At 31.3% G+C, this 144,179-nt stretch overlaps 11 protein-coding genes and 1 non-coding gene across 25 annotated transcripts in view; 3 read left to right on the plus strand and 9 right to left on the minus strand.

The window, feature by feature from the left end:
• Positions 1 to 2,433: 2,433 nt before the first annotated feature.
• LOC113513018 (homeobox protein vnd) lies at positions 2,434 to 22,924 on the minus strand. 2 transcript variants are annotated; one of them, XM_052894770.1, is made up of 3 exons: positions 22,499 to 22,924; positions 11,172 to 11,392; positions 2,434 to 3,947 (listed from the first exon to the last, which is right to left on the minus strand). In XM_052894770.1, the coding sequence occupies exons 1-3, from the start codon at positions 22,651 to 22,653 to the stop codon at positions 3,349 to 3,351; spliced, it is 975 nt and encodes a 324-aa protein (XP_052750730.1). In that variant the 5' UTR covers positions 22,654 to 22,924; the 3' UTR covers positions 2,434 to 3,348. The 2 variants fall into 2 exon arrangements, with proteins under 2 accessions (XP_052750730.1, XP_052750731.1); XM_052894771.1 differs by lacking the exon at positions 22,499 to 22,924 and adding an exon at positions 13,340 to 13,621.
• A 949-nt stretch (positions 22,925 to 23,873) lies between these two features.
• Trnar-ccu (transfer RNA arginine (anticodon CCU)) lies at positions 23,874 to 23,946 on the minus strand. Its single transcript has one exon. It is a non-coding gene; the product is annotated as a tRNA-Arg (tRNA).
• Positions 23,947 to 28,996: 5,050 nt separating this feature from the next.
• LOC113512828 (vam6/Vps39-like protein) lies at positions 28,997 to 43,253 on the minus strand. Of its 2 annotated transcripts, none has more exons than XM_031910986.2 (13): positions 43,220 to 43,253; positions 42,641 to 42,793; positions 41,372 to 41,499; positions 40,653 to 40,856; positions 40,299 to 40,485; positions 39,827 to 39,944; positions 39,170 to 39,296; positions 35,018 to 35,404; positions 33,948 to 34,170; positions 33,108 to 33,563; positions 32,529 to 32,758; positions 31,590 to 31,724; positions 28,997 to 31,076 (listed from the first exon to the last, which is right to left on the minus strand). In XM_031910986.2, exons 2-13 carry the CDS (start codon positions 42,750 to 42,752, stop codon positions 30,921 to 30,923), a joined length of 2,463 nt encoding a protein of 820 aa, XP_031766846.2. In that variant the 5' UTR covers positions 42,753 to 42,793; positions 43,220 to 43,253; the 3' UTR covers positions 28,997 to 30,920. The 2 variants fall into 2 exon arrangements, with proteins under 2 accessions (XP_031766846.2, XP_026752559.2); XM_026896758.3 differs by lacking the exon at positions 43,220 to 43,253 and adding an exon at positions 42,904 to 43,213.
• Positions 43,254 to 45,623: 2,370 nt separating this feature from the next.
• On the minus strand, positions 45,624 to 83,498 carry LOC113512845 (glycogen synthase kinase-3 beta). Of its 9 annotated transcripts, none has more exons than XM_031911075.2 (11): positions 83,072 to 83,498; positions 69,702 to 69,764; positions 58,819 to 59,009; positions 57,877 to 57,960; positions 57,668 to 57,727; positions 55,385 to 55,495; positions 52,985 to 53,222; positions 52,539 to 52,636; positions 52,100 to 52,195; positions 48,772 to 49,084; positions 45,624 to 48,336 (listed from the first exon to the last, which is right to left on the minus strand). In XM_031911075.2, the coding sequence occupies exons 1-11, from the start codon at positions 83,181 to 83,183 to the stop codon at positions 48,287 to 48,289; spliced, it is 1,416 nt and encodes a 471-aa protein (XP_031766935.1). In that variant the 5' UTR covers positions 83,184 to 83,498; the 3' UTR covers positions 45,624 to 48,286. The 9 variants fall into 9 exon arrangements, with proteins under 9 accessions (XP_031766935.1, XP_052750748.1, XP_031766936.1 ...); XM_052894788.1 differs by lacking the exon at positions 83,072 to 83,498 and adding an exon at positions 69,936 to 70,277; XM_031911076.2 differs by lacking the exon at positions 57,668 to 57,727 and having other exon boundaries at positions 83,072 to 83,496.
• Positions 83,499 to 89,613: 6,115 nt separating this feature from the next.
• LOC113512935 (leucine-rich repeat-containing protein 58) lies at positions 89,614 to 98,303 on the plus strand. The gene is made up of 4 exons (XM_026896901.3): positions 89,614 to 90,260; positions 94,187 to 94,403; positions 97,186 to 97,375; positions 97,871 to 98,303. The coding sequence occupies exons 1-4, from the start codon at positions 89,770 to 89,772 to the stop codon at positions 98,044 to 98,046; spliced, it is 1,074 nt and encodes a 357-aa protein (XP_026752702.2). The 5' UTR covers positions 89,614 to 89,769; the 3' UTR covers positions 98,047 to 98,303.
• A 2,295-nt stretch (positions 98,304 to 100,598) lies between these two features.
• On the minus strand, positions 100,599 to 103,326 carry LOC116413215 (28S ribosomal protein S2, mitochondrial). 2 transcript variants are annotated; one of them, XM_052894752.1, is made up of 4 exons: positions 103,190 to 103,326; positions 102,999 to 103,088; positions 102,803 to 102,892; positions 100,599 to 101,305 (listed from the first exon to the last, which is right to left on the minus strand). In XM_052894752.1, the coding sequence occupies exons 2-4, from the start codon at positions 103,015 to 103,017 to the stop codon at positions 100,656 to 100,658; spliced, it is 759 nt and encodes a 252-aa protein (XP_052750712.1). In that variant the 5' UTR covers positions 103,018 to 103,088; positions 103,190 to 103,326; the 3' UTR covers positions 100,599 to 100,655. The 2 variants fall into 2 exon arrangements, with proteins under 2 accessions (XP_052750712.1, XP_052750711.1); XM_052894751.1 differs by having other exon boundaries at positions 102,999 to 103,309.
• A 2,078-nt stretch (positions 103,327 to 105,404) lies between these two features.
• Positions 105,405 to 107,570, plus strand: LOC113512902 (dnaJ homolog subfamily C member 17). The gene is made up of 3 exons (XM_026896863.3): positions 105,405 to 105,853; positions 106,549 to 107,152; positions 107,358 to 107,570. The coding sequence occupies exons 1-3, from the start codon at positions 105,779 to 105,781 to the stop codon at positions 107,546 to 107,548; spliced, it is 870 nt and encodes a 289-aa protein (XP_026752664.1). The 5' UTR covers positions 105,405 to 105,778; the 3' UTR covers positions 107,549 to 107,570.
• Positions 107,571 to 110,440: 2,870 nt separating this feature from the next.
• On the minus strand, positions 110,441 to 114,198 carry LOC113512857 (CWF19-like protein 2 homolog). 2 transcript variants are annotated; one of them, XM_026896805.3, is made up of 5 exons: positions 113,956 to 114,198; positions 112,183 to 113,007; positions 111,563 to 111,946; positions 110,874 to 111,212; positions 110,441 to 110,592 (listed from the first exon to the last, which is right to left on the minus strand). In XM_026896805.3, the coding sequence occupies exons 1-5, from the start codon at positions 114,022 to 114,024 to the stop codon at positions 110,452 to 110,454; spliced, it is 1,758 nt and encodes a 585-aa protein (XP_026752606.2). In that variant the 5' UTR covers positions 114,025 to 114,198; the 3' UTR covers positions 110,441 to 110,451. The 2 variants fall into 2 exon arrangements, with proteins under 2 accessions (XP_026752606.2, XP_052750723.1); XM_052894763.1 differs by having other exon boundaries at positions 112,183 to 113,004; positions 113,956 to 114,051.
• A 1,217-nt stretch (positions 114,199 to 115,415) lies between these two features.
• On the plus strand, positions 115,416 to 125,616 carry LOC113512864 (serine/threonine-protein kinase PAK mbt). 2 transcript variants are annotated; one of them, XM_026896812.3, is made up of 10 exons: positions 115,416 to 115,710; positions 116,115 to 116,274; positions 117,124 to 117,676; positions 118,312 to 118,427; positions 118,640 to 118,831; positions 119,355 to 119,537; positions 120,276 to 120,398; positions 120,492 to 120,656; positions 121,174 to 121,490; positions 122,067 to 125,616. In XM_026896812.3, exons 2-10 carry the CDS (start codon positions 116,134 to 116,136, stop codon positions 122,068 to 122,070), a joined length of 1,794 nt encoding a protein of 597 aa, XP_026752613.1. In that variant the 5' UTR covers positions 115,416 to 115,710; positions 116,115 to 116,133; the 3' UTR covers positions 122,071 to 125,616. The 2 variants fall into 2 exon arrangements, with proteins under 2 accessions (XP_026752613.1, XP_031766891.1); XM_031911031.2 differs by having other exon boundaries at positions 115,416 to 115,611.
• Positions 125,617 to 125,951: 335 nt separating this feature from the next.
• LOC113512831 (26S proteasome regulatory subunit 6B) lies at positions 125,952 to 130,340 on the minus strand. The gene is made up of 10 exons (XM_026896761.3): positions 130,188 to 130,340; positions 130,024 to 130,110; positions 129,695 to 129,866; positions 129,022 to 129,183; positions 128,061 to 128,264; positions 127,663 to 127,810; positions 127,321 to 127,417; positions 127,140 to 127,234; positions 126,645 to 126,803; positions 125,952 to 126,093 (listed from the first exon to the last, which is right to left on the minus strand). Exons 1-10 carry the CDS (start codon positions 130,218 to 130,220, stop codon positions 126,009 to 126,011), a joined length of 1,242 nt encoding a protein of 413 aa, XP_026752562.1. The 5' UTR covers positions 130,221 to 130,340; the 3' UTR covers positions 125,952 to 126,008.
• Positions 130,341 to 132,401: 2,061 nt separating this feature from the next.
• Positions 132,402 to 137,582, minus strand: LOC116413209 (collagenase-like). The gene is made up of 5 exons (XM_052894768.1): positions 137,336 to 137,582; positions 134,874 to 135,147; positions 134,456 to 134,554; positions 133,774 to 133,964; positions 132,402 to 132,591 (listed from the first exon to the last, which is right to left on the minus strand). The coding sequence occupies exons 1-5, from the start codon at positions 137,543 to 137,545 to the stop codon at positions 132,487 to 132,489; spliced, it is 879 nt and encodes a 292-aa protein (XP_052750728.1). The 5' UTR covers positions 137,546 to 137,582; the 3' UTR covers positions 132,402 to 132,486.
• Positions 137,583 to 143,931: 6,349 nt separating this feature from the next.
• Positions 143,932 to 144,179, minus strand: part of LOC113513016 (brachyurin-like) — a 4,024-nt gene continuing 3,776 nt past the window's right edge. Inside the window, exon 5 of the mRNA XM_031911016.2 lies at positions 143,932 to 144,092. Within this exon, the coding sequence (XP_031766876.1) occupies positions 143,988 to 144,092 (105 nt within the window). The 3' untranslated portion in view covers positions 143,932 to 143,987. The remainder of the gene's footprint in view (positions 144,093 to 144,179) is intronic.

Raw genomic sequence — 144,179 nt, forward strand, 5'->3', positions numbered from 1 at the left:
GTGTTTCTGACATGAAGCAATTATGTTTGCATGACTTTATTTCAGTTTGAAGAATAAGATATTCCCACTCTTCAAACCGATATAATAATAAATTATCCAAAAATTGCAATAGGTATAAAAATTTTTACCTAAGCTCTCTACTTCTCAGTTACATAATGATATATTTGCGTTTTTTCAAGAAAACTAATTTTAAGGAAACTCACTTTTCACAAACTATCTTTATAACAATCCATCTGTTAACAACATTTTTTTGTAATAATTCTCATCTGGACTCTTCTCAACAGGACAAAAAAAATACAATTTCAAATAAATTTAGAAAACGATTATGACAAAAAATACATTAGATTTCTGGGTTAGCACTAATGGAACTTATGTTAAAAAATAACGCATGTACGCTTTTTAGATAAACGTACAAAAAAAAAAATCAAAATTTACTTCGAATTCAATATATAACTTTTCAAATTTCAAGTTCATTTATATAATAAAATATTTAATATTTTATGAAGTTTGTTCAAAACTAGTTCCTATGTATGTATGTATAGCAGCAAAATATAGGCCCTAACCGAAAAGAAATCCTTATAATGAAAATTATATAAAAAATGAGATACATGTTATGTAATATGACAGTATGAAATATACGATGTCTCGAAACACGACGTCGAGGGCAGAGTAAAGTAATAAAGAAAATCAAGAAAACCTAACCCTACTTGCTATATTGAACTTTAGTGACGTGTTTAAGAAGACAACACTATTTTAGTATATATTTATAAATATATTCAAATTCATACATAGTTTCTTAAAGTTATATGTCAAATAGGCACAGCAATAAATACAACAGGTGAAGAGAAAACATAGGTACCTAACGAGAGGTATTTCAGTAATCGGGTCGGACTATCGCATCGGCAGCCGATTAGATAAACTCGTGGAGCGGTAAATATTTAACTAGTAAACAATGATTGGTCTGAAGTCACATGTGACTTGGTATAAGGTGGATTCAGGCGACAAATCAACAATTATATCAGAGAGCTGAACATTTATAATCTTACAAATTTTAATAAAAATATTTCTATCAACAAAATACTATGTTCGTATGTGTATGAGTTTATATGTATATGTATTTATATATTTATATGGATTTATTTCAACATCTATCAATAAGTTAAAATGTACATTTATATATTCATATTATTGTACGTATTTAAAGGTTGCCTGGAAAAGACCGCTCTTAGCGATAAGGCCGTCCATTGTTTTCTCAGTGTAATTCTTTTATTTTAATAAATAATTTAATTTAATTTCTTTTTTTTTATTATTTGTATTAATAATAAATTTACTTATGTATTTTTTTTAGAAGGAAACAATAGAAAGTATCTTTCTGTCTACTGTACTGCCACTTTGATATTTGTTTCTAAAAATTCTATGACTTAGGTACTAGATGTTCCTAAATCTAAATTACTAGGTTCAATAGCAACATTGATAAGAACTAATGAAAATTGCCTAAACAGCTTAACGAATTTTACTTATTTATAATTTTTTGTTGTAAATATTTTGATAGATAGGTTACATTTCTAAATACATATAAATGGAATATTCTGTAAATAATGCCATTTCTTTTTATTATATTGCACAAATATGCTTGGTATTTGCAATGGCGAGAACAATACCGTGCCTTCAAAATATGTACAGGATGGGTGTACTTATTCATTTATTTGAGCATCGTTACAAGTATTAAATATGATCTGTTACTAACAGAATGTAAAGAACACTGTCATTGCCGTAGATGTGCAAAGTCTACATAGCACATACATTGCTATGTGTTCTTCTAATATTTAAAATATAAAAGTGAGTAAAGATGTTTTTATGCCTGGATATTTCTTTATGAAAAATATGAGCTCACAGAGAGATCATATCTTAGATTAACGCAGTAGGTATAATATAGGACACAACTAGTATTGAATAAAAAAGTTTGTGTAGACATTTGGAAGACGAAGGCGGATGCGGGTCGTAGCAGTTACCTATTAGCATTTTACACACATGAAAATGATTTATAATAATGCTCATTAGTTTCTAAGAACGTGGAGATTAAGGTACTATGACATGTTTCCTCTCTGATCGATTATATTAATATCATTTTTAAATTAATAATATTAATGAATATTGTTTGGAAGAATGACGAAATAGTATACTTACAATATAAAAATTGAAAAGATGGATATTTAAGGAGGTCTATACTACTTTACTATTATTAGATACGTATATACTGTATCTGTATATACTGTCTAGAAGGACCCAAGAGACTTCGATACCGTCCATTATGTTTGAAGCAAATTACTAAAATAAACGAAGCAAGATGATTTTATGAAAGGATAAAGGACTTTAGCATTCAAACCTCTCTGCCTATTTTTTAAAGATAAAAATGAAACAAAGTAATTCATTCAATAAATTTAATATTTTCATAATAATTTATATGTAACACGTTTTTACAGCCTTAATAATTTCTAAAGAGTTTCTCTTTACAGTTTACATGAAATCTAATATGGAATGTCGTTAAAATGGAACTATTTTATATAACTTCTCACACACCATATGTATTATATGTAAAGAATACTATCATATAACATGATATATAGTTTAGTTGCGGTAACTGTTCACACAAGTCATTATATACACAATATACATTTATTATTTCTACGACGCTACGTATGTAGGTACGTAATACGTATATTAATATAAATTTTTATTTGGAATATACATAAATAATCTACTACACAAGTATATTCGACTATGATAATACTGAATCTTACGACTAAATATTGCATTCTGATAAAATCTGGTCATTTTTATAATATTACTTAACTAATTTTTCTCAATGGCTTTTTACATTAATATACATACAATATCCAAACAATGGATCGTATTCAATCATAAATATTCACCTTAAAGTTATTTGGACATTTTCAAATAAATATAATATTAACTGTCGCTTCAAGATTCATTACAGTTAAGTGTTAATTATAATACAAATTACTAGGAACTCCAGATACCTTAAATTTCCAATTAAAGTAGCCAAACGAAGGTACTACCTATTCGTATTATTCTATTCGAGTTGTTCTTTAACTGATATCATATCAATTTTAAAACTAAACATTTGAAACTAATATAGTGTATCATTTATTTGTAGGTAAATTTTTTATTAGGTAATGTTTAACAATCGCGATAAGCTTGCAAAGGCCGTTGACTCTAGCTTGTGTTTCGATTTGATAAATTGAAACATTATTGTTCATACAACGTTTGCAAACAAATGGCAAAAGATCGACTAGTATATCACTGAAATGTTTGTAAGGATTTTTATCACCACCAACACCCACTGGACTGCGGCGCATGAGCCGAGACTGGGGGCTGATGATGCATCGGCTGATACGGAGGCAGGGACATGCCCAATGGCGGTAAACCATCAGGCTTTCCGATACAAGGCCTGCCATCCTTCACCAGTACAGGCACAGCGACTCGCCGTGGTGAATTCAAACCGCCTACATTTAAATCGTGCGCACCCTTTTCCTGGACCGCACGTTTAGTCTTATACCTGTGGTTTTGGAACCATATCTTAACTTGCGTCGGCGTTAAACGTATCAGGCTCGCTAGATGTTCCCTTTCCGGCGCTGATAAATACCTCTGTTGTCGGAATCGCCTTTCCAATTCGTAAGTCTGAGCTTTTGAAAACAGAACTCGTCTTTTTCGTTTTTTATGTGCTAGACTTGGATCGCCGATATTGTTGGGTAACTGGTCTTGGTCGTTTTCATCGTCGTGCTCTATGTCGTTATCGTTGTCGTGGTCGTGTTCGTGGTCATTGCGGGGGTCAGTAATGGGGGGAGAAGCTGCAGGCGCTCCAACGTAGGACAGCTCAGATGCCCGTGAAGTACTGTCAGGGCTAGCTTGTTGTCCAATTATACCTATAACAAAATAACGCAATATTAGGAAAAAATAAAAGGAAATTAGAGAGACAATACATTAATCACATTGTTGTATCTATTAATTAGGTGTATCTACTATATACAATACATATGTTGTTACTCATTATTATTGCTGTGTTATTTGGGTTGCAATAATTTTTTTTTTCTTAATTATTACAATGTATTATATCTTGTTGGTCGTGTGGTCTCGACATAGAATAGGCCACCTCTTCCTTTCCCGTTTCCCGTGAGTGTCGTAAGAGGTGACTGAGGAAGGGCGAGGGATGGGCAGCAGCGTCTCTCTTTAAACATCTCTAAACCCTGACTACGGTTGCCAATCCGTCTGCCAAGCGCGGCAACTATTGGCAAAACCCCCCACGGGGGAGGCTTATGTTTAGCAGTGAACAGTTAAAGGATGATATGATGATGATTGTATTTTGTTAATTGTTGTTTGATCTTTTATTGATTATTTATTTATTCATACAATGAGAAATTCAGACTTGTTAACTATAACAGTAACAATCCACTATAAAAAGTGGCTGATCGTGTACTAGTATTAAACACTCGCATCAAAATCTCCACTTAATCTCTGAGGGTTGCGCTCTATTTAACTCCAACTAGGAGCCGTTTGCATCCAGTCAAACAAATAATGGAACGTGAAAAAGTCGGTGCAAATATTACATTGTTCGCCACCCCTTATACATTAAGGGTTGTTTCACACGGGTCTGATAATGCGGGCGGGCGGGCGTCGCGTTGGGCGTGGAGGACGAGCGAGGGTTGCGTCGAGGGCGGCGGGGGGAGGCATGAGGCAGGGGCCGAAGAGACAAGGCGCCACGCCCATCCTCTGGCAGCTGGCAGCTACTTTTGTTCAACGATCGCTCTGTTTACCTCGATAAGCGCACCCAGGAAATTTAATAAAAGTATTGCCTCTCGTTATTACGCTTTTATCTTTCTCTACCTAACAAGGGCATAGGTAACGATTCAGTTTATTACAACTCTTAAGTTCACTATATTTTTATCAATCGTAGGTAACATTAAGTTTTATACCATATATAGGTGTACTATTTAATTATTGTTCGCATCCAATCTTGTTATAATACTTTTAATAGAAAAAAAAATCTAACCTACGAATACATACACCTTTATATAAACGTTATAAGATCTGATTACTGGAAAGCTAATCAAAGAAAACTATCTAAATGAGTCATAATTTTACTTAAAACTGATAAAGAAAATACCACTGTTATTATTTAATCTATGGCATCATTGCCAATATTAATCGCAACGTAGCCATATTAATGTATAATTATATAACTATTAAAGTTTAATCGCACATATATAACTGTCGCCGAATAACAATGAGATTCCCTAACAAGAACAACCGTGTAATTGATAGTCGGCAGCTGTCTCTGGGATGGCTGTTCAGGGGCATGAGCGCTATTGGTGACACATTCGTTTCGCTCGCTCCCCTCGACACAAACAATCGATGTTTGGTGGCGACCCTAAATTGGCCTTGTGGGGCGTGAACTAGCCACAGTCCCGTGTGATGTTGCATTTATATTAATTACACCTCTAAACACTTGGGAAATATCTAAACTACAGATAAAAGTAGTAGTTGCTGTATTATTGCCTATATTATACTTTCTATAACATTATTTCTAATAGGTAGATATGTATTTAGAGTATACAAAAGTGTAAATAAATTGTTGGGCCTTAGTACCTATATAAAAGAAGTAAAAAAAAAAATTACAATAAAAATAATTAAAAAATTACCTATCTATTCTCACAGCATAGTGATACGAAATAGTCATAATATCATTGAAATCGAGATGCGAAAAGTAAAAAAAAGTTTACAATAAAAATAGTTAAAAAATATCTATTCTCACAATATAGTGATACCAAATAGTCATGACAGGAATCGAGAAGAAATTCAATTGAGTTAAGAGATAAAGATTTTTAAAAGTAAAATCCCATTATTTAAGGAGTTTCTGATAGAGTTCTGTGTAAAGCGACTGGGTAGTTACCACTATCTTATCTGTGCTTGCCGTGAAGCAACAATACAAACACTGTTATTGTCTCTGTTTGAATGGTAAGATAAACAGTGAAATCCCTGGGATACGATGTATTATACCTTATTACTCAGGAATAACAATGAATGAGGGGCACCTACCTACCATTGGTGAAGCAGTAAATCTACACTAACATTTTAAAGAGAAAAGATTTGTATTTTTGTATGTTTATAACAAAATAACTCAAAACTAATGGACCGATAACAATAGTTCTTTCACAATCAAAATGCTACATTATCGAAAATTAATAATAAAAATAAACTAATTACATAATAAAGAACAAAATGAGCCCAAAATGTGCCTATGAACACCTGCAATACCAGAGACATTACCTATACCCCCCTTTTGAAGCTAATTACTTTAAATACTTTGTAAAAAAAATAAACAATTGTATTAGGATTCTTTTTTAGTAATCTTTAATGTATAGTATATTCATTATGTTAAAAATTTTATTTAATATCTATACTTTCAAGTAATTTAACTATGATAAAAAGTTCTTTTCTATAAGGGATACCATGTATGTCGCAGGATATTTTAAGATATCTATGGTAATGTCCATATAGACAATCGACGGTTTAGCATCATTTTAAAATTGTATAGAAATATGAATTAAAAAATAAAAATAATAAATCTGTTATCTGTAATCTTTTAATCCGATGATTTTATTTCCTATCGCTTAAACATATATGGATGGAGGACATTGAAAATGTTACATATAATTATCTCAAAACTCCGTGGGACTTTTTTGATTAACACGACAATTAATCACTAAATCTAAATTGTATAAGCAATTAAAAGTACAAGTACAGTGAGTGTCAAAAGTGCTCGATAAGCGATAAAAATAATTAGTGACAACAACAGATTAACAGGCGAAGGCACTCCACTAGAGGATCATTTCAAAAAATAATCTCAGGCTCTTGAGCGCACTACCGAACGCCTATTATTTCGAGTGGGTCATCGCACTTATTTGTGTATGATAATTCAACTCTTACATCACGAGTGCCAATTTTGGAGATATTACATGAGTAGTTACATCTACAAAATTGATGTTATAAATATATTTATTACCTGATAATATAATAAATTCGGTTTGATTGATTTACTTAATCAGTCATATTTTTAACTTACCTATGTTGTTGAACGACTTAAGTACAACAAAAACTGCAAAAAATATAAGAAAAAGTAATAATTATATGACGATAGTATCTTTCAAACTTTTTGTTAAATTTTTAAATCTGATCTTTTTTATATTATTGTTATTTACTCGTAGATAAGCTACAAAATTTCCATAATGAAGACGATTTTAATTACATCCCATCATTTAAAATGCATTTACATATCACGCCGAATATAAGCCTTACCCTCTTTTTTCTGGTAAAAAATATACTGAAAATTAACTGTATTATTGTTATTATATTTTTGTAAAACTTTTATTCAATTTTTAACTCGATGTCTATATATATAGACATCGAGTTAAAAATTGGAATATATAAAATGGGAAATTAATGAACGCAAAACACTGTGAATTAGTTCCAAAAATTAAATTTAAAGTACAGAAAAAATGTGGAAATAATTCTTTTCTACTGAGGAATTGACTAGATTACCAGGTAAAATATAAGTGTACATTTTATGGAGCCACATAGTTACTACATGGTATCGGTCAAAATCATATGTAAGTAAAGGAATTTCGATGTCATATGTCACATTTATCTGTTACAGGTAATAAGATATATGTGTCATTTTTTACAAATTCTGTTAACGCAAGTACCTATTTTGATAACATTATCAAGTGATAAAAAATCATTCGCCAGTGTAAACTAAAACATGTTTATTTAAAAATTTTCTAGGTTTTTATAAGTTTTAGGTTTTTCTAAAGTTTCATCTTTTCCATATGAATGTGCAAATTAAAAATATCCTGAACATTATGATGAATAATAATTTAGAGAGGATACAAATGGACATCATAAAAGCAATAGATACTTAACTTTTCAACCAAATTCAAAGAAAAAAAAATTCAAAAAAGAGGATGTTCTTCATTCGATAGTGTTTGTGTATACATATGTATGTTACGCGATATGTTGGACAATTCTGAACCGATTTTAATAATTGATTTTGTATTCTCATCAATAAGTTTCGTACTAATTTCATTATACCTGAAGTCTGAAGTAATTTTTATGAGAAAAAACTGATATATCTGACAACAAAAAAAAATTTTACACTAGAAGTAAATACTGAATGTAATTTTTCAAGAGTAGACATTATAATTTAAAATAATATAAGTGAAGAATGGGTGTGTATGTACTATATTTTTCAATTAATGATAATAGACTTGTATCCCGCCTGCGCTATCTGTATATGCTGGCAGTGTACCAGTAAGAGATAATAGATGAGGTTGAAATTAATTCAACAAAAATTAACCATAATATTTACTAGGGCTTACCATATACCATTAGCAATGCACGGGACTACTAATCCCTGTAATAATAATCCTTTTCTTTTTATGTATATGTGTTTATTTATTTATTTATAAAACACACCAACAATATGCTCACAACAATTAAGCAGGCAATGTACAATATTATACGTAAGTACAAAAGTTTATGTACAAAATACTTGATCCACTCCTGTATAGGTATATTGCACGCATACATAATTAAATTACCATAAAGGGGAAACTGTCAAAAAGGGAAATAAAGAGTTATTCTCATAATGTGCTTTTATCACTCCTCTTAATTAAAATATTATATTTTTTAAGGGATATAAATGCAATAGTAACCCAGACTGTGATTCAGTGTACACGAACAGGGTACTAGTGAGAAAAAAATATGAGGATGAACTCAGTTTAGTCAGCCCATTGCAACTAATTTACTAGGTATTATCACGATGGTTTCTAAGGTCTAGCTGCTAGCAGTGGTGGTTCTATTATTATTTCACATTACTAAAAATCCTATACATCGCAAATATAACGAATACTCATAGCTGGATTTAGAGCCATTGAATAGTTTAGTTTTCATGTACCTGCCCATATACTAACTCTTTCAGTGGTATTAATCTGATGATATTTCGACATCTAATTTATTTATCTAACAATTTCCTCTATAGTTATCGGTAGTCACGTATATATAACGTAGAAATGATAAGTGGTAACAATCGATAATTCCTTAAACATAAGAATTGATTCACATACCTCTCATTTGCTTTGTACACGTGAATTAGGATAAAAAGTATTCTATGCAATAATTTCAGCCATTAACTCTCTATTACTGAACATAAGCCTTCCCCATAAGCAGAGTTCTGCCAGTAGTCGCCACGCTTAGAAGGCGGGTTAGCAACCACAGTTAGGCTTTTAGAGGTGTTATAAGAGGGACGCATTCTATGCATTAATATTATTCTTATAATAAAATAGTAACTAGATATATTTATAAAAAAATTATATAAGGGCTGTTAATAAGACCAATATGTCTATCTCTACGTTTGTCCTGGCATCACGCAAAAACTGCTGCTCCAAATTAGATACTCATTTCATAGTTATATTCCTGAATGTCTAACTTAAAATCTGATGTATATTTTATCTCTATGCGCCATCTTCTATAATATTATTACTGAGTAATATAGGCTGTATTTTGTTTCAAAAAAAATAAAAATATTCTACCTACTTGTACTCAAATATCTTTGTAAACTTTCGTATATATAATATTAGTACGCCATACATTGTACATCAGAAAAGTAATATTATAGTATAAAAGATTCTGCTTAACAGGAATACTCAAATTGAAAATCTCCTCGTTTTAAAGTCGGTTAAAAATAAATTTGGCATGACAATAGATTAATATGGGTGACAAACCACTGTATGAAGACTCCTTACACTGTTGCAATATTATTAAAGAATATTGATAATATTATTATATATATTTTTTTATAAAACAGGGGGATAAACAAGCATGTAGCTCACGTGATGGTAAGTGATTACCGACGCCCATGATCACCCGTAACACCAGAGATATTGCAGGTATGCTGTCGGCCTTTTAAAAAGTAATATGCTATATAATATGAAAATATAAAATAATTCCTTTGGAAATTAACACATAATATCCACTAGTAAGTAACAAAACGGATTATAGTTTTGACTTCTTTTATTGTTTGATTTTCTAAGAGAAATTCAGTATTTTAATGTTTTTCAATAAACAAGGCCAGCCCATTGTGCATTGGGCCAGTGGGTTTATTTTGTGCTTCTGACACGAGTAGCACTGTAAGTTTCCAGTTTCAACGACGCGCGGTGTCGTGTTACTTACAAAACATTAGCAGTAGACGTAAACACTAAAGTAATGGCTGTCGATAAGAAGCAGGGCTCTCAAGTGGACAGGAATTTTATTAAATGTAATTATTTAAATTTAAATGTAAAAAATAATTTTGCTTGTGGTTATACAAATTTTAGATAGAATAGTTGACGGTACTTAAAGACCGTTGCTTACTTTTTCAATTATTGCAATTATTGTGTTATAATTAAGTAAAAAATATATTAATAAGTTACGAAATATGTGTCAAAGTTAAAAAATGAATAGTTGAAAATTTTATACCTCAAAACATAACTAATTCAATCATAATAAACAAAATACCGAACTAAATTGGAAATAAACCTATTGATTGCAAAAATAATTATAAAAATAATCCACAAATGAAGAAAACGTCGTGTGTCTTTTTTTTAAATTACTCAAAAAGGAAATTATCTGTTGCTTTAAAAACATAACATTCTAACTGCTTTATATTATCAACAATAAAGTTTTGACAAAATGTACAACGGACTTAATTAAGTCGATGAATTGACAAAGAGGAATCTTGGCATATCTACAACATAATGTCAAACGCTAACTTTTTTTGTATAAAAATTGAATTGTAACCCCAACTTGTACTATTGAGTAGAATGAATAAGTGAGAATAAAGTCAGGTCGGCTCTTTATAATGAATTTACCAGAAATTAATCACAATGGTTTCCAAGAGCGTATATAGGCTGATGTGACAGTGTACATATATAACTAGCGATGGAGCCTGTAGTCCCCCTTAGAAACTATCGTTTTCTTCCACACTTGTAACTTAAGCGCGATTATATGTTCCTGCAATGAAAATAGTTAAGTAGTAATTGGCATATGCTATTTACCATTTCCTTCATGATGGTCCAGTGATAACCAGGGTTGGTGATGCCGCAGAAGCTCGTGGGAATAGTGAGGCTGCGGTGGAGCGTACGGCGGCAGGTCTAAGGAGCACGGTCCTAAACCCTGAGTCGACGACTGCTCCAAACCCTTCCCCTCATTGAGGCCCAATATGTCAGAGATTTGAAATCCTGGACGCTGGCCCGGTAACTTCATGCTATCCAGAAGTCTGCAATGAAAATATGAATTAATAAGAATATTTAGACAAATTATAAAGACTAGATTCGTAAAACGGAACAGTTAAATTGATTATATGATATTGTTTAAAATATTTGTACTTTGTTCCACTGTTTTTTTATTGTCAAATGTTTATAATATTTTTACACGCGACCGGTTTCATGCGAAACAAAAACGTCACAAACTAATAAAAGATAACGGTGCGCTTGTTATAATGAAATGTTTTAAGAATTAAAACAATAAATATAAGAGTTAAGTTATATAAATGAATGAATGAAAATTCTTTGTTGTTCCCCTCAAAGAAGAGAAACAAGAACATTATATTGATATGTATCAATATCTATGTAAATAAATTCTTGTATGCACATATTTATTGTATTTTAAAAATTTATAATTGTCATTCAATAATGAAATAGTAGGTAAAATCTAAGTAGAAATTGATTTTTATGTCACAAATTTAAACAGTAAATAAATTATTATCTTCCTTGTACACTTGTAAAATTACACGTGTGTTTTACTTTCAAGAAAGAAATTTGCAGAAATTTGCAAAAGAAAAATGTAGGGCTCATCCATTTATTTTTCTGATCTCGCGGTATGTCTTATGGCTTTGCGTGGTGTATTATGAAAGAATTCTTAGGAATTCTGATTCTCTTATAATACACCGTAAATACTAAATTATTTAATTTACCCTAACAAATCTATATTTTTTTATAAAAACATACGCTCATAAATTAGCGTACTTAGTTATTTTTTATACAACTTAGAATAGTAAACAAACTTAAGGGCCACCTGATGAAAAGTGGTAATCGTCACATATAGAAGTGATGTTTAATAACTATATTTATATATAATAAATTAATTTTCTTAGTCTATATCGATCCAATTTATTCTGTCAGTGACCGAGGCTACTTCACTCAGCTTTAATCTATTCATAACATTGTTTTTCATTGTCGAAATGTTAATTGTTTCAAGAAATAAACTCAATTAACACAACCCAGACTTACTAACACTAGCTCATAGTCCCAGGTGATTATAGCTATTGAGTAAAATTTATTACTGAGATTTTTGTAATAATAGAAATATGAAAATGTGAATGAATGAATAAAACAATAAATAAGCATTTAGAACTAATTGGCGGTTGCAATTCAAGAATGAACAAAAGATTTAAACGCGCTTTATTAAACATAAAATTATGAAGATTAAGAATTATATTATAATCTTTAATGAAATATAATTTTATTTTTACTCGCTATAAAATACTCGTACAATATCTAAAACAAATCTTACTCTGTTCATTTTGTAAAAGAATTAAAGAGAAACGTCTCACAGCTTAACAAAGCACGTCTGAGAGCGTATAATTGAAAGAAAACATACGACATTCCATCAACAGGACAACCATTATTGGCTAAAGAGGACCTCTCCAGAAAACGTGACCCGTATAAAGGAACAGTCGTAAGGACTGAATGCGTAGGATCCGATGGCTGTCTATTAATATATCAGAATGTTATTACACATAGCCGTGAAATGTTGTTGCCATCCCGTACGTGACGATATGAAAGGGCGGCACTCGTAAGAGCCTTTAGCAGGTTGTAAACAGGACTATTAACAAGCTCTCACTAAAAGAGGTGCAAAAACTGTCACTTCGGGTGTCACGATTCTTTGAACTTTGGATTAGTACTGTAAAGTCGACTTAAGTGCTCACCAACACGTATACTTACCGGAACCTTGCCTTATTGAAAAACTAAAACATGCAAAAATGTCTAATGCTCTCTATTTCCATACATTCCATAAATATTTAACGAAATAAATACGCAACTTTTATCAATGAGAAAGAGTTCGTAATAACAATAATAAACACAAATTCTAAAAGAATTCAAGATAATTAAATCCTAAATGCTTATTATGCACAAATCACTAAATCACAGTCTCCGTAGCTCACCCTGGAAAAGCTGATCTGAAAGCCGCCGGGTAAAGCGCCGGCAGGAAGGCCGGGCCCCAGGGCGGCAGCAGGATGGGACTCCACGCTAGTAGCGACGCTGGCGGTGGCAGCAGAGGCGGCGGCGAGCGCGCGCTTTCGCCCTCCTCACACTTCATCTCCCGACCGGGAGAACTCGCTTTCGGAATAATCTTGACGGCTGGAGAAACACTCGCGTGAACACGTGCTGCGTCTCTCGACGCCGCGTCTGCACTAAACAACCCTCGAGTGGCCCTCGGGGTGAAGAACACCCCGCGCCGCCCTCGTGCCTCGACAGCCTACTCAGCTCCGGACTAGCCTCGAGGGTGCTCCACTGACCCCGTCCAATCGGAAGCCACCGACGACTGGGCGGGTCTCTCGCCGACCAATGGGGGCCGCTCCAAGTCTTCCCAACAAAAAAACTGGAGTATACACTTTGAATAGAGGAGCTTTCGACGTAGCGCGTTATATTATGTCGCTTTTTGTAATGAGTGCGAGCGTTAAGCCCATTGTTGAAGCTTGGTTCGTTATGGACGCCGCTCTAAATGTCCGGATAACGATTTTAATTTAGAGTGTTTGTAGTAATTCCGTGTAAACCCGTGTTTATAGAATGATTAAACTTTTTTCTAATAAAAGGGAGCATTTGAAAAAGTTTCAACATTTTATAATCTATGAATACCCATATATTGGCGCTACTAGCTAGCTCTTTTTTGAAACATTTACCTATTCTATAATAACACAAGACAATCTTTTAAATGCCCAACTTCCGCAAGTTACTATAGGTTACAAGTTCTTTGAACCGAGAACATTATATTGCAGACTGTACCTAAGCTACAATTTTTAATATCAGGATAGCTGTTAGTTTTTTGTAACCGTAGTGACTGGTATCTATACTTATTTCCTTTTGTCGGTCGAATATGCTAATAATCAAAATACGAGTAAGCTGTTGCACATGTGCAAGAACTTAGTTCAACATTGTCGACCATAAGACAATTGGAATGGTCCTCAACCTTCTACGAACAGGTAAAAAGACCACAGTCATGACGGTTTATGGGTTGCACGTGTGGACTCTGTATTGTATTCGTTTATGAAAGTATTTATTGTTACAGCAATAAGCTTGTACTTTGCTTAAATAAGCTAAATTAGGGGTGATATTTAGAAAAAATAATAAACAATGCAAATATTTCATTTAATAGAAATCTAAATAAATATATTAGTTTTTTTTTTTTTTTACTTTCAATCTGCGTGTTTTATAATAGCGTGTTCATTTAGATAAACTATGACAATTTACCTAAATTTTTCTCGTCGTTTCGACCCAGTATGTACTTACATAAAAAGTGTCTTTTCTATTAATAAATTTAAAAAAATATAATACTTAATATATTTGTACTTACTTCCATTGTTCTTAAATATTAAAAACTAGTATTAATGTATTAATGTTACCATAGGGAGACTTTGTACAAAAATCGATTGCATGGGTACCTCTGTTCCATTCGTGTTTCTATCGTGAAGTAATTGTGTTTGCATGGCTGTGTTTCGGTTTGAAGGGTGGGATATGGCGTGAATTTACAGGGTACAGAGGAATAATACCTGAGTCCTCAGGAATGGCAACGCATGGCGGGGTATCATGGGCGAAACAGTATACTTTGTTATGTCCATGGTACTGCTCATGTCTATAGGCGACGGTTACCACTTTCCATCAGGTGGGCCTTCAGCTTGTTTGCCATTCTAAGTTGTATAAAAAAAACTAAATATTAATTTATTACGACATAGATATATTAATATATCTAATATATATAATTAAGAAAACATTTATTTGTATCTATTATATCGAAATAATAATAGCAAGAAAGTATATTGTGGTATTTAAATGTATTGTTATAGTTAAGAAGTAACAACAATTTATTTTATGACTTGCAGGTGTGTGGTACTCAAATTGAGTGCAGATCAGAACAATAGTAACAAGTTATAAGTAGACGGTACTTTAGATAGAATGCCATTTAATATTTTTATTATAAGGCTAGTTTTTTGTCTGTTACATACGCGTAATTTAAAAAATAGGAGAACCGATTAAATGAACCATTTCTTGACGGCATTTTAAGATATGCATCAGCTTTTAAATTAGAACATAGAAATTAGCAACACGATTGTAAATTGCATCTAATTTGATGTAGTATTTTTTGCGAAATAATATAGACAGGCATCCAAAAATTATTGTTTTAGTCTTTATTGCTCTTATTATTTTTTACAAATATTTCGAAGATAACAAAATAACTTTATTATTAAATATTTATTAAAATACTTAACTACCACTATCATTAAAATCCTTTAAAACAGGAATCATAAATTTTATTTGTGTGTTGTTTATATATATGGAATATTAAGTTTAGTTTTACTAAACTATCTTTAGCTGAAGAGTTTTTTTCTTCGAATAATCTGTACCTAGTTTTCTTTCAGCTTCTCAAAAATAGAGTGTAAGAGATCCCTGTATAGGATTGTCTATTAAATTGTCTATTAAAAAAAAAATGTAAAGAATGTACAATAAAGATTTTACAATACAATCGTTCATGTACAAACATTGTCTAGTTACAACGTTATTTTATTAAGTAAGGATGTGACAAAATTTGAGGAATCGATACTAAATCTTTATAATTTCGTAATTGTAGTCTCTAATTATTACTGTTATTATAATCATAATGGAAATAACGATATAAATCTGCAAATCTTGTCATACTAAAAACATTATATAGATATGTAGACGATGTATGTACGTGGGAGATATTTAACAAAAATATTTATATGAAGGATTTTAATAAGACCAATAAAAGTTAAAACAATATTTTTTAGAAATCTTGTCCATCATCTGTCTGTATGTTTGTTCCGGCATCAAGTAAAAACTAGTACACCAAATTGAATCGGTTTTCTAGTTGTGTTCCGGAAAGTCTCACTTAAAAACTGGTACACTCGTATGTTTTACCTTGATACTCCATGAAGAAGCAGAAGTGACCTATATTCGCTAGTTTTTGTACTTCTGAAATCCATGCGTACGAAGTAGCGGGCAAAAAAACTAGTTATAAATATAAATAAATATATCTTTATTTTTCATTTAAATTCGAACTGAAAATTTACAAATTTAAAACATAAAAACGGGCAAATAGATATAAATAATAAAAAAGAAAAAATAAATAGACTATCTACTTAATTAATATTTGTTACAAATCATTACGAGAATATATAACAAGGGTAAGTAGGTGCCTATAAGTGTTCACGTTGAAGCTTATAATGTATTAAAGGTATTACGTGATGAGTCGATGCGCACATTGTACCTATCTGTCTATACATCAATTCCCTACAAAAGGGCAGTAATAACAAAGGGCAATTATTTATATTGGAAACGATCCCCTAAGTGGCGTGCAAGACTCAAAATGTTTAATTGACTTATTGTGAATTAGTTTTTAAAATATCCATCGCTGCAATCGGTGCGTGCTCATCGCTTTTTACAATGCAGTATATGTAAACTTATACTATAAATTAAGACTGTGTCCATATCAAATTTTACGTATTGGTAATTTACTATTTGGTATCTGTTTTCTTCTTAACATTCGTTTGTATCTATGTGTATTATATGACTTACATGTAACATTAGATGACCGTGTAATGACCATCCCTAAAACGAGGGGGAAAGGCATTGTTAGCAATGGAATTTGAGAGCCCCATTGCTAGCAATATGCCCTATTAGGTCGACCTCTACGTGGTTCTTCTTGGAAACCATCGTGAACAATTCTTGTTAATTTCGTCGCCATGGGTTTACCTGCTTCATCCTCACCTACCATCCTTCACTGGTGCCCCGCCGGTGTATACCGATAACGTGGGTGGGTTATTTCCATTAGAATGTTAATTCGATTATCACCCATTGAAAAAACGTCCCTAAAACGTAATTTTATTATAGCCGACAAAGCAATTAATTGCAAAAAAAATCAATTATAATTTTATTAAATTGACTAACTCCTATAATCTCACCCAATTGAGTTGTTTTGGAATAAAAACTGTCAACATGTCTACTGTTATCATCCGCATCTCACTACAACGCATGGAATTGGTACATACTTAGGTACATAATTCATAAACATATAATATATATTCTGTAATACTTGAACAACTCTATAATATAAACGTTTTTCTCTTATATAAATTAAAAGTATAGTTTTGTATAGTATTATACTATTTGTAGTTTTGTAAAATACGACACTTACAACATACATGTATTAGTACAATTTAATATGATTCATGAAGGTTAATCTATTATAGTATTTAAAGATTAAAAACTTAAAATTAAGATATTGTACACCAAATATCATATTGTAAATCAAATAATCAGTTATCAATAAATGACTACTATATTAATTTATATATTAAACAATAGATAATAATTTAGTTTATCATATACCTAGTAATTATAGTTGTGTTAATATCACTACCATTGAGACAATAGAAATAGAAGAATTGTGTACCAAATAAGTAAGACAGATACAAAACAGATAATTGATAGTTAAGGAATAATAAATAATAATAAAGTCGATTTATGTGCAGATTTGCCGTGTACTGGAGTGAGGTAAGCTGCGAGGGCCAGATTTGTGAGGGGCGGGCGGCAGGTGCGAAGGCCCTCCGTTATACGGGTCACTGCACACCGCGAACCATACAATCCACACACATACATCACCTTCTGGACATACGGAATCGTAATGGATATTATTATAAGTAACTAATAGTTGTGTTAATAAGTAAAATTTACTTGTAATTTGTGAGTACAGCCAAGTAACATGGTGTGCAACGATAAAAGACAAATATAAGTCATTTCCAAATCAACCACAATGAAATAACTGTAATTCCTATTTCGATTCATAATAACTATTTCCTAAATTTATTTTTATTTTTATACAACTTAGAATGGCAAACAAGCTGACGGCCCACCTGATGGAAAGTGGTAACCGTCGCCTATAGACATGAGCAGTACCATAGATATTACATAAAGATACTCGTATAACTTCTTTAACAATAATTGTAATTTTAGCATTTTAAAAGTAAAGAACTTTAGAGAGAGCGAAATTTATAGGTATTTATTGACTCAATAATTTGCTAATCTTTTGCATAACCTTATGTCAACATTTAAGGTTACTTTCAACTGATTTTTAAATAGGACTTTACTGTAAAAAGTTATCATAGTGGTGTTAACTTCCCAATAGAATGAGAAAACAATCCAATTAGAAACAAAAAATATTTAACCAGTACTTTCTACGCTATGCCGGAGTCAGTGCTCTTACCAGTTGAATGAGAAATTAAAAAAAAAAGACACTTTAACTTATTAGGTTTATTTTTATTTAAGCGATTAAAATGGACCTTAGCTCAAATATCCTCTATATTTGAGCAAACATTCATTTAATATTGTATATAAATAAAAACATTAATTAAAATAAAAAAGATAATTGATTATGACTGCTTCCGATTGAAAGGCGTAAAAGAAAAAAATGAAATTAAAATTTGGAAATAAAAAAAATAAAAAAGTATAAAGTAGTAATCGAACAGTCAATAATTATATTAACAATATATTCTTGTTAGAATAATCTTGATGGAATTTAGTATTCAGTAAAACGTCTTAATGGATTTGAATATTTATTTCTTGATTTCCGCTAATAATTACAGATAATAATACAATAGTATTTAGGAATCTTAGACATTGAATGATAGTTGTTTTGATTGAAACTACAACTAATAAAGTAATAGTTGTTCATTGGGTTATTTTTTACTCTACCTATATTCTAGCCGTTCTCTAGCACCAACCTGAAATCTTTACACCTGGTGTTACGGCATCCGGCGTTAGACCCCGAAATGTTATCAATATTCACCAGTTCCTACTTCTGATAAGTGGAGAAACAGTTCAACAATAATCACTTTAAATTGGTGGAAATTTATGAACAACATAAAAGTACCCATGACTAATCTGATGACGCATAATAGATAATGAAATCATAGCAACTTCTGTACTGGATAGATAGATATCTATCAAAAGTAGTTTTGTACTTTATAATTACTACGGGAACGAATAATGAAATAATTAAAATAATATTGAAGATTGAGAGAAACACAGAATAGAAGAAGGGAAGTTACCAGACAGAGAAAAGACTAATAATCTAAATCACAAATACAACAATAAATAAATAACGCCCACTGCATATCATAAAATATTTATGTAAAATATTAAATATTTATGATATAACGAAGCAAACTTAAAACGATTTATATTATTAAATCTAAGTCTAATCCTAACAGTGCATGATTACATAAAATGCGATAAAAAATAAACCGTTTAATTTACGAAATAAAGCATCATTAAACGCCGAATTTAAAAGACTTTCGCTTCGTATTTGCGATGCTTAATGATAAAATAATAGGGGTTGATGGGGACACGATAGGAAAGTAATTTGTGTAAAAGTAGTCTACTACATTGAGGGACCCGCGCCATTCGTACCATGCGCCGACGGTCGCGAGAAAAAACTACCCTATGACCAAACTTACCGCCATTACCTCTTTGCGCAATACGGATTATTGCCATCAAATTATGCGACAACTTTTGCAAATGTTGAATATACAAACTAAGAACCGCAGTTGAAGGTACAGAGCTAAGTTCAAGGATAGAGAAACAATAGCTCGCAGAGTGGCACAGAGAACTCTTGCACTCATTAATAGCATATTCGTGACCTGCTTATATTAAACAACAAAAAAGAAGACGAATATCCAAAGCAAACACATTGTCAGCACCTTTACGCTACTTAAAGCGAATTTATGAAAGAGGAAACTTCTTTACTAAAGTTTAAACGTCTTCACGAGCGAAAAGTCGATGGGTTTTACGAATATTTCGTTATAGCGATCTGGTTAGTTGAACTGAGCCTAAATGGACGAAAGCACGCCAGCCTGCGAAGAGGGTTTCCAAACCAATTAAGGGCTCCACGAAGGCATGGGAGAGAGCACAGCTGGTGGATTATGAGCTCGATGGTACTTACTTCCCCGATTCACCGCCGTCGGGACTATAAGTGTGCGACACGCAACCAATGCCACACTACGGAATTACACCTATACCTACTACATACATACTTAAAGCCATGAAGAGCAATACAATATTTTTCCCTGTTCTTTCCACTTTTTTTTAATTTCCTGATTAAATTGTAGTAGCCATGTAATATGGCGACAGCTCCGTCATTGGAGCAATTTATTACAGTCCTAGAATCTAGCAACACATTTCAAATAGGGATTCGATAATGAGATTCTAAGACTCTCATCATAAAACAAATGAACAAACCAAACCACCTCATTTGGAGGAAAGGGATTGTTAGTAATAGGGTCTAACTACCCCCTTGCTAGCAATATACCCTATCAGATCGAGCTCTACGCAGTTCTCTTCTGGAAGCTACCGTAGTTAATAATTGTTGAATTTGTAACGATAGGCCAACTGACCTACTTCATCCTCACTTATCAATCCCTCACTGATGCCCCGCCTGTGCATACCTATAGCACGTGTAAGGTCATCAATTTCATTTTCACTCTTTAAAAAACCTTATCTTATCTACGAAATTTTTAATTGATTTAGGTATGTATGCATATTATGGATATTAATTGCCTAATTTCACGTAACACAGGGTATTCTCGTTTAAGCTTCAGACAAAAGGCGTGATTGTAAATCATATAACATGGAAATACAGTTTGTTAATAATATGGTATTTGTCATAAGTATTTATAAAAAAACAATTAGTATGTTCAACACTTAGATGAATTCGTAGGTCATACCTATTCTATTTATGACATTGTCAGGATTGCGTGCATACAATGCACTTTGCAGCACCAACATAACGGGTGCCTAACAGCGTCGTAAATATTATACAACTTTACTTTTAGCAAGCAATTTGTTTAAGTCGACTATACCTAGTCAGTGCAATAAATCTAGAAAAATCCATAATAAGTATAACATATATCTCTCATTAATATGTTATGGTTTAACAGAAATTACAATATGTTATTGGGTAATCTAATATTTTTTTTATTTACTAGTTTTAGATAATTAATTAGATGTATTTGATATCAGTCGAATAGATTATTGGAAATGATATTAATGTGCATATTAGTATATTATTTATTGTGAGTCAAATTAAAATTATGAAAATTGTTAATTGGGCTTATTAAAAAATTATTCGACTCAGATATGTAATCATATCATTTCCATGTGATTCCAGAATAGAATGAGCCACCCTTTTCATTCTCGTGAATGTCGTAAGAGGTGAGTAAAGAAACTTAATGGTCAAGGGATGGACAGCAGCATTCGTCTTAAAACCACCAAAGTTTAACTGCGTTTGCCAACCTGCTTGACAAGTGTGGCAACTACTAGCAAAAATCCCCCAATCGGAGGAGGCCTGCGTTCAGCAATCGAAATTAATGCCGGATACGATATATAATGACGTCATATTTAAAATAAAGTAAAATACAACACTGCAAGTGGAAATTTAATGTAAAAAATCAAACTGGAAAAATTTTGTGTCTGATTAACATACTTTTCTACTGCCTACTCTAATAGGGTAAATAGAGTTAACAAACAAATGTCTGAAAATTAACTAAATAAGATTTTTTTTAATTGGCAATAGGCTAATGTTGCCCATTATGTCACAAACAAATAGGAAACAAGACGGGATATTAAAAAGGAACGGTAAAGATTTTGGTATTTGTGATAGTTATAGATTGATGTTATAATAAAGACAACTAAGGAGTTATAGATTATTTAAAGATTTTAAAAGGATAAGACTAAAACTGTTGTGATGTTTGTGTTTTGTGAATTGTGCTGAAGAACAACGCTGTAGCGCCTCAAACGCTGTAGCAATATGCTGAGTACAGACCTATTCCGCAAAAAATTGTGACACACAGACGCACACGACTATACACTTCCACGTATTGTTTTATATATTAAATATCTTTTTTTTTGTTTAATTAATTAACAAATGTTATGTTTGTTTAATAGTTTTTTTTTATTTGAGCTGTTGTGTGAGTCGCATGATTCTGTAAATAAATTATTTCTTTCTAAAAGTAAATTAATTCGTTACTCACGCATAAGAGTTGTATCTGTAATCCTCCTCCATCTGTGGCTGTCGAATTTGATAGTTGGGGTCGGCTCCGTAGTCGTTGGGCACGATGGACCAACTGTTGTCATAGTTGTAATAATCCCCATAACCCATGTCGCCTTCACCCATCATTTTCATCATACACTTGTTAGTCTGCTCCACTTAAAGACCTCTATAATAATTTTCCCACAACAACAATTCTCTTTAACTGATAATCGATAATGTTTATATGGAATGTCAACAATAACTTGTCCTTAATAATTTCTTAATCTTTTATTGCCTAAATCTCTGTCGATAAGCGACTAAACAATACTTAATTATTTATAATAATAATGATTTGTGACAACGTGACGAACTGTAAAGGGACTGCGGCCAGTCGTATCGACTGATCGATGGCTCATAAGTTGTTATCAATAAAATTGTACTGTTATCATATCTTGCAGCTTTCCCCTGCGATATAGCATTTTATAAACGAAGCGACGAGTCACAGCGACACACCGCGACGCCAATATTGTAGATACAACCGATAACTTTATCTATGTCAGATGTAATAATATCTAAGTAAAACGTGCCATTGTCACTGCTGTTACGAAATTCTAGAATGACAGGTGAGGCGAAGTAAACAGAAAATTTTGATAGCCTAAGGTATTTGATGCTGTTAAAATTAGATTTACAGTTTAGGGCATTTGGCATATAAATTATTATACTTACATACATGGTAACTTTTATCGAAAAGACTAGAAAAATCGTCTGCTTGGATACCATTGTTTCATTCATGTTACTGCCAACAAGTAGATGTACTTGCATGACTGTGTATCGGATTCAATTTGATAGGTGAAATTTGACGGTCAAATTACCTACAGTTCCAAGTCATAGGTAGTTAGAAATGTAGATAACATAGGCGTCGCAGCGTATTCTGTAAAAACCATGCTATTATTCTTATCTATGTAGTTGTCTTTTTCTATAACGTGGATCGTCGGCTTACTTGACCTTATAAGTTATATAAAAATTAAAAAAGAAACTACAATTAAAATTTTACATTGGTAAATAACTATTTCCATTATTATTAAATTATATCAGATAAATACACGCATACCTTTACAAAACTTGAAGCCCTAAGCCTATTGCTCTTTTAAATAACTATTATCCTTAAGTAGGTATAAGCACAATTTAAGTACATATAAGCACGAATAACTTTAGACCAATTGTAAAAAAATATCGAAACGATTTCTTCGTCATCAATTACGATTACGACCTAATACAATCTGTCTCCAGAAATTGCGAATTAGTCGGAAAATCTTTAATGATAATTATGCAAACGTATTACAGTTTTTACAAAAATGCTAATATTAATATTAGTGTACCTCTGGTGGGACTCGAACCCACAATCCCCGGCTTAGGAGGCCGGTGCCTTATCCATTGGGCCACAGAGGCGAGCGGCGGACCGGCGTTAGCGACGACCCACGTTCAACCGTCGCGGATACGGTGTCGGCTGTTGCGTCATTGCGCGTCATAGCAGACACTTGCGGGTGCGTCCACACGATCAACAGATAATAAAATTATCGACCATTCATTAATTAACACGCAAACAGAAATAGAGTAGACAAAAGGCAGCATTTTACAATAGTCTTGTTAGAACGCACTTCCAATAAGATATATGGTCTATTTCAAATTTTAATCCAATTTGTAGTATTAGACAATTCTATTATATATCTTCTGTAGAATTTGCAATATAAATGATGGAAAACATCGAGCCTTTTTATGAGTATTTATCAAGAAATTTATTTATGCATTGCATTCTTTTTAAAAGTCAATCTAGTACATAACCAATTGTAATAAACAGGATTCTATCATGAAAAGAATTTCCGAATTTTCGGACTCAATTTCGTGTTTTTGTTCACAGGAGTCATCCCAGTAAGTGGAGCTTATCATTTCAGTCATCATAAATCCTACCATAAAAGTCGATATTTTAACATTTTTAAACGTTATGTATCATGTACTTTTAACATAAAATCTTTATGTTAAAGTACATGATAAGTGTTCCGTTTAACCTCGAAATTACAGAAAACGTTTCATGGTATGTCCTCTGATTTTGAGCTGTAGGTATAGTTAGGTACGTGTTTTCCCATGTTATTTATCCAAGTTACATCTGCAACCTTTATAGAAGGCGTAAAGTAAATATGAACGTAACATAAAGACCAAAAAGATTTATGTAAAAAAATATTTTATTATAATATACATTAGTAATATTCAAATATATTTACAAACTCATAACAATTTATTCTTTCAGCCGTTAACTGTCCACTGTTGGACATAAGTCTTCCTCATAAAAGGAGTTTTGTAAGTAGTTGTGACGCTTGGCAGGCGGTTTGAAACCGCAATTAAGGTTTTAGAGATGTTTCAAGAAGGACGATGCTGCCCTGGCCGGCCCTGCCTGGCCTGGCTGGCCCTTTCTACGCCGGGACCGACATGGCGAAAAAATGATTGGTTGGGAGAAACATGGACTCTGAAGCTATGACTAATGAACAAAAAATATAAATGTTTTGTCATCAAAGTATGTTTGCATAACAGAAGAACGGAAACGGAAATCAATTGACTGTGACGACACATATGACTGAAAGTTGTTACTTTATTGAAAAAGGAGCTAATTGTAGCTCCTAAAAAGACCATAGTCAAATTACGCACATTACTTTTACATAGCAAAAGAACAGCTTTTATCCTCATCTATCACAATTCACTGGTATGCGTAGGACGGTAACCTCTTGGGTTCACCATTTGATTTTTATCCCAATGAAGCACCTCTACTACACCAAAAGCATGTTTATTTCGATTTTCATAAATTATTGGCATATTTATTAAAATTATTATTCAGGAGGAACCCGGCTCTTTAAAAAGACGCACGGGCACTCTCTGACATGTCTTTGCGCAGTGTTCAACACTTTCAACTTGTTCAAGCTTTACTCGAAGTTTGGGCCACCAGTATAAACGATTTCCTAGTTCGGAGTATAGTATGAGGACTATACTTTTTTTTAATGGATGATAATGAAATGGTAACCCCACCTGGGCTAACGGTATACGCTGGCGAGGTATAAGTGAGAGATGATAGATGAGAATGAAAAGGCAGGTCAGCTAGCCCATCGTAACGAATGCACCTGAATTCAGCACGATGGTTTCCAGGGCGGGCCACGTGGAAGTCGACCTGATTGGTATATTGCTAGCAATGAGACTAGTAGACTGCAATATTAACAATCCCTTTCCCCCTGGACCATACTATTAATGACATTCTGGCGCATTATCATTATAGAGCAGCTAGTGTCTGGTGGTACGAGTATATAAATATGATAATACACTTCGGTCAGAAAGTAATTGTCGTCAAAAGTTCGAATCTCCTCAAAGGCAAAAATCCGTATCTAAGTGCAATTTAGCCAACAAGATGTCTGTAATTACTATCATATATACGTATAAAAGTTTTTAAAATTGTGTGTACAATTATTCAGGTAAATCAATTTTAACTCCCCTGTGACATAATGCACTTGTGCCAACGCCGTTTCCATATTATTGAATAGATTATTCTCACGGACAACAAGAGAGGTGTGGGAATTGTCGTGGTGAAGAAACGCCCCTCTCGCGCCCTCGAATAATGAGGCGGAAAACGTAGAATTTTCCATCAACGAGGGATATAAAATTTGATGGACAATCCCCCGAACATAAAAAAACATCAACATTGTCTTGACATTTGAGCGGGATTTTCTTGATTTTTTTGTTCGTGGTTCCCCGGATGTCTTCCACTCTTTGCTTTCACGGCCATTCTTGCCGAGTTTCGAGAGAAACTTGATTACGACGCGCTGCTCTTCAACGGAAGCGGGCTCCATGCCGACGGGGTTTCGTTAAGAGGTAACTTCACAGATGGCGTGACAAGCCAGTTCGCACCGCACGGCGGTCAGACCAGAACTGAAGCATTGTTAGGGACATAAGGAAGGGGTCTGCGTAACTCCTCCAGAACACTTTTATACGAATACCTAAAATTGTGTGTAGAAGAATATTATTGTAGATTATTCTGCGGGGAAGTCAGAAACCTCAATAATGAGGAAAACGGAACGAAAAGGATATAAAATTTGTAGGTACTAGTACAATAATAAACGTAAATACATCGTGAGTAACTAAATATACTTGTACCTACTTAATTACAGAGTTATCATAATAAGTTCACTTAGCCATGTGGTTATTCATTTTTTAGATACGTCTACCTACGTAGACGTATCGAATAAATGACACCTATGTATCTATAATACCTACAACCAAACAAGTTTTTATCCGGGTTTACCAGTTCATTACACCAGTGGTAAATTTTACTAGTAGTGTAATATTAGTTATATATTTTTTTAATATTTATATACTTCATTATTATACCTAAATATAAATTCAGGTATAAATGAAATACTAGCTATTGCCCGGAGCTTTGCACGCGTAAATTCGTTTCTTCCCCTTTAAGTTAAAATTTCAATAAATATTTTCTTAGCGGATGCTAATGTTATTGTATCCCAAATTTTAGCTTTCTAGACCAACCTCCTTATATAGGGGAGAAGGGGATTGTTAGTAATGCGGACTATTAGTCCCATTGCTAGCAATATACCCTATCAGATCTACCTCCACGTGGTCCCCCCTAGAAATCATCATGCTGAATTCCAGGAGTAATCATCACAATGGGCTAACTGCCCTGCCCTTTCATTCTCACCTATCATTTCTCACTAGTGACCCGCCAGCGTATACCATTAGCACAGGTGAGATCCATTATTATCCATTGAAAAAAAAACTCCTTATACATAAAGACGTCAATGCTATCATAAAGATCTCTTTTAAATATTTAACTGTCTTGTCTCTTTCTTTTGTGTTGGCAATTTAAATGAAATGGATAAAATAATATAATAATTAAAATAGGTTTTAGTTTTAATAAATATGGGAGATAGTAGTTTTGGCTGTGCGTATATAATCAATCCGGACAAATGACTATGAGCTACTTCCTTTTACTAGCGAGTTCTTCCACGTAACTAGAATAAAAAGTAGCCTACATCCTTTCACATTCCATATAGTACGTATATACCAAATTTCATAACGATTGATTAAACCGTTAAGGCGCTATAAGGCAACAAACAAACTTACATTTCATCATCACTTCTTACATAATATTAGTAAGGATAAATTACATTATACTGTTAATCCTTTTTAAATGATTGGTGAAATTAAGTATATCATAAAGTTTTATGTAAAATTATAGAAATGGGAGCACATAAACAAATGTTTATTCTTTACAATGTGCAAACACGTTTTGTTAGGCGTCAATCGACAGAAACTTTATTTTCGGACACGTCGTATCTAATTTTATCACTGGCTCCTATTGACTATAACGAATAATTTATAAATATATCATTAGATAAAACTATAATCTAAGGATAAAACGGTATTGATAAAAAATAAAATAGAACACACATGTAGATTGAATTCAATGGATGCCGTGGATGTCGTAAGTTCTAAAACTATTATCGAAGTAACTGAATAGATAACTATATTTTTTCTTCTTATTAGAGTGTTGCAAGAGCCGTTTGTTTATTTGTTGATAACAAATTTTCTAAACAAACCCTCCGTTTAAAAAACCATCTCGAATACTACCCACCTATATACATAATATTGTATTTTTTTTAATCCTCAGTTTTAATGGAATTTATAGAAAGGCAACAAAATATTGTTAAAATTGCCATAGATATACTCTTTAAATAAAATTAGTAACATGTCGAAGCATTCAATCAATTAATCATATACATCAACAGACTGCCTTATTTCTTATAGTCGGCTCATTATTCGTTTTTTTTTTTTTTAGATTTTCATTCAATTCTATTGAAATAGACTAGATATAGAAAAAAATTACAAGTCCAAAGATTCTAACGAGCACACAAAGGTGCAATTGCAGTGCAGTGCAGTGCAGTTCTTCCATACGAACTTTTGACACCATTACAATAGTCACTAATTCGATAATCGCACGAAACAAACAGTAATTTTTCAGGAGTACATCTGTTTTAAAGATATACCTATATATTGGCTTTTGTAGCATTGTTTTTTTTTTTTTTTTGTAGTAGAAAGCACAAGTCTTTGCATAAATGACTTACCGAGTTCGATTTACTGTCAAACCAATGTGGGAAACGAACTTTCTAAATTGTCTCAGAGAGTAGGTTGCGCAGTGCCTCTGAGGTTGTGTTCCTAGATGTCTTTTATCTGATTTCCCGTAATATAGTGTATGATTCCCGTAATATATATTAAATTGAAAACGAAACATTCGATGTAAATTGAAATTCTTAATCCTGAAAAAAAATCTCTTGCCAATTATTTTTATTTTATCTTAGTATGTTTAGGAATGCTTGTTACTAAATTAATTTCATCACGTCTAACACATTCATAAATAGGGTTTACAAACGTACAATGAAACAAATACTCCGCATAAAAATTTGCTATAATATTTAGTTTAATACATTGATTAACCAATTGTAACATAATGGAATATAAACAGGTAGTTATATATAATAGAATATCACATTGTACATTTTTACAAAACCTTCTGTACAAGATGTGTCTTTTATACTCTTATTATATAAGTATGAACTCAATAATATACTTCATTTTACACATGTACATTATTATTCTAATACGCTTACTATTTTTGGAGATATTTAGTTGTTTAGTCTTATGTGATCATAACATAATAAATATGTGATTTTATCTACGTACAAATAAACACCTAATTTATTAATTTTAGTACATTTATTTAACTATTTATTCAATTTTGGACATCTATAATAACAATGATATACGAAATGCATAAATAAAAATATTTCAATATTAATAATGGGTACAATTTTATAACCAGCTTTTTACTGCCCGCAATTTTGTGCAGGTAGACTTTAGAAATAGGAAAATTAATGAAATAGACCACTTGATGTCTATCAAAACACACACAAATTTTTAAATTACACCTTCAGGAATGGAACTACGAAATCCGTATCCAATTTGATGCAATTTTGCGTAATTTACCCGACTTGCGGGAACAAACATACAGACAGGCAGACGGACAAAATTTCTAAAAATTATTATTTTGGTTTCAATTACTCTTATTAAGACAGCTCATATATTTTTTTATCGGGAGATATTTAATCTCCCATGTACAGACGTTGTCTAATTTCAATTTTGTTATATGTATTAATAAGATTACACTAGTCTGTAGCTATTAATAAGAAATAAACGGACAATCAGTATTTCTACAGAGCATTATACATTGTAAATGTAGTTTTTAGAGTGGATTTCCTAAAACAATTAGACAGTGACAAAAATCGAACCAGTAGGATCTATTGTGAACAAATGAAATAAGTCAATATACAACTATATACAAGGAAATCAATCAATAAACATATTCAAATTTAAAATAATATCTTTTCTTATAATTTTCTTTGTTTTCTGATACAAGTTAAATTGTGAATTCAAAATTAGTAACACAAAATTGAACATGATCGACGTTGATTGCTATAAGATGGCTAAATATCTGTCAAACATATGCAATTTCCTGATTAGATATATCGTTTTAGCTCAGAAATTTATGTTTTGCCTTGAAGCAGTTTATTAAACGTCAATTAAACTACAATTCCGTATTTTACAATTGCATTACAATTTAAGGAAATAATAATAGTATATAACAGTAGGGCCTCGATGAATTGTTATGAGTGTGGTTTCCACACTTACTTAGTAAATTATTTTTTCTCTCTTTCTTGTGACAGTGTGTTCAATCGCTATATACAATGTTTACTACACTCGTAGCGTTCACGTAGCCAAAAGCCTAGCCAAGTAATAAAATTCATTCAAGCAGTCTATATGTTGCAATATGTACACATATTCGAAAACAATTATTTTTAGCAAGCTATTTTAATATAATTTATAATTTAATATATATTATTTTCATTAACATAAATAAAATGTTAACATGCTGTAAATAAGAGCAGCCACTATACAATCTAGTGTTATAATTTAATAAACTCTGTATTCGAAGAATTTTTTTATACAACATAGAATGGCAAACAAGCTTACGGCCCACCTAATGAAAAGTGGCAACCGTCACCTATAGATACGAGCCGTACCATGGACATAACAGAGTATACTGTTTCGCGCATGATACCTCCCATGCGTTGCCATTACTGAGGACTCGGGTGTTGTTCCTGTAAATTCGCTGCCATATCCCACCCTTCAAACCGAAACACAGCCATGCAAACACAACTGCTTCACGGTACAAACACGAATGGGACAGAGGTGCCCAAGCAAACGACTTTTGTACAAAGTCTCCCTCTGGTAAGTAAATAAAAATCTAGCAATTTCTACTTGTCTAATCTACATGAATAATGCACGATGTCACCATTAGGATACCGCACAAATGCGCTCTGGTTGCCAAATCGTTTCTTGCAGACTGGACATACGTTGTAGTCGTTGATGACCACACTTTTAGATTCGTGAAATTGTTTTAATTCTTGTACCTGGGTGGGACAAATAAAATATTAAATTAATTTCTTAGACGAATTATTCTGGTATATGTACCACAGAATCGCACCAATCGCTTGGTCCTCAAGTTAGGTTATCCTGTGTTATGAATTACCAAGCAACAAATATCTGAATTTACAAATAACTTGTATAAAACCACAGTATAATGTTAAATACAAAAGTTACTGCATAAGTTACATAGCATTAAAACATTGTGCGATATCTAAAACATGTAATACAACACATACTAGGTTTAATTTTAAAATAGATTTCTACTATAAAAACGTGCAATAATTTACTATGTTTAACCCGTGAATAGAAACATACTAAATCCAACAAGAAAGTCAAATTTCATTCGTATTCGATCAAGTTTTATTCAAAATACACATTCAAATATTCAAACTCACAAATCTTTATATTTAAGCTTTATGTTTAGACATAACAGGTTATTTTAAAATACTTAGTATATACAATATACTATATATTTAGTCAACATAAAATAAACAAACCTGCATATGTTCCGCAGAGAGCAATCCTTTTAAAACTTGAGTACGTCGCTTGAGAGTTAGTTGTGCATCCAGTGCACACTCGAGAAAACGCTTCAATCTCGTCAGGGGCACATCATCTGGCAATACGGATAACGCCTGCACAAAAACTACTATTAATCCTCTTATAATCAAAGCAAGACCTCTTTCCATATTTAAGTTACGCTTATGCAAAAAAAATATAAGAAGCACTTAAGCATTTAACATAATTTTTATTATGAGCGTTCATCAATAGACCTAAGAACTAAAATATTATACCTCCATGCTCTTTTATTTTACTGACTTATTTTCAATCCGAATGAATTTCGGTATGATAAAGCAAGCTTAATGGCAGAAACACGAGTAGGACAAAGATACCTAAATTCCTTTATTTTATTTAATTATATCAGCCATTAACTGTCTACTGCAAAATATAGGATTCTCCCTATTTGGGAATGATGCTAGTAATTGCCACGCTTGGCAGGCGGGTTGGCAACCGCAGATAAGCTTTGGTAATGTTTAAAGAGGGATTCTGCAGCCCATCCTTCGACCATTAAGTTCCCTCAGTCGTCTCTTATGACACCCACGAGAAAGAAAAGAGTAACCTATTCTACGTTGGGACCACACGGTAAATTTATCCGATATTTTTATTTCATCATATCAGCCTTTAACTGTCCACTGCTGAACATAAGCCTCCCCTTTGGGGTGTTATGCCAATAATTGTCACGCTTGGCAGACGGATTGATAACCGTAGTCAGGTTTTAGAGATGTTTTAATAGGGATGCTGCTGCCTATCCCTCGCCCTCCCTTAGTCGGCTTTTATTTACTACAGAAGATTTAGTAGGAAAATTAAAATATATTTGTTATTATTTACCAGGATTAATCGTAATAAAAAAAATGTGTACACATTTATATTCTACAAACCTTTAGTGGTGATATTTTATCACCATGTTTTTCCAGTATATTCAAGGCAGTCTCCAAATCTGGTACTGCAGTTTTGGGATTCCGGGGCACTTTCTCTAGGGGCCCACTGAGTGCATTACTGTTCTCAGGATTCACTAAGATCTTCATTAGCATCACGTACACGTCTTGATTTTGATCGTTTGAATTTTCGCTAACGTTCTCGCAATATCTCACTGCTCTATCGACATCACCTGAAAGAAATATCCTTTATAAACAAAAAATATATTCATCAACAATATTATTTGTTTTATATTTTAACATTTGTGATGTTCATTGAAATTACGAAAAAAGGGAAAGATCCTTTGCATAATTCCAAGTTTAAATATATATAAAAAAAAAACCGACAAACAAATGCAAAAAAAAAAACATAATCGTTACAAAATTTGTCTGGGTCCAATACGGAATTAAACCGCATTGAAGAAAAAAAGCGTAGACGAAGTCAAGGCATAAAATACAAAAATAAAACAAATTAAAAAAATATTTTATAAAATTGTTTAAAAGTGTTAAAATGTACTGCCAATAAGACTATGTTACGCTTACCAAGAATCTGTACATATATTGCGAGCGCCTGCTCATGTCTTCCAAGTTTACCTAAAATAACAGCTCTTTCCTCAAACAGACTGTCGTTAGGGAAATGTAAAATCACCCTCTCCGGTGTATAATGTACTGATTTCTCCAAAAACGCTAACAGCTTTGATTTGGTATGCTGTATCTCTTCTTCCGTTACAGCCCCCTTTTTGTCCGTTATTTTTTCTCTATACATTCTAATTAGTGCGTCGTGAAACAACGAGTTAGTATCATTCCATGTGTGAATGACATGCTCTAAATATGGTATCACTAATGTCTCATGCTCTCTTAACAAAAAATCTAATATCTTTGGACGGGGCAAATTTTCTACTTCCACTTTATCTTCTGTAAATATTTTTAATCCTTCTTCTGGATGCTCTTTCAGTATCCAATCGGAGAATTTAAATATCAAATTAATGTGTTCCGCACCTAGAAGAAAACAATAACGGTATATAATAGAAAAATTACTTCACTTCAAAGTAAATACTACTAGTAAGCAAGATTTAGAAATGGCTAGAGCGCAACAAATAATTTTAAATCTAGTAAGGATTTAAAATTATTTAACAAATAATTTTAAAACCTTACTAATTTTAAAATTGCAAGTTAATTTAGACATAAAATGGTCTAACTTATATTTAAATTATTAAATTATAAATCAGCAGAATGAAGGTCCTGTAATAGTAGCAAGGAGAACGATAAACAATAGCTGTAGTTGGTCTAAATAACAATTTAACATGACGTTCCTTTCATCCAAAGTAACATATTATGAAATAAAATCATCTATAAATCATATTAAAATATAAAAATTCAAACCTAAATTCTGCATATAATTTTTAGTTCTAGAGTAACCCTTTAGACTAGAGTCTGGCTGTTTAGCTTGATCTCGAAGCAGCTGCAGCGCCTTCGTATGCTGCCCCTTCGTTTGATACAATATGATAAGCTCGCTGTACTTTCCATGTTGCAGTAAAGTCTTTTCCGCTTCTTCTAAGCGACAATTATTAAGACGTAATAACGAGGCAACAAAGGCGTCGTTTGTCTAAAAAAAATATTAAAAGGAATTATAAAAACAGAAGCTTGTTTTCCCAGATTCTTATTTCTTAATTTCATTTTTTGTATGGGAATGGAAAACACACCTATGATCTACCTGATGGAAAGTGTAATCATCGCCTATAAACATGTTCATCTTTTTCTAGATATTAGTTGCCTAATTCCTATCCGATATTATAGCTTGAGAATTAGGCGATTATTATAATTATGTGGTCACATATATTTTTATCTTTTTCCTAAAATTCACATGTCTTCTCGTAAAAAGGACTGATGGCAAACTATTTTTTTTTACATAAGAACCGATTGTGTAATTACGCAAATGTGAAAATTATTTATGGCTCAACATAAATGTAATTTGACTATGAATAAATTGAATGAGGCTGTATGTTTTCCTAAAAATAAATAAATAATCCCTGATAAAAATACAGTCGGCCGAAACAGAGCCCAAGAGAAAGAAATCGGCGCACTATTAGGGCTGTATCCAGGAGCACATCTCGCTTCTGCATTTTTCTCGGAAGAGAGCCGCCTCGGAATCCCAACCATCTGAGGTGTTGTTTCAGATTGGTTGGAATAAGACCGTTATTAAAATCTTTCTATCTAACAATCTCATTATCTGGATATCAACTAAAAATTATTGGATCAATTTATATAGGGTTTCAACAGAATAGTTTGGCTTGGTGTATTTAAAATATAGGATTTAATTATTGGGATCTTTAGTAAATACACATAACATCCGTAATTAGCAGGCGTCCACAGACTAAATGACTACCACCATCAAGCGGATCATACGTTTGATTACTATAAAAAAAACTCATGTAACGAAATAACGTAATTACCTGCAAATAACATTTCAATAATGTTGTATCGATCAGTTCCAGCTGTTGTGTCACATTTCTCTGACTGCCTCCCTCTTCTTGGCTACCGGAAACCTGAGAGGTATTCTTGCCAATGTTCGCTCTTAACGCGAGCAAGTAATCTATTAAAGCTTTTAATGCATTCTCCAAGTCTTTTCCTTTTAATTTCTTATTTTTAGACGATTCTGGACCAGGTTTGCTATCTAAATCAGGGAATAACTCTATAACCTCAGCTGGATCAATGTTTAGTTTAATGAATTCTTTCATGGACTGTGCATACTCTTTAGAGTCGAATAGATCAAGAGCAAACAATTTCTGTATCGATCGTTGTGAGTGTTCTTTTTCTTCTTGGGAACATTCTGACAGTTTCTGCAATAAAAAATGTAGTGTAATTATTTCGTTAGTATGTTATGTTTAAACGTGAGGTAAAAATATAAGACATGTGCACTATACAGCTTAGAATAACTTAGAATAGTGGCATCTACAATCATTTCACGAAAAGCAGCTGAACTTTTTTATTCATATGTAAGCGAATTTGTACTTTATAGGGGTCATTATCATCATTAGTAGACTTACGCGATTCGTTCATGTTTAGACAAAAACACGTGAAAGAATCACGTACCTAATATAATGTATTATAGTTATTACTTGCAACAAGAAAAATGACGCATTTCTTTTAAAAAAAAAATACACGAAAACCAGTTGGTTGACCGTTTTTGGGATATTTTTGCCACTCGATACACCATATCCCAAAATATGAAAATCCCATGTTACGATATTCGTACACGCTAATTTCAAACGGACAATCGGTTCCTCAGTGGATTGTTTTTCCCAACTTTTCTTGGAATAAGAATTAACCTAGATCTCATAGAATAGCTTATATCCCAATAAGAAAAATGGACCTAGTAGGTTGTGATCTACTCGTAGACTATTTTGTGTTAAATTAATTTACAAATTAATAAGAAAAGGTAAACAAATGATGAGCTTGAAAACGAAAAAAACATGCGTGGATATACTTAAAAGAAAATTACATTTTAAATAATTATTTTAAGGGAGATTTGTTTATTTAATTTCGCATATACTAGTCATAAAATATACATACAAATACACACAATAAAATCATAGAAAAAAAAATTCTAAGGAGCGAAATGTAATATTTTCATTAAAAAAAAAACTACTTACACTTATTAATAAAGCTATCGTTCCCTTTCGGTTTTTTATTTTTGTCGGCATAGGCATTTTTGTTTAAACCAAACAATATGTGCAAATATCACAATGACAAACCACACACTTCTATGTGAGCTTTTGCAAATAAAGACAAAAATGTACAAATATAATAATAATTATAATATAAATAAATATAATATATATATATACAGAATAAATTATAACCTATAGCGATAAACAATAATAAATCGAACACACGATTTACATGAAAATTATATACACATTTTCCTTATTGTTATTTACTTACATTTAATAATGTTATAATGGTCGCCTGTCGTTGGTTTATTTTTCCTTTAAACATAGCGCTGTTTAAAGAAAAAATGAAGCACGAAACCATAAACAAAAAACTAATATATTTAGCCTAATTGCAACATAAAAAAGTATCAATTAATTATATGAGATTTAAAACGATGATAAGGACAAATTGGCTATATACGGTAGTACTACATAAATATAAATCAATGACCTTAATAATCATTGATAAATTAATATTTCATAGTACCTACAAGTAAAACCCCATGCGGCGTTGATATGTATACGCCAATATAGTGAATAGTTTCAAAATTTTACCAAACGGACAAATTGTTTCTCGAGAGCTGTTTAAATTTAAATAATATCGGTCAAAGTATCATAGTTAAAGATCATACACGAGCCATTTATTACAACACACAAAAATATATCCACCAAACAAAATTTCCTTTGTATACCAACGAATCATAAACCCCGACTTTGCATGATTGCAAATTGTAGATAGGAACTTCCGTAAAAAATATTATATATATATTTAATAACACTGAAAATAACAGTATCAAAATCTATTGCGTTGATTAGAAGCGAAAAACAGACGCGATCACCGACTTTTTTTATACTATTAAAAATGATAACTACGAACGATTGAGATTTTGCAGAATGTAGTATCATAACATACCAATATTATAAATTAAAAGTTTATAAAGTATAAGAGTTTATAAAGATGTTAGAATATTTAGTATTCATTCATATTTAAAAGACTGAAGGGATTTAAATAAAATTTGGTCTACATATGTGCCATGTCCTGGATTAACGCTTAATTAGATTTTATTCCAAGAACATTTAAACTATTATTACAAATCAGATTTGATAATCAAAATAAAATTACTCTTCTCACACGATATATACAAAAACATGTACATCCCCCCTTTAATGGAAAATTGATGCTGTATAATTCATTGACCGAATCTTATGTTGAATATGGGTTGTCAAGTTATGAACGCACTTATAAAACATATTTAAATGATATTTTTAAACTTTAATGAAGAATTTTAAAAAATATTGTATCTCCCAAAATTAAGATGCAGTATTATGACGATGATATTGGTTTTTTTTTTTTTTAAATATAATATTTTAACTGTACACCTTTAATTTACACCTAAAACTTTTTTAACAAAAAAATATTGGAATGAAATTAATCATGCTGTATATACGTGGGCAATCGCACGGAAATGACTTTGCACCAATAGCACTCGTGTAAATAACTGTTATGGTGAGCGTACGGCTATCTAGTTCCTCGACTTATTAACGAACTACCCACCGATGTACGGGATAATATTACTATTAACAACTTTAAGTGTAAATTAAAACAATACTTCTTGCATGCTATTAATACAAGTTGAATAGTCTTAATGTATTTAGCATTAATATAAACCTACGTGGTTTCTGAATACCAATAGAACATACTTTCTGTAATTCAGTATGTATGTAATAAAAAAAAACAATTCACTCTAATCTCCTACATTTATACAAACAGTAAATAGGATTGTATAGTGGAAGAGAAATACATCACACATTAGATATCAAAATAAATACTACTACATAAATAAAAACAAATATATGCCTAGAATAAATTTTAGATCAAAAACCACTTGGACGAGTTTAACCAACAATTATTTTAATGTAACTGATCCGAAATGACATAAAAACATAAATATGTACACCTATATACCTATGATACAAATAACTTAATGACTAATAAGGATAAAACAAAATGATGAATCTTCTACCGAAACAACTATACAATTTATTAAAATTTTAGCTTGGTGGGCAAAGCTAAAAATATAATTTACTTTGTTCTATGAGGGAAAGCATATATTAATTTATAATCATCAAACTGTTAGTTGTTAGTTACTTAGATTAGTACTGGTTATACTAAAACATTTATAAATATATAAATCCCAGATAAGTTACTGCTGAAATACTGTGTAAAGTAATAAGCTTTGTAGGCAACACAACACAGATTACAATTTATCATAATGGAAACAGTAACCTCGCTCTCTCTTCTAAAAAAATCTGAGGTGATTAGTGAGTATCTAGAATGATTGTATGCAGCTTGTTGGTAACTCAACACAGATATAAAATTTATTGTAATAGCAATAGTGCCTTCGTTTTTTCTTAAAAAATTCTGAACTGGTTGAATGTGTCTTGCTTGTAATTGTTATTTTGGAAACAGTAAATCGTGTGATTTGATCCAGCGTCATAGGTCGCTGGTTCATATCCGGCTCGGAGGACCATGTGGGTATTCGATATTTCTGTTATGAAACCGATTACAAAACTATTTAATTAAGAGACAGATTTTTAATCAAAGCGTTTATTGTTTCCAAAATAACAATTACAAGCAAGACACATCCAACCAGTTCAGAATTTTTTAAGAAAAAACGAAGGCACTATTGCTATTACAATAAATTTTATATCTGTGTTGAATTACCAACAAGCTGCATACAATCATTCTAGATACTCACTCCTCAAACTAGGATTATTATGTCATTGTATATTATGAGCAGCAAAATGATGACAATTATTTTACATGCAATTATCGGTGCACTTTGTTATAATGTCATAAAATTTATTTAAATTGTAAACGAAATATCTTACTGTTAGAGTGATAGCGATCTGGAACTGTTTATCTTTTAGAAGTTGTTGTCTTTGCTTTGTGACATCCACTGAACTGAGGCACCACACTTGACCAACTGAAGACACGAATATTAAACCTCGCTTACATCTAAAAGAAACAATTATAAAATATTATAATAATATGCAAAAAAAATATAATGGTATTTTAAAACCAATTGCAAGCTATATAATATGACCTGTCTATTAATAATTATACATCATTTTGGAAAGAGAAAGGGAGAGAGAGAGAGAGACAGAGAGAGAGAGAGAGAGAGAGAGAGAGAGAAAGAGAGAGAGAGAGAGAGAGGGAGAGAGAGAGAGAAAAAAAAGGGAGAGGAGAAAGTCATAATGTGGAACCTTCTTATTACTTGACCTTTGATTATATTATAAAAATAAGCCAACACACGACTTGACTTTTATGATAACTATCATACCATTCATACTAAAAAAATAATAATGAGTAAATAAAATAGTATACCGATTATTGCTTTATGGTAACAAAAGGTAAAATTCCTCATTATCTAAATTACAGGCGTGTGTCATAAAGTTGCAAATGATAGTTAAAAACTCAATAATGTAGTCACATAATATACACATAATAAACTATGTATACTTTGAAGTAATATTCCATATACATACCTATACATCAGTCTTGCTTTATTTAATTCTGGTATTGTTTGTATAAATAATGAAGGTTCTACAGTTTGCACTACCACTTGATCTTGAAGTAGACCTAAAACAAATGGCTCATCCCAAACTGAAAAAAAAAACCATTTTATATTTTAACATAATAATAGTACATAATAGTAGTAGTAGAACCTACCGACATCGCTATTCAATACTTTTTTTTTTTTATATTACTACATTTAAAATGACTTATTTCTATTAATTTTACATTAATTAAATAATACTTATCTACATGTCGAACTTTAATTTTTTTTTTAATTTCTTCTACCCAAAGGTTCTTTGGAAGAAATAGCAATAAAATCGCCACTTGTTAAAAATCCTTCAAGGATTCATGTAACATTGGTGTAATCAAATATAAAATAAACATTTAATCCAAAAAAAATATTTTCTGTAATATATTGCTAATAAATATTTCTTGTCATACCAACACTTATAGGAGGTTCTGACCATCTAATTGTTTTCTTAATTTCTATATCTTGCGTTTCTTCCACAAGTACTGAGGTTTGGTCTCGTCCAAGTAAAAATGATGTCTCTGAATATTTAGCTATAGTTGGCTCTAAGGATTTAGAACTTCCAGTTGGAAACAGCTCCTTAGGTTTTCCCGAAGAGAGCTAAAATTATAAATAAAATAAAAAAAAACTAGAAGATGTCAGAGCAGATTTAGTTTATATGTTTGTCTTTCAATTTCCATTAAAATTTTTACAGGAATTTTCATAACCAAATTTATACATAGTAGCAATGATTAGGACTTAAAAAAGTAATAAAAAAAATTACTAACATCATAAAATGTGTATTCAGCCTTAAACCCTACACACAAATATTCTTGGCCCCATGCCAGAACTTTAGGCACATCTGGTATGGAGAAATCAAATAAGTGTTGTTTAAATTGCCCATTTTTCCCATAGTATAACTGCAGTTTTCTTCTGACAGCCACACATAGACGAACAACTGAGTTTGATTCTCCTGTCATTGATGTTGTTGACTGTAATTATATAAAAAAACATTAGTCTTATTATAATCTTAAGTTTCATTAATTCAACCAACTTAAAAACAAAAAGGATGATCTTATTTAGTTATATTTTTTCTAATGTTTGTCACCTCAAAACTCTGTCATTTATAAACCAATTTGAAGAATTCTTTATCTAAAAAGATATACTTTTAATTTGGTCCCATAGACATTTTAACAAAATTGAATCAATAGTTTTTAAATCAAAATAAGTGATTTTGCCATAACTGAAATCAGTGTTTTTATTTTGTAGAACAAGATCTGTTAGTATTCTAACACATTAACACATGATAACACATTAACACATGAAACCATTGCTATTAAATTTTGACACATACTTATATGTGATATGTATTTAGGATGAAGAAAGACATATGTTATTATGTCAATGTTTTATTTATGGAACAAAATCTATTTATATCTGTATCACATGAATAAAATTGTCTGCAAGTTTCAATATAAAAGTGTCTTGATAAATTTTTCTTACTTACTTTATTATCTAAGGCAAAAAGTGAAGCACCCTTGGTTTGTGGAAATGTTTCAATAAGAGGGAAATTGACACCGTTGATGTCATATGTAGACAGGACATAGTCAGATAGACAAAGGAGTAAATTCTTTTCTGTAATACAAAAAAAATTAAAAATATTCAGACAAATTTTATTTATTTATTACAAAAGTACTGGTATATAAAAAGTTACATATTTCACCAATGTGTACTTTCACTGCCATATTATATTTAACTTATAACTTAATTTCTTAGACTGTATCTAAGAAATCTTATATAAATATTATATATATATTTTTTTTTACATCAGGCAGGCAGCCGGTCGTAAAACTATAAGCCAAATCCTTTAGTAATATGGATAAAACCATATAACGCTGACCCCGAATAATAATTGGAATAAGAGTAGGAAGATGATGATATTAGATATCAAGTTGTTCATGTATTTTATTGTCCATTAACCAGTAAATGATGCAGTTTAGAGTACTGTTTAATTCTCATTCATAATTAACTACTTTGTTACATACTAAATACTATTACATTATACATTAGACTTGATTTTAAGGCACCATCTTCTTAAATCTATCATCTCTTAACCTAATATTTTAATTCATAATTTCATGAAATTGATGTTTTATAGACCATTATAAACTAAATTTATAATAATTTTATTTAAATCTCTTAGAAAATTAGTTCATATTGGTCCTTACAATAAAGATTTCACCATGACATCAAATTTAAACTTTAAAGAAATGGTGCCTCAGAATCCATCCCTTTGTATTATCATTTGCAAATAAGAGTATTTGAAATTCTGTAGATTTAGATATCTCTAATGTAGACTAGTAACAACAAAAGTCTTAAAAACCAGTCATGTTTTTTTTGTAAACTAGTATTTTTTTCAAAGAAGGTCTAGTAGTTCATCATAATCTTGGATTTTTAAGAAATATAATTAAATTAAAGCATGTCACTTATGTTTTAGCATCCATATTCTGCTCATTTATAGCATAATGTAATGTATGGTATTTAACCTTTTAGCAATTTTTACTATAAGAGTAACTTTTTTGACAACAAATTCAAATAAATAATCTTAATTGATACTTTCTCATAATCAAATGTTTTGTTAAATCAACAAGTTAAATTTTAGTAATAATTTTTTTATAGATTTAGTGACCTCTCAACCACACTATGCTATAATGCAGAAACTGTAATTACGATTTCATTATGTGATATACTACTCTACTAAGGGAACATAGTGTACCTGGTATCACTTCAATTTGTTGTATTGGTTTTTTACTAAAATTTTTACAGTATCGTAGCAATTGTAATCCATATTTGCCCTGATTCCCATTATTGGTGGATAATGAATACATTAACAAGTGTCCTTGCCTAGTCCCCAACAAAAGGTTGCCATCTGAAAACATTATATATATATTTATTTGATTCAACAATGAATTTTCCACCATTATTAGCAAGTATTAATCTTTATAATAGCACTAAGATCAAGTGAAACTTATTCCTTACCATAAGCAGCTATAGTTTCTATCTGTACAGTAACAGTAAGTAAAGGAGAAACCTCGTAAGCTTCGTGCATGATTACAAACAAATACGTACAACTAAAATCAAGATTTGCTGAAAAATTTTATAACAATGATCTTGTCTTAATGTACTGGGGTTACATGATAGTTATTTTAAAATTTTAATAAACTTTTTTATGCGAAAACTATATGCATATTATTCACAATTCACTATGCCAGAAAAAATATATATAATAGTATTGTTTAGAACATTTCTCTGTAAATTTCTAGTATTAAGTTAATATTATTTTACTCGTACTCACAATGAAATCAAATCAAACAATCACATCGATCAATTACATCAGTCATTCGCAGTTAATGTCACTCTGTCTGTCATTCAAAACGCTGTCATTGCTTCACAAAATGCTTTCTAGTGACTTTAATCCTAAGAACAAGGAATAACAGACAAAAAAAATTAGACAAAAAAATAGTACTACAGCAAACTAGGTGCGACTTTATACTTACCTTTATACTTAACTACTTTTCTTAATTTATGTTTGTGATAGTCGAAAACTGAAGAATATTTGTCGTTTATCTTCATTAATGACAATTTATTTCTACGAAGGAACGCTGGTACTATCCTTAATCTATGTAATATTGTTTAACATTTATTTTAATTTTTGTATTACATGAATACCTAAAAACATCAAATTATAATTATGTTATACTAAATCTATGCCTAAAACAATTAGTGAACGAATGTAACTCGTACCTGTGGAAAATAATTTAAGAACAAAAATGACATACCTATCACAGAACAGCCAGAAGCTAAGATAAAACTCTTTTGATGTGCCGAGTAATATTCAAAGGTTGCCGCAAGAGTTAAATAAATTATAATTTACCAAATATACTCTACATTTTGAATTAACTAGTCAGTTTGAAATGATATGATGGAAAAAAGAATAATTTTAATAATCACAGCTTTGGTCACTTACCTATTACAGTATGTCTATATTCGATTACGCAATATTCATAACAGAATGTTTGTTTTATTGATGATTTATATGTAATTATTATTATTATATGTAATAATTTAACCTGCTGAAGAAGGGCCAAATTAAAAGTACCCGTAACCGACGAGCGTGTATGACAAGATTAATGAATGTGGAAGAAGGAAAAGAGGTTTGTTTGAATCGAAACATTTGGCGTTCCATTGTTTCTGCCTACCCTAATGGGAGACAGGCGTGACAGATATGTATGTATGTATGTATAATTTGTTTATATCCTAAATTAATACCTTAGACGCTATATTCACGTGGGATTAGGAAACAATTGTGACAGATAATACCTATTTAAAATTAGCAATTATCAATGGTGTCACATTTAGATTTTACTTACTGGATGCAATGGGGGGAAGGATTGTTAGTAATGCGGACTATCAGTCCTATAGCTAGCAATATACTTTGTCAGGTCGACCTCCACATGGTCCCGCCTGGAAACCATCGTGCTGAATTCCAGGTGTATTCATTACGATGGGCTAACTGACCTACTTTTTCATTCTCACGTACCATACCTCATTGGTACCCCGCCAGCATATACCATTAACACAAGCAATTACCATTACATTATCATCCATTAAAAAAAATCTGGATGCAATGGTCAACCGAAACGATGCTATTAACAAATTAGTTTGCCACTTTAAATGGGAATTTTTTAATTATTGTAAGGTTTAGTTGATACTAATGTTGTCATGATAAAAATTTATTTACTTTGTAGATAAATACTACATTTCAATCTATAATTCAGAAACAAGTTTTTAAAATTAATGCACATTCTTGGTTCTCAATATATCTCAATATATATATACAGGAAACTCATGATATAGGGGGAGAGAATTGTAAGCAATGAAGTCTAGCAGCCCAGTTGTTATCAATATGATCTGTCAAATCGACTTACACACGGTTTCGCCTGGAAACGATTATAGTTAATTCTTGTTGAATTGGTCATGGGCCAACTAACCTGACTTTATCCTCATAAAAATAAACTCTAGTTAGAACCTGAACAGGTGTAATACAATTGTTAGAGAAAATGGGACTGTTAATAATGTGGACTAGGGGAAAAGAGATTGTTAGTAATGGAAACTGAGAATCCCATTGATAGCAATATACCCAACCAGGTCGACCTCCTCGCGGTTCCCCCTGGAAACTATCATGGTTAATTGCTAATGAATTCATCATGATGGACTAACTGGCTTGTTTTCATTCTCATCTATCACCCTTCACTGGTGCTCCGCCAGCGTATCCCGTTAGCGCAGGCGGGGTTACCATACCATTTTCATCCATCAAAAAAAAAAAATAAATAATGTGGACTACCAATCCCATTGCTAAAAATATACCTTGTCATGTCGACCTCCACGTGGTCCCCCCTGGAAATCATCGTACTAAATTCCGGGTGTATTCATCACGACGGACTAACAAACCTGCCTTTTCATCCTCACCTATCATCTCTCTGGTGCTCCGTCAGCGTATGCCGTTAGCGTAGGCGAGGTAACATTCCATTATCATCCATTAAAAATAAATTTGTTGGAATAGTTGTTAGTTTATCAAAAACAAAATTGAATTTTCTATGATCATAATGTATCTCATCTGTAGAAGTCATAATTTATAAAATTAAAAAATGCAAGTCACGAGGAGAATAAAATCCTTAACTATTAAATGAAAAGCCATGTTTACTATTCATTTAATATTTACTTTTATAATTAGGTTATTTTCATTCATAACTAACAACGATATGGGTGTTATGATGTATTCAAATTCAGTAAAACAAATATTAAAACAAATACAAATTTCACTCACTATTAAATTTAACATTACAAGTAATAGTAATAAGAAACTCTTTTTACTTTAAATAATTTATAAGTCATAACCCCATTTCGAACTATGTATTTTATGGGAAATTCTCATGTAGAAATGTGCACGCAAATCGTGAAAGTGAGAATTCAGTGGGATAGAGACGTTCATAAACATCGCTTCACACGTTCAGGTCACTAGTATGTTTTATAACTTTTTACACAGAAGGTCTTTAGAAGCAACGTCGATTACAAAATTTATATTAGATAGACTTAATAAAAATATGCATATCTAAACTACCGTGTCCCTTACTGAGTCCGCAGCGGAGCCCCAGGCCGCAGTCTGCCTCAGACTGCAAGCGGAGCGAACTGACAACTGCGCTAGTGCAAGAGGTCGTCCACTAACCGCTAGTCGATATACAATTATCGATAAACGTTACTCAGAGTCATGCCATAAAGATAATTATAATAATATATTTACACGAATTATAAAGGTGTGTCAGCAAACGAATAGCCTTAACGACGATAACTAAGCTCCACTATGTGATTTCAAATCGGTGCGCCGAGCGCACTTAACATACAATAATTTATACGTAAATAGTACATAGGTACATAATTGTAATACATAATAATGTATAATAAATATATTTAGCATTCGGGGCTTTAGCGTAATACATGTAGGAATATTATTACAGAATAATTGTAATAGTAAAAAAATTAAATCCAATCAAAGAAATAGAACTTAAATATTTCTTTTTCTAAAATTATATATTTTAAAAGAGCAATATTTGCTGCTCGTATATTCTCTCATCAAGATCGTTAAAAATCAATTATATTTAGTATGATTGACAATGATATGGGTATGAATATGAATTGAAGTGTGATCATTTGTGCACACCACATTTCTATCATTTAATTTCATTGAGGGGTCACCGAGAACTAACTAGTTGTCCATGTCACGACAGATACTAAAAATAGATTAGGATTAATAATTTCGTTATTGCATATTACTAATTCACATATAATAAAATAATAACTACGATAACGTCATCATCCATCAGCACTGACTGGTGTAAGCGATGAGTAGATTCCCCTCTTTATCAAAACATCCTCAGCTGCCACATTTTTAAAAAGTCGCATACTAAAAAACGGTGCAAGAGGTAATGGTTATTAATACCAATAAGGTCATGCGTTTAGGCTACTTCTACACCATTAAAAAAGATTTCGTTAGTCTACAATTAAAGATTTAAATACCTTCGCCTAATTTGGAACTGTATGCCAAATTGAAGTGCAAAATGAAATTACTTGAATACTTAAAACTATGACAATGAAATTTATATCATTATTTTAACATTGTTTTCATAAATGACTACTAATAATAGTGTTCTCAATGACAAATTTTATTTTATATAATAGAAATATCATTTATTGAATATAGAATACAATATTATCGAAAAACTATGTTGTTACATTAGGACACTGACAGTGCTATTAAATACATTACATTTATCCAGCACTGGATAAGACGAGGTACACCGCAATAAAATGTTTAATAACAAAGAAGTTGCCGAGAAAATAAATATCTAATAATGTATATCTAGAAATTTATATTCTCTGAATTGTTTATACAAATAGATAATATTTTGTGATATTGTTAAATATTATAAATTATCTTGAGAGATCAGTTTACACTAGTTATAAAAATTTACAAGTATGCTCTCTATGAATGCAAATAATGCTCTGTTTGCTAATTTTCATCGTTGAAATAACACTAGGCGTACGTCTCATAGTGATACGTTCCAACAATAAATACGCTAATGCACTACTGAATATGTCTTCCCTACTGATTACACTGCCCAAGCAAGGTTACGTTCCTTACTACAGTATCATGTGGCTATCTCTCAATAGGTGATTCACGTGAAACAAACATGTGACTACCTCTTTTTGTCTAATGCAACATCGTCTCGAAGAATTATGGGCTACACAGTTAAAAGCAAATAATTCAAAAAATTGTTATATTAGTAAATATTACAAAGTGAAAGAAAGAATTTTTTCCAGATAGTTATCTGTCGTTTACCAAATAAACAATATTTTTTAAAAACAGTATTTAAGGTATGTACATAAAAAGACAATTTGAGCTTACAAAAGTACAAAGTAATCACATCGCGACGGTTTAGACTCTATAATGGATTTACCCTTCTTACCGACTACGACAGCTCAAGCTTTATCGACAATTACACTACAGTATCACACGATTACTCGCCGAAACACCTATTATGCATTTAATTTTTCCCGATGGCCAACACGAAAAGGACTATCACTAAATAGCATACGAGTGACTCTCAATCTAAACTCGGAGTCGGAGAGGTCCGATGTCGGCAGCCGTCCGCGGCGGCGGAGCGAAGCGAGCGGCTCGGCAGGCGCCGCCGCCGTAAATGCAGGCGCGAGGTGCGGGCGCGGGGCGGCCGGGCCGTCCGGGACCGTCCAGAGCCGGCCATCCGGACCGTCCGGCCGTCCGGGCGCCGGCCGGCGCGCGCGCCGCCTACGAAGCGCCCGGGGACCCGCCACTGGGCCCGCTCGCCGCGCTCTCGCCTGCGGACCACACGCACAGTCAGCCGGCGGCGAGGCGAACAAGCCAAGAAATGTGTGTAAGTCAAATTTACATTAAAAAAAAAACTAATTTCATATAATGATAACAGTACAATCTACAATTTGCTAAAAACATACCTGTCAATATCAAAACTTTTGCGACACTAGATTCACGTTAATTCAAATCAATTGACTAGAAGAAATCCCCTACAGGGGATAAGTCCGCTATTGAACTCACTCTTCATAATAACTCTGTATCCTATAATTTAAGATTTTACTGTACTATAAAGTGTCAAAGACTTTTGTTTTTGTAACAATAATGCATACATTACGAAATCAGAGGTCTCTACATATAAAAACTAACGTCGCAAAAGGAATATCACGCATCAAGTTTCGTAATGTAAATGAGAATAGAGAGCTAGGAGTGCGAGGGCGCACCTTGCGCGTCGTGGTCGGGCGGCGGCGCGGCGGAGGCGCCAGCGGCGGGCGCGTCGTGCGCGTGCTCGGCGGCGGGCGCGGCGCGCGGCTTCAGGAAGTCGTTGAGCGAGGGCTGGATGGCGAGCTCGTACTCGGTGAAGTTGAAGAGTGGCGGTAACGAGCGCCCGTTGGGCAGACGCGCTGCCGGCTCACGTAGTTCATCGAAGAAGCTGTGCGCGCACGCCTGCAGCGGCGACAGTCGCGCGCCCGGCGTATACTCTAGCAGCCGCGACACCAGCGAGATCGCGTCCGGCGGTGTGCACGCGCGGAACACCTGCACACACACAAAGACACAGAGTTATATATCATAATATAATACCCTAAGCTTCTTATTTATAAAAACCTTTAATAGATCTATTTCAATTTTTTATAATTTTTTTTTTTTAAGAGACCATTACAAAAGTTAAAATACGTTTTATGTCACGTAGTTTTTATTTATAAAACACTAAATATAATTAAAATAGTTGATTGAAGTACAGAGGCGATGAAGTATAACGAGTAAAATGTAGCTAGCTTATAGGAAACAACTCTCAGTCGGGCATTCTTCGTAATTTCTTTTCCAAAAACTAGCTACATTTTACACGCTGCGCTCACCACGTCTGTGCCTCGACCAACTATTTTATACTAACTCTAAATAATCTCCATTGCACTTGCTGCGATTATTCTACGTACGTCGTAGTACGTTTAGTTTTTATGTCAACAAAAAGTGTTCATACATAATTAGCGCGTAGCGCGTAATCCCTAACATATTTTATAACATAGGAACACTGACTCGATTTCATGATTTACCTAATTAATTATCAATCGTATTTATAAATTTAATATGCTTCAATCACACTAAAAATACTGTTAGTAGACTTGTTTAATATACAGGATCATAGGAAATATATTACAGGGGTTGAAATATTAAGTGGGGTCAAGCAATAAAATATTTTTTTATATACTGATACGGAAATTGTTATTTCAGTATATTCAATATATAATTACAACCATAAACCACTGAGTATATTTATTTAGTATACAGGTAAACATTCTAATTCACAGGTAATTCAAATCCCAGATTTAAATTAAATATTTCTTAGTTATATTTATTTATATTTATGTTTAATATTAATGTTATATTTAAATATGAATAGACATGTATAATGTATGACACGTAAGCACGTACACGAGTATTCTCATTTATTATTTTTTTATTTATTTTATGATTACTATATAGAAATAATTATAAGGAGTTAGAAATCTCAATTTATCACAATAAATTACTGATGACCACATAATAGTTTCAACCCTGTGTTTTATATTGTTACAAATTTTGTTAATGTAATGATTTAGCATGTTGTAACGATGGTAAACGCCTGTGTCATTGGCTTTATACATGATTTCAAATATGGGCAAAGACGGATTTTAACATTGGAAATGTTGAAACAAACTTACGAATGAATGCACACTGAACACCAACAAACAATCAATTTGCAGTAAGAGACAGCGTAAACCGATTAGTTGTGACTTTCAAATTGTTGATTCATGCCAAAGATCATACGCTAAATGCCTCCATTTCAATACATTTCATATATAGTGTTATGACTGTTTTAAAATAAGTATAATAATAAATAATACATAAATATTATAAATAAGATATTAGTATTTATAAATTACTAGATGCCTACTAAATTGAATTGATATAAATAATACAGAAAATAATGGAGACATTTAGGTTTGCGTTTGGGCAGTGTCTTACTCGAATGCGCTGGTGGTCAGTGGCAGTCTTGGGCATGGTCATACGCTCCAACATGTACTGCAATAACGCCCGTGTTTTACACAAAAATAGCACAAAAATTTTGGTGTACGAGCCTAGTTTGTTTATATAGTTTCGAACTACAGTTAGAGGACGAGCGCACGGGTGACATTTATCCATGGCTATATACGATTGTGATATGATGAACCAATTCCTATAGAATGGATGGAGTTCAACGAAATTCTCACAGAGACAAACACTTCCCGTGCGCGCTGTCATAGTAATAATTTACTTTAAAAATTACCGTTTTCCAAAATTTGTAATTAACATAAAAATATGAATTAAAACTATTTTACATATAAAATCAATGTTGTGTATTTTACGCTATAAAAAATAATCGCTATTAAATGGTGTAAAAGGGTTCAAATCGAACTGATTCATTTTACAAAAATAATTTTTGTAAAATATTGTAGTTTTATTTCTAATTATGACTTTTTTACCACAAATATTTTGTTTTACATGTTTACTATCTCTATTGTTTTTAAAGATATCGTTACGATTCTTATACCATTCGAAAGAGAAAAATTTGCTTATTTAAAGTAGCCTAAAAAAGAAAAAGGCTATAACTTGAGTTATAACCTTTCTCACTAGAGGCACAGATATAATATCAGGGTTTTTGTATATAAAATCGAGCTTTATTTATAGTCTTTGTTTCTAAGTCACGTTATAACATATTATGCTGCAATTTATGTCCAAAGTAACCACTGATTTTCGAAAACGGTAATTTCATAGACAATAATCTAAAATACAGAAGAAACATCATGTGAACGTAAAATTTTGAATAAACTCATCTAAATTACTATCTACACACAAATGCATAAACAAAAACGCTACTTTTACAAAAATATCCTACTGGCGAAAAAATATCATATTGGGCATATCCGAATAGAGCACAAATAAAAAAAAAAGTAGTTCAAATATATACCTTTGTATATTTATATTTAGCTAAATTAAAAAATAAGTACAATCAATTTATATTATATTATATTGTTTTACTAAATTCATAATCGGGGCCCAAAAATGTCTGTCTGTCAAATCGAATATTGGATATATATAAAGGGTATATTAGGGATTTATCGAATTATTAGTTATACTTTTAGAATGGATTCCAAATAACAGTCATAGCTAGTTATAGTTGTTCTATCATTGTTATTATACTGTAATGCTATAATGAATCATTTTTCAAATTCAAAGTACAATAATTTCGCCAATAAGACATTTTCTAATAAGTGATAAAATTCGATATTCTCACAAATATAAACTCATTCGGATGAGATATGGATGTGATTCTAAAAGAAGAACATTCCGCAGTGCAAATAACCAGTGGTCCAACGCCTTCGACGTAACTCAAACTGTTACATGATAAGTTGGATGATTGGTAGGAAAAGTTCTTTAGACTGTGACATTCAATGTTCGAAATATATTTTTAGTTCCGTTCCTAAAATGAATGACAAAATAAGTAACTAAACAAAGTATTTTAATTGCACTTACCTTTGCCCAAGGGTGACTCTTGATTTGGGGAAACTTGAATTCTGTATAGTTCGGATTCATTTCTCGGATTTGTTCTCGTGTAGGCGTGCCTAGAACCTGCATTGAAATATAACAGTAAAATTTATGGCTGAATAAAAAAAAAAAAACAGATAAATAAATCTATATCATAAATTCATGTTACAATGTATTTATAAATAAATTTCAAATAGTAATATTTTCACAATAATTTTGCAAAACAAAAATTGTGTGATAAAATGTTCTACACTTAACATAAAATATTCTTTTCCTCTTATTCATAGAAACGTCAAACATCTGACAAACTTGTATTAGCTATTGAAGTGTTTTGTCTTTTTTCTTTATCAACTTTTGGATATGAAAGATAAATTAAAATAGATTTGTAGAAGTTTATATTGTTATGAATAAGAAGATTGATATTTACCTTGATTATCTCCACCAATTGATCAACACCAGAGTCGCCCGGGAATATCGGTTGACCCAAAAGTAATTCTGCTACAACACATCCTGCGCTCCAGACATCTGTAGAGTAAATACGTGAATAAAATTATAATTTAATAAAACGTATTCATGTATTAATTTATATGTCCTCGTTTGCTAACAATTATAAAAATATTTTATTTACAAAATAATGGTTTTAAACCAACACAGAAAAAGAGGTTCATAATTGATTGATTTTTTTGTGTTACGCAAATTCTACGTCAATTCTAATAAGTATATCAGAATTGACATGAGATAAATAACCTATGTCCGTTTTGCGTACCACATAATATGTGTATCAAATTATATGACGATTGCTTAGTGAAGTAACAAGTTACTTTCATGTTTATAAAAAAGTAAGAATTTTTGTAGATGACAATTGAATCTTACCAATTTTAGTGGTATAATCTATGGCGCCAAAAATGAGTTCAGGAGCGCGGTAATATCGCGAGCATATGTAGGAAACGTTGGGTTCCCCGCGTACAAGATGCTTCGCCGAACCGAAGTCACATAGCTTGAGCACGCCTGTCTTCGGGTCTAGGAGTAGGTTTTGTGGTTTTATGTCCCGGTGGCAGATGCCCAGCGAATGGATGTATGCGAGGCTTCTGAACAACTGGTACATATACAGCTGTTGAAGAAAAAATAAAGAATTTATACATAATAATATAATCGGAATCCTGTGTCGGTACAAAGCATGCAAAAGCAAACCTTTTGGATAGTCAGATATAAAAATAAAAATTACAGAGTAATAACTGTAATTCAATATATTTATGTCACAAATACAAATGTAGACGACATGCGAATGATGTTTCTGGTATTCTAAACGTATCCTTTATATTTTAATGTAATAACTTTCGGAGCCTGACTCATCAGGCTCGTGCTCGCGTCACAGTCACTCATGACTGAAGATCACGAATTGATTCCGAAACTAGTCGAACTTTTTCAATCTAATTACATATAAGTTAACGCGGTAGTTTTTACATTAAAATATAATAAGTGCTTCCGAAACTTTTAATAATAAAATAGTATGCTTGTTTTTTGCTACTCTAGCTGGAGCATTTTACCATCAAGCGAGCTTGTTTCCTACCTTCTTCGTATAGAAATTTCAATTACAATAACTGTACACTTGGAATCAATCATAATCGTTATATTCGTAACATTGTATTTGTCAGGTTTGTGCCATCTTAGTAAACCACCGATTTCTGTCACAATACCAAGATTTTAACTTTGACAGATGGACTGTAATAATTACCTACTAGGTTTATGAGGAATTATTCATATGTTACTTAGTTGTAATTCCACAACTTTGCCCGCATTATGTAACATAAAAAAATATAATACGGATTAATTTAAGATGTGGTCCACATGTATGCCCCATTTTATACGAATGGGTCACGATATTTGAATGTAATTAACAAATAATAAACATATTTACAAACTAAGGAGTATGTCCACCGAAAAGGAGACGTGATGAATAAAGGTCAAATTAAAAGTGCCCGTAACCGGCGAGCGTGTATGAATAGACTGATGAACATGGAGAAAGTGAAAAAGGTTTGTTTGAATCAGAGCATTTAGTGGTCAATTGTCAGACTATTTGTTACCATACCTTCACTGATAAATTACAGATTTATTTTCTTTTCACTGTATCACTTGTTATTTATTTACATATACTAAACCAACACTAATATTTGTGTTATTATTTAATTTCATTGTTACGCACGGAACTCGGTAGTATCCTACGAAAGATTAGTGTCAGTAAGTCGTAAGGACTCCCGACACACGCTGAGTAAGAGCCTTTTTAGTGACTAGAATTTGTTTTTACTTTACTAATTATAATGTCTATGTATGTCACTAAAAAAAAATATTTTTCTTTCTTTCAATTTTTTCTACCTACCCCAATAACATAACAGTATATGTATGTGGTCCTCCTATATATCAAATCGGTTTAGACGTTTATGTATAATTAAATAACAAATATTTAATAAACTCATTTCCAAACTTTTATATATTGTGAAATATTAGTAAGATAAATCAGTTTAGTCTAAGATAATCTTTTCTTATTAAAACAAAGAACCATTATTATGCTAACAGTAATTAAAAAAAAGTTATGCAGCAAAGTACCTATACATTCTTAAAAATTGCTCACGTAAGATAAGTTAGTTGCTTTAGTAACAATTACAAATAATTAACAGTCGCATTAACGTAACTAATACTTCAGTCAATGTAACTGTCATTAGTTTTATTGCGGACACGGGGCACAGATACAAAATACATATGTGAGCGGTGACAACTCAACCGGACAATGGTGGAATACGCTCCGAGGATTTCAAAATGTAATGTCTTAAAAAAAAACGTTCACACTTCTACATATTTATCCGAGCATAAAGTACTATATATTATTCTCGTTTTCGTATATAATGTAGTATATTTTATATATGTGTTAGTTCTTTTATTATTTATATATACTTATACGTTTATCTATGTAATTTTTATATGTATGTATCTATATAAATAATTACTAGTATCGCATTCGAGTATTCTGATACTTCCCTGTGGTTGACTGGGAGAGAATGATTTTAACATTTAAGTCCGCTATGTACACATATATATGTATGTACTACTGAATAAACAAATAAAATAAATTCAAAGTTCCCCCTGAAATTTTCAAATTTTCCTTTGAAGTATACAAAAATAATTGTCATCTACATTTTGAATTATCATCAGAGGATCGGACGCTAGGGGGCGCAGCCTTTACTTAAGTAGGCGTAGTAGTAAATTTAACAACTGTACCTTTATAAAACTAATGGGTATGGTTTGTTCATCTCTGGAGTAGTGACGTGCCACTTTATACACAGTCTCTGGTATATACTCCAGCACCAAATTCAGGTACACTTCATCCTTCTGTAATAGAAATACAAAAAAACGTTATTAATTCGGTATTTACATTATGATAGTTATTTCCATTTCCTATCATTAATTTAATTATACTGTAAAAATAATATATTTTTATCAAGACGATAATTAGAGATAAAATAAAAGAATCAGAATAATATATGGTATGCAAAATAACAAAACTAATTCAAATAACAGACTGTTATTGAAATAAAACCCAATCAATAAAATTCAGCAAACATGTCTTAATAAAATGTTTTTAATGTCTTCACTCTCTTACAAATGCATGAAAAGCATGTAAGTGGATATGTATATGTGCAAAGAGAATATTGAGATTATGGCATAAGATAATTAAAAACCTGGGCTCGAATTCTGGTAATTTAGCGTCAATAGATGTCTGAATTTTTCGTATAACTTGCTAGAAAGTCTAAAGACAAAGCAATCTGTGCGTTACTAAAATTTACTTATTGATACGCTAACTACACATTTTAAGTCTCTAAATAAACGAAAAGAGCTTCGACGGATGTAATATTACGTAATAAAATCCGATATAAGATTGTTTATTTTCGTTTTCTTAGTAGTACTATAGAGTTTTTAAGCAATAAGCTGACAGCCCATCTGATAGAATGTGTGGTAACTAACGCCTACAGATATGAAAAGTATTAACTAAATCACCGAATACTAATAATAGGATGACGTCCATTATACCCTTCATCCTAAGGATTTCGAGGTGGTGTTATGCCTCCGTACTCTGTAATTTCACTGTCATATTTAGATATAAGAGCGAGCTTTTCAAACCGAGGCAGTTATGCAAGCACTGGTGTTTTACAACAAAACACTACTGGGGCAGAGATACCCAAACGCAAACAACTTTTGTACAAAGTTTGCTTCTGGTAGAGTGATGAACTGAGTAAGCTGAAGAGGAAATGAGCTGGTCATATATCTCGAGAAATCGATAACCACTGAAGATTAAAATTTTTTTCAAGGGCGGATCTTAAACATAAACTTTCACTCAACAATTTAGCAAAAAGTGAAGTACTGATCAATAAAAATAATGTATATCATAATATATGGTTAAACATTAAGCCCCTTATTCATAAGAACTAAAAACTCCCACAAACTTTTATAGTTATTGAAATGTTTTGTCACCGTCATTCAAATTAAGAATTTAGCGCATTAGGTTTATGAGAGGTTTGATATTTTTATGAATAAGGGGGTAAATGTGTAAAAACTATTATATGAATACACTTCAGAATTATGACATATTATATATATAAGCAACAATACCACTTAAAGAACTTATGTGTTTGTGGTTTCCTTCCTTCCTTCCATTAATACCGTTAAAAATGTACATAAGTTCTAAAAATAATACCTTTAGAAATATATTAAATAATATATAGGCTCCAGGGTCGGCAACGGTCGCGTGATACCCCTGATGTTACAGGCTACGGTAACTCCGTTTACCATCAAACGGACCGTATGATTGTTTGTCATCATAGTAGTATAAAAAAAAAAAAAATTATAATTATTGTAAAAAATATACTTATTGTAATTATATTACTTGTAAATTAGCAGAATTGAGCCCTGGTGTCCCTAGATTGCGATTACTTATTATACAAATACAAAATAATAATATTAATGAATATAGAAATTTAATCTTAATTCATGTCAAATAGATTCTTTCGATCATGTAGAAAAAACAGCTATTTAGTTTTATTTTTTCTATAATAATGTACTCTTGGTACGACTGTTTCAGCTAGTAATATTTTTATAGTTAATCGTTTTGCATTTTTGAAGAAATGAAATGAAAATCATGAACGCGAGTGTAAATGGATCGGATAAAGCTATCTCTCAAAGAAACACAAAAATGTAAAAGCAAGCAAACTCAAACCTGATGACAAAAAAATTACATTCTTTCTGATGATAAAATGATATGTATAGCTCATGATCCAGTATAATATGATTTGTGGTATGATAAGGGGTTTCTCAATTATGCACACAATTGTTAGGCTTCGCAGGTTACCGATCGATACTTCAACTCTAGCTCTATAATTTATGACACAAATTGTGATGAATTTCATCTAAAATTACATATTGTTCGGTAACCCTTGCCAACAAAGATCGTAGACCTAATTTGTGCGTTAGCACACTAGCGCAAGAATTTGAATGGTTCTGACATACTTCGACTTCAAGAGACTGCATTGCGTTTAACATTGCGCTCACTGCTGCGGGCACTGCCGCCTTCCCCCGAATAAAACACACAAATAACACACCCTTAATTACCGAATTATAAATTAAATTATTATTATAACAAAAAATTAACCACGTAAAATGGCATCAGCTATAAATTATTAGGTTCTTTTGTATATAAAAATACACAAAATATTTACCTTTTCTCCACTAGAATAAAAGAAGTATTTCAATTTGACAATATTACAATGTTCCAATCGTCGCATGATTTGAAGCTCTCGATTCTGAAATGTATAAATATTACATTATAGAATTTAATTATGAAGTAAAATATTTTTTTATGATTTATTTCTTCTTCGTCTTTGACACCACAAGTTTTTCTTATTTTTTTATAAAATGTGATCAATCAATCGGCACATAAGAAACTAGCTGTAACCCTAAGCTTTCTCCGATTTGAAAGATAAAATAGTATAAATCTAGGATTTTATACACGTAGTCTATTCTCGTGTATACTAAATTTCATTCGAATCCGTTCCGATATTAAACGTGATTGAGTAACAAACGTAATATAATTAAAATTGTGTTCTAAAATAAATAAAACCGACTCGAAATTGTAACAAAACCAGTTCCTTTAATTTAAAAACTGAACTATTGAATCAATTTTGATAAAATTTCTAAGGGACCAATTTGTAAGTAGTTTGTTGTAGTAGAATTTTCTAAATCGGTTTACAACTGACGGAGGTATGAAATAACAAACATGGAAAAAAAAAAAAGCGAAATGAGAACCTCGTAAGTCATAAGTAATTACGAAATCAGTAAGATCAATAACTTAAACTGATTTGCGGGAATCAGATGTTCTAACATAGTTAATTATTGTTTCATTTACGAATACACATATCTTGATAAAGTAATACAGCGTCTAAATTCAATAATTTTCCACAACAAATTAGTTATAATATAACTATATAAATTCCTTCTAAATAGATTTTTGTTTAGTTGTTATAATACATTTGGAACTTTATTATATATGTGAACACAGAGCAAGGCGGGTTTTATTATATTCGTTTGACTTTTGATATGTCTGTCTGTACAAACTAATTAATTGCTGTATTAGTATCACTTACAATGGTCGCATTACCTACCTTAAACCTTTTGTCCTGGAGCACCTTTTTAATAGCAATAAGTTCGCCAGTGTCACATAATTTGGCCTGGTAAACGACACCGAAACTGCCGTTTCCGATGAGCTTCATGTCAGCATAACTAACTTCTTGTGGCCGATCCGGGCCCTGGCCCGGCGTTGCCACCACAGTCGTCACCTTCGAGCCGTCCTTGCCTGTAACGACGTACGCACAAATATAAGGAAACGTTAAACTATATATTACCACTATTAGTATAATGATAAACCAATTAAACCTAATGCTGATAATATAAAGTTAGAGACTGTCACTGAAACATCTCAATTCGTATATCGTGTAACTACATCATATATGACCAACAATAATAAAAGGCAGGGGATTATTAGTAATCAGAACTGACGGCCCCATTGCTAGAAATATACCCGGGCAGGTAGACCTCCACGCCCCCTCCCGCCCTGTAAACCATTGTGGTTAATTCCTGGTAAATTAGTTACGCACGATATGCCAACTGATCTAACTTCGCCCTCGCCTGTCATTTATCATTGGTAGCCTACCAAGCCAGCGTACACATTTAACGCAGGCGGGATTAGCATTCCACTATCATCTCATAAAGACTTACGTATATATTTAAATATTATATTAAAAATTTGATTACTATGAAAAAGACCACAGAAAAGCATAAGTAAAAATTGAGATATTTTAAAAAAAAATGCTCTCAATTGTCAATGTCAAAGGGTAATTAGAGGCATTTGTCGACTGTTGCCATTGTGCCATTGTGAGAAACGTAACACTCAAAATAGACCAAAATACAATTGATTATGATTGATATGGTTGAAACAATAAAACTAATTACGAGAACCAATGCTTTTAATATAAGAATACCTGTCAGATAGCGAGCGCAACACATCGTACATGGAGGTATTTAATCTAATTAATTAATTAATCCAATAATCGTCATATGATAAATAACCTTCTGCATGTTGACTAATTGTTATAGTTCTGCTGATATCCATCGTTAGATTTCCTTTTATATAAATTAATAATGTAATTTACAAAATTAACATTTTAATTTTTTTATTGCATCCAAACCATCTAGACTACGATAATATTTTATTTTATTCTTATGACAGAGATCTGTTTTTGATGACATGAACGTAATATTATGTCATCATCTAGTTTCATAGACAATATCAATAATAAAAAAAAAATGCTATAATTTGGCCGCAGTAACCAACAATTGCAGTCAAAATTTGATTGTCTATTTTTATCTTAAGTTTAACCCTTCTTTGCATGATTTTTTTTTATTGGTGAAATAAGTCAAGGTGATACCATTCATGTTCAAAACTAAAGGAAAAATGGTTAAAAAAAATTTTGACAGCTGTTTTTTTTTCTGCAATGGATATTAAAAAGGTATCCAGACACGATCAACTTAAAGTCAACTTGTTCTTTTATATAATTTTTGAGCATTCAATGTTATGATGAAAATTTCCACCATTATGCAAAGAAGGGTTAATCATCTTCATACGGGGCCTATTATTTTAATATAGTACATATTATATTACCACACAAGCTTGGAAGCAAACCATAGGTAGAGGTTTTATTTCGAAATTTCCTTTCCATATTAAAATATATTTCACTATTTGCTTAATGTTTTAAGTTGAATAAAACATTACGCAAATTATTATAAAGAAGAAACAATGTGGTATCAGTGGAGTGTGAAGTCATTATTAATATTATTATTGTAATCGTCTAAATAGCAATTCCAAACTCCACATCATCATCATCATCATCAACACCATATCAGTCGTTATCTGTCCACTGCTGAATATACTTCCCCTATAGACTGCCATATAGAATGATCCCAAGCCACCTGCATACTCTACATAATTTGTATAATTTTTATAACATTAAAATATATTTTTTCAAAATTCGTTGCATAGTTTAAGAGATCTAATCATACAAATGGCGGTAAGCGACTTGGTTTTATACTATGTAGATATTAATAGGTAACATAATGACAGTATGTGTTATTTTAATGTTTAGTGTACTACTTAAGTATATTATTTGTTGGATTAAATTTAAAATAAGACCTGAATCATGAATTTTTATTGTTACACTATGGATAAAAAGAATTCGGTTAAAAATCAGTGCTGTACAGGGTTAGCTTTATATAACCCTATAATTATATATATCGTAATTTAGTTATTATAGAAATTTATAGATTATTTGTGTCAATAAACACTTTTGCTATTGTTGGTATCATTATTAAGTACCATTATTTATTCACAATAATTATACATTTGTCACGTAGGTGTCTAATTCTTCTACCCTTTTGTAGATTGCAGCCTGAAACTGGAACGAAGGGAGGTAGAACCCATGTCTAAACGCATGACACGACCGCTTCACGGTCGGCCGAGTCACTTCACAGAATCAGGTCGACACCTCACGGCAATGTAGAGGAAGTGTCTCGCATGAACATGTCCATAGCGATAATTAACTTTTTAAATAACGAATTCTTGGAAATTAAGTATTTATTTATTTGTGATACTAGATAATATCAATAAAGAAATACTATACTGGATAGTTTACACAGCGCCACAAACTAACCAGAGCTTGTAGTATGGATAACTGATTAATATACTTAAATATTTAATAAAACTTGTATCATATTGTTTATATTTATGTAATAATTTTAATAATCATTACATTACACAATGCCTTGTCGTGTGACCCCGGCATAGTTTAGGCCACCTTCTCCTTTTCCGTGATCGTAAAGGAGTATGTATAAGAGGTGACTAAGGAAACTAATAATCGAAGGATGGACAGTAGCGTCACTTTTAAAATATCACCAAAACCTAACTGTGGTTGCCTACTCATCTGCTAAGCATGGCAACTACTAGTTTAACCCCCCAAAGGAGATGCCTATGGATATATGTATATATATGGTTAATTAACGACGAATATCAATATCTTATTACATATATAAAAATAGAACAGATGCCCAAGATTACATTACCTAATATTAAATACACAGCAATGTAATATTAAAGACTTTTGAGTTATTATAATTCCAATGAACTCTTTAATGATAATAAATCTTTTTAACAAACTTTAACAATATAAGAGACGGTAGGCCTACCTCCTGTCATGTGGATTTAAATATGCTCGGTGAAATGTTAGCACGTTCAATTTTGCGTTCAATACAATAAAACACCTACAGTCTATGAAATGCCGTAAAGGTGTAAAGGGTATTATTTTAAAAAATTACGAGGTTCTCATTTAGACTATTTTTATATATTATATCTATATATGTGTGTAAATTGAAAGGGTTTAAGTACTCTACAGAAGGTAGAGGCAAAGAGGATCATCTTCGTATAATAAAGTATCCATCAAAGAAAGGCGTTAAACTAGTGTGATGCTACAGTAATAGCCGGGTAAAATTTAAAGAAAGTAAACAAGGAAAATATAACTTCCGCTTTTTAATGGCGCACATTTCAAAAGAAAAAGCTAGAACATAATTAATGTTAAGTATCATTTTTAATTATGAATAAATAATATGAGTAAAAATAGTGAATAAAAATTAAACTTTGCGACTCAGCGACTCAAACCATCAATAAAAGAACTAAATTCATATCATACCCTCTTACTACTCTAACGCCATTCTGAAGTGATCTAGAACTGTTATTTAAAGTTCAAAGTTGGACACTTGCTGCTATTCCCCTTGTGCAATCCACAGTTTACTCCTATATTGATCGCGTGCTAATTTTGCTAAGTCTATTTGTGGAACAAAATCTTTATTATTTGTTGGCCATAAATACCTAGATGCAGAACCGAAGAATACCAATAATCTATAATAATAAATTAATATTAAAATCGCATGTTCGAAACGCAATAATGAAATCGGGCTAATTATATAAACTTTACTTCTTATATTTAGACGTGACCTATAAACATCATGCTAAAATAATTCGAACCAATATGTACAAACAGAATAAATTCGAATTTTCGTACTTTATTTAATCCTATAGATTCTTTAAACTGACTGCAACGTCCTCATAATTTATGTAGTTACTCGATTGCGGCGTGTACGAAGTAAATCTCTATATACGTATACTGAATGGATATTTTCAATGAAATGAAAGAAAATGGAGCGTGTTTTCATGATATAGACCTTTCAAATACATCTTATTATTTTACTAATCCTACTTCCTGCTATCCTATTATAATAAATGTCAAAATTTATAAATATATTCGGATTTGAATTATTGAGTTTTGTGCCAGAATAGCGGCGACGTCAATCATAATTTGTATGGGAAAAGTAAATCTTATCAATTGTAAGAAGCGGTGTAGAATTAGTGAAAGATTAACTTAATTGGTAATTAATGTAATTTACGTATTTTTTTAAATTCCAATATATAATTTTGTCGAAAAAGCTCGACTAGTTTCGGAACCATTCGAGACCCTTAATATTGACACATGCATGTCATCTGCCCGTCCGTACGAGCCCTCCCGTAAAAATTCTAACGACTCGAGAATCACCTTCTATTGGAAATCGCTTAAAATCTAATATATTACTGCATTGTGTTTATTTGTTACTTCTTGGCGCCAATTTTAATGACAGTATTTAGCAAGGAGAAGGGCATAGACTTCTTTTATTTGTTAATCCCGATTACGCGGAAAAAGTCGTGGGTAAAAACTAGTAACTAAATACTTATATCTCGCTTACATAAAGTAGCCAGAACCAGCAGCATTATACTTTTATGACCGAAATCGTGATTTCAATATCAAAACTGTCATGGAAATACATACACGTCACTTACACGCGCGAATATTGCCATTGAAAAACCTTTCAAGTCCATATAAGTAAATCTTGGGAGAATTTGTCAGTTATTAGAACAATTTCCTTGTTTCTTTTTTTATATAAATAAACATATAACCCCCATACTGGACACATGTTCCTTCCTATAAGAGGAACGTATTATGTAAGTACATAGTTACACAATAATATAACTTTATAACTAAATAAAAACTTAATTACATTGACGGTGTCGATTGAAAACTCATGTGTTGTTGCACAATTACATATCTTTTTACATATAAAATATAAAGAAAAAATTTAAATTATTATAATAAATAATATATTATATTTACATATTATTATATAAATATTTTTTATGAGTTCTATTTTAGTAATACTTTATTGTCTATAATTTTAACAGTAATCGTACTTACTAAATCTACAGTACGATAAAAAGCCCGGCAGTGTTCTATATAAATCTTGAAATTTTATTAAAGAGCTACTAAAATACCAATATTATATAATTTTAGTTCACCATTGTGAATCTTATATATATATATATATATATATATCTTAACGATATTAATAAGTACAAAATAATGAAATTATTACATTTTACCGAATAGTAAATATATCACTTGACATATGACAACATAATAAAGAGAAAGATATATATCATAATATTCATACCATAGTATGTGGTATACCTACGTGAAGTACACCGCGCCCACGTAGGAACCCTTACTGACGTAAGTCCAAGCATACTCCACCCTTGTTTATCAGCATTCTATCTAAGTACTTTCACTTTATTTATGGCAATAGCTGTTAAAGCCAATCACCCTAGTCTTGTTCGTGAGGCGGGTACTAACGTGAACAATTATTATGATTTTATTTAATTAACAACTTCTCTTAGTGTTCACTATTAGCAATTAGTATTTTTATAATTACTTCTAAGTTGTCAGTATCATAGATAAGTTATTTATATATTGGATATTTGTGAGTATTTTATTTTATAGACTAGACAAACATAATGTAAATAAAGACGCAGCATTTTGAAAAAAAAATTGTTATGAATTCGAACGTCGCGATCTCCTGTCAAATAAACAATTTTTATTTAAATATTTTACGTTATTTAAGGCACTACACCCTTAAAAGGTCATTCCTAAAAAGTTATTCCCAGATTTGAGTAATAGTAAAAAATATCAAAAAATATATATAAAAACCTCATCCTTAAACTACAATCTGTGCGTCTGAATTAAATTAATTGAATAATAAATCTAATAAAGAAAAGTGTACCATTTTCTAAAAATCGATACTCCAAAACCAATAGATAGATTTTCATAAGTTCATCTAAAAAATTATAGCTGATACATCTTTCTTTAATCTGTGTGCATAATTTTAAATTTGGCCAACACAAATTAAAATAGGCTTGGTGCGTTAACTACATATTGACATATTTAGCCCATTTCACATTTAATAGGTAACACATGTACGTCTAATTATATTCGATTTATTTATACATTATATAGTAGATATAATTACAATAAATAAATTTATTAAAAATTTATTAATTGTAGTTAATTTTTGTGACTATGAGTTATATACTAGTTTTTTGTCCACACAATTTCAGAAGTAGAAAAACAAATTAAATTGACCACTTCCAGGTGGCGTATCAAGATAAAACACACTAATTTTTAAGTCAGACTTTCAAAAGCACAATGGTGGAAATCATATCCAATTTGGTGCAGTATTTTTTGCGTGATGCCGTAACTAGCACACACATTAAACAGATAGACAAAATTTCTAAATAATATTGTTTTTACATCTATTGGTTTTATTAAAGATATTATTTTAATTATAATATCTATATATATAAAATAATTATTATATATATATAAAATAATTATTTCTGCCTACCCTACAAGGGACTCGAGGTGATATAAATTGTTGTGCATATAATTAAAAATGACAAATGCAATACGGGATACATATAGTAAAACACAACTTATTTTAACTTTGTCATAAATAATCATGCAGAACATTTGAGCATTTTGAATGTGTTTTTTTTTTAGATTTTTAAAGAAAAGGTTAAGTTTGGAAAACTGTAAAGAAATTTAAAATAAGATCTCTTTTAAAATATGTCGACTTCAATACAATTGGCCAATTGACTTGATATTATTCTAACAATCCAGGTAGGTTTTCTCCTTGGTATTGGTTTGGTACGTTAGATTTAAATATATAGAACAAAATGTAAAAATATTAGTAGTCAACAAATGTCTCTGTCAACCTTATTTAGGATTAATAAACATATATATTATATTTATATTTATCTTTACGCGCGACTTCGTCGGTCTAGCCATGATATATTGATTGGTCGGGGATAAAAAAAATAGTAAATGTTCTTCTCTATCTCAAAATACTACATCATGTAAACTAAATTTCATGACGAGTGATGTAATTATTAAAACAACAAAAGGTTACAAAAATATTATATTTATAATATTAACTAGTAACTCGCCCCGGCTTTCCTCCAGTAGATAGATAGAAATAGATATTGGTATTTAAAATTAGTACTTTATTTAGAACAATGGAAGATAACCTTTACAACAATATTAAACGTAAAAATGTTGACTCACGTCACATCATATTTCTTATTTTTAGCATTGTTATACCCATCGTAACTTTTAAACAAAGATCCGTTTGGAATAAAATAAACAGAATTTATATGTAGGTACATAATGCACCTTGATTATGCAACTATTTTGTTGGATAAGTATTACGACATGAATATCATCATTTTTCAATTTTACTTATAAACTTAGTATACGATTTATATTATAAGATTGTACCCGTCTTTTGATTGACTAATTTGAACAAAAAACGGTTAGTGTGTAACTATAATATTTAGATATGTAACATCACAAACTTATTTGTGAGTAATGATGAGTATCATATTTTATTAAATGTAGTACATAATTTTATGTATAAATTTATGTAGACAAATTTTTCATACCTTGGATTCTATTATTACAATTTTCCTAGGGGTTCTCTATTTTTTTTAAATAATATTTAGCCTATAATAATGTGTATTTGCTGATAATGTAGCTTTCCACAAATTTTATACTTGTTTGTACCTATACTATGAAAACAAAGTTGACATTCAGTTCAATAATCAATTTTTAAACACTTTCTACTACTACTAACTCTGCCCAATGAAATACTCTTTGTCATCGCAATAATTCTTAGCGGGTAGCGGAATAAGGAGCCACGCCCATACGGTCCAAGGTCAAGGACAACTTTAGCGCCTTTAAATAAGTGTATGCATACATTTTGTGGTTAAATTGAAATTTAATAATATGTGTATAATACGTTGTTTAATCACCATAACTAGTATTACAATTATTATTTATGACAAATTAAAAAAAAAAACAGAAAATACTTAATGATGAATGAATTTTAACTATTTTTAAAGTTAACTAACAACTTAAAAAGGAAGAACTGCGTAGAGATGTTGCATCTCTGTGCATTTTCTACCGAATTTATCATGGGGAGTGCTCTGAAGAATTGTTCGGATTGATACCTGCTGCAGATTTTCACCATCGTACAACCCGCCATAAACTAAAATTTCATCCCAACCATCTGGACAAGTGGCGGTCCTCCACCGTGCGTTTTTCAAGGCACTTTCTCCCACGCACAACCACTCTTTGGAATCAACTTCCAGCAGCAGTATTTCCAAACCGATACGACAACATAACCTTCAAGAAAAGAGCATATTCCTTTTTAAAAGGCCGGCAGCACACCTGCAATGCCGTAGGTGTTGTGGGTGACCATGGGCGGCGGTAGTCACTTACCATCAGGTGAGCCGCATGCTCGTTTGCCCCCCGTGTTGTAAAAAAAAAAAAGAGCTTTACCAATTCTGTACCAATTTAGATTATTATTCTTGCAATCAATAAGGTTTAATCCAATGTTATTCCCATACAATTTTGTCACGATTGAAGTAGCAATTTTTTTTTCAGAGTCCAACCTTAATAACATCTCAAAAAGTATTATCGTTATTAGAAAGTGAAGACCAACTTGGTGTATATACGATCCACTTACCACAAGTTACCGGCATTAACACGCTAGCAAACAGGAAGTAACGAGGAAAATGTCAAGACTTATTGGTCTATTCCGTAACCAGTAAATGGCGTTGACCTCTACAACTGCATCGTTTCCATAAAATATAGAAACATAAGGCACAAAAAAATTCATATTAATTATATTAGGTACTTAATTTTCAGTAAAATTAGAATATTAGAAATTCATAAGAATTCTTGGACTTATGTCCAATCTACTAAATATTAAAAAAAATGTCACTTGAAAATTATTAAACCTACAATATAGAGCTGTTAAATTTTAGGCCGTTATTGTTGACGGTCTTGCAAAGAAAAATATTCTTAATAGTTAGTAATATTTATAATACTTTCGCTAAAGTATCCATTTACAATTTAAATTTTTAAAGCAGATTTGACCTCAATATCTAAAGAATCTTTAAATATCAAATACTATTGGTGTTAGTAGTAGCTCTGACAGATGGTTAGACGGACATGAGGGTTTTTTATCGGTTTGTACAGAATTTTAATAATTCAAAAATAATTTACTGAATCGATTTAGAACGCATTGTGACTTGTTTGAAATTGATAAAATCTAAGGGACCAACCCATAAGTATATCTGTTCAGATAAAAAAGAATTTTCCAAATCGATTTATAACGGACGGAGTTATGAAGTAGCAACGATATAAAAAACACAAACGAATTGAGAACCTCCTTCTTTTGGAAGTCTGTTGGAAAGTTCTTTTCACAACCAGGTAAATAAATATAATAGAAAATAAACAAAGAGTTTTAATTAATGTAATATTAGCAATCCACTATTAAATTCACCATTGTCAACTAAAACCAATATTTAAGTATTTGTTATAAGTAATATTTACTATTAAATACACTTCAAGACAATAAATATTATGTTATGGATATAGTTTTGAGTGTAGCCTTCTCACGGAAAAGACTAAAACTAATTCAGCATTTACATATCTCCTTAGCAATTTTTTTTTTAATTACAAGCTAATAATTACAGAGTCACGTACAAAGAACATAGCAATTAGATACAACAAGTTTAACTTTTGTGTAAAAAATTCATTTTGCAACATTACTATCACCGTTTCAATATTAGAGTTTCTAACAAAGTATGGAATTGGAAAAACGATGTATAAATACAGTTATTGTTGTTATACTTTATCCATTAAATTACAATTAATACTATGGCTGTACGTTTCCTACGCACAAATATATAATAAATTAGGTTAGTGATATTACAACTATGTTCTGTATAGTCTTAACATTATCTACCCAATATATTTATTTATCGGGGAATATAGCAAGCCAGTAGCATATTTATTTTCTACTAATCGACTTAGTATGTAGTTAAATTATTCATATGGTATTTAAATATATTAGTGAGAAAAAATACGATCCACCTTAGTACACTACATACATTAAAGCAACACACCAATTGGAATAAATAAAATAATTGAATGATTTTTCAAAACCACTGTGCTGTTTTTCTCTATAAACATCAATAGTTTAACTATAAACCATAGTATACCTAAAATCTAGAAGACACGAAAAGAAACGAAAACTGTAACACATTTGTACATTCATAATCTATAAATAATAAGCACGATCTAGTAAGAACAATTAAAGAAGACTTAATTAAGAGCTCATTCGGAAAACCATATCATCTATGTATTATTGTAAAAAAGTTTTACTACTACAACAAACATCAAACACGCCAGAACAGAACACACATAGAAAATTGGAACATGTGATGAAGTGATAATATTACATCAAATATTATATTACGACGTCGTCAGCAAATGTTCACTAACTTATTATACTTTGATTAAATGACTATATTTAATTTTATCGAATGCTTTATAAACAGTTAGAGAATATCGCATTTTACACGCCGTAATACATCAATGATAGTGAAAATGTAAAAGTAAACTGTGAAACTACAGTCGAACTAATGACGTGCGCCATATCTAGCACTTACGATGCGAGGAGGCAGCCTTCTTATCCGTAGCCAGCTCGGTTTTTTTAGGAGTGTCCACGTCGCCTGCACGTTGCAGCAAAACACAAAAGCAGCATTAGAACATTGAAGTGGTCATATGTGTATCATATGGCATTTTTTTTTTTTGTGAAAACAGCGATGACGTTTGTGGACAGGACATATTGGAAAATCACATGGGACTAATAAATCGACAATACATATAATTTAGAAACTCACTGATAGTACGTCGCAATTTTTTACAGAAAGTGGAAAAACGATCGCGAGCGCGGCTCAATTGACCGCTTCTATCAGTATCAAGTAAACACAGTAGTGAAGGTTCGGAACGCGTAGTGACTTTTCCAACGGGATGCATGGCCGCCGTCGTTTGTCCATCGGACACTCCTAGGTTGTCGAAGCATACCGGCCCGGAACACTCCAGTTTAGCAAAGAGGAACGCACGCGAGCGCGCGTTGTGGTAGACTGCCGGCCGACAGCGCGGGACGTGACTTCTCCGCCCCTCCCCATGGAGGTCGACCCTCTTCACAACTCGGCGTTGTGTTAATTCAAACTTTATACCTAACTACGTCAAACATTTTAATTCAATATCTCTAAGTCTTTTTGTTTATAATAAACATTATAGAAAATTTTTACAATAATGACTAACCCTTTATATAATAATCTTTCATAAAAAATCTTGAGACAAATTAATATTAGCAGAAACGACTGATAAATGTTTTAATAATATAATTATATCAATATTATGTGTAATTTGAACACAATATACCGTTCAATCATTTTTTTAAAAAATTGTGAGTTAAATTAAGTTTAATTTACATATATTTAGAAGCACTATACTTTGGCAGTGAATTTACAGAGTAAAAAGAAATATATTTGAGTCCTCAGGAATGGTAACGCATGGGGGGGTATTATGGGCAAAACAGTATACTTTGTTATGTCCATGGTACTCATGTTTATAGGTGACGATTACCGCTTTCCATCGGGTGGGCCGTCAGCTTGATCGCCATTCTAAGTTGCATAAAAATATCCTTACAAATTCTTTATGACAGTTAATGTATTTTTCATAGAGAATTTATGAAGATAAAATGTGATTATATAAAAAAAAAAAATGTAACTCACATCAGAAAACATCAATAATATACAAACCACACAAATGAATCTCATCTTTTAAAGCGTTTCTACGATTATCCATGACATAAGATACACCAATAATTAAATTGTACACAAATTTTTTCCATCCTCGCGAAATTCAACATTATTACAGCTTTATTTTTAGTAATAGAGTAATTTTCTATTAGCTTTATAGTTCTAGAGATTGGTAAAAAATATTTTTGCAATACTTTACTACCGTGTTAGTCCAATATTAAGTCTGGTTGAAGCGGTGCAAAAATCTACTTGAAGACACATAAGTTCGCGTTTTATATTAAAATGCATTATATGACGATTAGAATATCTCGTTCATTAATTTAAATTCGACGTGTGTGCCCCAGCATAGAATGGGTCACTTCTTCCTTTCTCGTGGGTGTCGTAAAAGGCAACTAAGGGAGGGCTAAGAATGGGCACCAGCGTCCCTCTTAAAACATCTCTAAAAACCTAACTGCGGTTGACAATCCACCTACCAAGCGTGACAACTACTAGCAAAACTCCTTTTATGAGGAAGACTAATGTCCAACAGTTGACAGTTAACGACTGAAAGAATAAATTGTTATGAGTTTGAAAATATAGTTAAATATTTAAATGTTACTACCGAATGCATAACCCTGAAAGAGATGGATATATTTTAAAGAAATTTGCTACGCAAATAGACATAATTCTACATTATTTCATATGACACTAAGCTTTTTTACGCGGTCAAGCCGCGACATAGCCATTTCGAAAATCTTGAGGGTGAAAAGGTACGGTATTGTATGATTTAATTATTTAAAAAATAATATTCGTAATATTAATTTTTAATATTATTAAATATTATTTCTAAAACACATACCTCCTTATTCATAAAAACTAAAAACTTCTACAAATATATTTTATCCATTACACTTTTGTTACTTTCTTTCAAATCAAAAATTTAACTAAAAAGAAAGAGACAAAACAGTTCAATAGCTAAAACTACTATTACTACTGTTTCATACCGAAGGAAAGTTACTTAATTAAATAAAATTTAGATCATTGTAATTTTTTTTAAATCTTCAATGTTCTATCCAAAACGAATGTCGGTCACGTTCTATTAACAGAATGTACAGATGAAAACAATGCTTGAAACCATAGTAAATGTAACTTGAACCTAACTTGCTTTAGAATTATAATTTTCATTTATATAATTAAAATCCGTTGTTGGCTGTAATTATAAGAGACTTATCATTTATTTTTTAAGACCTGTGGATTTTTATATTAAATAAATAAATAACTTGAAGGTGGCGAAACTAGAGACAGGGTAAAACAAATGTCACAATAATCCATACATGAGTGAAACGCCTAATCGATCCCAATTCGATAACACCTTTATCGCGATTCGAGCATAATATAATGTAAACAAATCTAGCCCGTTGACATTTTACCAAAACAGATGGAACTTTCTTCATGTGTGATGAGATCAGGCATAGGCGATTCAAATTCAGTTAAATACAATGAGTATTATGGGTGAAATTTAACGATTAAGGAGACCGGAAACTTCGGGCTGCATAATAAAAGCAATATATCCGTTCAATGAGATGCCGATTTAATGTAAATACTGTCAATGTAAGTTCCCTACAAAGAAAAGTTTCAAGAAATGCTCGTCAACTTAAACGCCGATAAGTTAGTTCACATGCCCATTATGTGTGGCACGTTAAAAATACTCCTACTATAAACTATTATTGACATCTAAGCGATTCTTATACGACAAAATGAAGCAAAAAGATTTTGTTTAATCACTAAAGCTTTAATGAAAAGAATATAAAATATTATAGCTGCTCTCAACTAAACTGCGTGTAAATTAAATAGAATGAATTATTACAATTTTTCAGTGGACTTATTGGTGGGTGGCCGATATTTAAAAATTCGGTTGTGAATATATTATTGAAAAAATCAACACTCTGTATCATTACTTTCTGCATTAAGGTGGTCAGTAACATAAAATTAAACACGATATAGATGGCGCTAGAGTTGTGGTTTTTGTTATTTTGTCCTTGTGGTTTTTGTTATTTTATAATTAAAGATAATTTAAAACAAACTTTCTAAATTGGAGATTTAATCCTAAATTAAACATATAGAATCCAGTTTTAAAATTTGAAGCGAAATTTCTAGATTGATTTAGGATTGATTTTATTTGAAATTATAGTTTTTAAAAGACAGATTTTATACAACTATGAGTATCAAACAGTGTCATCCACAGAATTGTATCATGGCTTCTTTGTCAACAGGATCATTACCACGCCGCACGTATTCGTGTTGTTCTTTTTATACAACTGGTGATAATTTTTACATCGTGACGTCATAAACAGACTCACAAAAACAAATAACGTTACGTTTAATAACAAAAGAAGAGTAATACACGAAATTTACTCAACATACAATAACATTAGTTAATTAATGTTACAAATTTCACAACAACAATTTTATTTTACATATCAATATTTCTGTAACTGCAGAGTGCATAAAAATTACTTTATTCTTAGGCATTTAAAGATATTAAGATCTTTTAAGATTTCTACGATTGTATGAATGATAACCCTTCATTGTTAACTACAAAGAGATTTACAGTTAGATATATATAATATATAAAAAAGAGCATCACAAGTAAAATGCTAAGTAACAGTATGTAACAATTTGATCTTCTTTTTCAGAAATTTTTACGTTAGAGAAAAGTACCTATTAATTACAACTTTCCGTCTTCTTCAGTCAATCAATTACTAGGGCTTAAAAATAACTTATGTTGTCCTTCTCCATGTCAATTATTAGAATAGCAAATTTAATGATACATAGGATGAGTTGTTAAGACATCAAGATGCAACAAACAAACACATCATATAATATTTCGCTCATTTATGACACACACAAACACACACACACACACATATATATATAATAGACATTTATAGACCTTTTATATATGCATTCCTAAAACAAATGCAATCCAAGTGATTGTTAAAACCACCCTAATTACAAACTGTTGTAAAGAAAATATAAGTCCACCATGTAAAATGATATTATTTGGTATACCACACATGATTGTCCAGTAATGGAATTACTACCGCTGTAATGTGTATATATATTTATACAATTGGATTAGAACTTTTAGTGGAGTTTGTTGGCCTTTCGTCACGCGACGAGATAACCCGAGACCACGCACCTGTCATTTGATACACTTTCACTTGTTAGGTGTAGAAAACAAAAAATACTAGGTAATTTACTTATTTCCGTTTGAATGCTTCCATTCTGAAAACGTAGATGAATAATGAATAACGAATTAACGAATGAATTAATCAGTGGGAAGTGAAGTTATAGTACAAACCGATAAATCTTTAATCACACTAGAGTTAGCAGTAGTTGGCCAGTAGAAGCAATAGTTATTTGCGTTAAATGTTAAATCACGACAACCAAATGGTACACATGTCCATTTTTTCCAATCCAAATTCGAAATTAGCACCTGTTTTGCACGCGATTTTCACCAAGAAATAATATTTAATTGAGATAAAATTCTATTAGGTTCTTGTACTTATTGTACTTATACCAAATTTAATAACAACAAATCGATTCGCCCCAAATTGTATAAACAAATAAAAACAAACTCACTTTCACATATTGTATAATAATATGGATTAAGTCGTAAAGATATAGAAATAAAGGTATTGCGGTACAGGAAAATTATTGATTCTTTAAGGACGTTAAATTTCTAAACAGTGACATCAACAAAATTGCTTTAATGACCATAAAATATGACCCAATCTCCATCATCCCAATCATTTTTGCAATTATTTCAGGATATTTTTATATTTCATAGTAAATATAAATAAATATTAAATTCTGTTATTTTTCTATTTTGTCTTTTTTATTTAGATTATAATGTAATTTTAATACAATGTAACGATTTCACTCCAAATTTAACTTAGCCATCCTCAAACAAGGTCCAAGACCAATGTTTGACTCATTTGTAGAAAGTCATAAGCAATTTTCTAATTAAACCAAAATCAATACTGTTTTCTTCACAGGTTTTGTGATGTGTTGTAACAGGTTTTTAGCTATAAAAATGTCACTTTTTCAGTTAAACTCTGCACAATTCAAAACCGGAGCAGAACACCATTGTATTTGTAAGGCGATATCGCGTTTGTGGTTTTCTACGCTTGTCGCGCACGCTCACGGCTTTTGCATTCGACCAAGGCTCTGCCGTCGCAATACTAACCGCAGATAATGGGGAAACCGGTCGTGTCGACTGCATGACGCATCACTCATTTTATAATTTTGCGCTTTTGTGATCTTTATTAATAATATTTATTAAATTAAAAGTTTAGTATGATTTTTACTACATTTCAGTTTATTTTTGAGGAGGCAGTATTTGTATATTTTTTTCATGGACAAGAATAGAGGACCTACCACGAAATGTTTTCCGAAATTTCGGTGCCGAAAGAACACCAATTTGATGTTAAAAGTACACGTTTATATCATTTAATGTTAAAACATCATTCGTCTGGACTTTTATGGTAGTATTTATGGCAAACGAAACGTTAAGCTCCATTTATTGGGCCGATTTCGGTATGAAAAAAAAAACACGAAATAAGAGTTCGATAATCCGAAAAGCTCATCTATATAGGCAATAAAATGCAAACTGATAGTTAATGTAAGCATCATTTTTTATTTTGGCGTTCAATAAAGTTGCAACGCCATAGTAAAAAAAATAATAATACTAATAACCTCACTGTTCTTATTTTAAATATATGACAGTCATCTATTAACGACGTTTCACTAAATTTAAAATATTTAAATTTATAAAGGAGAATCGTGAGTCTATCTATAAAAACACGTAAAGAAAAACGGCAACCTTAATGGCAATAAAATTAAAATAGAATAACACGTGAGTAAACCCTATCAAGTGATAAATAACTATCTTTTAAGTTCAAAACTGCCGACGTAAATGCATATCATTTAAATGCAAACATATCACAACGAAATAAAATAGTATAAAAAAATATAATAATATTTTTTATGAATTAAATGGTCAATATATTTTATTGTGTAACGATTACATTGATAACGACGACTGCATCCGGTCTTTGATGACGTCTCTAGCGACTACATTAGCTGTGAAAACGTAACAGAGTTGCTATAATAATCTTACTAATAATATATTTAGGATTAATTTAAAAGTCTGAACATTTGAATATATTGATATATGTTCTTGATAAACGCTTAAATTATTGAACGGGTTTTAACTAATTCATTCTCTTTATGGTTTAACAAATATGACACTAGATTTACTAATTCTAATAAATCCTTTTACAATTTACAATCTAATAACAAAAGACATAACTAATTAATAATAGTAATCTTAATTCCGAAATCACTCTGCAAAGACTCTCTGTAAATAGGCATGTAGGTTTCTACTTGTATGACCAGATATTAGATAAAACGTTTAACTGTATTGGCTTAAGTAGATAGATTCATAGAGCGTGTTTAATTGTGGTGGTGTTGTAGGCTACATGACGAATTTTAAGACATTATTATGGCAACCATAAAGTGTCAAGTAATCACTTGTAAAAAAATTACAAAACTTGACAGTCGAGATTGACTTTTTCGTGACTTTGCGCCACTTGTTTTCGTTAGTGTGACGTGCGTAAATGTCTCTAATTATAAATTTCGAATATAATATGTGCTGGGATACTGTGTAAATAACCTGGGCGTGTTTCCAAGGAAGGCCATGGTTATGATGACGCTAATGTCATATGATGACGTACAAAATGCTTATATTAATATTACTACAATAAGATAAATGAGTAAGGTGGTCAATTATGTTTATAAAACGATAAAAATATTTTTTTATCTAATTGGCAATAAACATACTCACGCTTTTATTTGACGTATCTTATCTTATATTGCGATGTATATAACTTTAAACAATTGTAATAAAACCTTTATATTCTTTATTCAATTAATAGTTTGTAAATTTTCTGGTTGATACATGACCTATCATCGTACGCGTCATACCAATTGTTACTAAGAGAGCCGCAAGATACAGGATGGATATGACAATCAATATTTTCTATGTGACAAAGGTATCTTTGCAGATACGGAGTAAATACTTTGTATCTATTCCGTGCTTACAGACAATGAGAATGCGATGGGTGGATTGTAAGGTATTATTTACTTATTTCGCTTTTTCATTCTCATCTCGAATTAAATATGTTTTTAATGGATATTTTTTGCGAAGATAATTTAAAATTTCGAATTACCGAATTCAAACATTAGATTTAAAATTTTCGAATTTAGAAAATTTAGAAGTTGTGTCTACAAAATTTTTATTTAACAAAGGCAACTTCAGTTGTCACAAAATAAAATGGGATTAACACGCTAGTAAACCCTATCGATTGCAAAAAAATAATGCTTTTTTTTATACAAATAGGTTCAGAATTTACAACATAAAAAAAAAGATAAAGAAAAAAACTACTCAAATTGTAACAAAAGTAGTTGTTTTGATTTAAAATTAAATTACTACATCGATTTTGATAAAACTTCTATGGGACCAAAAAAAAAAGAATTTTCCAAATCGGTTTACAACTAAGGGAGTTATGAAGTAACAAACATAAATAGAAAAAACAACCTAAATTAGAACCCCCTTCTTTTTAAAGTCAGTTGAAAATTCAAACGAAATTTTCTCAATTCTATTGTATTATTTTCTTTATTTCGGAAGCTACTTAAAAACAAGAGTTTACATAAGAACTTGTTGATTACAAAGATAATATGTATTTATGCTTTACACTTGAGATTGTGATGTACTATGTATATGACTAAGATATGTATACAAATGACATATTTCTTGACAAGATAAATGTGTCAAAATTGTAAGATACAAATTTGAAGATGTTAAGATTTTACAAAAAAAAAAAACTGTCTGGTCTAAAGCAGTACGAAATTAACACGTGAATGAACACTCTAGACTGAAAAAATCATCAGATTCGTTCCACTATCAACGGAGATATTTTGTAATCATACACAAAAATACTATATTGTAATTATATAAAAAATACAATCGATTAAGAATTTCCTCACCCTTTTTAAAGTAAATATAAAAAAATAAAATAAAGTAAACCTATTATTTTCATAAGAAACGGAGTAGGCTCGGACGACTTTGCTCGGTGTTTACGATCATCGCTGTCTGCGTTAACTATGTATGTCCCACGCCTTCGCAACATCATTCCTATTTGGTAGCAGTCTTCTACACAACATCAAGGTTATGGATGCACTTCACTACACAACTTATTACGCTTATTAACTAAACGTTTAGGTTTTGGATGCTATTACAGCAACTCCACTTGAATTGTAGACACTTCGTATAGGTACCGATTTATTTGTAACGCAAAACACATCAGCCTTCACGATATCATTATCCTAAACGCGGCGACACGTACTATAAGTAGGTTAACGAACTACCTAATTGGTAATTTTGCAACATGCACCGACTGTGGCGACCACGTCGCTCGACTGTGACCGGGGCGCTGAGCGAAAGGCGACTCGAAAACCGAGAGTACGTTGGCACGATTCTTCCGCGAATGGTGCGGTCATAGCGACGAGATAACAAGATCGACAACTATACTGATAACGCATACGATAACAGAGAACAACTGAAATAGTTGTGTATTGCGTTGACATATAGTTGCATCTTATTAATACATTTGAAATTAAAGGTTTTAACAGTACATTAATGCCGAGGCCGGAAATAGGTAATAGAGCAATTGATGGTGATCGAAGAGTTCTTTCGAAGTGACTTTAATAGTCACTTTAATGACTATTAAAAAAGGAAGAGATTCTCGCGAATGTATTTTCTTTTCTGTGTATATGTTTTACGCGATGTCTTCCCAACTGTAAACAAACCAATTCTGATAATCAATTTTACAGTCAATAGGGTTTACTCCGGTAGTGGATCCATATTAATTTGTCTTAATTGATGTTGTATTATACCTGTTTTTCATGCAATCTTAACAAAGGAGAAAATTGTCAATTTGGTTGTATTTTTTATGTTTGTTTATCTCATAAAGCTGTCCGTTATAAACCAATTCGCAAAATATTTTTTTATAAGATTGGTCTCATAGAAATTATTGAACAAAATCTTAATTTATTGTAGAACAACATGTCCAATTATTTTCTTTTTTATTTATTTCCATTAAATCTTTATTTTCATGACATGATAATGAAGTAATTACTTAAATATTGTGACACAAGAATAATGATTCAATGCACAAGATAATTCTGGTGTTATAAGGCTAAAAGAGCAGCATACCATCAAATAGACCATATGTATATATAAATAAACCTGCATTGTATGTCATTATTCTGAATAATCTCTATTGACCTGATTAGATTACAATAATTGATACAAAGGACAAAATTAAGAATAGTACATAGTACTATTCAACCAACAATAAAATTGAAATGAATATAACAAAATCATACAATAAATGCATATAAAATGTATAATACCTCATATAATTAGCCTGCTCTACTAATATGTAACAATTGTCTAATCCACAGACCAAGTAACTACTTGTACAACCAAGGTTGAATTGGCAGTTACTGAGTTATTAAAAATGCAAAACAACGCGCTACGTTCAGTGTTTAGCCATGGAGAGCCATTTTAGTAAATTTTTAACCTTAATCACACTTCGAATCGACGCTGAACACTCAGACCGAGCTGTACAGTCACTAACATAAATATCATGCAAACTAAATCGAATCTACATTATTAATATAAATAGACCACATTATTATGTAACTTACGCCTTGAATACATAATATCATTACTAATATGTTATATATAAACTAGCTGACCCGGCAAACATTGTTTTACCATATACATATTAATTAAAATAATTATTCTATTGATTTGGTACTAATAACAACAATTGACTAAGTTAAGTATGAAAGTAGATGGATCTAAAGGAAGAGGATGACCTAAGAAAAGCTGGACTGTGATAAAAATGATATGCATAAAAGAGGAGTGAGCTCAGGTACGACTGGAATTTGTAGTAGAAAATATACTGCACTGACCCCAAATAAATTTTAAAAAGCAAGGCAATGCTGAACATCCATAGATCAAGTGTAAGTACAACTCACACCCCCTAGGGGTAGGGGGTAGGTTTGCTTATGATCTCATCTCATTGTTATTAAGTAATGAAGTGATAAATATATTAAATATAAATATATTTAATATTTTAAAGATAAAGATTAAATATCTTCATACTTAAAATATTTTAAATATAAAGAAATTTAAAATTATAAATATCCCTTGAATCCTATTATAATATCAATAACTGAAAATTAATAGTTTACTACTTAACCAAATATTAAACTGATTTACAGGTTTTTTGCTTAACTATTATACATTTAACTATCTATGGCATATTCAATATATTATGTACATTATACTTAGAAACTTGTTTGGATGTATTTTCCTGTATACTTAATGTATATATGTTATTGGAGCTTAAATACAAACAATATTATATCTATTTTTTTTTAATATTAAAATTTCCACAAATATTTCTATTTATTACTGAATCATGTTTAAATGTAAAATATAGAAACAGTATTAGAAAAAAAATTAGATCAATTCCTCTCCATATACTAATTGTTTGATTTTGAATGAGCTTAGATCAAGATGTGCTAAACCAATTTTTTTTTATATTGTTCACCTTCATGTACCTCATAAATTAAAGAATATATGAATTTTTCATTTGAACTTTAATATGATGAATTTTTCTAAACAAACTTTTAATAACTACTGTATCCATTTGGTACTCATATTCAGTTGGATGAATCTGTTACATTCAACCATATATATTTGATAGTAATAAATATATGCAAAAATTCTAAATTATAGATTAACATTTTACTGTCCAACACTACTTATTTCATATATGAGTTCTGGCCTGATTGTATGCTCATTTCATATTTTTTATTATTATTGTTTCATAGTATTTAGTAAATTGAATTAATAAATCATTTATCTGTATGTAATAATATTTTTAATAATTAAACTAAGTTCTAAAATAGAACCAATAATAAATTGTTGTAATGACAAAAATTATGCCATATGTTATCAGTACTGGATTTAAGTGTCATATGGGTTATAAATTTTACTTAATCTGTTTTACAATACTACATATGAAAAGGTAAACATAATTAATGAACATAATTTTTCAATGTTTTGTAAATATTTTTATATAATATTTTTAATTGATTTTAGATATATTTAGAATCTTAAGAAAACAGTTAAGATTAAAATAATATATTTAATTGTTTTATGTATATAACTATGTGCATACCCATTATAAAATAGCTACTGATTCAACAAAGAAAACTGATAAAAGCATTATTATTTGTATTTCTTTAAATGACAGCAAGAACAGTGACAGACTAATTCTAACAGTATCTATATTATACAATAACAGAATTCTAATCAACCATAGTACTAAATACAAGACATGTTTCCACAAAGTACATGACATATTGGCATCATTTCAGTGCTTTTGTTCTTTGTTTCTTTATTGTTATTATTAAATATTCAGTCTTTGTGGTTGTATATTTATTTTAAGTTCTATATAATAATAGATTAAAAGTAATTTAAGATCTCTTTGTTCCAATTTTTCTCATAATTGTAATATTTTATTTAAGGCAAGATTTTTAAGCTTACAAGTATGTTATTACACTTCATTTTTATATGAATATTATTATATTTTTAAGAACATAAATTTTGTTTAACGAAAAGCAGAGAAAATATTGGTTGTCTTAAATAGACATGACAAACTCATTAACATTATTATATAAAAAACTAGATAGACAGGGGAAGGGAAGATGAAGACATAAATGTCAATTATTTTCAATAAAAATATGTTGCAGTTGATCTGGACAAACCAGATAATAAGTAACGATAAGATCTGAAATGGAAGATAGTTACTGAGAAAATATTTATTCATCACCAAAGTTAAGTAGAAACTCAGTTGGCATTATCAACATGAGACAATTCTTAACTTTTTCCATTCTTAAGACTGGCCAAAAAGTATAAGGAGTGATAAAAGCTACTTATTATCTTAATAGCAAGAGTTTCACTGAGAAATCAACTTAAATATACAATGAATAAAACTTAAATAATGAACATATTTTAATTGGTTAAATTGTTGGAAATAAAAAAAGGTATTTAAATTCTCAAAAGCTTTAAGTATTCATTTTATTCAAAATTATTGAATAATCTCTAATTTTAATTAGACTAGTTATTATGGAAAACATTGTTTTGCCTCATATATATAAAAAATATTGAGAATAACTTATCTGGATAAAAATTATCCTATCCCTCAAGTCAGAGCAAATAGTACACATTCACAAGATTTTACTAAAATTAATTGAACTGCTTCAGAGGCTTCCATAAATGAAGATGATGACATTTCAGTACTGTTTCCTAATTAGATTATAATAAAATACCTGTGCTTATGTACTGTAACTAAGGGGAATATAATTAATTACTTATATAGTTTAAATGTATTATAATAATAAAGACATCCTTTTATCTATTTCAAGTTGCAATGCAACAGAGAATAAAAACTGTATAGTATCATAACTTGGTCAGTGGGTAGGAATAGGATTTTTTTTTATGATCTAAATATATTGAAAATATTTAATACATAGAAAAAAATTCAAACGGCCTCACTTTTATTACGTCATAATAAAAATAACCTAAAAGCAATACAAAAATCATACTAATCATTTCTCAATACATACCTAAATACCTATGTACTTTATATAGGTAAAATGTATTATGTGATAGGTTAGTTTTCAAGAGAGCTTAGTGTTAAATTTAAGTAATATCATCAATTCAAACGATTTCATCACATCGATATATACGCATTACTTCATAAATGTGATAATTTGACGTGATAGCTGTCACACGGGGAAGCTTATGTGGCAAAATCTAACTACAGCTTGTGGCCATTTTTGAAAAGGTACCGACGAGAAATGCCGCCGATATTGATTAATTTAAGAGTTACTGTAATTTACATGCATAGTAACTGATTTATGGCAGTTTGCAGCCATATTTAAAATTGTCAGTATCGATATACGTCACAGGCTCAAAGAAATCACGATGGCCGACAAAAGAATGGTTAGGTGGTACTTACTGCTAATTTTTACGCCTCCTAAAGGTGGTGGTTTCGGTGGTTGATTATCGAATGTTTTTCGAACGGATTTGCTGCCCTCGGCGAACGACGTGGTCCTAGGGCGTCCGCTCATTATTAAAGGTATAAAATAAACGGCCTTAAAATCCTGAACTTCATAGATACTTCACATTTCTCGTTACTACCACCCTTGCACTCGCACTGAACTCTCTCACTTTACCGATGATCGACAACGTTATAGGTTAAATAGTCAAAACAATATCACTATGATATAGTTAAAATGAAAATACTACAGTCCAATTACGCTTTTACAATACCATTTTGTTAAATTTTCAAAATTTACATCACTAAAGTGAACGACAGATTTTTAGTTTCTTCGCCTTCTTTCTCAACTTGTACTCGCTCGCTCATTCGGCAAATTCCGCCAATAGTCGGACCTTCGATCACATCTACGAAGATGACGCCACATGAACGCCAGACAGAGTCCTCTAGTTTTATTTGGATTAACTATGTTTTATCGGTAAAGTAGCAGGATTTTTGGTCTTTGTCAATGATTTCATAATTTTTTTTAATGGCAACTCGTCTATTCTTGTTTTTCATGTTAGATACTGGCCTCAATCTATGTATTATGTAGAAAGAGAGAGAAAGTTTATTCTCAGTCTTTGGTTTAGCCCTATGTGAAGCCTAATTCGAAACTTGAGAGCATAAAAACTTTAGCTTAGTATTTAGTAATTCATTAGTAGTAAATTATTAAATTATTGATGCCCATTGATTCCTTTCTTTTTACTTTGTTTACTCATAGAAAATGAATAAACAAAGTAAATATGTAAAATCTTATCAGAGAAATCAATTCAGGGTACGATAGCGCTGATATACCTGAAGAAGGTAAAAACCCTTAAGTTTTAAAAAAAGAAACTTTAGCTTTTGCTCAAGCTTGACGAAATGCGGTAACGTCGCAATTTAGCGTCGCATTTGTCTGTCGATTTCCAAAAACAATTGAAAATTTTTCATTGATTGATTATTTAAAAATTGCTCTGATAGCGAACTAAAACGTTAATCATGCAATAACATATTTGTTAGGCTGCCACCAAAAATTTAAATTTAAATGGCAAAACGTATTTGAAAAGTTCCAAAGCAAAATATGAAGTAAGTGCAAGGTTTTTAGTAGTAGGTAGTTATATGTAACGTATTCTATTGTTAACGTTTTAAATCACTATCTGATCATAGATATATACATATCTGTCGCGCCTCTCTGATCACTTTCCAAATAATCTATTTGAGGCACGGAAAGTTATGAGATTGTTTTGGCAAATTGACTGATAACTATGATATTACCACACTTCATCAGGCAAAAATTATGAACGCTTTTAATTTCTGCCAAAGGTTTTTAGATTTCTGCGTATAAACTAACCGTCAAGTAGTAAATTGCATGTTAAGTGATTAAGTTGTGAAATATTAGGTCCTTACATATCAAATTTGCGTTTTGTCGTACTAACCAATTTGATCTGAAATATCTCCTCTCTGGTTAATAATTCTAAATTCAAATTTATAAATTCATTTAGCTGGTACATTTGAGTTTTGAAAATAGAAATTCATTTGTTTTTTATCATTATTTTTTTCCTTGACATCACTTAATACTGCACAATAGAAAACATGAAATATCGGTATATTTACGAATATGAGTTCTACCGTGGCACCAGTGCTGCTGTGAAAGGTTCGTTGGATAAAACAATAAAAATATAAGATACTGAATACATATGTTGTGGTTTTATTTAAGTTATTTTTAAAAATAACAGCTGCAGAAACAGCTTGAATGATTAATATTGTGTACTGCGTTAGTGTTGCAAAAGAAAGCACGGTACGTTTTTGATTTCAATGTTTTCGTTCTGGAAATTCCGACCTTCAAAACCAACCCCGTGGACGGCCGGAGTCCAAAGTGGAAAATGAAGAATAAAAGGCTATTGTGGAAGCGGATCCATCACAAATCACTTCAAATATAGCTGTAGGCTTCGGGGTAAGTGATAAAACTGTATTAATCCACTTGAAGCAAATAGGGAAAGTAAAAAAACTTGAACAATGGGTTCCTCATGAATTGAATGAATCGAACTTGCAAACACGCGTCGACTGCTGCTTAACCGACACTATAATTTTTTGAGAAGGGATTTTAAATCAAATCATTACTTGTGATGAAAAGTGGATACTGTACGATAATCGGAAGCGCTCGTCGCAATGGCTGAACCCTGGAGACCCAGCCAAATCTTGTCCTAAACGAAAATTAACTCGGAAAAAGTTACTTGTGAGTGTATGGTGGACTAGCGCCGTTGTCGTTTACTACAGCTTTCTAAAATCCGGCCAAAAGATTACGGCAGATACCTATTTTCAGCAACTGCAAACCATGTAGGAAGCACTAACTGATAAACAACCGAGATTGGTCAATCGCTCTAGGCCACTGCTGCTTCACGACAACGCAAGACCACACACTGCATAAGAAACAAACACTAAGTTAAATGAGCTATAATTGGAATGTCTGCGAATCCATCGTACTCCCCGGACCTTGCTCCAACAGATTACCATTTTTTCCGGAATTTGGACAACTTTTTACAAGGGAAAAATTCAACTCCGATGCGGCAATCCAAACCGCCTTCAAATAATTTATTAGTTCTAGCCACATGGTTTTTTTAGTAAAGGGATTAATGAATTACCTATGAGAGGGCAAAAGTGCATAGATAACAACGGTGCATACTTTGATTAAATAAATATATTTTACAAAAAAAAAAAAATTATATTCCTTCCGTACAAAACGCCAATTTCATATGTAAAGACCAAATAATTACAATGGAATTTTTTAGCTGACTCAGCGAACTTCGTTCCGCCTAACTGCGCGCGGTACTGGACAGTACTTGGACATTGCAACATTACTTTATTTTTCTAAAATAAAAGATTTTTTCTGAAATAGACGTAGCCTAAGTTACTCCTTATTACATCAGTTACCTGCCAATTAAAGCTCCGTCAAAATCGGTCCAGCCATTTTAGAGACTAGCCGGAACAAATAGACAGACAGACGAAAACTGTAAAAAATGTTATTTTGGTGTATGTACTGTAGATACATTCATACATAAGTATATATATTCATACACATGTAATAAAAAACGGTTATTTTAATATTACAAATAGACTCCAATTTTATTTATAGGTGTAGATGTAGATTTAGTAACCACTTTGCTTGAACCCCATATTGTACATGTTGGTTATGATCAATTAAGTAGTTATGCTGCAATCGCAATACTAGTTACAATTTCTCGCTTAAAACTTATACAATGTAACAAAATTAAATTGACATCATCATGAGAGTCAAACCAATCTTTTAAAAAAAGAATTATCAACATCAGTTTAATATGGCGAATATATCGTGTAACCAAATTCACGTAACGAACACACAAAAAAATTTTTAAAACGCGTAAACAGTAAAGTAAAAGGTGATAAGAAAAATGTAGACAAACAGGATAAAATAATATGCTATGAGAACATTAAACTAATATTTAAGAATAAGACAGACTTAATGTTCTAATCGTAACCATGGATCAATTCAAGGAATGATACATGAGTATACAATAGATACAAGTGGCTTCCACTTGTTTTCAGTAAGTCCTTTTTTTTTGAGATCATTAAACCATCTCGCGGGGTACCTTTCCGATATTTGGTTTGCCTGCACGATGTCACCTTTTTTCTCCATCGAGTAGTGGTTGCTCGAGATATATGATATATAGCTCCTTCATTATCATTTCAGCTTGGCAAATTCACCGGATTATTTCAGTCAATTCTTCTGAAGATATCCACGGTTCAGATTGTAAGCACCTATCACGCAATATACGGATAGCAATGTGTGACCACGTTTTAGTTCTATATTAGGCCACTGATATCATAAGCTTATTCTACTGCTAGCTAACCCGAAGCTATTCTCCAGTGTCATGCTCAAATTCCATTTATTTTTTTGTATCCTAAAAACCTTAATCAGACTATTATAGATATTAAAAATAATTAGACAAATATGATACGAATAGTACATATCTAGAATGTGAAACTGTGTGCGAAACAGTTCGTGTCGCGGGGTATCATGCTGATAAATAAATGTACCTACTGTCTGCTCGTTATCTAGAATTTTGACGTATCTACATGGCACATGCAAAATACCTAGTACGTTGTTTTATCGAACTCATTGTTTCAATTTCCTGTCTATCTTAATGTACAAGTAGTTAAATAGTGATTTATAACAGAACTTTTAGTTTTTTTTTTATCATACTTAGAACGGCAAACAAGCTAATCGCCTATTTGGTAAAAGTGAAAAATCTTCGTCTATAGACATAACACCATGCATATCACAGAATAATATGTATTTAAATATATATTTTTTAAGTATTATTTGTGTCCCGCGGCTTTGCTCGTATGAATCAATACATAAATTATCCTATATGCTAAGTTAGGACATAACCTACACATGTGCCAAATTTCATTCAAATCCGTTCAGTAGTTTTTTGCCACCCATCTATCCATCCATCCTTATAAACTTGCGCATTTATAATATTACTAGCAATAATAGCAATATAAGAAATATTGTTTACATATACATGGCTAAAACATGTATATTTTATACTAATAATATGTATATGAAAGCTGTACAAAACTCATTAGTTTCTTTGTCCCTCTCGTGTTTCTGTTTTAAAAATAAATAGTTTCTATCGAAGCTGTATAAGAAGGTAGGTAAGCAGATACTTGCATGATTGTGTATCGTTTTGAAGTGTATTATATATGATTGACGATCGGTATACTATAAAAGGTTACCAGTGAGGGGTAATAGGTGACTCAGGTGAAAGCAAGTCAGTTGGCACATCGTGTAAAATTCATCAAGATTTAACTACCAATCTTCCCAGGGAGACCACATGGAAGTCAACCTGACAAGGGTATATTGTCAATAATAGGGCCACCCATAAACTGAGTATATAATCTAAGAAGCCACCGGTCCCCGTTACTAACAAGCCTTTCCATTTTTACATTTTCATTAGAATATTTCTTTCAAAAGAAATACAACCAGGCAAACCAGGGGGAAAGGGATTGTTAGTAATGCGGACTACAAATCCTATTGCTAGCAATATACCCTATCAGGTCGACCTCCACGTGATCTCCCTGGAAACCATTATGCTGAATTCCAGATGCAGTATTCATCACGATAGGCTAACTGACTTGCCTTTTCATTCTCACCTATCATCCTTTACTGGTGCCCCGCCGGCGTATACCGTTACCGCAGGCGGGGCTACCATTCTATCATCATACATTGACAAAAAAGCCATGCGTATCAACGTAGTAGCTTGGTGGCAAAAATATAAGCTAGATTGACGTACTTATCCATGCAGACAAAATTTTTACCTACAATGTTACTTTTTGGTCACTCCTAGTGTTACATTGCAAAAAGCTTCACCTGTATTATTTCATCACATACATATAAGAACACTGAAAACATTATACTTCTTTTTTGGACAGTCATGTAAAAAAACAAGCTATTAGCTCGTTTGGAGAAGTTATTTTTTATACAACTTAGAATGGCAAACAAGCTGACGGTCCACCTGATAACAAGTGATAACCGTCGCCTATAGACATGAGCAGTACCATGGACATAACAGATTATACTGTTTCGCCCATGATACCTCCCATGCGTTGCCATTCCTGAGAACTCAGGTGTTATTCTTCTGTACTCTGTGAATTCATTGCCATATCCCACCCTTCAAACCGAAACACAACCATGCAAACACAACGACTTTTATAAAGTCTTCCTCTGGTAAGAGAAATATGAGGCCTTGCTCCTTTGGTTTGATATTCATCTTTAGTAATCGTATAATCTACGATATTTATGGGTATTTTCTCTACCTGTACCCTACTTGCTATCCCCAGGAACTTTATCCTTACTTACCTTTCATCATAAAACCTAAATACCTATCTTTCGCTATCTCTCTCAGATTATAGAACGAGAGCCTCTTTACCAATTTTAGTTTTTCTTTTCTAAAACTGCAATATGGTGCAACGTGCACATAACAATACTGGTGTTAAAGGTGTCCTTTGAAGTAACTATGCCAATCGCTTATTATTATGCTAAATATGCTTTTACTTTAAACACTTATACTTTGTGAATGTTATAATTTCAGGTTTTATAAATCGCCTATGATACCAAATGTCGTATAAGTTCGCTACTCCTACTACTAGTACCCCTTTTTGTAACCCACTAAACACCTAAATTTGTATTTTTACGATCAATCTTTAAAAATCGTCATTCCAAAGTAGATTATTTGCGGATAATCTTAAATTGTATAATCTTTTAATTCACCATGCGTAAGTAAGCAACTCGTCCCATCGGCGCGTGTCCCCATTAAAATTATTTATATTGACGACAAATTCATGCGACCCTATATAAATGAACTTATCATCAAAGCAAGATGGCATGCGACGACAACTGCGCGTCGAGTTCAGTGCAAAGGAGGAGGGACACAAAGAGTTACAGTAATTATAGATAGAGGGAGGGAGAGCAAGCAGTTGCGCGTGCGCCGGTTTTGAGCGCGATCGTGTCAGCCGCGGTTAAGTTAAATATTGATAATGTAAATTTAAGAGCTAATACTTTGTTAAGAGGTCATAGTAATCTGAATACTGGTATCAAAATGGAGTGCTACACGTCGGACAGCTGCGATAGCGACAGCAGAGAACAAAAAACCCTCGATTTATCGTGCAAGTTAATGGATTCAATCAATCTATCATCGGAATTGAAAGGAATTGTTGACGAGAAGAATTGCGCGGAAAATTACGAGATATTACTGCTCTATAATAACCGAATTAAGGCACTACCGGACACAATAAACAAATTTTGCAATTTAAAAATACTGGATATTAGCAACAACAGATTGACAGTTTTTCCAGATGTCTTCAAAAGTTGTCCACTCACGTCCTTAATAGCAAAAAACAATCAATTAACAAACGAATCGTTCCCTAAATGTTTTAATTTAACAAAATGTACACTAAAGGAGCTCAACCTTAGTGGAAACCACATTAACTTTTTTCCAGAACAAATTATGGAGTTAACATCCCTTAAATATTTATATTTAGGTGGCAATAATATAGTGAATATTTCAAAAGATATATGGAAATTAACCAGGTACGTAATTTCAATTAAAGTTAATATATTTTGTTGATAATTTATTGTGAAATAAAGAAAAAAATATTAACAATATATGATAATGTACAACTATCTCAGTAAAATTGAATGTTGATAGACATAAAATAGATTTTTTATTAGAGAGCGATATGGCCTTGTAGATAAAAGTACCGACAAGCCTCAGCGTCAGAGTTCAAATCTGGCTAACATGTTAAATTCAAACACTCTCAGAAATTCTGTACATGTTGAAATACTCATATATATGTGTATTTTGCCAAGCGTGGTAACTATTGATAAAATCCTCCAAGGGGGAGACTTATATTCAGCGGTGGACCGTTAAGGACTCATATAATGATGATGATGTGTATTTTATAGTACTATAACTACAGAAGGTAACACATTTTTTTTTTCAACACTTATAAGCACTCCGCTTATACTGGTGGTATACTACTTGTATATAAAGGACTATTTCGAAGTAACTATTTGACTCCATGCTCATCACCGAATAATTTACCCTTATACTGTAAATCATCGCGTTTGATGCAGTTTTTTTAGAGATGAAAATACAACTCCATAATACAAAGGTAACCTCGCTTGCGCTATCGGTATACGCTGGCGGGACACCCCTGAGAGATGACAGATGCGGGTGTAAGTAGGTCAGCTTTTTTTTAATGGATGGAAATGGAATTTTCACCCCTCCTGCGCTATCGGGATACGCTGGCGCGGCACTAGTAAGGGATGATAGGTGAGAATGAAGCAGGTCAGTTGGCCAATCGTAATAAATTTATCAAAAATTAACCACGATGGTTTTCAGGGCGAACCGCGTGGAGGTCGACCTGTTTGAGGTATATTGCTAGTTATGGGTCTGTTGAATTTCACTACTAACAACCCCTGTCCCTCCTAAGCAGGTCAGTTAGCCCACCCAACGAATTCAACTAGAATTAACTACAATGGTTTCCAGGAGCAACCGCGTGGCGGACGACCAGATAGGGTATATTGCTAGTAATAGGGTTATTTCACTCCATTACTGACAATCCCTTTCTATCCCAATCAAGGAAAAATTTGTTTGTAATGGATAAACTTAAAAATTACTAAACCGATGTTAAAAATTCTTTCACATATAGAAAGCTACATTATCAACAAGTAACAAAAGGATATATACTCGTATTCTTTAAGTACATTATATCTACCCCAGCGAAGGCGAGTCGGATTGTAAGTTTGCTATATTTGTACTATAAAACATTACAATGGCAACAATTAGCACATTGTCTAGGTATATTATACTAGTTACGATATATATTTATTTTCAACGAATTTAAACGTTATTATCATTGATTGTCCAAGTCTAGTACTAGCGATATGTTGCACATTTATCTTACAATCATTGAAGCATAATTTGGAAATTGACACGGAAATTTGTCTTCTTTTGTATAAAAGTTGAAATCGTGACCTTTGGAATCGGGATACGTTCATAACACAAATGTACTAATCTTTAACCGCCTACAATCTAATAATTTTATAAAAAAAAAAACAGTTATTTTAATTTAATAACTGAAGTATTGAATTGATTTTGATAAAATTTCTATGGGACAAATCTAAAAGTATAAAAATTTAGATAAAGAAAAATTTTAGATAAAGAAAAAATCCGAATCGATCTAGGCGTCTTGGAGTCATCAGAGAACATATATAAAAAATTATAGAGTCCGATAAATTGTGAACTTCTCCTTTAAAAAAAACCGTTTGCAATCAAGGCAGGTTGCTAGTTCTTCACAAAAAAAAAATGTTTCATATCGGGATTCGTGACATCACAGTCGATTTAAAACTTTTTTAAAACATGGCAAACTACTCTATTGATAGATATATTACTACCCTATATAACGTCCAACACCTTAATCCATTATTCATAAAAACTAAAACCTTCTACAAACCTATTTTAACTATTAGGTACACTGTTTTGTCACTTTCTTTCAAATTAGGAATTTAGTACCAAAGAAAAAGACAAAACAGTATGGTATCTGTTCTAGTCGATCAAAAAATCGCTCTCACACTGTCGATAGCTGACTAGGTATCGTCATCAAGGCAAATTTACCAGGGTGTACCTAGATTTTTAATGGGTAAAAATGAAATAAAATCCGCTTCTGTTACTAGTATATACTGGCAGTTCGCTAGTGAAGGATAATAAGTGAAGATAAAAACAAGCCAATCGTAACGAATTTGACAAGAATAAACCACGATGGCTTCCAGGAGGAACCGCGTGGAGATCAACCTGACAGAGTGTATTGCTAGTAATGGGGTTGTTAGATCCCATTACTAACAATCCTTTTTCCCCCGAGTGTACCTAGTTATCAATACTTTCTTATAGTTTGGTATTTACGATCATTTCGGACAGAATACGCGAACCACGTACAAAACAGTGACGCTTGGGCGTATATGTATTTATAATTAATTTATAACATATATTTACACATTGTAAATGTTTAAAGTACGTTGACACAGTCACATATAAACATCTTTATTCTCTCTCCGTAGAGTTTAATGTTTACAATGACAAAGCTCTTCTTAAATACAGATAGCTGATTGGTAAGAAGGTATCTCTAAATGATCTATGACTCGCAGTTGTAGAAAAAAAATATTATCACAGGTACCTAAAACATATTTATTTATTTATTTAAGGAAAACCAACAAAGCATACGTTTATATCTACTTAAAATACACGATAACTTGGTTACATTATAAAATGCTGCTAAAATAAACTAACTAAAAAAAAAACTAAAATGCTTTAATTAATAATGACCGCCACTACACGCGTATTCATATTATATATAACTAAAAGAATGAAAAATGATAAAAACTACAGTACTAGGTATACAATAAACTACAGTACTATACTAGATTTGTACACTTATAATGTGCATATGTGCGATGATACATGCCATGCTGTTGTTAAGCCGAATAAACATAACTATAGAAATTATACAATATGAATTTGAATTTGTTAAAGGTCGTGTAATACAAATATTAATTTTAGGCAATCGTGACAATTGACTGTACTGTAATTGCATTTTGTTAATAGCTGAGAAATGGCCCAGATTTGTACTAAAATGCTTTATATTGAATAGAAGATATCTACTCGGCCTAAGATATTAAAATTTACCAGACTCGGTATATCGTAACTTAATACATAAGGTAGTTTATATACTTATTCATGGAACAAATTCGCGGGATACTGTTAGTATCACCATATCTTTTAAAGATTAGACAAGAAGAGCACTCCTCAGAGTGTAATGATTGACACTGTTCGATGTAGATTTTTTTATCTAATCATCATTATTTAAAGTGGATAGATTACATGTTCACTATAGGCGGTCTCATTCGAAAATACACTTTAGTTATTTGAGGAGTTAAATAATTTAACTGTACTTCGAATTATATGATAATTCGGTTACACCATACGAATTTTTTTCGCACCATTACTAATTTTCTACTTATATTGCAAACTGCAATAAGAATATATTCTAATGATACAGCAAAAATAAAAAAATATAATGCTGTCTAATAGCTAAGTAATACCTACAAATCCGGTATTAGCATAACTGGCTCACCTGAGAGAATCAAATTATGGTTATTCTAAATTTACCGTGTGGTCTCGGCGTAGAATGGGTCATCTCTTCCTTTCCCATTGGTGTCGTAAGAAGTGACTAATTAAATTCAATAGTCGAGGGATGGGCAGCAATAGCCCTCTTAAAACATCACCAAAAGCCTAAGTACAGTTTCCAAGAGTGGTAACTACAAGTAAAATAATGGAGGAGGCCTATATTTAACAGTGGACAGTTAACGGCTGGTGACATAAATAATTAATTATAATAGTAGTAGTATTTATCTTTTACTGTTTATATTTGTAATGTTATGTATTTCTCATCTCATAGTTTACAGATCCTGTCAATAGGAGGCAACCAAATTTCGGAAGTGCCCGAGTCCGTCGGTCGGCTGACTACTCTTCAAGCCTTAGTTTTGAGCGATAATCAAATAGAACAATTGCCAGCCAGCATCGCGAACCTAAAACAACTTCGGTCTTTATTAATACATAAAAATAAATTGAAAACATTGCCTACGCAAATTATAAAATTGACATGTTTAACAGAGGTAAGGACAACAATTTTTCTTTTTTTATTATTAAGAGTTTTTACCTTGTTCAGATATATCAGCCCAATTGTATCCTGAATTGATTTCTCAAATAAAAATTTATCTACATTGCCTACTCACAGAAAGAATGGAATTAATAAGCATCAATAATTTACAGAGATGTTAAAAAATGTCTGATTTGGGTTCAGCTAATATAAATTAATAGAATACCTATATATAATTTATTTAAGTGAAAATGACGCATAAACCCAAGCAGCATAACAGGTGTATTGTGTACACTCGTACAATACAAAACCTATGTATAAGTAATTAGGCTGAATTTGGTATAAAATAAACAATGTTACTAAGACTGCTTTAATGTCGGAGAATTGACCGCTCAAATCCAACATTTAGTTTGTAAAAATATCGGGAATCTTCTACGTTTTTCGGCTAACTATGACTCTACATGCACAATGGCCCAAAAATGCTAATTTCAGACAAAATTGGGCAAAAACGGCCCACGTAACATAAACAGCTAGCAGAAGTCATAATTGATTCTGATATCGATGCCCACAGCTGTACTCACCCTTAAGCTTCTGTCGAGGTTTTCCTAAGAGACATATAGAGAGTATAGTTCCAAAGGATTGACAAAGGTCATGCAATATTCCTGATATTGTAGTCATTACATTAACCATTATTGTGGGACTGACCGTTTCCGTATATGCAACTTCTGTAATTAACTTGACAAATGTACGACTATAGGGGGGAAAGAAATTGTTGGTAATGGGACTTTATATATTTTATATATACCATTGCTAGCAATACGCATTTAGGTCGACATCCATACGGTTCCCACTGGTATATTATTGTGGAATTCATCACGATGGGCTTAATGACCTGCATACATCCTCATCTGTCATCTCTTACTGATGTCTCGCCAGCGTATACCGATAGCGCAAGCGAGATTACCATTCCATGCTCATCTATTAAAAAAATATAAGACTATATATATATATATATATATATATATATATATATATATATATATATATATATATATATATATATATATATATATATATAATATATAAAGCGATTTTAATTATTTTTCGAATCGATAAGTACTGTTGGATAAAATGGGGCATGATAGAATATACTTAATAACTTTATACAAGCAGGATTTTGTTCCTCAAGAAAATACCAACGAGTATTAACCTTTCGAGTTAGATAAACATTATTTTATTTGTTACGTATATCATGACTTTTGACGCACTTACAATATGTATGACATTATGTAATTTCACATATTATGCAATAGGCCCGCAAGGACATTACCACGGAATACTTAATAGGGTACTATTGAAATTGAGTAATAGTATAAAAATAAGAATAGACATACATAGGTAGTCGTACCTACTTGAAATTCCACTCATTTTGTCTTCAATATGCAACGGCCGTGTGTTCAAATTTAATAGACATCAACAACTTTTTTGTCATGTCATTTTTTATGTTCTCCACAACGGCAACAGTAATCAAATTCCTCTAACTACACCTCTAGTCACTCTCTACCGAGAGTATATTTGTTTATACTTCATTGAATCTAGTTAAGAACGTAGCACCTTAGTTACCATTAAAAATAATGTATTATTTAAGGTAAGTAAGTATCTACTCATCTTTGTTTCTTCTATTTGGGTGAAAACCACCATTTATGTGTTTGAAATATGTAATTATCTGTACCTGTAAATACAGTAAACAACAAAATTCAGTATATTTGGATGTATCAAATGATTTTTGATGCTGATTTTTAACTCTTTAAGTTGTTGCATACATTCAGTAATTTTTTATCTTTTATAATGTGTACTACATTTTGACACAAATTTTGTTAAAAAAAATTATATGCGAGTATACAGCGGTGTTGAAAAGTTTTGAAAATGAAATCTGAAGAAGATCTGTCTATTAATTGTGTTAACTGTAAATCTTATTAGTCTATTTTAATTTGGTCATAAAATTAAAAGTAATCTCTAATTTAGTTGTTGTAGTTCATTGAGAATGCCCTCGACCTTATTCCCTCACTCAGCTCTCCCACATAGATGATAACATTTCTCAACCAATGTTAGTTAATTAAATTCAAACACAAATATTATATGTACTGGCTGATATAACAATTAATTATAATTGTGTCCTACAAAATATTACTAGATTTTCAAAAAATCCTTTTTGGCCTAAAAGACCAAAGATGTATTTAGAGTAAATAAGGCAACGATAAAAATTTAGTACTACCATACCAACTATTAAAAAGGGTGGCACTGAGCAAAAATAGTATATTTTTGCTTATAGCGGCAAAATTACTTTATTGCAGATTGTTACATACAGACCTTGATCGTTGACATTATTACTTAGATATCAGAATCAAAGATATTGTGTCCTTATTTTTAGGTTGATACAAATAGTATCAGACTACGGTTGCGCTTTCTTGAATAAGCCTTATGTTGGATTTATTGTATGGGAGAAAAGTAATCCCGTATAGAATTGGTCACCCCTGCCTTTCCCATTAGTATTGTAAGAAGCGACTAAGGAAACTTAATGGTCGAAGGATGGCCAGCAGCGTCCCTTTTTAAATATCACCAAAGTCTATACGCGGTAGTCAATTCGCTTGCCAATCGTAGCAACTACTGGCAAAACGCCCAGTAGCGGGACGCCTATGTTCAACAGTGGACAATTAACGTCTGATATGATGATGATCATAATAAGTAGGCTTGTGCTAACTGACATAAAACCTTACGTGAATAAATTTTTTTTTCAGCTAAGTCTCCGCGACAATCCTCTCGTAGTGAGATTCGTCCGAGACATGACATTGCAACCACCGTCACTACTAGAACTGGCTGGGCGCACTATAAAATTGCACGAGATACCTGTCCACGCTGGTGATGTCCCAGACACATTGATCCAATATCTCCGTGCAGCACAGTGCTGTGTAAATCCCAAATGTAAAGGTATGTACGTGAATGTATTAGATATTTGTTTACTATCTACTTTTGTGTTTAGAATTTAAGATCCTTCTACTTACTTCAGCAGGTATAATGCTTTTTAATGAAACTTGGTTTAAATGCAAAATTAGCGAAAATATAATACAAAGCATCCGGGTACCTACCAAGTCAGTCGCGATGTGCAGAAGTCACCATTGAGATTTTAAACTACTGCGACTGAGGGAAAAAGGATTATTAGTGATAATGTTTAATAACCTCGTTGTTCGTAATATACCCTATCAGGTATCTACCTGATGGAGATCGCTCCATGCGGTTTCACCTGGAAACATTCATGTCAAATTCGTGTTGAATTCGTTACGACGACCCAACTGACCTACTTCATCCTCATCTACGAATATCATCTCTCATTGGTACCTCTTCAGTGTATAGCGATAGCCCAAATGAAATTATCATTCCAATTTCGCTCATTAGGTTTGAATTTAATTAGCATGTTTTTTACAGGGGTCTTCTTCGATAACCGAGTGGAACACATAAAGTTCGTGGATTTTTGTGGAAAATATCGTATACCCCTACTACAATACTTATGCAGTTCCAAATGCATTACTGGTAGATGGGAGAGTCGAGAAATGGACAATAATCTGCATCCACATATGATGAGAAAAGTTTTACTTGGATAATACACCTAATTATACGGAATTTAAAATTCAATTTATTTTGTACATTTAAATGTATATTAATATATTTTTACATCAGACACTTATTCGCATTTAATGTGTTTAATATGACATAATGTTGCCAATAATTTTTTAGATAGGTAAAATAAAAAAAAAAAATTATGTTATAAATAATTTAAAGATCCAAGATGCTCAATTTATTCTATATAATACCATATAGTTAAATGATTAATGAATTGGTAATAAATATTGTGATGATGTATTGTTTTTAGACTGTAATTACCCACAACACGGTTTTAGTAATTCAATGGTAATCTTCGTCCCGTCTTCCCCAAATATCAATTTGGTTCTAAACATCACCTGAAGTGACAACGTCAGTACACAATGCGTGGAGGTCAGAACTATGGTGACGGATAACACTTGTAACAATTCTAAGTAGGTACCTAATCCGAGTAACGGCGCTAAAAGGTCACCCCCTGCCACATTGTATTTGAAAATTCGAAAAATGTTCGACGATTTCATTAGATATCGTAATCTAATAAATTGTAGATAGTAGATCGTCATATTCCTTATCCTAATTATTATTTGGAGTTGGCGTAATATGTTTTCTTTTTCCTTCTTCCATTATTTGTAAGATTAGACATCTATATAATTCAGGAATCAAAATGTATGTCAAACCCTTATAGTTTAAAACCAGATCTCCAAAATCTTTGATTTTGTGTTGTTTTATGCAAAAAATGTGAAAGGCCTCTTAATATAGAAATTATCTGACTCCAACTTAAATATCAATAAATATGTCGAACGCTATGTCAATCACTAAGCTCGAGAAAGGGGAAGTGTTAGTAATGCGTTCTAATAGTTCCATTGTTAGCAATATACTAATATATGAAATAGTAACCCCGTCTGCGTTAACGATATACGCCGGCGGGTCACCAGTGAGGGACGATAGGTGAGAATAAAAGGTGGGTCAGTAGTTCATCGTGATGGAATGTAGCACGATGGTTTCCAAGGAGGACCACGTGGAGATCGACTGCTAGCAATGGGACTGGTAGTTTGCATTCCTAAAAATCCCTTCTCCATACATTTGCTTCTCTATTGTATCCTGACGGTAAACTTAAATTGTACAATATCGAGAAAATCATAAAAACGCCCATAGGATAAAGATGAGATAGAAACTTTTATTCTTATAAAAAAATAAACCTCACAGGTGGCAAAATTGCATTTGATGAATCAAATAGAACATTTTCTACTATTTACTATCTACTTATTTACTCTTTCACGTAAAATCTACTAAACAGATTTGAATTTTTGGTAAACTGGGACAAGTTATGTTTTAACATACTTTATATCTTTATATTACTGATTCATGTAGGCGAAACGTGGTATATAGCTAATTATTATATAATATTATAAATGTGAAAGTGAATTCGTCTGTTACATGTTAGCACCTTAATGGCTTAATCAATTGTTATGATAAGTATATGGAGAGTGTTTGGGATGGAGGACATAGACTAGTTTTTTATCCCAGACAACCAAAACATATGGTGGTATCATAGGCGAAGCAGTATACTCTGTTATGTCCATAATACTGCTCATGTCTGTAGGTGACGGTTACCACTTTCCATCAAGTGGGCCTTCAGCTTGTTTGTCATTCTAAGTTGTATAAAAAAAGTAATCGCCGCACATGATTCAAATTCGGATTTTTTATTTAAATTAAACAGTTACATTGCATATTTACTTGTGTATACTTACTTCAAGCTATGTAATTTGAAGTATACACAACTGAAACATGTATTTCACCAAAATATTGGTATGCAAAATTTATTAATGTACAAGACGAAGTCTCGATTAATTACAAATATATAACATTTATATTATCAGCATTGGCCTGTATTATATTCTATTTATTAAATATAGGTATTTATTAAAAGCTAAGAGATTGAAACATTGCCTTAGTAATGGCGGCTGTCAATAGCCGAATAGAGCCTTTTTAAGATTATTTAAAAACATCTGTGTGTGTTAGTGAACACCAAACAATTCTGGGGATAGGGCGTTTCCAGCCAGCCTATAGACGGCTTCTTAACACTTTTTGTTATCAACTAATTACTAACGAAAAGCATAAATAATAGTTTAATAAACAACTGGAGTAAGTTCACTCACCCTGCCGTTAATGACATCAGTCAGAAAATCACAAATCAGAGCTTGCAAAAGAGTGGGCAGCGACTTTCTCCAAAACGGACCTTTTTTTTCTTTTCTGGAAACTTCATGAAAAACTATCATATGTTTTTCGCATCTGTACACATTTTTTTCAACTATGGCACTGGGACAAAAATACTAATCTTATGACATCAACTTATAAAGTTTTTAAAGCCCTGAAGCCTTTGTGTTAACAATTGTTCATATGAGACATAGGATTAGAAATTGTAATAATTCTCTTATTTAAATTTGCTACATGCTTTTATCATAACAAAAGTATGTAGCAAATGTGTGGTGGCTGTTATGACACTAAATCCAAGAAAAGGTTAATATTTATTTATGAAAATAAAAGAATAATGTAATTACAATTATACATACTTATATTCATTTAACTACTACTTTTACATTACTACATTTCAATTGTCATTCTCTTGTAAAAACCTCATTCTCTCTTCTTTACCCCTTTTTATAGCTTGTTTAAATAATTCACAATATAATTGTATAGCACTTGGTGTATCATCATTTCCTGGTATTGGATATGTGATTAAATTAGGGTTGCAATTGGAGTCCACGATGCCAATTGTTGGTATTAACATTTTTGCACTATCTCTAACAGCAGTGTGCTGATTTAATATATTATTCTGTGTGTTTAAAAATATACACAAATCTGGCAATCGTGTCACAGCACCAAACTGATGGTTAGCATTTGTAAAAATACCACCTCGCCAAAACCTTGTATGGGCATACTCTCCACATTCTTTTGCAGTGTTTTCAACTAAGTGTGCATTTAAAGCATTCCTATTGAAAAAGCAAATAATACCACCTCTGTATGCAATATGTGCAGTGACATTCAGAGCTTTACGTAAATGTTCAGCTGTGATATCCAAATCGAATATTAAATGGCCAAGCCTCGAACCATAGAGATATGGTCTCATATAATCATTGAGTGAACCTTCCTTGTGACCAAAATGGACTCGAGCATCAAATAAATCCTTCACGGTAAATAGGTCATGGACTTTGAAGTAATCAGGATAATCAAGTGGACTCTTCTTTTTTTCTACAGCATCTAAACAAATAAGAAAAATAACTTTTATGTGTTAGCCTATTATTTAAAATAATTTATATCTTTTATTTAATGGGTGATAATGGTATAGTAACCCCACCTGCGCTATCGGTATACACTGGCAGGGCACCAGTGAGAGATGACAGATGTGAATGAAAACAGGTTAGTTAGCTCATCTTGATGAATTTAACTAGAATTAAACACGATGGTTTCCAGGAGAAACCATGTGGAGGTCGAACCTGATAGGGTATATATCCCCTATAATTTATATCAAAGTAATCATCAATAAAATATATATAAATAAAACTTTATTACTATAATAAAATTGTAACTAGACATTGTTGAGAGGAGAGGAAGGGACTGTTAGTAATGTGGACTACTAGTTCCATTGTTAACTATTGCTAGCAACCCTGTCAGGTCGACCTCCACATGGTCACCTCCACATCCTCCCATGGAAACCATCATGCTGTATTTCAGATGTATTTATCATAATGGGATAACTGATCTGCCTTTTTATTTGCAACTATCACTAATGCCCCACTAGAATATACCATTAGTGCAGGCAGGGCTACCATTCCATTACCACCCAAAAAAAAAAAAAACTAGAAAATGTACATGGGAGATATTTGAAACAAAATCATTTATATTTTAATAAGGATAATAAAACTAAAATAATATTTTTATCTGTCTGTGTTTGTTTATTCCAGCATAATGCTGCAAATTAAATGCAGTTTTGTTTAAATACAGTGTGTCTAACTTAAAATCTATTTAAGTAAGTATATATAGACATATATATACAAAGTAATAGACAGAAACTAGTAATAAATTTAAATGCTTTAAAAAGTACAAATTTATTATTTAATAAAAAACTCTTAAAGTTAAATAAATGTGAATGTATATGTAATTATGAACACAATTATTATGTGTGGTAAAAATAAATTATTGCTCCATAAAAAGCTAAAGAGCACTTCTGGATGAAGTAATTTCTTAAAATTTAACTAAAATTTTGTCCATGTATTTATGTAAATATATAAAAAATGCTTTATCATTATTTCTTTTCATCATTAATAACACAATCAATTATATATGTAGGTGTAAAATTATCATCAACATGAATGATAATTTGTTGAAAATAATAAGCTAGGTTCGATAAATAATAAAATGTCTGTATTATGTGAAGTTTAGAAAAGAAACAGAAAACTGTCATAAATTATTATATTGTTATTTTTTTGTATTTTATATTTTGATTATAGAACATTAATAAAAACGACTATAGAGTTTTTACAACATAATTTCTGACAATTGAAGGAACTCTTGAAGAGTTCCTTCGATTGTCTACAACCTCTACCATCAAATTATTTCCAGACTGAAATCTAGAATTAAGCAAGAGTTGATATACTAACAGTTTTTACAGTAAATTGTATTTTATGTGAACAATATTTATTCTTAAAATTTTGTTCAGTGTCAGTTGTATATACAGGAACAATTAAAAATAAGTACCGTCACGCTCCGGCAAGGTTTCCAAAATGACTTGCGAAGCTGTCGAATTATATCTGAATACAGTGACTGCATAATTGATATAGCGATTTTCTGAAAAAAAAAATACAGCAGTTAAAAATTAAGATAAATATTGAAAAAAAAATATAGTTAATAAGAAAGAGAAATTATGATGTCGTGTTTTTCATGGAATACTTACTTATGTTTCGACACAACATTTTGAGAATATATTATAATTGCAGAACAATTGCAGTTATAAAAGTATTAGGTTTCGGGTTTGGTATCTAACCTAAAATTTCCATTTTATTTAAGTTAGATTTTCCGATCAGTGCATACCCTTAAAATAATAAAGGATAAGCAAAATAAAATTTAATAATCAATAAAACTAACACAATTGGATCAAAAACCCAAAAACTTCGGCCTAAATAATATTAAAATAAAGAAAGTTGAGTTTCCATTGACATTTAGGATTTTTTTCTATTTTTTCTATATAAGTTCTTGTTGTTTTAAAATTCGTGCAAAAAAATGGACAGACAAAGAGCATGACCCATACAGCCTAGTAATAAGTTAGTATCACTTCTTCATAAAAGCAGAGAAAATTATTTTTTACGTATTTTATATTAATCTTCATAGGAGTTGTAACTAACAAGTGCCTTAGTTCTTCATAAATACAATTCTTCTCATATAAAGTAATCTCCATATTAAATTACTTTTCATATACAGTTTCCATATTCGTTTTTTTTCTGTTAATGGTTTTCACGGCACTGAGTTCTAGCCCCTTGAGTAAGCATGAGATAAATTATATATAATCGCAATATGTGTCATTATCATTATCTCAGCCAATATCCGTCCACTGGTGAACATAGACCTCCCCTATAGACTGCCATAAAGAACTGTCCTGAGCCATTGACTCCCTGAAATGCATTTGAGTATGCTTTGAGGCCATCACTCCATCGAGTCGCGCCACTATGCGATGCGAATCGTCCGATATTGTATTCAACGCGATAGACTGAAACATGCGAACTGATTCAGTATCCAATATGCAGGTATCAGTTTATCGCGTAAATATCATCATTTTTATCATCTCAACTTTATTCGTCCACTACTGAACATAGGCCTCCTCTATAAATTATCATAAAAAATGGTCCTGAGCCATTTGCATCTACTGCAATGCATTTGAAGTTATCACTTTATCTAGTGAGGGGTCGTCTTATACTACGTTTGCCCATACGTGTTCACTACTCAAGAATGGAGAAAAACCCCTATCGATTGTCGGTTCTTCGAACTATGTGATCAACCAGTTGCTACTTCAGCTTGTTTGGGGGAAAGGGATTGTTAGTAATGGAGACTGAGAATCCCATTGCTAGCAATATACCCAACCAAGTCGACCTCCTCGCGGTTCCCCCTGGAAGCTATCATGGTTAATTCCTGATGAATTCATCATGATGGGCTAACTAGTCTGTTTTCATTCTCATCTATCACCCTTCATTGGTGCTCCGCCAACGTATCCCGTTAGCGCAGGCGAGGTAACCATTCCATTTTCGCCTTTTAAAAAAAATACTTCAGTTTACTTATCTTCGGGCTATGTCGGTAACATTTCGAATTCTATCACGCAAAGAAACTTCGAGCATAGCCATCTCAATAATTCACTGAGTAACTTGAAGCTTTTACATTTATGTTTCGGTTACATAAGTTTACTTTAAAGTTTTTTTTTTTCAGATATTGTTTGACGCGACATAATATTCTCTTCCATAAGTACTTGGTATATTATTCATGTTTTTCGTAAAATTAAAAAATATATATTATGAAATAGCTAAGTTTTTATAACATTGTTGGTATTTAGCTTAAGATATCTACAGATATAGATATCTTCTATTGGCGTCTGTCCTACCGTAGTTCCGAAATGATATTTTTCTATGATTTCTAAGAAAAAAATTTTTCTCTATTTTTTACCGAGTTTCAATAATTCCAAATTGGTCATTCCAATAAATTGGCCAATCATATAATCATATCAGCCATTAATTGTCTCATGCTGAACATAGGAGAATTCTATTGAGAGAGTTTTGCCAGTAGTTGCCACACTTGGCAGGCGGATTGGCAACCACAGGCTTTAGTGATTTTTAAAGAGGGACGCTGCTACCCATCTCTCATTCGTTAAGTTCCCTTAGTGACCTCTTAAGACACGAAAAAGTTGCGGCTCATTCTATACCGGCACAAAAGGATGACACATATTTATTGTTATGTATTTGTTTTTTTTTTTGTTAATTCGATTTCATTCTTATACGTTGATATATAGTATTTAAACAGTGTACTTATTTTTTGTGATATATGCTCACTGTTACTAGTTTTAATAACTTTATTGTGATATAATAATTTCTGAAATTTAAAATACACGAGATTTGATTGAATAATTGTTTTTCTTTTTTCATTTTTTGTCCAAATATATCGATCTTTTTTAGAAAATAATAAATATTAAAAATAGGCTAAAAGGGAACATTCAAAGCCATAAAGCTATTAAAAAAAAAGTATTTTGATGTTCGAGTTCATTCATTAATTGCTTTTTAGATGTGGTCAAATACTTCTGCTTTTTTTTGTATAGGTATAAGTTTGATATCTCTGATTTTAATTCCAGTTTCGTAAATGAATGAAATATATTCTAAGAATCAAATGAAATAAATAAAGTTGTCCATTATTCACTAAGAACAAAAATAAAGTAATAGTGACAGATATAATTTCACAACTATTATGCTTATGATTCAATCACAAAAATTTATATAAATAACTGTTATCATGACAAATCTACCTCTGTGTTAACAATTTCTTATTAGCTTTGTGCAATAAATTGTTATGTGAAGTTTTGGATAAAATTCATAGAACTAAGAGTGCGTATGACAATTTGTTTTGTGGCGTGGTTATGTTTTGTAGTATAAGTAAATCATTAAAATTATAGTACGTACCGGTGATAAGTGATTTGTGAAAATGTCCAAGATGAAAATTGAGGATGTAGATTTATATGCTATACTTGATCTTCAAATTACTGCTACAGAGGCTGAGGTATATTTAATATTTATGTTTTACAAATCATATTATGGTGCAAGTGACAGTTAACATTTTGATATATTTTATTATAAAAGAACTATCGAATGTATGTATATAAGTTGATCTAATAATAATCATTGCTATTTTTTATGATAAAGTAGGTTATTAAATCTTTAATTTTTTACTAACTTGTCGCTCACACTGTGCTATAACAGATACAGCACTAGTAAGTTGTTTAAAATTGTTCAATTCTGCTACCATTAGTATGAGTGTGTCTGCCAACACTCAAAGATTGACTACTATTATTATTACCAGAAGTTCTACAACCTTCCATATTAGCAATTAATTTCCTACCACCTACATGTTTTGGGACACATAATTCACTGTTAAATGAGACTTCAAGCTGATGATCTCCAAGCAAATTATTAGATCACAGTTTGGAACCTAGTTTTAACTATTCAGCACCTAATATGCAAATGTCTTATTTTCAACTGCATAACCATATCTTATTAATAAAATAATAGTAATCAATCTTTGAGTATTTCTAGTTATATCTATACTAATAGTAGCTAAATTAAACAAAATATTTATAATTAACTAACCAGTGATGTGGACTTCTACAAAATAATAGTTCAGTACACATAATGTAGTTTATTTACTAATATTCTCCTCATAGTAAATTATTGATGATACATTCTTATTCTTTTTAGATAAAAAAGGCTTATCGAAAAAAAGCTTTACAATGCCATCCAGATAAAAATCCAGATGATCCTAAAGCAGCAGAAACATTTCATGAGTTGTCTCATGCTTTAGAAATTTTAACAGATGTACAGGCTAGAGCTGCATATGACAAAGTTTTAAGGGCTAAAGCAGCAGCTAAACTAAGACATCAAGAACTAGACAGTAAGAGACAAAAACTTAAAGAAGATCTAGAGAGACGGGAAAGAGAGGCAATTTCCGGTGCTGGAGCTAGCAACTTAACAGATGAACAAAAACTTGCTGCTGAAATAGAGAGATTACAGAAAGAAGGCAGTCGACTGCTACAAGAAGAGCAACAACGGATTAAAGAAGAAATACAAAAAAATATGGGATGTCAACCAGCTTGGGATTCATCATTAAATAGAATAAAAATCAAATGGAATGTAGACAAAAATGACCCAAACAATGGGGGTTATGATGAAAATATGTTAAGAAGATTTTTAAAGAAATATGGTAGTATTGTAGCTTTAATTATGTCCCCTAAAAAGAAAGGGAGTGCATTAGTTGAATTTGCTACAAAGGAAGCATCAGAAATGGCTGTTGATTTTGAAAAAGGTACTTATATGAAAGTAAATATAAAAGTGTAAGGTATATCATTGTAGTTGCTTAATAAGTAAAAAAAATATTTACATTGCATTTCTTGTGTTTTAAGTGATTTGTTTTTGACAATTTTAAATCATATTAATTTTAAGTTTTCATTTTATGGAAAATGATAAAAGATACTGAAATTTGTCATAAAAATTGTTTTCTGTAATTCTAGGTTTAGCAGACAACCCACTTACATTGAAATGGTTAAATAAGAAGCCTATAGATACATCAACAAAAAATTTTGGAGGGCCTTCACTAATATCAGATAGAGACTATGAATCACTAGTTTTAACAAAAATGAGACAAGCAGCTGAAAGACAAAGACTAATAGAAGAAATGATGAAAGAAGAAAATGAAACATGACCAATTAAATTTCTGAAAACATTATTTGACTTTGATTATTTCATAATATGTGCATTGTGACAATAGTAATAAATAAGCTTTATTGAAATTTTTAGTGTAAAATATTCAGAAGTCAAACAGCAATATTATGATATTTAATGATCAAATGATAGGATAATTGAAAACACCAGATATAATAATTATAATAATATATTTTTTTTTATATCGGCCACACAATCATTAATGTATAAATCAGGATAATGTGCTCAGTCAGGATAATCCAAAATACAGGTTATTAATTCTGGAGTAGGATTTTATTTTTGCAAAATATGTATTCTTGGATCAGTATGTAATGCCAAGTCTATGGTATATACAACTCATTTCAAATTAAAGTATTATTAATATGTTACATTATTTATTTGCATGTATTGTATATACATATTAACTACAACTTATTAATAATAATAATCATACCCCTTTATTCATAAAAACTAAAACCTACAAACCTGATTTAAGTATTACACTGTTTTGTTACTTTATTACAAATTAGGAATTTATCACCAAAAAGAAACAAAACAGTTCAATAGCTAAAATGAAACCCACTTTAAGAGGTTAGATATTTTTTTATTAATAAGGGGGTATATCTTTATTTATGTTTTACATAAATATAATCATGTCTCTGCTTATAGAACAAAATTAAAAGAGCTAACATTTTAGATGCGTCCAGATTTTATATATTGCTATTTTCATTTTTCCTTGTGTATAATTTTCTTCATTGTCCTATTTTCAAAAGTATTTTACTTCCTAGTTCGTCATGGTGTATCCACGTCTACATGGCACCACCGCGTCGTTCAACAAAGTCTCTTATCTTCGAAATTCCTCCTCCACGTGCTATAGTGGATTCTTTACCATCCATGGTACTGGATTGTAAAATTCCCTTTCCATACTTATCTGTGAGAGTCGAACCCTAAATATTTTTAAGAGTAGCTTAAAGAGCATCTTCTATTTTGATGAACTTATTTATTTGTATGTTTTTTATACGACCATGAAGTGGCAAACAAGCATATGGCACACCTACCGGTAAGCGCTTATCGTAGTCTATGAACGCCTGTAATACCAGGAGTATTACGCGTGCGTTACTGACCCTGAAGAAACGTCTTTACCCTTTTATGAAGAATTCCATGCTGCAGTCTCTTAAAAAACCTTGATAGGGAGCTCATTCCTTAATCTGAGCGTTCTTGGGAGAAAACGTCTCTGAAACCGTCATCTAGACTAGTGTATAAGTTATGCGTAAGTATATAATCGTATCTATGTATATATATATTAATAAGAATTTAAACGACCAGAGCTTCTTATTTATAATATTTATTACAAATGTCAGCATAGTGCAAGGGGATTAAACAAGAAAAGGAAGAGCACTCGTCAATATGCATAATTTGATGAAGTGACTCATATAATATACCTTTAATATAGGTAAAGATGTACTTTAAATTCAACATATACAATTAATTTTTTTTAATGAATCAATAGAATAATAACCCCGTCTAAGCTGGCGGGGTCAGTTTTCAGAATTACTTATTCTTATTGCGGGTATCAGTGAGGGATGATAGGTGAGAACGAAAAGACAGATGAATTAGCCTATTGTAATGAACACACTTTATGGCATTTAGTACGATGGTTTCCAGTAGGAATCACGTTGAGGTCGACCTGATAGGGTATAATTCTAGCAATGAAACTTGCAACCGTATTACTAACAATCACTTATTCCCTCCACCAGTTTGTTTGCTGAAAGATAACTCTTTAAAAAAAATATGGCAGGTAAGCAAATGTACAAAGATGAGTTTACATTTGCTTACCTGCCATATTTTTTTTTTATATATTGCTTTAGTAAATTAAATATTATCAAAAATAAAAACAATTTTTTTATTAACTGACAACAACGTAGTCGAGAAAAGTGGAACAGACCGTTATTTCCGTGATAAACCTAATTATCAAATTTTAAATAACAGCGAATAAATACTTGTAATTAAGATTGTATTTTTTGCTAGTCATCATCATCATTACACCAGTTTAGTTGTTGCTACGCGTTACGAGCGGTTTAGCAATGAAGTCTTGAATTGTCTAAAATCTAATACTAAAACATTGGGGGAAAAGGGATTGTTGGAGTTTGACAGCCCCATTGCCAGCAATATGCCCTAATAGGTCGACCTCCACGTGGTTCCCCCTGGAAACCATCGTGAACAATTCTGTTGAATTCGTCACGATGGGCTAACTGACCTGCTTCATCCCCACCTATCATCCTTCACTGTTACCCCGCCGGTGTATTCCGATAGCGCGGGTGGGGTTACCATTCCATTATCACCCGTTAAAAAAAATACTAAAACATTTAATGACAATATTTACTGATCGAGGCGTTATTTTGCGAAAGTTATTATCGTAGGTTAGGTAATTAGAATAATTTTGTTAAATTTCGCTATCATTAATATGCGTGTGACTGCCAACACTCTAAGAGTGACTACTATTATTATTACCAGAAGTTCTACAACCATCCATATAATTGTTAAAAAATATAACAAGTTTACGTTTACATTTTTATCTTCCGAAATTGTCGATGATATCCTTACAGTTTAAAGATGGCAATAAGTTTGATTCAATGTTTAGTACTATTAATCAATTTAATTTCTTACTTGTCATGGTTGAACAAAGATATTTCTTCACATAAGTATTTACTGACACTTTTAATTTTATTATTTTGTTAAAAAATCACGCGCGTGCATCTTTTTATATCCACGCTTCTCTAGGCACGTTTTTAGTTTACCTTAGAGATAATCTACCTCTGCTCATACAACAGGCACGGGAAATAAAAGGGTGGCCCATTTAAAGCCCTGACCACATGGCAAAAAAACGAAAGTGTGCTAAAGTATTTAAATTTTATTAATTACAGGTTCAAAGGGTTTCCATTCTTTTATAAAATCCAAAACTTTTTTTCTTTGTATGTCTCCATATTCTCTTCGTGGATTTTTCCATAAGCTGTGATCTAAATCTAATATACCTGCAATGGTTTCCTGTAAATAAAAAAATTCTTTTTGAAATATGTAAACTGAGAGATAATAAAGAAAAAGTTAGAATTAAACTAATCATTCATTTTACTAGTAAAACAAAAATTGTCAAAAAATTTGTACAATAGTGATATATGCACACACAAATGATAGTCACAATTATAATATTGGCTAAAAATTTTGTTATCGAAAGAAAATCAAAGTTATTTATCTTTAACTAATTATATCATATATATAAAACTTAAAAAAGTCAAATTTAAATGTTATAAATAAAAATACCCACATACCTCAGCAAATGTCTTGGGAAACAATTGTTGATCTTCTATAACATGAGCAAACCCTGGGTCCATACCAAAATCTATCCAGAAATATGGCAAACCTTTTGGAATACCTTTTCGAATATCTTTACCCTTTAAATCCACAACTTTCTTATTCATAGACCATTCTGCTTCACATTCTAAGAGAGCTTTCTTAAAATATATTGCAGCCATATCACCTACATCTCTTGGTAGGGGTATGCAGTTTATAACCATATGTGGGTATCTGTGTAATCTTGTAGCAGTCTCAAAAAATACAACATCTTTGTTTTGAGAATTAAAAAATTGTGTTAGTGCCTTCCTGAAGTTCTGAAATAATAAAATGTACAACTTATTTCTATTCCTCATAGACATATTATTAAGTTTAGTATGATTACTTATTGAAGAGGTTTTAATGCATTATTATGCAATGAAAATTACAAAATATAAGTGCAACACAACTACACCAGTTGACCAAGACATGAGTAAGTTAAGTCTTTTTAAATTGGTCTGATGAAAAAAGAAACATTTACAGACTTAATTAAATGTTTGAAGCCTTTATTAAGTAATACATTCATTATTGTGGATTGTCAAATACATACTCCTGAAAATATGATATCATACACAGCTTTTATTTTATTATATACTTTTATTCGATAAAAAAAAATAGGTTTACTTACCAAAACTTCTTCCCAAATGTTTTCCTCTAATGCAGTACAACAAGTTGTATGTTGTATTGTAGTTATAATACACTGTCCAGTTACCAAAGACTTTTTAGCTGGTAATGCTAAGTAAACATTATTACCACAGGTAATTATTAAATGTTTTAACATATTTTTGGAATCTATACAATATTCACAACCTTCTAATGACTTTTCCATTTTAATATGTTGTTTAATAGCCCTCTGTTTTTCCAATTCACTTTCTTTTGCAGGATTCTTATTCTTAGATATCTCATCCATGAATATATCTTCAAGGTCATCATTAGGATTTTTATGTTTACCAGCGATTTTAGCCAATTGTGCTTCATCTTCATAATTATTGCCATATTTCTCTTGTTGAAACTGAAATAATTTATTACCTTTGATAACATAATAAAATACAAATATAGTCTCAAAGTATATGATAAGGGAGCATCTGTACATAATTCTGATATTTTAATTTTACAGATCATGGTTCTTAAGACAATTTGTTTTTTCCAAAGAATAAAAATTAAATAGGCATATCCAAATATAACAAATTTTATATGTTAAAAAATTCATAAGATTTTAATGTCAAATCTGAATGAAATGAAACTTACCATTTGTGCTAAATTATATTTATCATCATTTCCAAAGTACTTTTGTCGCTGACCAGAAGAATGAGTTTCAGCTTTTCTTTTTCCACCTTTACTTTTTGGATCTCCTTGTTCTGTTCTGGTTAATGGTCTGCTATTTCCAAATATATCTGTTGACATTAGCATTATACCTTCATTTTCTTCTTTTCCAGCATCAGGATTTTGTTTTCTGTATTCTCTAGCTGCTTCTAGTTTAGCTTTCAATTCAGCAACCAATGCTGTGTCACCCATTATTTCAGCTTTAATAATTTTTGCTCCAAGTTTATTCATTTTTTCATCACTCAAATACTGAGAATCTTTCTTCTTCTCTGTTAATGCAGCTGGACTTTGACATAAATTTGAATTTTTCTCAGTATGTTTAAAAGTTTCTGTTGATTCTACTGTTTTATTATTATTTTTAGGTTTCTTCCAGTTATATGATGAACTACAAGATGAACGTTCATGACTAAAATGGGACTTACTATACTCTTTTGATGATGATGCTCTTGAGTATAAATCACTACCATCTTCAATAGGTTTTATAAACTGTCTTGATTTACGAAAACTTTCAGGAGTTTGTGGTAAGCCAGAGCCACCATCTTTCCAGTAGGGATTGAGTTCTCTGGTACTGGTCCCTGGATTATATGAATCTATATGATTCTTATTTTTCTCTTCTTTTTTTGGTTTTATGTCATCCTTTGTGTAAGTTTTTAATAGCCCAGTCATCGACATCCAATCTTCACGTTCTGGTTTATCGACAGCTTCTTTCTCAACCCATTCATAACCTTCTGCATTATTTGTACTTGACTGCTATAAAATATAGATAAAAATAGATGTATTATATATTCAAATATATCATCATATCAGCCCTTAACCATCTACTGCTGAACATAAGCCTCCCCCATGGGGAGTTTTGCCAGTAGTTGCCATGCTTAGCAGGCAGATTCACAACCATAGGCTTTAGAGATGTTTTAAGAGGAATGCTGCTGCCCATTCCTCATCATCCCTCAATCATCTATTACAACACCTACGGGAAAGGAAGGGGTGGTCTATTCTATGCCAGGACCATACAGCCATATTATATATTATCATAATTCAATTGAAATGTATGACTTTTTTAGAATTAAGACCACAGACAAATCTTAGATATAAATTTACTATAAACAGATTTCAAGTTAGCTACAGGAGAAATAGAAGTTCTCAGATCATATCTAAGAACTCTCTCTGTGATCATCTAAGACGTAGAGATTGTTGCAGGGAAAGGAAGTTGAAGCTGTTAGATTGCAGAGTAGAGATCAAAAGTTCGCTGGAGAAAAGTAGGGAGACAACCTATGCTCTGGGCCAATAATATAATAAAATCATCAGGCAAGATCTAAATGTGCACAGCAAAAGATAAGGTCGTTTGGGGTAGACATGAAGGGCTTCTTCATCATCATATCCCACATCTTATACTTAACAATGGGTGAACCCGGGCTAAAACAGAATGAAATATAGTAATAGCTTACGGCATACGCTGGACGGGCACCAGTGAGAGGATAGATGAGGATGAAAGCAGGCCAGTAGGCCCATCATGACAAATACATCAAAAATCAACAACGATCGCTGCTAGAGGGAATCGACTGTTGATCGTTATGACAGAGTATATCGCTAATAACGATGTATACATACATAACGATGAAGAACATTATGCTATGTATGAATAAATCAATTAATCACAAGGATGGAACTGCGTGTAAAACTAAAACATGAATCCCTTACCTTACGGTGCTTGTGTTCTTTTTTCTTCTTTTCGTGTTTTTTATGTTGTTTCTTAGATTTCTCTTTCATATTTGCAGCAAATTTAATATTTACTTCGTAAATTTACTTCGTAAATAAAGGTATCTACTCCGGATTACTAATATTTATAAATGAAATCGTTCTAAAATACTAATTATGTAGTATTTAGTACAGAATATAATTATGAAGAAACAAGAAATGATAACTAAACAGAGCAAGTAATAACCAAAGAGTATATAAACATATCACTACGTTATGACAGTTGACATTGACATTAGCATTGTATCAACGGTAGGCAGCATGGTCTGTGACCTAAGCCTGTTCCACAACGGACAAACATACTAAAAAAAAAATGTATCAACGGAACCTAGAAATTGAAATGCATGCTAAGAACAAGGAATTACATGAATGGAATAATAAAATAAAAACTGTAAATCATATGGTTGCCTCCTTTCTTCTTATGCAAATATAATTATGTAGAAAGTATGCAAGCAGGTTGTATCTGGATTTGGTAGGGTTATACGGCCGTATAACATTTTCTATATGCCTGCTATGAATTGACAAAAATAACAAGTGATGGTGTATCTTTCGTCCTCTTTTTACTAATTATATTTGCATAAGAAGAAAGGAGGCAACGATATAATTTACAGTTTTTATTTTATCATTCCTTCTATGTAATTCCTTGTTCTTAGGTCACGGTGGTGGAATATTATTACACGCGACAGAAAAAGATAGTAACATTCATTTTACTATGGAAGCAAATTTCCAAAATCTTTAGAACAAACAAAAGAGAAATATTTTACTCATACTTTCAACTTATGCTTTGTGTAACAATAATCTGTCTTTGTCAAAATTCCTTTAAAGTTCACCCGGTACTTCAGTGTATAATAATTTTTTTTACTTCTATTTCACGTTTCATTATCTGTTTCGGGAACGACTCTACTCTGTCTTTATTAATAAATATGCCGTTTAGTCGACCGTTTGCTTATATAAATTATTCATTTAATCAAATATTTAAATATATATATTTTAGCTTCGTATCAATTTATGTGCTTATGATTCATTTGAATCGAACCTGTTTTGATATAATAATGGTGATATCGGATATTATATACCCGCTATTGTCATTTTGTAGATATCGCCATCGTGCATGTATCCTATAACGAATAGAGTTGTAACGGTAGAAATCGGTGTAGCTAATATCGCACCAAACGCGATACACTGATATGTGCGTATTGGTTACTATAAATCAGTTTGCACAAATATACACATACATACACATACACACAACTCGGTTATTTATAATGTTTGATCAATATACATATATTGCGACTATATCTAGTGTATGTTATAAGCATATTTTGTTTGTCCCTATTTTTATTATAGTCTCTTTAATCTGTGATTCTAATTTATGGTTAGGCTGTATGGTTCATGCTCTTTGCCTGCCCATTTTGGACGACTCTTTGATTTTTACTTATAATTACGTATATTTCATAAATTTCTTCATATTTGTTATAGTTTTATATGAAATAACGATTTTTAAAGACATTATCTTGTTGTTCAGGATTAAAAATATTTATATACTGTTTATATTTCAAACAACAATTAAATTTGAAACACATAATGTGATTACGACAGGTAATTCAATTTACTTGAAACACGAATGGCTAAAGAATGTCAAATTAGGTTGCTTATTATTCTGTTTGTGTTCTCAAGTACAAGAATTACTATCTAAAGGTTAGTACTGACTCTATTCATGTGTTTTTGCCACATTCATGTTTCGAATAATAAAAAATCTTATAGGCATGTGTAAACTAAATTTGTCCAATAATAATTGTTGATTCACCTGTCGCAAAAGAAAGTACGGTTGGTATGTGAGCTTTCTTTTTCATTGTATAGTTATTTAGAGATAGATTTGAAATTATTGAAATAATAGTTAATAGAATGTAGTATTCTTTGATATTCTTTTTTATTCCTTATAAATTATTGTAAACTTAATTAGGTAATAAATATTTTTTTAAAGCAATATTATTTGAGATCTATTAATTTAAAGTAAGTTGTTTAAATCAAGTATAACACGATTTAGTAGCATGTATGTTGTATGATATAAATATAATGATTGTTTATTTACAATATTTCAGAGAACAAAATCTAGAGAGAATGTTTTCAAAAAAGAAAAAGAAGCCACTAATTTCCCCGCCAAGTAATTTTGAGCATAGAGTTCACACTGGTTTTGATAAACAAGAAGGCAAGTTTGTTGGATTGCCATTACAGTGGGCTTCACTTGTTGGAAATAATCAGGTAAATATGCATGTTTTACATATTTCTTGACAACTTGTGTAATGTAATAACTTGTGAAATTAAAGAGTAAATATTTGGACTAGAATTCTATATAGAAAAAGGATGATAGATGTTAGAGGAGGCCTTCATTAACCAAAGGCCTTATATATATGTGCTTGGTTCAAATCAATTTAAATATGTTTAAATATAAATGTGTTTATATGTGTATGTATATATTTGTTCATTTATTTATTTATTTATTCATTAATAAATCTAGTGTGCTAACATATAAAATTATAATAAAAGTATTTAACCCAACCCCAGATATGTCTGAGCCACTTTTAATATCTTTGGCCAGCTACTACTAAAAATATCAATGATGTTTATAATTTTATTTAATAACTGTACTGCGTGATTTAAGAGAGCATGCTGAAGTAGGTTAGTTTTGACTGGTGGGACATTAGATGTAATGGGATGATGGCATAATTATATTTATATATATTGTAGTAAATTAAGTCAATATTTTATTGAACGAATAAAATTTCATAATCTAAAAAAACAATAACATAATTTATGCACCTATTTATAGTTGTAAAATGTTAAATTGTGATTTTTTTCCAATTATAATAAGTATATTAAGTTTTTTTTCAAATGTACTTGAACTGGAAAATATTTAGGTATTATTTTGACAATCATATTTATATTAGTTACTTAATCAGCAGTTTAAGCTTGTGTTCAGAAATTTAACTGTCATAGCTCACTCTTTAAACTGAAACAATATACAGTAAGCTGTTGTGTTGTAGCCACTTTGTACATCTCCCTCTGTTATAATTTATTTAATAGTTTTTTATTGTTTATATATTTTTCCAGATATTAAAGTCTACCAACAGGCCATTACCTTTAGTAGATCCATCAGAAATCACACCCACCGAGATTTTAGACTTAAAAACAGTAGTTAGAGGTGAACATAGAGTTACTTCAGTATCCTCAATTGCTCGACCGATATCAACCAGCATACCAACTCCACAGCCAGTCCAAAATGGTGTTGTCTTGCCGAAAACCTCCAATGTTGCTAGATCAAACTCTTTGAGAAGCACTAGTCCACCTCGGATACGAAGGGATCTACGCAATCAACCTAATGTGCCTCCTCCTGTACCTGAAGAATCACCACCAGTACCACCTGCTCCACAACATGAAGAATCACTTCATAAAGCTTTTATGAGAAAAATTATGTCAGATTATGATTGGACAGGCCAACCTGTTGACACATCCAGAGCAGGCACAGAGCTCAATGATAATCATAATCCAGCATTGACATACCAGAATATACAAAATGCTAATGTGCCTTATCAACATAATCAGCCTCCCCAGCCTGTGCCTCACAATATACATCAAGGCGTTAATGGAAACAATGTTAATAGAGGTAATTGATAAATAATAATTTCACATTTTTAATAATTAGGTTAATTTCATGTAAATAATATTTCATATGCATATGCAATAACCTATTAATGTTTTTTTATGTAACTTAGAATGACAAACAAGCTGACGGCCCACCAATGTAAAGTGGTAACCATTATCTATAGAAATGAGCAGTACCATGGACATAACCGAATAAACTGTTTTGCCCATGATACCTCCCATGCATTTACCATTTCTGAGGACTAAAGTGTTATTTGTGTGTGTGTCTGTGAAACCCAGCCATGTAAACACAACTGCTTTATGATAGAAACATGAATGGGACAGAAGTACTCAAGCTAACAATTTTTGTACAAAGTCTCCCTCTGGCAAATGTAATGTCTCATCACTGAGCATGGCTCTTTTCATAAGAGGTGGCTATAACCTATAATAGTAGGAAGATAATAATAAAAATTATCATTTTGATCAGACAATTAGGTATTATATTTTATTTCGAATTTTGTTGACCTTGCACTGGTTTATAATGCATTATTCTCTTAGTAGTCACTTAAGATATTTTGAGTAAGCAAAGGAGTTGTGACAGATTATAGTCTCACACATGTTTTATATAAAAATATTAAGCATGTTTATTTACATCAGGTGACGCATACCCAGTTCCTGCATCACAACATCACCATCAACATGGAGCCGTTCCAGTTGCTTCACAGCATCTCCCATTAGCTTCAAAACATGAATTACGGCTGACCCATGAACAGGTATTGTCTTGCTGTTTAGTTTATCCCATTAGATTTCTAATACATTATTTGTCTCTGAATTTCATATGTATGTTAACTATATGTCATATGTTGCATATGACATACAGTTTGTTTTAATCATTTATGAGTGCAGTCTGTCAGTCGTCATTCCAGGGCTGTTTTGTTGTGTTCTTGCCATTCTAAGTTAAGTAAAATTAAATTTCTTTAAATAGTTTCGAGCAGCGTTAAGGCTGGTGGTCAGTGAAGGTGACCCACGGTGTACCTTGACTGGGTTCAGTAAGATTGGAGTAGGCAGCACTGGTGTGGTGTGTGCTGCAACAGATACGTTGACCTGTCGCCGCGTCGCCGTTAAGATGATGAACTTGCGCAAGCAACAGAGGCGGGAGTTGCTTTTCAACGAAGTGGTAAGTGTAATAGCCACTAGTAGACATGTACATGTTTCTATAAATGGTATTGGAAATAGATAACAGCAAAATTAAAATGTATGTACATTTCTTTATGTACAAATACGTAAATACGTTTGTGTCCTTTGATGTACTTACAAAATCCAAATATTCATAGAATACGAGGCAATTTTTGGTGTAAATAGCAAATATTTTTTATATATATTTTGATTATAAAAAAATTAAAATCGATAAACACAAATACCTGTGAATTTGCTTAAATATGTTGAATATTGATATTACTTTTAGAATTTATTTTAATAAATCATTCTAGTGATTGACATTGAAACTATTAAAACAATTTTACTTAATAATGAAATGAATAATTCATTTCATTATTAAGTAGCATTAGCAATCATATTTAGATATGTAACTTTGTATCTCCCTTAGTCGCCTCTTATTGTACCCACGGGAAAGGAACGTGTGGTCTATTATATCAAATTTAATTACAGAGGAATTTCATTATTATATTTTTCATTGATAGGTGATAATGCGAGACTACCCGCACCCGAATATAGTGGAGATGCACGCGTCGTACTTAGTGGGCGATGAGCTGTGGGTGGTGATGGAGTACATGGCAGGTGGTGCGCTCACTGACATCGTCACCAGGCATTCGGTCAGGATGGACCCCGAGCAGATCGCTACAGTTTGTAAACAGTGCTTAAAGGTAATTTATATTTATTATTGAATGGGTAGAATCAATAGATCCTCCCCTATATAATATAAAAAGAAAATAATTTTAATATCTTGATTCATTTTCTGTATGTTACATCATTGATAATTTTTTTTATTTTTTTATTTATCGCGGAAGCGTCTTCACTTGTCAATTATTTTATTTTTTCCATTTTGAATAAAATGTGGCTAAATGTATTATCATTTGGTTAAATACATTTATATCTTCAATGGAATATGGACATATTGACAGTCATCTAATGCTTCAGACTATAATATCATCTGGAATTATTATCTCAGTTTAAAAGTTAAATACTACCTATTTATGCTTTAATTCTTTCTACCTAAAGGTTGCCTGGAAGAGATTTCTTAGCAATAAGACCGCCTTTTGTATGTATACTTATTGAAAATTGTTCAACAAATCCTGTTATGTTGGTGCAATAAAGTGTTAAATAAATAAATAAATACTTTGAAGGCATGCATTTTAAAAAAAAATGTGGTTATTGGCATTTTTGTTCATTAGAAACGATAAATTAATGGTGTATCTAATAAGTCACAATTATCCGTAACAAAAAAAAAGATACTCTACCATATAATTCATATCTTTACATAATAAACGTTCTAATAAATAGAAAATTTATTTTAAGATACCTATTTGTCATTTTTTAGTAAGACTAAAATTTGGTTTACGTTCTTACAATAGTGTATACATAATTACATTTGTTTATTTCAGGCATTAGCATTCCTCCACGGTCAAGGCGTTATTCATAGAGACATTAAATCAGATTCTATTCTTATGACGGCAGACGGTCGGGTCAAGTTATCGGATTTCGGTTTTTGCGCTCAAGTTTCTCAAGTAAGTTTATCTTTTACTTTTAGTACTGTCATAAATATTCACTGTTAATTTAATTCATGGTTAATGAATGAACGCTGTACTGTGTTTTTTTAGGAATTACCAAAACGCAAGTCACTTGTTGGTACTCCATATTGGATGTCACCTGAAGTTATATCCAGATTGCCATATGGCCCCGAAGTAGATGTGTGGTCTTTGGGTATTATGGTAGTGGAGATGGTTGATGGAGAACCTCCATTCTTCAATGAACCACCTTTGCAGGTCAGTAATTTCTATTTTAAATATATTTTTTTATATTATTATGAAAATGGGAGTGTTACCTTAATTACAGCTTATCCATTTATTTTTACTTATTTTGTTGTTTATTGTTTGTTCCTATAAATTCTTAATAATAAGAAAATTAATTATATGTAATAATTATATGACATTAGTTTGGCACCTGAATAAGTTAATATATGTTATTATTTAAAATGAATTGCCCTTTACGTATTCTTGTACAAGATAAAACAGAGTAATAGAAAGTATATAAATAATTGAAATACAGTGATGATATTATTTAATTGAACACAGGAATTATGTATGTTTACTTTAAAAAACACTATTAATATTATAAATGTATTTGTAAAGATATTTGGATGTTAGTATGTTTGTTACTCAGTCAGACTATAACATCTTAATTAAATTAAATTTGGATTACCAAATGGGCTACTTTTTATCATAATGCACGCGAGCAAAGCTGCGGGAAACAGCTAGTATAAAATCTGTTGTCGGTTGGTAGGCGATGCGACGCATCCGAGACATGCCACCTCCACGGCCGAGACTAGCTGCCCGCTGTCCGCCCGACTTGCTAGCCTTCATCGACTGTGCACTCGTACGTGACCCCGCGCAGCGGCAGTCGGCCGCCCGCCTCCTCCACCATCCGTTCTTGCGTCGTGCCGGGCCACCCGCGCTGCTTGTGCCTTTGATGCCGCACAACCAACCGCAGCCTCATCCCCCCGCCCCACCGCATCCCCATCCACACCCTCAACACCAGCCCCATCCGCAGCCACATCACCTCCAAGCGCATCCACAACCGCACCATCATCCAAATGAACAGTGAGTATATTTTAAATCGTAGTTCGACTTTTAATTGCAGTATAATGATAGAACAAAATGAGTTTACATAACAATTTTCAATGTACATTTAGTTTAACTATGTTGTTATTTAATTCATTTTTACACTATCTGGAATGAAAATTTGACTATCATGTCTTGAAGTATTGACTTGCGACCACATCAGGTAATAAATAGCCTTAAGATAATATTCAACATCAGTTATGTGGTGTATGGTAGTGTACAATTCATGCTACTCAGAGAATACACTTCTATTATCCAATTAAAGGGTCACCACAGATATGAATTTATATACATGCTGCCTCGGTACAAAGGTTCTCAAATGAATAAGAATTTTAACATAAATGTCTCACATAACATTTAAAAAAAAAGAAAAAATTGAAACAACATTATGGTATTTTCCAAAAGCTTTAAATTGAAAGGGATTTGTTAACAAAAAATATATTTTGTAGCATAGTTGAGTAGTCAACCATTTATTTTAATGTAAATTTCTATACCTATAGTTATTCATTATTGATGACTGCTGTAATAAATATGCATAATTTTTTTTTTTTTCAGATAAACGACAATCCCCACCTTACAACTGCTACAGAAGAAGTAAAAAATTTGTCGCCTATTTATATAAATGTTATATGTTATACAATATGGTAAGCCAAAGTTGTTATCAATACAACTCCTTATCATTCTACTTATTTATAAGTTTCTATAAAATAATAAAATCTTGATAAATGTGTGTTATAGTTTTACCCAAAAATATTTGTCTTTGTTCTATTTACGTGTGTCGGATTAAAAGGTTCGTTATGACACATGTTAAATTGGTATATAATTTACTGGTATCTCTATCATATCATAAAATTATAATTGTGTCCTTCTGTCAATACGGGGTTTTAAAACAGCTGTACTAGCTTTAATGTAGACAAATATTAGTAGTTGGTTTTTGTTTTTTGTCAATGACAAAATTTCAATTTGCGTTTAAATCTTATGCTGTTTGTTAATAAATCACGGCTACATTATGTTTGTATGTAAATTTCACGCGAGCACTAACTGAAAAATACAGTCGATACATTCGTTTGCCTCCTGTTTATGAGTCTAAAATTCTGTCACATTTTTATTGATTTATGACTATATTTAGAATGTTCTCTCACATACGTTTTTAGCTTCAGGTTTAATTTCTGAATCTAATTTCGTCGACATAATAATAAAATAATTTGTCAATGGAATCTATCTGGGTAAAACTGTAACAAATTTTTTATCATACGTCAATTGAATAATTTCAGTTAATTTTTTTTTTATTATTTTATATGATGTAGTGTTAGCAACAAAAGATAACCAGTGAAATCATTCAAATTTTTTGTAAATAGTATGTAATCATTAAAATCAACATTTCGCCTATTAGATTTACTCATGTGATTGATATTTGATTTTAAATACATATTTCAGTATTGTTTTTTTAATCGAAGGTGTCTTAGTAAGTAATATACATACATATATACAAATTTTTGTACGCAAGGCAACTGATATAATTATATTATTATATTTAATCTAGTATTTATAACATTCCTTATTTAATCTTTATTTTTTTATTATGCAAATTCAAGATCAGTTATTAATGAATTTTAATATTATTGTTGAAATTATTTTTGATGTATTGCCATAAAATGTTGGTTGGTTATAAGAATTGTTGTAAGAACATGCTGTAATTTGCATGTAGCAAGTATTGTCTTTAATTTTAGGTATTTGCGTACCTCTTATTATATTCAAAACTTAGTAAGATTAAGTATTAATATTAGCAGCCAGTATGATGGAAATACCCCAATAAATGTTAAGTGTCAGACATTTTAGAATGTATGAAGTAATAATCTGACGATGTTTTTTTATTAAAAAGTTCTCTATCTTTTTTGTGGAAGAGTGATACGACAAGAGTAAAATCTCTGTCTCTCATCAAATCTTATTCGCACTCTATATTGCTATAGAACGATTAAACGAAACATTGAATTATGTCTTGTTTAATCCTCTCATTAACCTCAAAAATGAGATTTGCTGCGAAGCAGGCATACTACTCGCCTGTTTATCTTAATCTTCACATGATGACTAGAGGTTTGTTGTTTAAATAAATTTAAAATTTATATTAATTTGTTGATCACAATAATTATGTCGTAGTAATGTCAGATCTAATATTTTATGCATGACAATTATAGATATTAAAAAAAAAATGATATTTTCGATACATCTATTAACACAGTAACTTTAAAGACTAGATAATTATAGCGTGAAAAATTTGTGCCTGAACGTTGATCAATACTTTTCAAAATCAGTATTAAAATGACAATTCGCTTATGTACTTACTTTGTTAAGAGAATGTATTGTACTTAGATGGTATTTTATATTCAACGTTAATATTTATTAATGAACATTTCATAACTACATTCCGATAAAATGTTATTTTTGTATATAGGTTGTGGTGTGGTCACAAACAATTTATGGGAAATCAAGAATTAATATTAATGAAAAATTAAAAATATTAAAGAAGCGTTTAAGCGATTTAAAATGTTGGCCTTATAGTGGTATTATAATGAATAGAGACATTAGTTGGGGTGATGAGGGGCTGACGTGCTATATCTTTTTAACGACTTCAAAGAAATTATTAAGCTGTTTGTATAATATGTGATATGAAACCATACTGATCAATCTTATTTCAAGGATTTATTGCTTATTATTTATTTATTATTATTTATTTATTATTATTAATATTTCCTTGCTCCCCCATCTAATGTGATTAACATTTTTAATTAAAAATAAAAACTTTGGTGATCTTTGGTTTTACATACTAAATATTAATGTTTATTTATATCCAATGAGGCCAACTTATTCTGCGCGAACTGTGAAAGCAATTAATTTTACAGATCAAACTTTGTGTCAATAATGTGTTCAGAATATATTGTATTTAGTGGAGAATAATAATGAATGAAAAATAACCGTAGCACTGTCTGTATAGTAGATCTTTTGAGGTACATACTTAAGACAATCACATTTCACATTCTTTACAATTAATGAGCAGTATTAAATAGTTGTCCGTAATTAAACGAAAAGGAATAAATGAAAGTATATCTGTTTAAGACAATTTATAGATATCTACCATGTTTGTAGACAGTCGCGAGTGTGTAGTCATTTTTAAAATTCTGTCATCATACAAATTCGGAATGGAATGATTACATTTCTAAAATAATAGTTAAATTGGACATAGCAATGTTTTTGTTAATTAAATATGTGCTATTAGCAATTCTATTTCATAATAATAAATTGTAACTAGACGATACATAGTTGACACATATATATATATATATATATATATATATATATATATTGTTTTTTTTTCGAAAATTATGCAAAAATTATTGTATCAAATTAGATGCGGTTTCCACATTTGTGTTACCGCAGACGTATCTTAGAATCTGGTCTAGTTTTATGTTAATACGTCATTTAGAACTGGTTAGGTACCTTATTTCTAAATCCATGTGGCTAATATACTCTGTAAAATTAGTCTTCAATTTTTGTGAAAAATTTGGGGGTATCGATTAAATGTGGAGGATGGTGATGATAAACAATGTTTTTCACACAAATATCACGTTATTTATCTTTGGAGTAATTTTTAGTTTAAAATATGAATTGCTACATGCACATATTTTAATTTTTAATGTCCATTTTAATGGATTCTCCGCAACTACGCTATTAATATTAGTAAGTACTTAATAATCTATGACTTAGGCAGCTAGAATTGAGATTATGTTGTATTTCTGTTTCATTCACGTTTGTGGTAATATCAAAGAGCCTTAAAATTAGACTTAGTGCCTTAACACAGCCTAGAACTAGATTTTAGAACTTATTGCACCTGATGTTATTTTAGGTATTTTAAAACTAAGTATAAGTCAGAGCCCTAATATATCACTCATCACAAAATATTTCATTCGTACTCAATTTACATTTCCATTTTATAATTTATTACTTACATTAGTTAAGATTTTGTTTTAATGAGGTATATGCCAAATATATTGTAATTCTATATTGCATTGTTGATAAGAACTGTTATAAAATATAGAATTTGAAACAATATAGTTTTTTTTTATTTATTCAAGTAACTACTTTTTAATTTTTGAGTATATGCAGCGGTCCGCTGTAATACTCAAAGGCTACATTATATTAGCAAAAATAGATTTATTCTTGCTTTTACATACACATGCCACAAAGAATATCTAAGAATAATTAGTTTTGTTTTTAATTATATTTTAATGAACTTAGTCACGTATCAGTCGTGGCTGGTACAGCCAACCTAGCTCCGCCCAGAAGCGCAGAAGCTTCCTGGGTTCTTCACAGGCCTCACGGAGCGACTTCACCGTTCCGAGGATTTCTTAAGTTCTAGGGAATTGAGATAGTTAAAAAAAAACCTGTTCTTACACATATTTATTATATATTTTGAATTAAAATATCGAGATAACACAAAACTTATTTATAAAATTCATATTCACTTTCGTCTTTTTTGATATTATTCTTATAACCTTTTTCGAAATCTTTCGGCAATACAATATACCTGAAACAAAATGCGAATTGAATAAATTAGTTCATTGCTTTTTCAAGTACCTACTGAACCGAGGTTGGCCTGCTGTTCATGCAGATCTAGATGAGGAAATATTCGATTTTGACAAAAATAGTGAGGAAATATTTCGCTATTTCTTGTATGTAATTATGAAAAGGAGAATCGGTTAGAATTTGTGAAGATAATGTATCTAAAACTTGAGAACATTTTTATTTAAAGTTGGTTAAAAACTATCTAGGTTCATTATGAGAGAGTTGGTTAATAGATAACTATACTTATAGATTTCAAAGGCAACAACTTCGAATTTAAATGATATCCAAAACTGTATGTCGTTTAACAGTAAAGGAAAATATTATATATTAACCAAATTCCCTCACAATGAGTGACTGGTAGGCTCATCACCTGTCACGTTAGATTCAAATGTTCATCATTGTGTGCATGCCATTGTATATTTAGTGCAATAGTTGACAAATACCTATAACTAATCCAGATGACTAACTAATTCCAGATGGGTATCTGGAGTTACAATTGTGAGAATAACATACCTATTCTCTCGAACTGCGTGCATGCCAGCTTCTTGGCATATGGCATTGATATCTGCGCCCGAGACGCGGTCTGGCCGCGCTACAAACTCTTCTAGATCCACTTCTTCAGACAAGTTCATCTTTGCCGTAATAGTTGAGAATATAAGCCGTTTTTGACGTCTGTGAAAGGATAAATATAAAATAATACATTTTAGTTTTTCAAGTCATATAAAATGACAAATTACATAAAAATATTAAAATTTTGAAGACTTGTAGTCAATACTTTCTAATATATAAAAATATTTTAGTAATAATAATAATGTACAATTAATGTAAATTTTTCTATATAATAAAAATGGTGAACAAACTTACAATTTGCCACATGATATTTTATTGCTATTGTTAATTTCGATAAGGGGTAATGGTTTAAAATTTATTTGCAAGTATAGCTTCAGATACTGCATTATTATGTAGGTATAATTATGTAAGTAAATGCAATATCGTAACATAGTTTACCTGTCAGGAAGTGGGAATTCAATCTTCCTATCAAGGCGGCCAGGTCGAAGAAGAGCAGGATCTAAAGTATCAGCTCGGTTTGTAGCCATTATGACCTGGAGTAAGATTTTTTGTATTAAATATAAATTTTGCGTAACTGTACAGATAATATAAAATGATGGAGTGTACTGTGCGAACTCACCTTAACATTGGTGGTTTGATCAAAACCATCCATTTGATTTAAAAGTTCTAGTAAGATTCTCTGAACTTCTCTGTCAGCGCCGGTTTGGGCATCAAATCTGAAGCATAATATAGTGAATTTAAAATATATAATAAAATCGTTTTACAAATTATAAAGATAAAGATAAATTTATTTGCAAACATGTGTACATAGTAAGTGCAAAGACATACTTGTTGTTCATTGGAGGATTTGTATAATTCTAACATGTTTTGCTAACTTGATTGTTTAACTTAATTTTTAAATTTCATTAAATATTTATATGAGAACTTATAGAAAATTCGAAGTTGATACTTGTAATAATACCTTTTAGTTGCGATAGCATCTATCTCATCTATGAATATAATAGCTGGACTGTTCTCCTTGGCAAGACGGAAGACATCTCGCACCATACGTGGACCTTCACCCAGGTACTTTTGCACGAATTCAGAACCAACCACACGAATGAATGCAGCTGTAATTACAATTTAGTATTAATGTATACTAATATTATTAAGAGGAAAGACTTGATTGTTTGTTGGTAATGCATAAACTCAAAAACTACTAAGAAGAATTACTAAATTAAAGTTACATCATCAGCAAGTAACACAGACTATATATTATGCTCGAAAATTCTGTCTACATGTGTAAGACAGGATTGCTTGTATAAAAAATTTTGATGAACATGAAAATAAATTATACTCCCATGTTTAAATATCACTCACCTGTGGTATGATGAGCTACTGCTTTAGCTAACATTGTCTTGCCACAGCCAGGCGGTCCATACATGAGTACACCTCGTGGAGGTTCAATACCAATTTGTCTATATAACTCCACATGTGTCAAGGGCAACTCCACAGCCTCCCTTATTTCTTGTTTCTGTGTGTCCATGCCTCCTATATCTGAATATTGGACATCAGGCTTCTCATCTGTATGACGAAAGGAATATAAGTTTTATTTACTATAATATTATCTAGAATTAAAACAATTTTTTATATATATAAAGAATACGGCAAGCAAATATATAGTCAGCTTGATGGTAAGTGACCATTACAATCTGTGAAGGTTTGGGTCACAATACCAAGTTTAATGAAATGTGAAAAAAGTTGATGGTCTTGTTGTTGGAAAATGGTAACTTTCTTATAGACATGAACAGTATCACAGACTACATTGTAGATACACTGATTACAGAATACATTGTGATATCTATAATACCCCTTATGGGTTGCTAAAAGATGCAACTTGGTTGAGATTGGAAGCAAAACTATTTTGTCATAATAATTATATACATACCCACATTAATTGACTTAATCAAATTACTCATTATTTTCATACATAAAACCTTATTCTCCTGAAATGGAGTTGCAGGAGAATAAGGTTTTATTGACATCCCATTTTTTATGCATACTGAAATCTGAATGTACTTTTAAGAGGACTTTCCTTTTTTGGGGGTGTTGTAAGAGGACTAAGGGAACTTAACGGTTTAGGGAAGGGTAGAAACATTCCTCTTTAAACATTGCCGAAGTCTAACTACAGTTGCAAACCCACTTTCCAAGTGTGGTAACTATTGGCAAAAACTCCCTTTTAGGACAGGCCTATGTTTAGTACGGGCTGGTTAATGGTCATTATGGCATTAAAGTTGTATCAAATTATGAAAGTGATTAGCTATAAATCTGTTTAAAATACCAGCTTGCAGCATAGAGATAGAGCTATCAGCTTCAGGTGGCAGAACATCTACAAGAGCATTTGAATGCTTGTGCAGAGCAACAGAGGCTGAAGGTTTCAGCAGTTCACGATCTATTGTTGATAGGATGCGCACATAGTAGTTGGAGCCTGTGGTACTTCCAACTGAAAAAAAAGAGTATATTAGTTAAAAATGCAAGTCTTAGATATACAAAAATAAGATATATGCTATTTTAGAGACTAAAAAGTAGATTTTATTTTTTCTGTATTTGCCATTAGTCTTTTTACTAGTTATAATTCAATCTATTATATGGGTATAGTTTGTGGTGTGGTAGGTTTCCTTTTCAATCATTGAGAAATTTCTTTCAATATGTCTATGAGCAGATCTTAGATCTTATAATGGCAGACATGCTCTTTTCAGGTAGAACACATCATCACATGTAACTAAAAGCTAGGCTAAAAATGCTGTACTGTCATTTTAAATTTTGTATAAATACAAGAATTCAGAAGATACAAAGTAAAATACACAAAGTTTCATATTTTTGGCAAGTTTTGACTCTACACACTCTTTGCCTATGAAATTCGTTTAAAGTGTAATATTTGTATGGGAATGTTTTATTTTTTTATACATTAGTATTTGTAATAGTAGGTATATAAACTTAAGATAATTTTATACCTATTCCAGTGTTTTGATCAACTGCTTCCAAAAACTGTCCAATGACCAATGGCACAGACTGTATACGTTTCACCTCTTCCTGAGCATGTAAATATTCTTTTTTCAGATTTCTTTGTTCATCCTTGATATATTCTTCTTGCACTTCCAAAAACTCTAACATACGTTGTAGTTTCTGTAAGTAATAGATTTAGTGATATATTGAGAATACATTTTGTGTTCAATTTGTAAATATATATGCAACATATAGTTGGTTAGCTATGTTAGTTACGAAGTCATTGTATTTTTAAAGTTGAAATAGTAGATATATTATGTAAATATTAAAATAATACCTTATATTTCGTGTATAAATCCTCAGATTCAAGTTCGTCAAAGGACTGAGGTCCAGCGAGTGCCTTTGTATCGACGACTTGCTCATCCTATATGTACGAAAAGTAAATATGTTTAAAAATATGTACAACCATTGTAAAAAAAACATATTTGATAACGAAATTACCTTCTCAGGTAGTATAATTCCAATTTCTTCCATTTTTTATAACCGTATTTATTTTATCCCAACTATTATATTAAAATGACAACGATAATAAGAAAAGATGGCAGAGAAACGAAACGTCATGAAAATGTCAAAATAATACGCTATATCATGCTGTCGCCAGTGTACGGTTCTTTTTACGCATAATAGAATTTATGTAGAATAATTTGTATAGCAGAATTTTAAACAATCGAAATTTATAAATGGGGAAAAGTATATCCTACAAATGTGTCTTTTGTATTACACATTTTATAAATAATAATACAAAATACATAATTTTAAATATAATTTGTGACTTTTTGTGACTTTTTTTGTGTAATCTTAGGTATTATGGGTAATTTTCAAACTAGAGTCCACTGCAAGCATTATTTATGCAAACACACAAATAAGCATTTTTTAACATATTTTTTGATAACGAGCGGTTAACACTTAAGAGTCCATTTGACAACGCATTCGAATTAGTTCATCTTTATCAATTGCCATAAATGGAGTTGCTCTTAAAGTTGTTTGGTATTTACCTAGGGCTCTAATTAGATTAGGGTTTTCTTAAGAGAGGAATCAAGAATCCAACTGTATTATTTTTATAGAATTTTTAGGATTTTTCTAGTAGATTCTATTACGAAGCCTAAGAATAAATGTCTACAATCAGTGCACCTAAGCAGTGTCCCTTGTCAGTTAGATACACCTATATATTTAATGGATGATAATGAAATGGTAACCCCGCTTGCACTAACGGTCTATGATGGCGAGTCACCAGTGATAATAAATGAAAAAACAGGTTAGTTAGCTCATCATGATGAATACGCCTAACCTAACAGGGTTGGGGGAAAAGGATTGTTAGAAATGGGGTCTAATAGCCCCATTACTAGCAATATACCCTCTCGGGTCGACCTCCACGCCGTTCCCCCTGGAAACCATTATGTTTAATTCTTGTCGAATTTATCATGGTGGGGTAACTGATCTGCATTCATTCTCACCTATCATCTACTATAGCGCGGATGGGGTTACCATTCAATTTTCACCCATTAAAAAACCTAACAGGGTATATTACTAGCAATGGAACTGGTGGTTTGCATTACTAACTATTCCTTTCTTCCGTGTGAGCTGTGGTAAAAGTTAATATACCTAGGTAGAGTAATTACTTCTTAATCTTAACATGACTTTATTTTATTTTGAAGTGTAGTCTGTTAAATACGCTTTTCAAAAATATATACATGTTGCATGTTATTTATATTTTTATTTCAGTAAATTGAGAAAATTCAAAATATTCCTAGACGATGTTGATGGGTGTATTAGCTTATTATTATTAGACATTTGTTATTGCAATAAGTAATGTATAGAATACGATTTAAAGATTTTTATATCTTGTGTTTACGTGCTGTGAATAAAACATATCATAACATGGAGACTGTATAAATAAAATGAATGTATGAGACATTTGAACAAAAACTATATTATATTGTTTTAATATATAACTAGTAGGTTGAACCCGAAACAATAAAGGACTCGCTCGTCTAATAGTTAAGTTTAGACCCAGATGGTGGAGTAATAAGAGCGACCTAAAGGGATTTAAATTTACTATTAGTAAATTTATATGAGTAGATAAGTTTGCAGTAATTATCAACTATATAGTATTATACCTAAGTGATATTGGAAATAGACTTAACTACTTAACATGGTTAATTGTATGAGATTATTTGAAAGTTTCAAAGAGAAGAAATAAAATATAAAGACTTAGTTAAAATACCTAACATAATATAGGCTAATCAACTTAATACTCAAGAATGGTAACACATGAGGGGTTGCAATGGGTGCCACAATAATTTTGTATTGTCTATGACCATCATCGGATCTAACAGCTCACATCCGGTGATGATCATTGATAAGTTATAAATGTAAATTAAAAATAGTATAGGTAAATAAAAGAATTTTAATTAAAAGTTTTCATTTAGAAATAAAAAATGTATAATTAATAATATAATATTGTGTTCCGCAAAAAAAAAAAAACAACTTTTGTAGTGATAAAACCATTGACTTAAAAACTAATCCGTTTTTGATAAAATTTATACTGGACCAATCTGTAATCTCCTTTTAGATAAAAAAAATAAAAAAATTAAATCAGATTAGCACTGACGGAGTTAGAGGTAAGAAAGATAAAAAAAAAAAAACAAATACAACCAAATTGAGAAAATTCTTTTTTGAAGTGGGTTAATAAATAAAAGATTCTTTATTTCACAGTTTTCATTAAAAAATAAATTTCTTTTTATATATTATCATTGAAGAAATCCACAAAGGAAGTGACTCTTGCAAACGCAGCTGGAAAACCGACCTCGCAGCCGAAAGCTGAACCAAATGATGTTATACCAATCTGTTACAGAGAAATAAAACGTATTATAGTATCAAATCGTGTATGTCAGAAATTATTTTTCTCTTAATGAAACTCTATTATAATATCGATATAATATGTAGCTTGTGTAAAAATAAATTTTGAACCTTTCAATCGATCACGTGGCTCTTCGGTTTGTATACTAGTTTTTTTTTCAAGTGGTAAGTTAGTTAATTATGACTTAATGGCAGCTAAATTTCGGCTTATTAATCTTTCGCCTGTAGTTATATAAAATAATTTTCTTTTATTTGTTATAATTATGAAAAAGGTGAAAGTTTTTGTTAGGGTTCATAAAGGTCAGCATACACAGAATATAACGTTAGTCAACCATAATGTCGTTCACGTCTCCAGCTGGGGTCACAACTTTTTATCAGGTAGTCTTTACACTTTTATAGCGGTAGCAGGTAGAATTATTTATTTAAGTGGGTAAAATTCACTGTAATAAAATGACTAGATGCATTATATGGCGAACTTGTGAGAGTTCTTGCTTTTATTAGGGAACCTTATAAGAAGCTTTACGTACTTATACTCGTAATCTATTTTTTATTTTGAAGAAAAGGTACTAGGAAAGAAGAGTTTGCCCAATAATTTCCAATAGGGATTTTTATGATAGAAAAGTAAACTAGTAGATTGTCTATTTATGAACATAATGAATGTCTATTTAAAATAGTAATTTAAAGAATCATATTTATCAACAAAAATGAAAATTTTTGTACCTACTTCGATTTGTGTTATTATTTTATTCTTATTTCTATTTTCTGTATCTGAATGAGTAAAAATAAGCTAAATGTTGTCAAGTAGTAGATCACTAGGCAAAACCAATAGGGTGAATCACTCGTAAAATGAACTGCTAACTTTAAGTAAGAAGTCTATGATTAGGATACGAAAGTGAACTTTTAGATCCGACATTATGGTAAAAAAGTGAAGCTTCATTTTATATGTGGATTTAGCCACATATATGGTAAGTCCACTCGTCTTTATCTGTCCTGTGTGAGTGGTTTATATAACAGACAGCTCCACATAAAAAATAGAAAACTGATGGATGCAGGATTGTATTTTATGGTAAAATATTGGAAACACATTCCTTCATAACGATGAATGGATAGAAGTGATAATATGACTCAAGACAAAACGAAAATCTAAAAACGTAATAATATTATTTACCAGAATAGGTCTGCCGTTGCTATTGACGACTAGAGGACCACCTGAGTCGCCGCTGCAAGTGCTGCCAACAACGCCGCTAGTACAGATGTTACTTGACTGGACAATAACGGGGAATGCCACAAAGCAGACAGTATTTGTGATGACTTCCAGTTCGACGTAGCTCAAACTTTGTGTTTCAGCGATGTTGCCGTCTGTAAGTAAAGTAAAATATTATGAAAAGTGATTATTATGATTATTGCCGCAAATAACAATTGTATTATAATATAATGAAAAACAATTGAAACTATTCTTTTCCCTTATCATGGCGTGGACAAATTTTTTTTTATTTATGTAAATAAATCGAAGGTCATAACAATAGCTCCGGTCAAGTCTAGTGTGTCTATTATTGAATATTAGTCATATTTAGGTGGATAATAACAAAATTCAGAGCCAATGCTGTTACTGGCATGGATTACAAAAAACCTTCCTAATTATTACAGATTTAATACCTACATTAAATTTGTTTTTCTGTTTGTTATTTTATGTCTGTATATTAGTTAGGGCATCACGTAAAAACTTGTGCATTAAATTGGATGTGGTCTTCCCAGTTGTATTTTAGAAGGTCAAACTTAAAATCTGGTGACTGTATGCGGTTGCGCGGGACAAAATTAAAGATGTATTTATTACCAATAAAAACACTCACTATCTCTAGTTATACCAAATCCCGAAGCTATAGCAGTAACGCCTACAAAATTCTGGTTCAGTTCCGCTCCAGAAGGTAGAGCAATTGTGTTGATTGTGTCTGTAAAAATTAAAATGTATTCATATAATTAATGAATGTATTTATTTAATGTAAATACGAGTATATATACCAGAATGTCACCACTTTTCAGTCTTATGATGTAAATAAAGCGCTAACAGTAGTGCAAGAGAAGTAAAATACGAAATAAAAATTATAAGCGGGTTGGCAACTACATATGTTAGGCTAAAATCGTGTTTTTATGGTGAGAATGCTATATCTAGTTATTGGTCGTAACTAAGCTAGTAAGTTAAGGTGGTGATGATGAAAGTTACAAAACATAGTTATAGTTTTTACAGAAATAAACTGTAAAAATACAGACCTGAGAGTTCAACGCTAGTAGGCAAGTAAATAACACCAACGTCGTTTCGAATGAGAGAAGGGTTCCAGTCGGGGTGTGTAACCACTGTTTCGGACTCGATCCTGGTGCCTCCGCTGAAAAGTAGCACTGAGCCGAGCACAACTGTGACTCTCCATCCTTGGTGGATGCCGTCGAACCAGCAGTGAGCGGCGGTGATCACTCTGTTGGCTGACACAAGGGAGCCACCGCATACACCTCTGCCTGTGATCCCGACGATTTCAGTGATGAGACCGGCCTGGAAGGATGCAGGTATTTTTGTCAACATCACTGTTGAAACCATTATCTGAGCAAGTAATATAATATAATTATTATATTTATTTTATTATAATTATTTTACCAGAGGGAGACTTTGTACAAAAGTCGATTGCTTGGGTACCTCTGTCCCATTCGTGTTTCAACCGTAAAGCAGTTGTGTTTGCATGACTGTGTTTCAGTTTGAAGGGTGGGATATGGCGTAAATTTACTGGGTACAAAGGAATAACATCTGCGTCCTCAGGAATGGCAACGCATGAGGGGTATCATGGGCGAAACAGTATACTCTGTTATGTCCATGCTACTGCTCATGTCTATAGGCGACGGTTACCACTCACCATCAGCTTGTTTGCCATTCTAAGTTGTATAAAAAAAAATATAAAGAGAAAAAACTATTATATCGATATTAAAAAAAATCTTTCACATTTAGGAATTTACATTACTCGTGATTAACATGGGTTGTATTTTATTTTCAAAAAAATAATGCGAATAGCGGGTCGCTTGTTATTAATACAGTCAGATCAGAATACTAGACAAGCGAGTTCCCATTAACTTGGCTGTCATTTAATTTGTTATTTGAAATACCTTTTAATAATAATATACAGTTCTTTAATTATATCTCGTTAAAAAATATAAAATAATATTTAACTTGGAATCAATGATTTTTAAAAATTTATTACTCTTATAATATTATTGAGCATCATAGGATAAGCAAGCTGAATTGGCAATGGGTTGGTCGCATACCTTGAAGAATCAACAACCGATAAGGAAGGAAGATTCTTGAGTGGCGATCCGTACAGGCAAATGCAATGCAATGCGCTGGCGAGGCGCTAGTGAGAGATGATAGGTGACATTCATTCTCACAAGACAGGCCAATTAGCCCATCGTAATTAATACACCTGGAATCCAGCACGATAGTTTCCAGGGGGGACCACGTAGAGGTGGACTTGCCAGGGTATATTGCTAGCAATTTGACTGATACTTCGCACCACAAACAATCCCTCCCCCCTCCTGCTACTACTACTAGTACTAGATGGAGTGACGACCTCAAATGTATTACAGAGTCAGTAGATGCAGGTGGTCTTTGTTCAGCAGTGGACAGATAGCGGCTGATATAGTGATGATGATATTGAAGTGTTTTATCGATTGACCCTGGACGGATTAACGGAATATAATTGTGTGGATCACAATCAATTAAGCACTGGCGAAAATAGAATATGCCCGATATCATAATTGGATTGATAAATTTAAGACGTAATTGTTTATATTTTGTACAATTATTATTTTCAACATAAATTTTTAATTTTTATTCATTAAGTGATAGAGAATAATATTTTATCTATTACAACAGTAATATTTATCAAATGTATTGACCTAACTTCATTAGATAAAGAAGTGTTTATTTATTCGAAAAACCAACAGCTTACAATTTATAGCTTAACAACAATTTATCTATTAAAAAAGCCAATAAAAGGTTTTCACTGACTTAGTAATATAAATTTGTCGCGGCAGGAAAATTATAAAATTTAGAAGGTAATCAATAACTACTTTGCACTATAGCACATCATAACAATATTTACTAGATTTCAAATAATATTATAATGAGTAAAAACTATGAATGAGGGATGCGTGTGCGCGAACGCGTGCATGTGCGCGTTTGTGTGTGTGTATGTGTGCGTGCTTTCGAGCGTGTCTTTGGTAAGAGTGTGTATGTTTCAATTAAACACAAAATAAAATTTAATAAATATTTCAGCGAGTTATTTTTTATAAGTTTCTTATAAGTTTTTTATAAGTTAAAGAATATTTAAAGAGATCTACTTCTTTATGAAAACAGAACAATTTGTATTTAGTTCATAAATATTGTAATTTGGTATGAATATTATTCTTTTTTTATAAATTTAATTAAAGACTAGATATAATGTACAAACATTTTATAATTGTATATCTTTATAAAAATATCAAGCATGATATGAAATTGAATAAATCTATATAGTTGTAGTATAAAAATAATACATAATAATACTTATTTAACTAGATACCTTGTTAAGATATTGCAAATAATATAAGGTACATTATAACTTTCGTTACATACACATTACTTCATTGAACAATATGTGGTATTAAATAATGATTAACCCGTAAATATTCATAATAACATTATTATTACTAACTTGGTAAGGAATTTGCCCAGAAGCAGCAAGCGATCCATTAATGATTCTGGAGGGATGCTGTAGTATTGCCTCTTCAGCTTTACGGATCTTCTCCCCTAATGGAATCCCTACTTTCGTAAGGTATCCATAAGCATCAGGAATGCCACCTTCGATAGACTTAGCGAAAGTAACAGTGGCGACCGCCAACAGAGTCACTACAACCACTTTCATTTTGTAAATTTTCCCGAAATATTTAAAGTCGCAATGAGTAAAATTTATTTTATAGTGTAGACTACAGATAAAATATGCCAATAGATAAAATATATCTCTGATATAATTAATGTTGATAAATACAAATTTAGACTTGATTAAATTAATCTTCTGTAGTAATTACTTTTGGCAAGGAGTTGTTTATATTTTCGGGGTTCCATATGAAAACCAATATAATTTTATTCGTGTATTGTTCTTTACAACCTCAAATGCATTGCAGGAAGTCATTGGATGCAGGTAGCTCAGGACCGTTACTTATGGCAGTCTATGGGGGAGGATTATGTCCAGTAATGGACGGATAATGGCTGAAATGATGATAGTGAATGATGGTTTTTACCCTTGTACATTGTATAGTTTTCTTTCAGATTTTCGAAGGTTCAATGTAAGATATCACTTTATGAGATAAGTCCGCCATTGTATATTAAATCTTTTAATGTGTCCAATATAAATTATGTACAATAAAGATTTTTACAATACAATACGATGATTGTTCTTTATTTTTTTATCTAATATTAGTAGATTGAAAGAAAACGCTTAGCCGAAACCGATGTGTCTAGGGATATGAATATTTTTACGGGAATTTTGAAAAGTATGTAATTTTGTGTAAATGATATCGTGTGATTGACAATAAATTTCTAAGATCACAAGCGGTATCAAGTCTCTAAATATAATGTGCGACTTCGTTTTCCTTTATATCACTTGTATAATAGATTGTATTGTAAGAAATGCTTGATTTGTTCTGAGAAATCGTTTAGGTCACCTTTTATCATCGCACTGCTCTCCATCGACAAGGAATATATCCTCTCATTTTAGAATGTAAATGGTTTCGTGCAGTGCGGTTTCTGTAGAATATATTATTGGATGAGAATTCAGTACTAAGTATTTCAAAAAGTGTTGGTACCGGGATGAGTTAACAGTTAGTGTATCTATCAAGTTCCGTATTCAATTTGCATTGATATGGAGTGTTTTCCGCAGGTCCACAAGCTTATGAACGTTATAAGTACATACGTACTATTAAAAATATAAAATTAACGCAGAGTCATAAGTACGTAACGGAAACAAAATGATCTCGATAGATAATTGCTAAACTACTGGTATGTTTGATTATAATACATTTCATTGATATAGAAAGTGCGTCACTAGCTTAGCAAATTGATTTATTGGTTTAGACATCTATATCAGTAAGTCATTTTACAATGTCTGTTATATAAATATGTATATCTATGTGATAGACAATAAATTACGACTAATATTTTTTACTAAACAATAATGCGCATTGAAAAGTTATATTCTTTGTTTTACAGAATTTTTTTAAAAATTTAAGTTTTGAACAGTATTTATTATATCATCTTTATCAATGAATGAATGAATGAATTATTTATTGTATATATTGTGGTAGTTAAATTAAATTAATTAAGTTAAATTGATAGGTAAATAATATGTACATGTATAGGTAATGTGTAGAACACAGTTTACCTGAATTTAGAATTTTAAAATTGTAAAAAATTACGATATACCTACAATTACATTACATAAAAATTAAAATACGAACGATATATATAAATTTCCTTTCCTATGAGTTGTTATTAAAATATTCTTTCAGATTATAAAAATATTTCTCAATAAGCCACTCTTTTAACGTTTTGTCAAATTTTTTATTTTCCAAGCTTCTAATATACACGTGATTGCATATTCGTATGGCCACATAATACGCTCTTCTGCTACATAATATAAGACTTGGTCAAGGGTAAAAACAAACCGTGTCGCAACTTTAATATACGACTCTGAACCAGTGTTTAGATATAATAACATCAGTAGCTGGTATTACATTTGAACACGTAATAAATGAAATACCCAATGCTACTGTTAAAATTTCACGTTGTTAAATTTTTAATATGTAGAATATAAGGTTAATAATAGAAAATACAATAATAATAAGAGCAAACAATAAAAGATTCAAATTATAAATACTAAATTTTAATTACTATTTGTATCTTTAAAGCATCCCTGTTGTAATATGAACAATGATAACGGATATTATATTATAAAATCTGTGACAGGTACATTTTTTATAAGATCGATGCGTGATGTATATGTACGTAGGCGTGAGAAACGTGGGAATAGTTCTTTTATTTAAGATATACACAAATAGACTATTGGTGACAAAAAGCATTTGTAATACTGAGGAAAATGCAAATGTTGCTGATTTTTTATGAAGGTATATAATATACGGTTAATATTTTACGACTGGTGAACGATTAGTTTGTTTGTCATTTCCAGATATGTAACAAAGGATTGGATGCGTCGCTTGAACAATAATAATAAGGGTTACAATCAAAAAGAATATCTTTCGGTCATAGATTGACAAACTTTGGAGTAAAGTTTTGATTTTTATAATATAAGTATATATTGTAAACTCATGTATTATAGACGGAATAGATACTTTAAAATTAGTTTTAATTATTTTGTTAAATTAGATTTAAGTATAAACAAATTCGATACAGACAGGTACAGACTGTATTTGTAATTTGATATCTTATCAGAAAAATATAAATGATGATGCGTGGACTTAGATTTGTTTTTAAGACTTTAAACTTCCCCCCTCAGTCACAGTCTATTTAGATTAATAATTTCAATAGGTAAATATCAATTGAAAGAGTAAATTTCTTATTTAATTTTGGAAAATATTTATACAAATATACTATAAATCTAAGCACATACTCCAGAAGAATTACCAAAGTAAAAGAAAAAAACAGTTTTATTTTTAATTAACACACTAAAAAATTTCATTACAATCTATTAATGAATTTCGTTGCATACCTAAAAAAATATTTTTTAGTATACAATAAAAAAATTCGTTAGAAATTTCTAATACGGCAATTATGTAAATTAATACACAATTTTCCTTAGTATTTCTTTAAATGTAACCGAGGTTTTTAATTACAAAATAATTTACATTAGTTGTAAGAAGGTACACAATATTTTATTAAAATAAAAAAGTGAAATGTATTGAAATATCATTGACTCTACGAACTGCATTGCAATGTATAATATTTAACTTTTTTATTTTATATTAGGTAGTCTTTTATTTCTTTTCTAAAATAAAAGTATGTAATACTAGGTATAAAATTTAACGTCCCATTACTTTGGACCTTGATTTTATAATAATTACTAATTATGAAACCAAGGCCCGAAGTAATGAGACGTTAAAGTTTAAAATAACTAGGTTTGGACTTTGTTCTTTTTAAATCATATTTAGGGTTCGTTGTTCTTCTAAAATTTCTTAGCCGTCAATTAATTTTTTTATGGATTTTATAATAATTATCTACTGTCAATTATCTTGACAGATATGCGGATAACACAATTATTGATGTAACTTATCTGTAATGCGTTGGTTTCTCTTCAGGTACTACGTAATGTTCTAAATTAATATTTGTACCTACTTTTAATTAATATGTTGTAATTACTGGTTAATTGGTTTCTTTTAAATAATCTATTTAAAGTAAATGAAAAAGATTTATGCATATAAAAATATTTGTGAAAATTTTTATAATAATGATGATAATAATAAAATAAAGTTGTAGAATATTTTATTGTTAAAAGTTTCGTTAGCACATTATATTTTAATTTAATAATTTAATGATTAAGGGTCGCGAATTAATTCCGAAATAAGCCGAGCTTCTTCGATCTAAATTTGTAGAATATTTATTTGTAATATTTGCAAGTTTTTTTACAATGGTTATACATTTTAAATTCTACTAACTGTCCATAGTTAACACCGTAAACACAATATTATAGAAACTGCGCACTAAAAGATTCACATTATAATTGAATTATTAATTAATTATTATAAATAATATCTACCAAAGAGAAAATAATATCAGCAAATGTATGTCCATGGTATTGCTCACGTTTGTAGGTGACGGTTACCACTTTCCATCAAGTGTGCTATTAGTTTCCTTGCCGCTCTATATGTATATAAATAAAAAAAAAAAATTACAAGTAACAAATATTTACGATCACCTAAATCCTTATAAATCTTAAACCTACCTAATCTGATATTAGTCTTAAATATTATAAATATGAAAGTAAGTTTGTTTGTTATCTCTTGGCACCTTTAACGATCCAACCAATCAAACCTCGGACACAAAAACGAATTCGCGGGTAAAAACTATTATAGAAATACAATATAAAAACTGTGATTATTTAAATCACAAAAATTACGTAGTGGGTTTTTTATACTTAAGGATTTTATTAATAAACCGATAATGTTGGGTAATCCATTAGGCATATTTAGTCTGATTTAATATCATTTATAGAAGATTAGATATTAAAGTATTATAAGACGTCCTTAAACTTCATTAGACAAGTACAGTAGTAAAGTAGCACTATTATTAAGTAGGCTTATTGTTTTATTTAAAAAATCTGGGTCAATCGCGTGATTGCTAATAAATTCAGATAGTCTTTTTCCAAAATTTGAGAAGTTAGTTTTCAGTTTGTCTTTATTTATTTTATGCGTGACACGATATTTTTCTCATTTTTGAAGCGATTTTGCTATTACTTTTAAAAGCGATAGTTACTCTCGTGTTGGCCTCATATAATATTTGAATTTAAAATACGTATTTTTGTGTACTTAAATCTTAACTGATAAGGATTATCATTTATAGACTTTAAAGAATTGGTATATATAAATAAGCTAAAACCAATTTGGGAAAGATACTAACTAGTACCAATCGATTCAAATACTCATAATCATCATCTCTGCCATTATCTGTTCACTGCTGGACATAGGCCCCCCTCATACTATTCATATGAATATCATAAATTATGCCATCGCAAATTATGCCATACGTGACAACCAAATGGCACTTCTGAGAACATTCAAGTATGTTAAAATTTCTAGGTGAGCACACTGTAGAAACTAAAAAAACTAAACTGTAAAATGCACCTAGTTGATATAAATAAATTATTTATGATATAAATAATGTAAATATTTATATATTGTAAATGCGAAAGCTTGCAAACATGTTTATATGTTTGTTTGCTGAACATACGCCTATTATTCGTATGAATATAATAAATTATGACATACGTGACATGCAAATGGTACTTTTGAGAACCGTCAAGTAATTTCAAATTTCTAGGTGAGCACACTGTAGAACTACATGGAACTGTAAAATGCGCTTTGTTAATATAATTTTTTATTTTTTTATACAACTTAGAATGGCAAACAAGCTGACGGCCCACCTGATGGAAAGTGGTAACCGTCGCCTACAGACATGAGCAGTACCATGGACATAAAATATACTGTTCGCCCATGATACCCCCCATGCGTTGCCATTCCTGAGGACTCAGGTGTTATTCCTCTGTACCCAGTAAATTCACGCCATATCCCATCCTTCAAACCGAAACACAGTCATGCAAACACAACTGCTTTACGGTTGAAACACGAATGGTCTGTACCTCTGTAGGTACCCAAGCAATCGACTTTTGTACAAAGTCTTCCTCTGGTAATAATAATAAATTATTTATGATGATATAAATAATTTAAATATTTATATCATAAATACGAAAGCTTGTAAAGATATTTGTATGTTTGTTAATCAATCACGTTAAAATGAAATTTGGTACGAGGGTAGCCTAAGAGGAGTAAGTTTCTAACTTAACGCACAGGATACTTTACACCGATTCACGCAGGTAAAGTCATAGGAGGAGCTAATAAAAAGTAGTTTTTTGTCTGATAGCAACTAATGGTAATAATTTTCTAACCCTTCTATTCAAAACCACAGAATATAAACAAATCAAAAAACAAGATCGAACGAATCAACCGAATAGGTTTTCTTAAAAACATTAAGAGAGAAATAGTACCTACAATTAACATACCTGCTCAAGTGAGTAATACAATTTCCCCCGAATTTTAATAAAAAGTTACAAATAAGATAGGAAAGAGAAGAATTATTATTTATTTATTTAATTATCTTCAGTTGCCGATACAACGAGCACGTGAATACGTGGATAGGATGTAGTCTATGGTAAACACTTATAAAGTGAAACGGCATTTACTTGTTTATACTTTTGTGATAAGTGTCAATGACATATATATATATATATATATATATATATATATATATATATATATATATATATATATATATATATATATATATATATATATATATATATATATATATATATATATATATAAGGTATTATTAATTTAATTTACATAATATTCATTCTGTTTATAAAAGTCCATCAAATCATTAGACTATTATATTAGGCTTCATGTAGCGAAAGAAAAACTTTGTACCTTCTTTTTTAACAGTCGGGTAAAAAATAAGGCCATCTTAATAATAATTTATATTCTTTTATTTACATTATATATATTAATATTAGATGTAGTTCAGATGTGTTGGTTAATAAAATCGATGAAGGACGTAACTCGAGCGTAGGCGGCTGGGAGGTTGGCTTGGCAACCAAAAGCGGATCCGAAGGAAGTTACACCAATCTGTGGAGTTAATAACATATTTTTAATAAAGTCGACTTCAAATTGAGTAAGTATGGCTTAAAGATATAATCTAACATCTGATCGAAT

Source organism: Galleria mellonella, unplaced genomic scaffold (assembly GCF_026898425.1).
Source record: "Galleria mellonella isolate WM207_F2 unplaced genomic scaffold, CSIRO_AGI_GalMel_v1 utg23, whole genome shotgun sequence".
In the NCBI taxonomy this organism is placed as follows: Eukaryota; Metazoa; Arthropoda; class Insecta; order Lepidoptera; family Pyralidae; genus Galleria; species Galleria mellonella.

Excerpts from the sequence above, each read along its gene's own strand:
- LOC113512902 (XM_026896863.3), top strand. The coding sequence starts at position 105,779 with ATGTCCAAGATGAAAATTGAGGATGTAGATTTATATGCTATACTTGAT. Across the intron at positions 105,854-106,548 it reads TTACTGCTACAGAGGCTGAG|ATAAAAAAGGCTTATCGAAA; the intron begins GTATATTTAATA and ends TATTCTTTTTAG. Across the intron at positions 107,153-107,357 it reads GGCTGTTGATTTTGAAAAAG|GTTTAGCAGACAACCCACTT; the intron begins GTACTTATATGA and ends CTGTAATTCTAG.
- LOC113512831 (XM_026896761.3), bottom strand. The coding sequence starts at position 130,220 with ATGGAAGAAATTGGAATTATACTACCTGAGAAG. Across the intron at positions 130,111-130,187 it reads GAATTATACTACCTGAGAAG|GATGAGCAAGTCGTCGATAC; the intron begins GTAATTTCGTTA and ends TCGTACATATAG. Across the intron at positions 129,867-130,023 it reads ATTTATACACGAAATATAAG|AAACTACAACGTATGTTAGA; the intron begins GTATTATTTTAA and ends TATTACTTACAG.
- LOC113512857 (XM_026896805.3), bottom strand. The coding sequence starts at position 114,024 with ATGAAAGAGAAATCTAAGAAACAACATAAAAAACACGAAAAGAAGAAA. Across the intron at positions 111,213-111,562 it reads ACATTTGGGAAGAAGTTTTG|AACTTCAGGAAGGCACTAAC; the intron begins GTAAGTAAACCT and ends TTATTATTTCAG. Across the intron at positions 110,593-110,873 it reads TTCCCAAGACATTTGCTGAG|GAAACCATTGCAGGTATATT; the intron begins GTATGTGGGTAT and ends TTTTATTTACAG.
- LOC113512845 (XM_052894788.1), bottom strand. The coding sequence starts at position 70,071 with ATGCATCCCGTTGGAAAAGTCACTACGCGTTCCGAACCTTCACTACTG. Across the intron at positions 59,010-69,701 it reads GAAGGCTGCCTCCTCGCATC|GCAAGGACGGCTCGAAGGTG; the intron begins GTAAGTGCTAGA and ends ACGTCGTTACAG. Across the intron at positions 48,337-48,771 it reads GCCCGACCACGACGCGCAAG|GCGAGAGCGCGGCGAGCGGG; the intron begins GTGCGCCCTCGC and ends TGTGGTCCGCAG.
- LOC113513018 (XM_052894770.1), bottom strand. The coding sequence starts at position 22,653 with ATGATGAAAATGATGGGTGAAGGCGACATGGGTTATGGGGATTATTAC. Across the intron at positions 11,393-22,498 it reads TACAGATACAACTCTTATGC|ACTTCTGGATAGCATGAAGT; the intron begins GTGAGTAACGAA and ends TTTTCATTGCAG. Across the intron at positions 3,948-11,171 it reads GGACCATCATGAAGGAAATG|GTATAATTGGACAACAAGCT; the intron begins GTAAATAGCATA and ends ATTTTGTTATAG.
- LOC113512864 (XM_026896812.3), top strand. The coding sequence starts at position 116,134 with ATGTTTTCAAAAAAGAAAAAGAAGCCACTAATTTCCCCGCCAAGTAAT. Across the intron at positions 117,677-118,311 it reads TGGAAACAATGTTAATAGAG|GTGACGCATACCCAGTTCCT; the intron begins GTAATTGATAAA and ends TATTTACATCAG. Across the intron at positions 118,428-118,639 it reads TACGGCTGACCCATGAACAG|TTTCGAGCAGCGTTAAGGCT; the intron begins GTATTGTCTTGC and ends TTCTTTAAATAG.
- LOC116413209 (XM_052894768.1), bottom strand. The coding sequence starts at position 137,545 with ATGAAAGTGGTTGTAGTGACTCTGTTGGCGGTCGCCACTGTTACTTTC. Across the intron at positions 135,148-137,335 it reads CTGGGCAAATTCCTTACCAA|GCCGGTCTCATCACTGAAAT; the intron begins GTTAGTAATAAT and ends GCATCCTTCCAG. Across the intron at positions 132,592-133,773 it reads GCAACGGCAGACCTATTCTG|ATTGGTATAACATCATTTGG; the intron begins GTAAATAATATT and ends TCTCTGTAACAG.
- LOC113512828 (XM_026896758.3), bottom strand. The coding sequence starts at position 42,973 with ATGCACGAAGCTTACGAGGTTTCTCCTTTACTTACTGTTACTGTACAG. Across the intron at positions 42,794-42,903 it reads AGAAACTATAGCTGCTTATG|ATGGCAACCTTTTGTTGGGG; the intron begins GTAAGGAATAAG and ends TAATGTTTTCAG. Across the intron at positions 31,077-31,589 it reads TCTCTGCGGAACATATGCAG|GTACAAGAATTAAAACAATT; the intron begins GTTTGTTTATTT and ends TGTCCCACCCAG.
- LOC116413215 (XM_052894752.1), bottom strand. Across the intron at positions 101,306-102,802 it reads AACCTTGCCGGAGCGTGACG|ATGCTGTAGAAAAAAAGAAG; the intron begins GTACTTATTTTT and ends TTATTTGTTTAG.
- LOC113512935 (XM_026896901.3), top strand. The coding sequence starts at position 89,770 with ATGGAGTGCTACACGTCGGACAGCTGCGATAGCGACAGCAGAGAACAA. Across the intron at positions 90,261-94,186 it reads GATATATGGAAATTAACCAG|TTTACAGATCCTGTCAATAG; the intron begins GTACGTAATTTC and ends CTCATCTCATAG. Across the intron at positions 94,404-97,185 it reads AATTGACATGTTTAACAGAG|CTAAGTCTCCGCGACAATCC; the intron begins GTAAGGACAACA and ends TTTTTTTTTCAG.